At 39.0% G+C, this 144,179-nt stretch overlaps 2 protein-coding genes and 3 non-coding genes across 12 annotated transcripts; 2 read left to right on the forward strand and 3 right to left on the reverse strand.

Moving 5' to 3' along the window:
• Nucleotides 1-24,848: 24,848 nt before the first annotated feature.
• Nucleotides 24,849-77,887, reverse strand: LOC113194521 (P2R1A-PPP2R2A-interacting phosphatase regulator 1-like). Its single transcript, XM_077794019.1, has 8 exons — nucleotides 77,758-77,887; nucleotides 77,137-77,326; nucleotides 65,568-65,646; nucleotides 47,735-47,778; nucleotides 47,578-47,632; nucleotides 45,672-45,764; nucleotides 38,530-38,611; nucleotides 24,849-24,933 (listed from the first exon to the last, which is right to left on the reverse strand). Exons 1-7 carry the CDS (start codon nucleotides 77,885-77,887, stop codon nucleotides 38,540-38,542), a joined length of 663 nt encoding a protein of 220 aa, XP_077650145.1. The 3' UTR covers nucleotides 24,849-24,933; nucleotides 38,530-38,539.
• Nucleotides 77,888-83,021: 5,134 nt separating this feature from the next.
• On the forward strand, nucleotides 83,022-109,503 carry Pabir2 (PABIR family member 2). Of its 8 annotated transcripts, XM_026405609.1 has the most exons (11): nucleotides 83,024-83,085; nucleotides 83,952-84,193; nucleotides 86,937-87,015; nucleotides 91,202-91,258; nucleotides 91,791-91,834; nucleotides 91,914-91,968; nucleotides 92,431-92,532; nucleotides 92,805-92,890; nucleotides 94,685-94,749; nucleotides 98,375-98,471; nucleotides 106,773-106,917. In XM_026405609.1, exons 2-11 carry the CDS (start codon nucleotides 84,096-84,098, stop codon nucleotides 106,915-106,917), a joined length of 828 nt encoding a protein of 275 aa, XP_026261394.1. In that variant the 5' UTR covers nucleotides 83,024-83,085; nucleotides 83,952-84,095. The 8 variants fall into 8 exon arrangements, with proteins under 8 accessions (XP_026261398.1, XP_026261399.1, XP_026261395.1 ...); XM_026405613.2 differs by lacking the exon at nucleotides 106,773-106,917 and adding an exon at nucleotides 107,701-109,503 and having other exon boundaries at nucleotides 83,022-84,193; XM_026405614.2 differs by lacking the exon at nucleotides 106,773-106,917 and adding an exon at nucleotides 107,701-109,503 and having other exon boundaries at nucleotides 83,022-84,193; nucleotides 94,688-94,749.
• Nucleotides 88,879-89,000, reverse strand: LOC113194537 (small nucleolar RNA SNORA26). The gene has a single exon (XR_003302305.1). It is a non-coding gene; the product is annotated as a small nucleolar RNA SNORA26 (small nucleolar RNA).
• On the forward strand, nucleotides 101,824-101,968 carry LOC113194538 (small nucleolar RNA U109). The gene has a single exon (XR_003302306.1). It is a non-coding gene; the product is annotated as a small nucleolar RNA U109 (small nucleolar RNA).
• Nucleotides 109,504-137,291: 27,788 nt separating the features above from the next.
• Nucleotides 137,292-137,398, reverse strand: LOC113194535 (U6 spliceosomal RNA). Its single transcript, XR_003302303.1, has one exon. It is a non-coding gene; the product is annotated as a U6 spliceosomal RNA (small nuclear RNA).
• Between the last annotated feature and the right edge of the window lie 6,781 nt (nucleotides 137,399-144,179).

Here is a 144,179-nt window from a genome sequence, read left to right on the forward strand (position 1 = left end):
CTATGAGGCTGGGGTTGTGGCTTATTGGCAGAGTGCTTGCCCTGCACATATGAGGCCTTCTATCCTCAGCACCACATAAAAATAAATAAAGAAAATAAAGGTATGTGTCCAACCACAACTAAAAAATAAGTATATAGAAAAATTATATAGAGAAAAATCACACTTTACCACCTGTCTACCCAGCCCTACAAATGACCATTTTTTTGGTTTAAATATACTTCCAATGCTTCTTTTTTTAAATATTTTTTTAGCTGTAAATGGACATGATACCTTTATTTAATTTATTTTTTTTATATGTGGTGCTGAGGATTGAACCCAGTGCCTCACACATACTAGGTAAGTGCTCTGCCACTAAGCCACAATTCCAGCCCCCAATGTTTCTTTATGTAAAAAAGTATAGTCATGTTTCCTTTGTATCAAAATGATAAGAATTTTGTGAGTAGTCAGAGAGCTGGGACTTGTGCTATCTCTGGATCAGCGAGTTTGGTTCATATATGAACAGTTGAGTTCACAAGAAAAGGCAAGGAAGTGCATGCCAACAGGTGAGGAGATTTGTTTTGAAGCAACATCTACAGAGATTTGAGACTGTGCTGTGTATGCCATTATTTCCAGTCCACCATGAAGAAAATGTTTTTATTGCCACGATTCAAGGGGAAGAAAGCTGGCCAAGGGGCCGTAGGTATTGCAAAGGAGCAGGGAAGAAGCAGCGAAGTGGTTGCCATTGTGACATCAAATATGATTCATCCTGAAAGTAGCTAGCAAACAGGAAACGTGCAGCAAGAGACATGGCAATGGTTTTAATTATCTGTCACTGCAGGTGTTTCTGCCACCTTGAAATGGTTAGGCCAGCATGATTCTGCCGCCCTAGTTCACTTCAAAAGGATTTGTACCAAGTTAACAATGTAAAGTTTTGGGTTTCTAGAAGGATTCTGGAAGTGAATGTCTCCTAGATATTTTCATTCACTGAGCAATTAAGTGAAAGGACTATAGCAGCTGCTGAGGGATACCTGCAGGGTTTCTGCACACCCAGGGAAACAGAAGTTAAGCTTTCAGAATGTCACTATTGTGAAAGAGATTCAAGATTTCAGGTGTCATCCAGTGCCCTGACATTTACGGAGAACATGCCTCAAAAGAACAATTTAGACCTAAGGAGAAGTTGGGGTTGAAACTGCCTAGAAGGTTCAAAATGAAGGAGCCCAGCAGGGCCTGTCTGGATGATACCAGCAACAGAATGTCACATTAGTGATTATTGCACTAGGAAAATATTTGCTACACCTATAATCTGGAAGTGATAAACAACATACCAGATCAGAACTTCAGTCTATGGGATTAAATACCAAACAGAATAACAAAGAGTTGACCCAGCAACAAGCATTAGAATAATGCCTTGTCCAGTGACCACATCAAAGATTCTTTAAGGAAGTTATAGGCAGAGAAAGCAGGGATAAATGAGGACACAGTTTGGAGAGGCTTTCTATATTTAAGAGAACAAAAATGAATGGACTAAATTCAATTTGGCTATTTCCCCTGTTTTGTTCAATTTTTTTTTTCTTTTCTCTGATTTGCCCATCATTTAGCTAATCACAAAATTAAAAAAAAAAACTTCAACAAATTAAAGGGTATCTACTCTGGGCTATGTCAGCTTCAGCACCTAATAAAAACTGGGCCCAGTTTCAGGAAGATGATGGCAGGGATTGTCCAGCTCACTCAATGTATTTTCCAATTAGCTGAGCAATTGCTTTGTGAATCACTGACTTAATGAAAACAGAAGCTAGGCGGTTCACGATGTGATCAAGCTAGGTGGCAGGCAAGCCTGTTTCGATAGAATGAAAAGAATAAATGATTTCAGGAAGATGGAGGTAAATTTTAGTGCAGCGTAGAGAAAAATAGTGCAAAATCTCACTTGACAAAAGGGATTAAGAAAAATGTGCTGAACCCTGGGGTAGATGGTGGAATAGAAATTTGGTGCACACATGTGGATGAACTCCCACAGTAAATCAGTTTTGTACAATCAAAAGTTATAGGAGGGGGCTGGGGTTGTGGCTCAGTGGTAGCACACTTGCATAGCATGTGTGAGGCACTGGGTTTGATTTTCAGCACTGCATGTAAATAAATAAAACAAAGATTCATTGACAACTAAAAAATATTTTTAAAAAAGTTACAGGAGGCCAAGGCTTAGAGAATTTAAACAAAAGCTCTCTCTCCTGAAGAACATATTTTTGGAGCTGATCATTGTACTAGGTAACTTACGTCTTCTGCTGTTTCAGGCTTTAGGAAACACGTGTTTTCTATTTGTTTGTGGTTCTTTTAAAATGTATTTTGTAGTGCAGTTTGGGGTTCACAGCAAAATTGTGCAAAAAGTACATAGAGTTCCTGTCACATGCACAGCTTCCCCCTCTACCAACATCCCACACCACTCTGGGACCACATTTGTGACAATCCAGAAGCCTACACTGATGCAGCATTATTCTGCAAAGTTCAGGGTTCACCATTGTGTGGCACATCTATGGGTTTGGACAAATGTATAATGACATATATTGGCCAATAGCATACAAAGTTTTACTGACCTAAAAATCCTTTGTTGGCCCGGGTGACATGGTGCACGCCTATAATACCAGTGGCTCTGGAGGCTGAGGCAGGAGGATCAGAAGTTCAAAGCCAGGCTCAGCAACTTAGTGAAGCCCTGTCTCAAAATAAAATTCAAAAAAGGGCTCTGGATGTGGTTAAGTGGTTAAGTGCTCCTGGGCTCAACCCCTGGTACCCCCCAAAAAAATATTGATAGAAGCTAAGAGAACAAGAGAATATAGTATAATGAATTTCTCCTATGCACCCATTACCTACCTTGAGAAATTACTGACCATGGCCAATCTTAGATTTTTTTGGAGGGGAGGGTACCGGGGATTGAACTCAGGGGCACTTGACCACTGAGCATATCTGCAGCCCTCTTTTGTATTTCATTTAGGGACAGGGTCTCACTGAGCTGCTCAGCCCCTCACTTTTGCTGGGGCTGGCTTTGAACTTGTGATCCTCCTGCGTCAGCCTCGTAACCTGCTGGAATTATAGGCATGTGCCACCATGCCTGCTCAATCTTAGATTTTGTAAAGGCTGTGGGAAACAGAGCAATTGGCATACGATGTCAGGGGCTAGAAGGAAGTTCTCCTTCAAAGAATAGCCTGACAATACTGGTTATTACTTTTGTGGAAAGGGAGCTTCTTCTCAGTCAGTTTTTAAAATATATTTTTTTAGTTGTCAATGGACCTTTATTTTATATGTGGTGCTGAGGATCAAACCCAGTGCCTCACATATGCTAGGCAAGCACTCCACCACTGAGCCACAACCCCAGCCCCTTCTCAGTCATTTTTGTTGTATTTATTTACAGTACTGGGGATGCAACCTAGGGCCTTGTGCATGCTAGACAAGTGCTGTACAACTGAACTACATCCCCAGCTCTCAGTCATTTTAATTAAATTAAATTTATTTATTCAGTGGTACAGGGGATTGAACCCAAAGGTCCTCTACCACTGAGCTATATCCCCAGCTCTTTATTTTATTTTTTATTTTGAGACCATGTCTTTTGAAGTTGTTTAGGGCCTCAATAAGTTGCTGAGACTGGCCTTGAACTTGTGATCCTCCTGCCTCAGCCTCCTGAGGCACTGGGATTACAGGTATGGGCTAGTGCACCCAGCCCTCTGTCATGTGAGTGAACTGTTCTGTGGTGACCAAGTATTAAGCAGTTAACTTGTGAGGCACTTTGCCAATGATATCTAGACCCTTGCTACTGCAAGTGTAGTCTGTGGCCCAGCAGCATGAGCATCTCCTAGAGCCTATTAATAGTGGAGAGCCTCAGGCTCCACCCCAGATCAACCAAATTGCAGTTGGCAATCTAACAAGATCTCCAGGTGACCTGGACCTGTATGAAAAGTTGAGAAGCACCAGCACCGTATCCCTAGCATAGTAGCTTTGTAACAATCTTGAAAGAATACTACAAGGCAAATATTATCATGCCCAAGTTACAGATGAGATGACTAAAGCTGTGAGAGACCATTAGGCTTTTCTAAGATCACACGGTTAATCAATTTAGGTCTGTCTGGCTTCAGAGCCTATGATTTACAGCATGCTTCCTTCCAGAGAGACTGCACTTTTGTAGCAACTCAGTAAAAAAAAAAAAAAAAAAAAAAAAAGAATCAGAAATAATATGTGTACACATAACACAAAAATATCCAGTCATCTCAGCCACAACAATAGCAGAAAACCAAACTGTCTGCTGTGGAGCTGGCAATCCCTTGCTCTGCTGAAAGGCCTTTTCATTTTGCAACTAGTTATTTTGTCTCATATAGACAGCTAAATATTTCAGAGTAGCAACAAAGAAAACTGGAGCAACTATTAAAGTTACTCCACCTTGACAGTGACTGCTGACCCAAATATGAATCAAATTGTAAACCACAAGCTCTCCCAGAACAAAGATTTGCTATAAACCCAAATAACTGGTAAAGGCATTTTTTAAAAAAAAGTGTATCAGGGCTGGGGACTTGGTTCAGTGGTAGAACTCTTGCCTAATATGCTTGAGGCCCTGGGTTTGATCCCCAGCACTGGGGGACCCAGCTCACTGGTGCTATCAATCTGTCTCATATGGTGTTACACTCCTTCCTTCACTAGATACAGGCCTCTTGACCTTGAACTTTCCAGACTCTAGAACTATAAGAAATAAATTTCTTAACATGAAAATGTTTGGCCAGGTGTCGTGGCACATGCCCAAAATCCCAGCAGCTCAGGAGGATGAGACAGGAAAAATCACGAGTTCAAAGTCAGTCTCAACTTCAAGGTGCTAAGAAACCCAGTGAGACCCTGTCTCTAAATAAAATACAAAATAGGGCTGGGGATGTGGCTCAGTGGTCAAGTGCCCCTGAGTTCAATCTCCAGCACAAAAAAAAAAAAAAAAAATTCAGGGGCTGGGGCTGTAGCTCAGTGGTAGAGCGCCCGCCTCCCACAGGTGAGGCACTGGGTTCAATCCTCAGCACCACATAAAAATAAATAAAGATATTGTGACCAACTATAATTTAAAAAATATTTTAAAAATTCATACCAGTTTGACATCTATAGGCAGGAAGGACAGATGGCTGACAGAGTTGCATACACCAAGAAAGGAGCCTTAAACGCCTGAGTCCAGCTGGGTAATACAATAGGTCCTTTTGTTTTCTGGGTAGCTTTTTGAAAGGAATATTACTGGAAAAAGTAGAAAAAGTGTAATGCCTAGAGCACACCTCCAGGTTAGCAGGAACTCATTAGATCTCAGGAACTTTTCTCCTATGATCCTGGGAGGAGATTAAGCTATTTCCTTCTCTTTCACTGCCCTAATGACTCTGGAGACCTGCATTAATGGATCAGCATGGCTACTCGGTTTTGCAATGAGCTGATGTGATGATTAATTAGCCTCTAGCAGGAACCTGATGAAGTTCTCAGGTCAAAGCCCCAGGGATCTAATTTGGGACAATCTGCCCTCACTCTCACTCTCTCTCTCTCTCTCTCTCTCTCTCTCTCTCTCTCTCTCTCTCACACACACACACACACACACACACAAAACCAGGTTAAGAGGCCCACAAACCGACCTGGTGATAGGCAACTATAGGGATTATGATTGAATTTTTGACAACCAAATTACCTGGACACAATATGCTGTTGTGAAATAGTAATCCTACTCAAAAGGACAAAACCTATGAGCTCCACAAAAGCAGCTGTCTTTAAGGAGGAAATCAAATAAGCAATGTAGGGATGGGGCTAGAGCTCAGTGGTAGGGCATGTGTGAGGTGCACTGGGTTCGATCCTTAGCACCACATAAAAATAAATAAAATAAAGGTATTGTGTCCAACTATAACTAAAAAAAATTTTTTTGTACCAGGGATTAAACTCAGAGGCACTCAACTACTGAGTCACATCCCCAGCTGTATTTTGTATTTAGAGACAGGGTCTCACTGAGTTGCTAAGTGCCTCGATTTTGCTGAAGCTGGCTTTGAACTCGAAATCCTCCTGCCTCAGCCTCCCAAACTGCTGGGGTTACAGGCATGTGCCATGAGACCAGGCTAAACAAATTTTTTTTTAATTCTTTATCTCCTCTGCCATTTAAATAATTTTTTGGATCACTTTATCCCACATTCTAATGGATTGAATTAATATTTTGTGGCCAATCTTACCTCACACTAAAAGAATTATAATGAACAATACTAAGAATGAGTCAAAATAAGCAAAACCAAAATAATTATGGTAAAATACTTAAGAATTACTTTAAGGGGCTGGGGATGTGGCTCAATGGTAGAGTGCTCGCCTAGTAGGCATAAGGCACTGGGTTCGATCCTCAGCACCACATAAAAATAAAATAAAGATGTTGTGTCCACCAAAAACTGAAAAATAAGTATTAAAAAATTCTCTCTCTCTCTTAAAAAAAGAATTACTTTAAGAATATTTTTCAAAATGTTAAAGAACATTTTGAAGACAATATTTTAATACCATATTTTAGTAATGTATTAATCAGTGTATTTTTCCTCCAAAACCTTCCAAAGACTTTTCTAAAAATCCCTTTTTATTTCATTGATCACCTTTGTAAAGTTAGAAGGGCAGTTATTATTTCTCTCTTTAGTAGATGAGGAAACTGAGGCCCACAGGTAATATTTACTCGCTGTCCACAAGAAGTTGGCTGTAGAGTAAGCTGTGCCCTACTGATTTACTCCATGATGTATAGAAAAGTAGTTTTCAGGCTGTGCCTAAACCTGAGTTACTCCATTTTATAATGCAGTAGCGTGCCATGGATTACTCCATTTTGAGTATAAATACTGAGGTGGAATGACCATGCCTTGTTTGTACAAGTAAACAACTACCATCTGCCTAGCACAACCATAAGTCATAAAGTGATAAATTAACGATGCTAATAAAAATGAGCACCTGTGAACTTATCAAATTAATCAAAAGGACATGAATGCATAGGCATATCAAATTCATTAAAAAAAGGCCTATAAGCTTATCAAACATGCCAGACCACTGAATGAAGCAACACCCTTACTCAAGGTCCATAAAAGAAGACACAGCTGCACAATGACCTGGTCACCTGGTCACTCATCACAAGCCTTGCCCAGGAAAATCCAAAGCCACGAACCTCTGAATCTATTCTCAGGCTTTAGCACATCATGGTTTCTCCTGCCCCTGACGACCTTGCATGGCCTACTCCAAGTTGCTGACACTTCCAGCTGACACTCTGAAACTGCCATCCATCTGGGCTTTGGTCTAGAATAAGTTCCTGTGTTTTGACAGCTCTGTCCCCTGGCGTAAGTTCTTTGGCTGGTTCATAATCTTATCTGACCACCACAGTGACTCTGTCTTCAGGTATCTGCTCTCTGCCTTTGCTCTCAGTCTCCTGAATTCCTGTGGCCACCTTAACCCTTTCATTAATTTATATATATATATATATATATATATATATATATATATATATATAGTGTAAAGGGTGATGTATGACTTCAGCATTATTGATATTAGTAGTTAAGATAGGAATAAAAGAACTTGTGATAGCCCCGCTTATGAGTAGCAGGTGACCCAAGAGTATTTGATGAACTGCCACCACTGAGAGTAGTGTAACCTGTGAATTTATTATTTTTCAATAAATTCTGAACATTGTAGAAATACACAATCATGTGTGGTCTATGTTAATGGCATAGCTTGCCCAGCTACTAAGAGGCAGAGCCAAGACTGGCATCCAGACCAGACACTGTGTTCTTTCCAACTTCTCAAAAACTGAAGAAAAAGATAGCACAGGAACGGCCACAAAAATCACCCACTAAGAAAATCAAGGCAGCCAGGTGTGGTGGTGCACACCAGTAATCCCAGAGACTTGAGAGGTTGAGGCAAGAGGATGGCAAGTTGGCGGTCAGCCTCAGCATCCTATCAAGACCCTGTCTCAAAATAAAAAAAGGAAAAGGGCTGGGATGCAGATCAGTGGTAGAGTGCCTCTGGGTTCAGACCCCCATAATACAATTAAAAACAACAACAACAAACAAAAAGGCAACAAAGATCATGGTAGGATTATTAAATGAGTTCAAAAAATGATATTGTAATAAGGGCTCCCTTTGAAATGATCCTTCATGGGCTGGGGATATAGCTCAGTTGGTAGAGCGCTTGCCTTGCATGCACAGGCCCTGGGTTCAATGCCTAGCACCATCAAAAACAAAAACAAAAACAAAAACAAAAACTGTCCTTGGCTTTCCCCCCCTTCCCTTTTGACCTTCTAGCCTTCCCTATCCTTTGGCCTAAGAAAAGCCCCTGCATAGATGTTAACTGCCCTCGCTGAGGAAGAGCCTGTCCAGCCTACAGACTCATCACTTCCTTCCCTCCCCATAAAAACCACTTGCCTCCCTGAGCCAAGAAGATAGATCTTTGAGGAACTAGCCCCATTACCTTTCTCAGGGCTGGCCTGATTCATTCCTCCCAACACTCACCTCCTGAATATTGGTACTTAAGTGGTGGGAAGCCTGGACTTTTGATTCCAATAACATTTTCACTTTGGAAATCACAAATTACACAGATGTGTTATTTGGTGGGTGTTGGTGGGGAACTTGAATCATAAGTACCTGCATTCATCATGCATATAGAGGGCCTTTGGTTGTGGCTATGATGCAGCCCACAGCAAGAACATTTGGAGTAGGGCACAGAACTAGGTGCATTCTGTCTTTCTTTTGCTCACTGCTTCACCGAAGGGGAAGGATGAAATGTTCTGGAAGGTGGGGGGTTCCTACTCAGAATGTAGGGACCTGGGGCCAGTTACCAGGACTATAGTGTTCCGTGGTTCAAAGGCAGATATCAGCTCCCTCCTCTATCTCTGGGGCCAGCTGTGGATGGAGCCACTAGCCTAAAGTCATTTCTTCTAAAGGGCACAACATCCTAATAGGTCTGAGCCTGGCTTGTGTGTGTGCCACTGTTAAGGTGAGGGGAGCATGGTACTCTTCATGAAAAGCAAGGTAATAGTCCATTGGGGGGAGGGGTCTAAATTAATCCTTGCCATGGAATTCCCTAAGGCTTCCCCTCTGCTAACCCCTTCTCATCTTAGCACTACTTTGAGTTGTTATTTTGTTTCTTTTCTTTTTGCAGTATTGGGGATTGAACCCAGGACCTCACACATGCTAGACAAGCACTCTACCACTGAGGTATATCTCTAGCCTTTTTAATTTTCGGTTTTGAGACAGTATTTCACTAAGTTGCTGAGGCTGGCCTTGAACTTGCAATCCTCCTGTTTCGTCCTCCTGAGTTGCGAGGATTATAAGGCATGAACCATGACAACTGGCTAGGAAAGTACTTTAAAATTGCAAAATTATAGAGATGGAGAACAAAGTAATGGTTACCAGAGGCAGGGATGGGGGGAGGTGTGGGTATGAGTATAGAGGGGTATAGGAAGGAGATCTTTACATTTAATAGAAAGGCATAGCACTAGACACACATTGTACCTGTATCAAATTTTCTAGGCTTTCTATTATACTATCATGATGTAAGATGTAACCATTGGATGAAGGGCAAGTTCCTGTGAATCTATGATTTATTTCAAAATTTAAAAAAAATCAACTCTCAAGCACAATCCTGCATTTCTTTTAAGTGCCTTATAAAATCTTTCATTTTCCAATTTTTCTTTTGAAAGAAGTCCATTCCACCACCACTCTATACCACCCCTCCTTGATTCTTGAGAACTAAAAGTATAGACTTAGGAACAAAACTTGCTCACTTGGATGAGTGATGTAAGTCTGTAATCCCAGCAACTCAGGAGGCTGAGGCAGGAGCATCACAAGTTCAAGGTAGCCAGTCTGGGCAATTTAGGGATACCCTGTCCCCCCAAAAAATAAAAGAAGGGGCTGGAAATGTAGCTCAGTGGTAAAGTGCCCCTGGGTTCAACTGCCCAAAAAAATTAAAATGAGAGAGAAAAAGAAATAAAGTTTCCCTTTTCCCCATCTTAATTATCCCCACTGGAAAGAAAAGTCAGAGGATGTGTGTGGCCTTCTTTTACTTTAATCTATGGACCTGATGTTTCAGGTGGAGCTATCCATTGGTAATGGCTTGAACAGACTGGAAAGGTTCTGTATTTGCCTAAGCCAGCTCTTCTCCCTGCCATGGAAAAAAAAGCAGAAACATGTTAAATTCCTTTTATCCCTTCAATGTGAACAGAAGTATCAAGTGGGAAGGAGGGAGAAGGCAGGCCAGGAAGTTCTTGGTGTTGAGCTACCCACTTGAAGTCAGGTACTTGGGGAAGAGTAGTAGTTCAGCTAACCTCAGAGAGGGGGCATTTGGAGTTGAATGTAGAAACCTGAACCAGCTTCTCCTTCCCACCTCCCCAGAAGAGATGGACAAAGCCTGGGCCCTTCAATGGGATCAGGTGGTTATTTTAGGCAGGGACTTGCAAAGGGAACATCTGCCACAGGCCATTAAGATTCCAGACACACCCTACCCCCCAAAAGGCCCCAACTTGGCCTTCATACATTCCGTGTATCTCCCTGAAAGTCCTTCAGTATTCCTTGGTTGGCTCATGCAACCCAGTAGTTGATATAAATCATCTCTTTCATATTATGCTCTAATTTTAAGTCTGAGGGACCTGTGTTCAAATCCTAGTTCTACCATTTACTAGCTACAGGATCTTAGGCATGCTGTCTACACCCTGACACTCCTCAGTTTGTTCACCCATTAAACAGGGGTAACTCCGGCCTTAAAAGGTTTGTAAAGTGTTGGGTATCTAACAGGTACTTAGCAAATGCTAGACCTCTGTTTTCTCTGCTCATTCTTTTCCATGTGGATGCCACATTGCTCACTGAAAAGGAAGCTCCTCTTCTTTTTCCTTTAGTACCTAACCTAGGGTTGGGCACACAGTAGCTTGTTAATGAATCCTTGTTGGCACTGATTTGTTTATATTTATTTTTTAGTTATAGTTGGACACAATACCTTTATTTTATTTATTCATTTTTATGTGGTGCTGAGGATCAAACCCAGGACCTCTCATATGCTAGGTGAGCGCTCTACTGCTGAGCTACAACCTCAGCCCTGCACTGATGGTTTGATGATGCTGACAGAGACCTGAAATGGACATAAGGGAATGTCAGCATTCCATTTCAGAGGATGAAGGGAACATGCTTATTTTTTTTGACAGTACTGGGGATGGAACCCAGGGTGTAATGCATGCTAGGCAAGCACTCTACCACTCACCGACACCCCCCTCACCCCTGCCTACATGCTGAACTCTTTAATTTTTTGATATATTGTTAGAGCAAAATTCTTCAAGTGGTAAAGCATGTCTTTCTTCCAGACATTATTTTAGACAAATATTATGCAACCCCAGTAAGATTAGAAAGCAATGGTTTTATGTACCTTGACAAAATGGCTTCTTAAACAGTTTATCAGGTGTAAAGCAGAAAGAAGAAGGGATTATAGACTAACATGCTTATTGCCACAGAATTGAGAAGATTATCAAAGATAGCAGTAAAATCTGAAATTGACCCAGTTATATACACTCCAATCACTGTCTTGGAACTATATTTCAGTGTGTGGTTACTTGAGAGCTACAATGGAAAGAAGAATGCATCAGGAAATAAAGACCAGAGCTATAGCCCAGATTTGGTCATACCTTCTCTCACTTAGCCATGGCAGACGTGCAATAAATATCTGATGGCTAATTAAGAGAATGGCTATGCTCTATTGGATAAACTTCAGACAGGACCCTACCTTATTTGAATTTATTAAGTCAGTAGTTGTGTGACCTACAGGAAGTCTCACTTTGCCTCTCTGGGTCTCATGCTTCCCATCTGTCTGATGATGACAACTATATTAATATTTTTTTGTACCAGGGATTGAACCTGGTGTTGCTTAACCACTAATCCACATCCCCAGACCTATTTTATATTTTATTTAGAGACAGGGTCTCCCTGAATTGCTTAGGGCCTAGCTAAGTTGCTGAGCCTGGCTTTGAACTCAGGATCCTCCTGTCTCAGCCTCCCAAGTTGCTGGCATTACAGGCATGCGCCACCACCACCCAGCTATATTTATATCCTTAAGCAACTATTAGAATTATAGGAGGGAATGCAGAGGCAAAGCTGTGCAGACTGCGATTGTTTTCTATTATTGTCCGCTATGTAATAGTTACATGAATAGCTTGTGATCATTTGAAAATAATGTCCTAAATCTATTTCAAGGGGGCTGAGCATGCTCTGCCTATGTCATTTTCTTTCCTTACATGTTGGCAAGCCAACCAAAACTAGAGTGAGCAGGAGAGACAGTTGTGTTCTTCTGAGCTAAATATCATAGACAACAGCACTCCATTTCAGGTTCCCAGATGGGTTGGATTTCAGATATGGTTCCTCTTACAGATGGAATCATATTCCTCAAAAAGGTATGTTGAAGTCCTGTGAATGTGCCCCTATTTGGAAAAAGGCTCTTTGCAGATGTAAGGTTTGCCACTATAAAGATCCCTTAATCTGGCATTCTAGAATTTACGACATATTTGGTTTATTAGTGCCGTGTACTTTCTACTTTCTAGAATAAAATCTATGGCTTTAAGAAAACTGAGCATATATAAACTCTAAAATGATTACCCTTTATCATGTGAATTCTTGGAAATGGCTAGGAAGTTTCATCTATTCTTTAATTCTCAGTAGATATTTAACACTGAAGAGAAACATGCAATATTATACTTTTTCCAGGCACATGAACGAAGTATAGAAGAGTCCTCTTTGGCTTTAAATGACTCCCCCATCCCATGATGACAAGCTTCAAGTCATAGCTGATCACTTACTCAATTGGATTTAAGACCAATAAGTGCTATTTAGAGAAACAGTTTCATATTTTAGATATTATCTTTATGTTGTTTTTCATGCATACCGCATAAGCAGGACAAATTCTGTCACAACCAACCCTAAAGGAGTGTTGAGGCTCTTTTGTTAGTAGGGTTTTTGTTGTTTGAATATTGTTAAGGTGAGTCATACAGTCCCATAGACATGATATTCATTTATAATAGGATTAAATTCTGACACATTTTTCTTCTTCTTTGTTTTAATTTGTTCTTTAGCATGGTTTTAAATACAACTTTTATCTTCTAGATCTTATGTCCTTTTTTGCTTTCTTCAACAACTAAAATATATTTTTGTATCTGTTCTTTTTAAAAAAGGTCTCCAAATTTGTGGTTTTTAAGGATTCAGGTAACTTCTTTTGTGAGCTCTGCCCCCCATATTATAAAATGTTAAAAAAAGTTTCAGGTACGAGTTAAGAGAAGGCCTTAGGGTGGGCCATAATCCAACTAGTGTCCTTTAAAAAGAGGTAAATTTGGACACACACACACACATACACACATAACACACACACACACACACACACGAGAACATCATGTGAGACACAGAGGAAAGAAGGCCATATGAAGATGGAAACACAGATTGGAGTTGTGTAGCTGGAAATAAAACACTCCCCAAACAGAAACAGCCCCACCACCCTCTGCCCTCTATGTAGTCCATGGTACCCTGTCCTTATAAGTACATGAATCTACATGAAAAGGACACCCTGGTCTAAGCACATTGACATGTGGGTCTTCAGAATGACATGAGAGCCTGTGTGGAACACTGAATTGCATTCCACATTTTCCAAATACACCAAAAGGTAACTCTCTCAAGTTTGATGGAGAAGAGCAAAAGCAGGCGGGCATGGGATGCACAGGTGTGGGGTATACCAAGCCAACAGCTGCTGCCTGCTACCTTCTGCATGGAGACTATCTTGGGAAAGCTGTAGAGTCCATTCTGGGCCCTGATAAAGACCAGGGAGCTTTCAGGAGAACTAGCCTCATCTAAGGTTTACAAGTGCTATAAAGTATTATGGGCTTTCAAACCAGGCTGCACCTTGTCTACGCCTAGACTCTGTGGTGTTTACCAAATAGTCATTTTCAAATTAATATGTACCCACTGATTAAATGAGTCCTGCAGAAAGGATGCCTACTTTTGCTTAGAACAGAAGTTTCTGGTTGGCCGAGGTTGACAATAGCCATCAATAGATTATAAATCTAGGGAGTCAGAATTTGTGAGAAACATTATTATTTACATAGTCTCAAAGTACTTAACATACATTAGTTATGAAGTACACAACAGAAAAAATGGAATCTTTACAGTGAAAATAACCTGGAAGACATCATTCTGATCAAGGAATCAAAGTTAAAAAATCAACAATAATCTAGCCTATTTGTTTTACTTCTGCCAAAAAAAAAAAAAAAACCAAACATAACCTGATTCATCATGCCACACAAAGGACATACCAAGCAAACTCAAGCTGAAGGACATTCTAATTGACCTATACTCCTCCAAAACGCCAATATAATAAAAGATTAAAAAAAAGAAAAAGGATGAAGACTCAAGGAGATTTATGAGAACTAAGACTCATGACAACTATTTACAAATGTGATCCTAGACTGGATCATGAATGATTAAAAAAATAGCTATGCAGGCCATTATTGGGAAAATTAAAATTTGAAAATGAACTATAGATTCTATGATAGTGTTCTGTATCAATGTTACATTTCCTGAGCTTGATAACGCTATTGTGCTTATATAACAGAATGTCCTTGTTCTTAGGAAACAAAAACACTGAAGTACTAAGGGGCAAAAGGGACTCAATGTCTGCAACCTTCTCTCAAGTGTTTCAGGAAAAAAATTGTATGCTGGCACTTGTCTGTTTGTGTCAAGAGAAACAGTGATAGAGCAAATGTAACAAGATCTTTAGAACAGATGAATCTTGATCAAGGGTATATGAAAGTTCTTTTCACTATTTTTGCATAAAATTTGCATAAGTTGCAAATTAATATTTTTAAAACATAATATTTAGGAGGAGTCAGTGGTAGAGTGCTTGTCTGGTATACACAAGGCTCCAAGTTTGATCCCAGCATTGCAAAATATATGTGTTTTTTTACTTTAAAATGTGTGTGTGTGTGTGTGTGTGTGTGTGTGTATATATATATATATATATATATAAATATATATATATATATTTATATATATATGTTATTTTGAGTATTTAATCATGTGCCTGAGACTGTGCTTGGAGTGAGATATTCAAGGGAGCACAAGTCATGGTGTCTATCCTTAGCTCACAGTGTGGGGGCAGGAGGGACAAATAAAGAGGGGATAATTTTTTTTTATTTTTATTGTTGGTAGTTAAGAGGGGATAATTTTTGCAGGTGATGAAGGCTTCTGTGAGAGCTTGGAAGAGGGTCTGCTAAGCCCAGATTTCTGGGGAAGAGGGTCAGAGGAGTTCTTTACAGAGGACATAAAGTGGGGGGTGCTTAGAGTTGGGAGGCCCGGTGAAGATTTGCAGTGCCAATGCGACATGTGAGCAGAGGAGCTGATGGACTGGGATATGGGGAAGATGCCTGAGCCTGTAGGCAACAAGAAGCCACCTGCTTCCTGAGGACAGACAACAAGGCATGGCATGGATTAGCAGGCGTCAGGGGCCAGGCTGAGGCCGCCATAGCCTCTGAGGTAACATAAGAAGCACAAGCTTACGTAAGCAAAACCACTTGAGGTTGAAAGGTTGAACACAAGTGTGCTTACGGACGACCTTTGCAGTGATGTATACTGAATGTCCGAGGGACATCAGCCCCTAGATTAATAATATAAGTAAGCTGGATAAGGACATGGCCCCAAATGAGCTAGAGCTGCTAATAATAAACAGCGAGGCAGGAAGAGAATGTCAAGTGATCATAGGAAACTAAAGAAGTGATTTTTTTTTGAGAACAGGACGAGCTATACCAGCAATAAGGATAAGGGAGTAGCCAATTAACACACAACAGGATGGAGAGAGATTGTTGTTAATGGGAAAAATTCTCAGAACAGTACCAGGTCCCATAATAAGGGAACCAACGAGGCAGTAATGCTGTTGGGGGAATGGGAATTTCCATTCAGTTATGAGATACAAGAGCATACATCAGAAAGTGTGCAAGTGTTCCTAGCAAGGGCATAGTGGGACTTCTTTTTTAAACTTTAATATTATGAAAAATTTGGAAAACATCATTAGTTTAAACCACATGAAATTGCCAAAATTGAAATATTTTTGACCCACAAAAATGACAATTTCATGTTCCAAATGAAAACAAATTCCCATTTACCCATTCCCCAACCTTAACAGTTATTATCAGTTTCATTTCATCCAAATCCCCCCAGAGTATCCTATCAAATGGATTGGTTTGAAACAAATCTCTAGGGAAAGTTTCGTTATGCTTTTAAGTATTAAAATCTGTAAAAGAGAATCCAATTGTATATACACCTAAAATTGATTAAAATATTCAATTTGTATATGCATATATAGTATTTTAGTGAATTATTTTACTTTCCCATTAAGTTCTATATTCACACGGTTCAAAATTCAAAAGGTGCCCAAAACAAACAACAAAAAAAACACAAGTGAAAAGTCCTTTTCCACCCTTGTCCCCTAGTCAACATCTTTGAACCCCTGTGTGCCTGCCAACAGCTGGAGTCCTCAGAGGCAACCAATCAATATTAAAATTTTTTATGTAACCTTATGGAGCCATTTTATGCACAGGTTAGTAAATAGATTGCAAACTACTCACACTCTTCTGCATACCTTGCTTCTTCCACTTATTAAATCATGGACGTCATCCCATATCGACACATAAAGAGCAGCTTCTTCCTGTTTTTCCAAACACCTAGCATTTCAGTTTATGAACTGTAATTTATTTAACTAATCAAATTACTATTGATCGACTTTCAGGCTGCTGCCAATCTGCTGTGGATACAGTTTACGCTGCAGCAACTCGCCTTACCCAATCCTCTTGCACAAGAGCAAGTAATTAGGTTGGAGAAATTCCTTAAAGTAGAGGTGCAGGATGGAGGGAATGTGACTTTGCAATTCTGGTAGATACTGCCAAATTGTCCTCTTTCAGCTAAGCATTATTTGCATGCTGCCTTTACCCTTTCATGAGGCACAGTATCCTGGGTGCTCCTTCCCTGTTACTTCCCGGGCCCCATTGGAGACCACTTCAACAACTCAAACTCAGAAATACCCCTCTGACTTCAGCTTATTAGTCTCCCTGGACTGCTCTTTGGCCACCCCAGTCACTAGCCCACCCTTCCTCCCCTCTTCTTTCCCAGAGACCATCATTCGCCTCCTAGCTTCCTTTCCTCCTTCCAAGTCTGCCCCATGACCAGCCATTTTAGCTTTGCCAGTGTTGATCTCTGGACTCATTCTCTCTGTGACCTTTGGCAGCACTTGCTCTGCCAATTCCCAGCTCTGTGAAAACCCCACTATGCATTCTCTCCATCACTTGCTCCTGGGCTGCTAGCTATTGCTAGAGAAGGTCATGAAGTTGGCTCCACTACAAAGCCTGGCCAGCCAGCCTTAGCTGGGCCCCAAGGGCTACGACGAAGCAGTCCTTTTATATACCTGTATCAAATTTCTCTCAGCGATTGTTCCAAATCCTCTTCTCCTCACATCCTCTGCCCGACCATTGCCCCAGAACCCTCAGTCGATGGCCTAGCTCTGGATTTCAATGAAAGAATAAGGTTATCAAACAGGAACTCCCTTAGTTTCCCTTTTTCATCTGCTTTCCCCAGTTCCCTGCATACTTGACCGTGGCTTTTGCTGCCCAGTCCCCCAAGCCTCATGGGAAAGAGGTACTTCCTCCTCAAGGTTATTCCTTCTGCTTGTGGCCTTGGCACTAGATTCTCCTGACTTCACCTCACTTAGCCCCATCCTCCTTCCCTTTGGGGAAGCTCTTCCTCCTCACTTGTCTTTCTTCTCAGCCTACAAACACTTCCCTCATGCCTGCGCCATTGTTCCACATTACCACCAGAGTTTTCAAATTTAGTGATCTTTAAAATGATACAAGTAATTCATGTGCCCCTGGCTTCACTTTCTCCACCCCCATTGGCCCCAAAATGTAATAAAATAATCAGAAAATACTAAGAAAATAAAAATCACTCACAATGCCACAACCCAATCATTAACATTTTGATGTTTCTTTCCAATATTTTTATATGCACATATATACATTTATCTATATTTTTAATAAAATTAAATAATAGTATCCATACTATTTTGTTAGAATGTTTTGGACATTGTGTTTTGCTATTTATTAATTTTCTGACTCTAGTGAAATACATTAACTTCTCTGACCGCACATTTCCTCCTGTTTAAAATGTGGACTATTATATTAACTGCCTCACAGGATTGTTAATGGGGATTAAATTTGATAAAAATATTTTTAAAAATACCACCACAGTGCCTGATGCATGGCAAGTTGAATTAATTTTAGTTATTATGCCTTTTTTTTTTTTTTTGGTATCAGGGATTGAACTCAGAGGCACTTGACTACTAAGACACATCCTCAGCCCTATTTTTTATAGTTTATTTAGAGACAGGGTCTTACTGAGTTGTTTAGCACCTTGCTAAATTGCTGGGGATGGCTTTGAACTCGTGATCCTCCTGCCTCTGCCTCCCGAGCTGCTGGGATTATAGGCGTGCAACACTGTGCCTGGCCGCTATTATGATTCTTTAATTTTTTTTTTTGTTGTTGTTGTTTGGTACCTGGGATTCAACCCAGGGGCAGTTAGCCACTAAGCCACATCCCAAGCCCTTTTTAATATTTTATTTAGAGACAGAGTCTCGCTAACTTGCTTAGGGCCTCACTAAGTTGCTGAGGCTGGCTTTGAATTCATGATCCTCCTGCCTCAGCCTCCCTAGCTGTTGGGATTACAGGCATCTACCACCATGCCTTTCCCCTATTATGATCTTCTTGGCATCAGCAAAGATAGCTGTACAATAATTCAGTGAGTTCTGTCACTGCTGTGTCTAAAATTCATTTGGTACATAAGCAAGTATCAATATGTGATAAACTCCAAAAAGCAGAATTTCTGAGTCAAAGCAATGTGTATTTGTATTTTTTAAAATATTTTTTAGTTGTAGATACATGAAATACCTTTATCTATCTATCTATATTTATTTATTCATTTATGGTTCTAAGGATTAAACCCAGTGCCTCAAATGTGATAGGCAGGTGCTCCACTACTAAGCCACAACCCCAGGCTCCTCTATTTGTAATTTTTATACACATTGCCAAATTGCTCTCCATTAAGTGCAAGTTACTATGATTTCTTTAAATGAGAAAGTATTGATGGATGTTGAGGATATTTCAGTTTTTTTTCTTCAGATTACAAGTCTAGGCTGTGAAGAATATCCTTATAACTAAATCTTTGCATAGATCCATGACCATTTATCCAAGGCAAAGGAAAGGAAAGAGTATGAGTGAATATATAGGGATGGGGTGCAAATGGTGTGCACGGGAAACTGTTAGAATCAGTAACAGAGTGGAGAATGGCAAGAGATGAAGTTGGAAAAGAGCAAGATCAGATTATGAAGGATTGTAAATGGCAAAGTCATCCAATCAGTCAGTTACTAAATATGTATTGACCACCTACTACATGCCAAACACAGTTTTAGATAACTTTGTTCATTTACTGAATCAATGTAGGAAAAATTCCTGCCCTGGGAGAGCTTACATTCTAGCAAGGGAAGGCAAACAATAGAAATAAAAAAATATATATATTACTATTAGTTACTACTATTACTATTCATGTGTTAGAGAGTGGAAGTCCCGTGGAACAAAGACAACGTAGAGTAGGCCAAAGGGCATTAGGAGTGCTAGAGGTTAGAACAGGCAACATGCAGTGGTTTCCCCATTATGAACTTTGTACTTACTCTACAAAGAGGAATCACTTACATAAACATTCACTTATATTCATCATCATCTTTGACATAACCCCATATGACTTCATACCTGATACTTAATGAATTTCTTTAAACCAACTTACTTTCCTGGCTATGGATCCTACCTAGTTGCCCTTCAACAGATGAATGGACAAAGAAATTGTGATATATATACATACTGGAATATTACTCAGCCATAAGGAAGAATGACTTTATAACATTTGCAGGTAAATGGATGGATCTGGACACTATCATGCTAAGTGAAATAAGCTAATCCCAAAAAAACAAAGGCCGAATGTTTTCACCAATATATGAAATATAAACCACAATAAAAGGGAGAGAGGCAAGAAGTTTTGTAGGTTAGGCGGAAGAGAATGAAATGAAGGTGGGGGATTGGAATAGAAAAGACAGTAGGACAAGTCTAACATAATTTTTTTTTATGTACATATATGAAAAAATCTAAGTGAACAACACCATCATGCCCACCCACAAGAATGGGAACCTAATTATAACAAGATATATTCCATGCTTGTATAATTTTATCCAAATGGATTCCACTGTCATTATAAATAAGAACCAATAAAATGTTGTTTTAAAGGGAACTTCATAACATTACCATAAATAGAAATGCAGTATCAAGTGCTGTAAAGGTCTAGAGATAGATATCCCTTGACATTTAGTACGGGTCTCTCCCTTCCATTCAGAGACCAGTTTGTAAATAAGAATAAAAAGCACTTTCTAAACTGTGTACTTATTGTTTTCCAGGCAGGTTATTGTTTTTTATTATTCATTTATTTAACTATGGGGTTTGAACCCAGGGGTACTTTACCCACTGAGCTACATCCTTAGTCATTTTTATTTTGAGACAGGTTCTTGCTAAGTTGCTGAGGCTAGCCTTGAACTTGTAATCCTCCTGCCTCAGCCTCCCCAGTGGCTGGGATTCCAGGTGTGCCCTTCTGTGCCTGGCTTCAGCTTCTTGGTATACATGCAGCAGATATGATTCATCTTCACAAAAATAGGAGTTAGGTAATACTGCTGTTGCTATTGGTTTAGGAGGAAAACCAAGTCAAGTGATAAACCTTCCCATGTCTCAGTTTGCTTATAAGTAAATGGGGACAATAAGAAGAATATATGGGAGAGAAGGATTTAATGACTTCTGCCCAGTCCATGTCATGCTTTAGGGAGACTTAGAGAGGGCAGGAAGGGGACAGAGACTCTATCTACATCATTCCCTGGCCCACCAGATGCCAGAAAATGAGATTAGAACTAAATCACTGCTTTGAATTACAAACACCTCCCCCAGAGTTAAATTTATTGGTCACTTTAATTTTCCTAAGAAGAATTTTTAATCATAATATCCAAACTGATTTCAGCCTTGCTGGGGTGGAGATTTTGATTAGAAGAGTGGAAGATGATGCGCTGCTGGAACACCCGCCTCTTTTGGAAGGAGACAGATATTGTATGTGTGTGTGGGGGGGCACCTGGAGGGAAAGAAACAGCAGAAAACAAGATGAGAAGAATCTAAAGACAAACGTGTCAACTTCAGGGATCTCTAATTCAAGTGCTTTGGTGAAAGAAGCAGAATATAACAATAAATAATACAACAGTGGAGAGAGAGGGCCTAGGTCCTGTTAAGCTGCTCAGTCTCAGAAGGTACACTACTGTCGTTCAACTCTCTGAGAAGACAGCCTTGGATTTTTTTTTTAAAGATATTTTCACTCATAGGAAATAATATTGGACTTTGCCCTACTCAAAGAATTAGAATCAGACATGTCTTTTTCTGCTTTCATTATCATTGAATAATGAGAATTCCAGATAATTACACAGATGAACCCAGGGTCAATATAATGTAGTCATCCTGGAATGTGAGCATCAGTAGAGTACTTCAATGCTCCATTTACAAGAGGCCGATGATCCTCCACATAGAATCATTTATTTTTATTTGTTCTGTTTAGATATACATAACAGTAGAGTTTATTTTGACACATTATAAATACATAACTTAGGATCCCATTCTTTTTTTTGGGGGGTACCAGGGATTGAACCCAGGGGTACTTAAACACTGAGCGACATCCCCAGCCCCCTTTATTTCTATATAGTATTTAGAGTCAGGGTCTTGCTGAGTTGCTTAGGGACTTGCTAAGTTGCTGAGGCTGGCTTTGAACTTGTGATCCTGAGCTGCTGGGATAACAGGCATGCACCACTATGCCAGGCTCTTTTTTCTTTCTTTCTTTTCTTTTTTTTTTTTTTTTTTTTTTTTTTTTTGTGGTGCTGGGGATTGAACCCAGGGCCTTGTGCATGTGATGCAAGCACTCTACCATCTGAGCTATATCATAGCCCCCTCAGACTCTTTAAAAAAAAAAAAACATTGCCTAATATATTGTTTGTCTGGTAAAATCCAGCCCCTTTCACCCCTATTAGAACTTTGGTCCTAAACAAAGTCAATGGCACCACCTACCTGGACAATTGCAAAAACTGTCAACATGGTGTCTCTACTTCTTTCTCCTACAGTCCATTTGCTAAGGCTCCTACACAAATCCTTGTACACATGGTTATAGTGACTCTTGGTAAGGGCATCTTTTTGCAATTATGATACCATATAAATCTTTATCTAAAGGGGCCCACTGGATGTTACCCCTGTCTACTTAACTTTTTTCACTACACATCAGTCAAATTACCCTATTAACTATGACTCAAATATGCCAAAAATCTAAGCTAACTCAAATTTGCTCATTCCTTTGCTGAGATGCTGTTCACATCAATACTGATGTGCCTGGAGGATCCCATTCTTGTGGTTGTTCATGATGTAGAGTTTCACTGGTTGTATATTCAGACATGAACATAGGAAAGTTCTGTCCAATTCATTCCACTGTCTTTCCTATTCCCACCCCCCTCCCTTCCCTTCATTTCCCTTTGTCTAATCCAATAAACTTCTATTCTTCCCTCCCCACTATAATTCATTCATTCATTCATTTTTGCAGTGCTGGGTATCAAACTCAAGCACTGGAACATGCTAGGCAAATGCTCTACCACTGAGCTAACATTTCCAGCCCTTTTTATTTTTATATTTTGAGACAGGGTCTCCTGTGTTACCCAGGCTGGCCTTGAACTTTTGCTGCTCCTGCTTCAGCCTCAGAGTCACTGGGATTAAAGGCCTTAACCACCACACCTGGCCTAGTGTAAATATTTGTAAATGGCTTGGAGGAAATTGGAGACCAAAAAAAAAAAAAAAAAAAAAAAGTTTATCATGGAAAAAAAAAGGACTAAGAGCAAAAGAGCTTCATCTTTGGTGCAAAGGAGACTTTGCCTAATGACAGCAAATAGCCTCCAGATGTGATATGTTATACAGACCCTATGTCATAGAAGAAAAGATTACCTATCATAGAAATTCCAAAGGCTGCCCCTGGTTTAACCATGTAGAGAGACATCAGATTCCCTTGATAGCCTGGGACTGCATTATCTAGTATGCCAATAGCTTGTTTCTCCTGCCCAACATTTGGGGAATCCCAGACAAGACTCAGATAACCCTGGCACTTATGCTAGACTTTCTATTTGTAAAGAGGGATTAGAAAAAGTTCGTTGCTTGGTAACATGTGCTTTATAAACCCTTAGATCTTTGGAATGCTAAAATAGAGAAAGTATTTCTACTGTTTTGTTTAGCTTTGTGTTTTTATTCCTTTCTTGTCAGCAAGATCCAAAGGGTGCTTGGTAGCTTTCAAGGCACTCACAGTTCCTAACCAACAGGACCCGGCTAAGTGTCTATGAAGTCAGATTCTTTTCCTGCCAGTGAGGGAGTTCAAGAGGCCACATACACATCTAATATGTCACTAGGACAGCTTCGAGTCATAGTTTCTATTTAACTGAACGTTATCAATCTTGAATTTCTATGTTAAATAAAAGAAGTGTGAAATCATATGAAGCTATTCCTAAGAATTTTAAGAGCCTTAGAAAGAGTCCAGTTTTTTTTTATTTTCTAAAACAAATTAGATTATCTTTTAAAGGAAGTATAAAGTTTAGCTGATCTTTTTTGTTTGTTTGGTACCAGGGATTGAACTCAGGAACACTGGACCACTGAGCCATATCCCCAGCACTGTTTTTGTATTTTATTTAGAGATAGGGTCTCACTGAATTGCTTAGCACCTTGCTTTTACTGAGGCTGGCTTTGAACTTGCAATACTCCTGCCTCAGCCTCCTGAGCTGCTGCGATTACAGGCATGTGCCACTACACCAGGCTAGCTGATCATTTTAAAAAAATATTTATTTTTCAGTTGTAGTTGGACACAATATCTTTATTTTATTTACTTATTTTTATGTGGTGCTGAAGATCTATCCCAGGGCCTCACACGTGCTAGGCGAGCGCTCTACCACTGAGCCACAATCCCAGCCCCTAGCTGATCATTTTTTAACAGTGATAAAATTGCTTGGCAAATACCAAAAACCAAGACATACAAATTAAATTCTTTGACAGCACATATAATCTAATCAACATTTTTGGACAAAATAAACATATTTAAATATATTCTCTTCACTCTCATTGATTGTTTTATTATCTCAAGTGACATTTTACACAACAAACCCTTTTGAAAACTAGTATCTCAAGTCAAAATGTTGTTTCAATGAGCTATATATAGGAACTACATAAACGAACGTGCTGCTAGTAGGAATATAAAATGGTGAAATCACTTTGGAAAAGAGTCTGACAATTTCTTACAAATTTAAACATACATTGACCATATAATATAGCAATTCTACTAGACATTTTCTCAACAGAAATTAAAAAATACACCCACACAAAGGCTTAAACACACATATTCAGGAGTAGGGATATAGCTCAGGGGTAGAGTGCTTGCCTAATATATATGTAGGCCAAGGGTTCTAATCTCCAGAATCACACATTCAAAAAAAGCACAACTGTTCATAGCAGTTTTATTAGTAAAAGTCATCATGTCCATCAAGAGGTGAATGGAGCCAGGCGTGGTGGCCCATGCCTGTAATCCCAGAGGCTTGGAAGGCTGAAGTAGGAGGATCACAGGTTCAAAGTCAGTCTCAGCAATTTAGCAAGGCCGTAAGCAACTTAGCAAGACCCTATCTCTAAATAAAAAATAAAGAAGGGTTGGGCTGGGGATGTGGCTCAGTGGTTAAGCATCTCTGGGTTCAATCCCTGGTACCCTGCAAAAAAAAAAAAAAAAGTAAATGGATAAACAAACTGTACCATATAAATACAATAAAATATAATTTAGCAATAAAAAGTAATGGGGGCAGAAAAGATGGTGGAATGAGATGGACATCCTTACCCTAGGTACATGTCTGACTGCACATATGGTGCGACACTACATTGTGTACAACCAGAGAAATGTAAAGTTGTAAAGTTGTGCTGCAATTGTGTACAATGAAGCAAAATGCATTCTGCTGACATATATACCTAATTAAAATAAATTAATAAATTTTTAAAAAAGTAATGAACTACTGATAAAGGAAGCAATACAGATGAATCCCCCCCAAAGACATTATTGCAAGCAAAAATAACCAAACACCATAAGTATATACCGTATAATTACATTTTTATTAAATTGTATAAAAGATAAATCTTATCTATGGTAATGAAAAGATCAGAGGAAGCCTGGAGCCAGAAGTAGGAGGTGAGGAGGATTAACTACAAAGAATAGTGGATATTTTCTATAGCAATGGAAATGGTCTACATCTTAACAATAAGAATAAAATGGGTATAATCTATAATTTGCATATTGTACTTTGATAAAACTATTTTTTAAACTGTGTGAAAAGTTTTGGGGCTGGGGGTGTAGCTTAGTGGTAGAGCACTTGCCCAGCATGTGCAAAGCCCTAGGTTTGATCCCCAGCACCAGCACAACAACAACAACATCAACAACAAACCCAAAACAAAAACAAAACAAAGAAAAAACACTGTACCAACCTTATAGGGTTGTTATAAAAATTAAAATAGTTAGGAGCTGGGGATATGGCTCAAGTGGTAGCGCGCTCGCCTGGCATGCGCGCAGCATTGGGTTCGATCCTCAGCACCACATACAAATAAAGATGTTGTGTCGGCCGAAAACTAAAAAATAAATATCAAAAAATTCTCATTCTCTCTCTCTCTCTCTCTCTCTCTCTCTCTCTCTCTCTCTCTCTCTCTCTCTTTAAAAAAAAAATTACAATAGTTGGCCAAATGCAGTGGCACACACCTGTGATTCCAGGAACTCGGGAAGGTGAGACAGGAGGATTGTAAATTCAAGGCCAGCCCCATAGCAAGCCCCTCAGCAACTTAGTGAGACCCTATCTCAAAATTAAAAATAAAAAGGACTATAGATGTAGCTCAGTGGTAAACCACCCCTGGGTTCAATCAACAGTACCCAAAAAAGTAAGATGAAAAATAAAAATGCCAGACACGTGGCATATACTATGATTCTAGCTGGGGAGGCTGAGGCAGGAGGATCACAAGTTGGAGCCAGCCTCAGCAATAAAGCAAGACACTGTCTTAAAATAAAAAGGACTGGGGATGTAGCTTAGTGGTAGGGCACCACTGGGTTCAATCCCCAGTATAAATAAACAATTTTTAAAAACTGTATAAAAGAAAAAACTCTTCCAAAGTTGAAACTCTAATTTATTTCTGCTTAGCAAGTATCAAGTATCCTGTATAAACTTTGTACCTAGATGTAGCACTTAGAATTAAGAAACTACCCTTTTGAGAAAGCTAAGTGTATAGGCACACATGCATAGTGGAACTCATTAAGCTCTGTACTATTTGAGCTGGTACATATAGTTTTATCAGGCTCTTTTAAAAAGTTCCCACTGTGTAGGAAAATAGCAACAGGTATGAACAAGCAAAGTTTTCATTAGGCTGCAAAGGATACCAGTGTGTATATTGGCTTAGGCAGGAATACTGGGAGCAGGTCAAGGACAAGAAATGATATTCTATATGAACTCTGGCCTACTGCTGTTGTTTTGTGGAGGGCATTTCAGTTGAGAGGCCAACCAATCTACATGCAGCTAACTCAGATCTAATGGTGATCAAAAGTCAGAAAAACTGGTGCCAATGATGAGGACAGAGTAGAAAATGTTATAAGCCAGGCATGGTGGTGCACGCCTGTAATTCCAGTGGCTTGGGAGGCACTGAGGCAGGAGGATTGTGAGTTCAAAGCCAGCCTCAGCAATAGTGAGGCACTAAGCAACTCAGTGAGACCCTGTCTCTAAATGAAATACAAAATAGGGCTGGGGATGTGGCTCAGTGGTCGAGTGCCCCTGAGTTCAATCCCTGGTACCCCCACCAAAAAAAAAAAAAAAAAAAAAGATTGCAAAGGGAATAGATAACTGAGTGTCTCCTATAATCTTAAAAAATGACTCAGAATACAGCTACCGTGAGCCAGGAAGTATTCAGAAATTATTTTAATCAAAAAACTTTAATAATAACACAATTTTATAGGAACTAATAATGGTATGTGAAAAAATTATTAAGTGTTATGATCACTTCTGCTTGCCACACTTTAAGGATATTGATAAACTGGAAAATGATCATCCCAAAGAAAAATTACTGTGATAGAAAACCTAGCAGGGATGAGAATAGGAAAGACAGTAGAATGAACTGGATGGAACTTTCCTATGTATATATATGAATACACAACCAGTGAAATGCCACATCGTGTACAACCACAAGAATGGGAAGTTCTGGGCTGGGGATGTGGCTCAAGCGGTAGCACACTCGCCTGGCACGCGTGCGGCCCGGGTTCAATCCTCAGCACCACATACAAAGATGTTGAGTCCGCCGAAAACTAAACAATAAATAAATAAATATTTTTTAAAAAAAGAATGGGAAGTTCAACTATGAGAATGGGAAGTTATACTCCAGGTATGTATAATATGTCAAAATACATTCTATTGTCATGTGTAACTAAAAAAAAAACAAATTAAAAATTAGCTGGGTACAGTGGTGCACATCTGTAATCCCAGCAGCTTAGGACTGAGGCAGGAGGATCACGAGTTCAAAGCCAGCCCCAGCAACTTAGTAAGGTCCTAAGCAACTCAGTGAGACCCTATCTCTAAATAAATATAAAAAAAAAGGGCTGGGATGTTGCTCAGTGGATAAGCACCCTGGGTTCAATTCTTAGAACCAAAAAATAAAAAATAAAAACAAACAAACAAAAAACTAGAGAAGAACAGATGTGTGGAAACATGGTAGCTGCTGCCATATATCTGAAAGCTTACATTATGGAAGAAGATATGAATTTTGCTCATTTTGTGGCATTTCCCAACACAAATCAGGATTAAAGGCCAGAAGGTAGAATTTTGTTCAATATTAGGAAGAATTTTTGAAGGAGTAGAACTTGCCAAGATTTGAAAAGCTCTTTGCATCTCTTTCAATGAAAGTTCTGATAGAGGTAAGGGAGTCCTGATCCCCTTACCTCCCCACCTCATATAATGAAAACCTGCATGTAAGGGCTGGGAATGTGGCGCAGTGGTAGAGCAGTTGCCTAGAACACGGGCCCCAGGGCTCAATTCCCAGCACCATGAAAACAAAACGAACAACCCAGCATATGAATTTCTAAAATGCATTTATTTTAACTTCTATTATTTCCTAATTACACAATTAACAGATGCTCCATGTGGAAAAATCTGAAAATACAAAGAGAGGAGCAAATAAAATAAAAGCCATCCATCTTCTGCCTCCCCGACACTTACACATTTTTGCAATTTTGCAGACTTTTTAGTTCTATATCTATGTAAAATATGTATGTATGCTTTTTAAAAACAAAAATGAGATTCCATTAATCACACTGCTCTTTAACTTTGCAATATACTGTAAACCTCTTTCCATGTCAAGTGATATAAGACCATATCATTATTCTTAGAGGGTGGGGAGATTTTCATGGAGTGAATATACTGTAATTTGTTTTACGCAGTGGTTCCCAAAGGATATTCTATAGAACATCAATCCCACAAGATGTCCCTCAAAAACAACAACATGGGTTCGGCTAAATAGTTTGAAAATACTTCATACCATGTCCCCTTTTCTAGGACTTTCACAGTATTAAAGAAGCAAATTTAAACCCCAGCATGGTGGAACACACCCGTAATTCCAGGTTGAGGCAAGAGGATCACAAATTTGAGGCCAGCCTTAATAATTTAACAAGGCCCTAACCAAGTGAGACCCTGTCTCAAAATAAAAAATAAAAAGGGCTGAAAATGTGGCTCATTGGTTAAGTATCACTGTGTTCAATCCCCAGTACCAAAAAAAAAGTAGATTTAACTCAATTTACCAAGTTTACCTGAACATGGATTCTTCCCGACTCCTTCTTCTTTAATTCACTTACTTATTCATATTTTTATAACACCCTGAGAAATGCTGGCTTAATTGTTCCCTAGTGTTTGACATTAGGCTTGTAATTCTCCTGCCTCAACCTCCTGAATTGCTGGGACTACAGGAAATACCACTGTCTGGCCTTTTCTATTTTTTGAGACAATGTCTTGTTAAGTTGCTGTGGCTGACTTTCCTCTTCCTTTGCTTCAGTTTCCTAAATCACTGGGATTATAAGGCATGTACCTCCATGCCTGGCAAGACTGTTTTGCACAATTAATTTTTTCATATTTACAAATAACATTATAATAAACATTCTTTTTAACCTGTCCCATATTTTCCCTAAATAAAATTCCTAGAATTGCTGTATCAGGGGCTGTGGGTGTAGCTCAGTAGTAGAGCACTTACCTAGAATGTATGAGATTGTGGGCTCAATCCTCAGCACTGTCAAAAAAAATCAGTCAGGCTTAGAGCACACACCTGTAATCCAGCAACTTAGGAGGCTGAGGCAGAAGGATCACAAAGTTCAAAGCCAGCCTCAGCAACTTAATGAGTCCTTAAGCAACTTAATGAAACCCTGTTTCAAAATAAAACATAAAAAGGACTGGGGATGTGGCTCAATGGTTAAGTGCCTCTGGTTCAATCCCCAGTACCAGAAAAAAAAAAAATCAAATTCCTATATCAAAAAAATGTACATCTTTTGAAGGCTTTTGATATACATTGCAAAACTTTCTCCAGGGAAGACATTATCTATCTTCAACAGTGAATTCAAATAGTACTTTCCCCATATTTTCAACAGCCTTGTAGTCTAAACAGTTAAAAAAATCCTCTGCTTATTAACATGGCATAGGAATGTATTCTAAATCAAGTTGAAGGGAGTTTTAGATGAACTCCTCTGACTGCCCTGACATGCTGGCCTCAATACCCTCCTTTCCAAAGATCCCTATCTGATGAAAAGATCATCCAAGAATAGGACTTGATGTAAACTCCCGTAGAGTTTAACATACGTCTAGTTAAGGAAGCAAACTAAACCCTTCCTTTCAGAAGAGCCAGACTAGAAATGGAAAGTATAATTAGGCTCCTCTGCTGGATAATGACATTTTTAAGTATTTCCTTCTTCAGCACAAAGTCATAAGCCAGCTGTTTGCAAGTTTCAAGCACATCTTCTTTCGTTTGTATTCAATGGAGAGCTACCAAGCATAAGAGCAGAGCCAGGAAATAAACAGAACTGACGTTACAGGGCTTTTCTTCCAGCCATACAATAATCATTGAGGAAAACGAAAATGCTCTTTTGCTGTTGGTTTGCTTTTTAGTGCTATTTGAACACTTCCAAATGCATACTGGCGCTATGTTCTCATAGTTGACACAGATCTTGGCTATGTCTCTCTTGCTTCTCTGAAATGAACACACCAAGCATATCTTTCTTTTGTTTTGGCTTGAGCTGTACTTACAGTACAAAGAAAATTTTCTGGTGAGTGCTTTGTCACTGGGAACTTGTTATTAATATGGAAATTCTTAGAGGATCATTTTTTCCCACAAAACAAAACACCAGGAGGAAATTAGCTTCTGCATTTCATCATAAATCATTCATAATTCAGAGGACAGAGGAAACTATTGATGAGGCTGAACAAAATGAGTTTCTTGTTGCCAGAAAGAATAAAAATATTAGGTATGAAGCTGTCTAATTTCCTAAATATTTTCTTTTTTCTTTTTTCTTTTTTTTGGTACGGAGGATTGAATCCAGGGGTGCTTAACCACTGAGCCACATCCCCAGCCACCTTTTTATATTTATGTAGAGACATGGTCTCCCAGAATTGCTTAGGATCTTGCTAAATTGATGAGGCTGGCTTTGAACTTCCAATCCTCCTGCCTCAGCTTCCCAAGCCACTAGGATTACAGGGGTGCACCGCCACACTTGCCTAAATATTTTCTTAAAGTGTTCCAAATTCATGCCGTCATGACTTTCACTGTCATGCTAGCAAAGATGAAGGAAGATGTTTTCAGAGACTCAATAGAATTTTAAGAGGCAATACGGATTTTATAAATGTCTACGTCAACTTTATTTTATAGATCAGCCATCAGAAGTTCAGAGAGGTAAAGAGATCTGCCCAAAGTCACACAGAACTAGTGGCAGATCTGGACCTTCAAGTCAGATCTCCTAACTGCTCTGCTCAGAAAGAATACAGTCTGGTCGCTCCCCCAAAAGGCTGACATGAGCAATTATGTTACCAATTTCCTTTAATATCAGTAAAGCCACAGAGAACTCCAATTGCATACAAATGGCAATCAGTCAATTTATTACTAATTTACTTAACAAATGCATCCATTTAACACATTTCTTTCTGAGAGATCATGGTCATTAAGCGTCTCACTCTTAGGTGGGTTAAGCTATTTTCTGAGATTCCTATATGATATATAATGCTTTCCATTTATACATTATAGCCTTGTGACAATTAATTGTGTATGTGTGTGTGTGTGTGCACGCGCACATGCCCACATGTGCTAAGACTGCACACAGGGCCTGGTGCATGCTAAGCAAGTGTTGTATCACTGAGCTATGACCCCATTCCCTGTTTACTATTGAGTTAAGAACCACATTGTAAAAATTCTGTGACACATCACTGCATTTCAGGGAAACAAAGCTAACTCTTTCCTGGCTCCCTGGCCTTTTCTAAATTCTATAAATTTCAACTTTCTGACAGTGACGTCTACCTATATGATAGATTATTCAAGCTCAACTTTTAAGATACTAAAATATTTAAAAATACTTCAGGCAAATTGAAAATTAGATATTCTCATAGATACCTAAAGTACCATAGATGCATTTTCATCATGGATATTTATACAGTTGCTTCTAGGTGAATTTAAAAAATTCATTTAGAAGATGATATTAAATATATTCTGTAGTGGGAGTACTAATAATCAAGGAGCTGATTTATGCAGAATTAGAATCATAACTCATGTGCTTTTTTAAAAAAATTATTTTCCTTTTTTTAGTTGTTGATGGACTTTTATTTTTTATTTCTATGTGGTGCTGAGAATCAAACCCAGTGCCTCACATATGCTAGGTAAGTGTGCTACTGCTGAGCTACAGCCCCCGTCACTCGTGTGCTTTCAATAGCTCACTTGATTTGCCTCAATTCTAAAGAGTCAATAAAAAAGCACACCTACATACAAACTTTCAACCCATCCCCCTTTTTAATGTAGGAGATTTCTAACTGTGAGAGTTGTCCAACAATAGAATGAATGTTTGTGAGGGTGTTAGTTCATTACTATAGGATTTCAAATTAAAAGATCATCTATCTGGAATTCTTTATAGGATTCCTCCATTCAGAGATACATTAAAAGACTTCTAAAATCCTTTAATTCTAAGATTCTGTGATTCCAATATTATCTTTATATTCTACTTTTACAGCACAGGGGTCCTTTCATATATGTATCTACAGTTGTTATAAAAGATTGCCTTGTATTGATATTTTTGTACTTTTTTTTTTTTTTGATACTGAGGATTGAACCCAGGAGCATTTAACCACCAAGCCACAGCCCCAGTCCTTTTTTTAACATTTTTTAGTTGTAGATAGACACAATATCTTTATTTTATTTTTATGTGGTGCTGAGGATTGAACCCAGTGCTTCACACATGCTAGGTGAGCACTCTACCACTGTAATCCCAAACCACTGGGATTACAGGTATGCGCCACCACACCTGACTTGAAGGACCAGCTCTGTCTCCCCAGTCCTTTTTATATTTTATTTAGAGACAGGTCTTGCTGAGTTGCTTAAGGTCTCGCTAAATTGCTGAGGGTGGCTTTGAACTTGAGATACACATGCCTCAGCCTCCGGAGCTACTGGGATTACAGGCGTGTGCCACCACATCTGGATCAATATTTTTGTACTTTCTGCTTGAAGATAGGGATGGTATCACACTCATCCTTGTTCATAGTGTAATTTTTAGTACTTATTCTGTACACAGAATATGCTATACATTGAATATACTTAAAATTAGCAGTTTGATTGGTTGATTTGGCTTTCATAAACTTTTTATATACATTTATTTTATTTTATTTTTATGTGGTGCTGGGGACTGAACCTAGTGCCTTATGCAAGCTAGGCAAGGGCTTTACCCCTGAGCCACAATCCTGGCCCCCTGGCTTTCATAAATTTTAAGAATCATATTTTTTTTTCTTGAGCTCAGAATACAACTCATTACTATGGTGAGTTTTCTTATTGAATCTGTGTGAATCTTTAAGGTAAATTTGAATTTGCTCTTTTATGAGTAAAATAGGAATGCTTAATTAAATACATTTAAAGCTTAAAAATGGTTCTTTAAAAATATTTGAAGGACTTAAAAACAGCACAGTATAGGGACACAGCCACATCAATGTTTATAGCAGCTCAATTCACAACAGCTAAACTGTGGAACCAACCTAGATGCCCTTCAGTGGATGAATGGATTAAAAAATGTGGTATATATACAAAATGGAAATTTACTCAGCATTAAAAGAGAATAAAATCATGGCATTTGCAGGTAAATGGATGGAGTTAGAGAAGATAATGAATGCTAAGTGAAGTTAGCCAATCAAAAAAAAACAAAAGCCAAATGTTTTCTCTGATATAAGGTGACTGACTCATAGTGGGGTAGGGAGGGGAAGCATGGGAGGAATAGATGAACTCTAGATAGGGCAGAAGGGTTGGGGGGGAAGGAAGGGGGCAGGGGATTAGCAAGGATGGTGGAATGTGATGGACATCATTATCCAAAGTACATGTATGAAGACATGAACACGTGTCAACATACTTTATATACAACCAGAGATATGAAAAATTGTTCTGTATACATGTAATAAGAATAGTTATGCATTCCACTGTCATATATAAATTTAAAAAATAATTTTAAAAATGAATAAAAATATTTGAAAAACATATTTTCTCTTTCATTTATCCTTTTACTGACAATGAAAATTAGCATCAGAAGACATGCCAACACTATATACAATAAAATGATCTTTTATTCTTACACCTTAAAGATGAGTTAATGGACAGACAATTTTTAAAATAACTTAAGAAAAATGAAATGAGCAAAATCAAAATTGCAAAATTATACTTCTGTGGGTTGAACTGTACCCCTAAAGAGATATGTTGAAGTCCTAATACTCAATACCTGTGAATTTGACCTTATCTGGAAATAGGGACTTTATAGATGTAATTAAATTAAGAGGAAGTCATACTGGATTAGAGCAGCTCTAAATCTAGTGACTGTTGTCTTTATAAGAAGGCCATGTGAAGACACAGGGACACAGATAGAACTATACACGTTGACAATGGCAGACATTGGATATCTGTCTGCAAATCAAGGTTTGCTAGCAAGCACCAGAAAATTCGTACAGGGGCATGGAACAGATTCTTCCTTAGAGCCTCCAGAAGAAACCAACCCTGCCAATACTTTATATTGGATTTCTAGCCTCCAGAATTATAGGACAATAAATTTTCATTGTTTTAAACCACCTAATTGTGGTTTAAAACATGTTTAAAAGTTATCATAGTTTTGGTCTGAAAATCAATAAATGGAAAATCATTTAAGAAATAAATCTTCCCAAATGGGCATGGTGGCACATGCCTATAATCCTAGCAACTCGGGAGGCTGAGGCAGGAGAATTGCAAGTTTGAGGCCAGCCTCAGCAACTTAGAGAGACCCTGTCTCAAAATAGAAATTTTAAAAAGGGCTGGGATGTAGCTAATTGGTAAAATATCCCTGGGTTCACTCCCCAGTATCCACTCCCCCAAAAAAGAAATGAATCCTCCCAACATACAAAGTCAAAGTCAACAGAATGGAGCACCAACTACAAAATCTTTGGTTTTGAGCATGTTATAGAAAGAGATGTGATTTCCTGATAAACAATTAAAATAATACTAATTGAACAAAGTAAGAAATTGTCTAAGTTGAGCAAAGTGTATTGAGATAGTCAAGAGTACCAAGAGTTAGGCTGGGGGTGTGGCTCAGTTGTAGAGTGCTTGCCTAGTATGTGTGAGGCACTGGGTTCAATTCTTAGCATCACATAAAAATAAATAAATTAAATACAGGTGCAGTATCCAACGATAACAAAAAAAATATTTTTAAAAAGGACCAAGATTTACTGATGAAAGTTCCTTACACAACTGAGTAGTAGTCTCACCCCCGTTGTTTACTTTCCCCATCCTTAGTCTTTGTTCTCAAACTCTGCAATCTTAATACTGCAAAACTCTTTTTGGTTCAAATGTCAATAATGTGTGTGTACCTTCCTGGCTGTCAATCATCTACAATTTCAGCAACAAATATCACTGCAATTACACCTCATTCCATGAGGGGACCCTCATGTGTTTACTTGCCAGACCTTTAGTGCACCAAAAAATGGAGCACTAAAGGTCTGGCAAGTAAAGAAGCCAAGTAACAATGACAATATTTATAGGCTTGTCATTAGTCAATTCATAGAATCCTATCTCAGTTTCAGGAGACCATCATGATCCCCCCATATCTTTGAATATTTGATTGCTTCTACTCTGAATAATTCCTGTGGGGCAACTGCCCAAAACTTCTTAGTGCTCCAACCATTTTTTTTATGTTTGGGCATAACTGCATCAGAATTCAACATTGTGATTATTTCCAATGATGAGGAAAAGACTTCTGTTAATATTTTAGATAACTGCTCTTGTTTTGTTAGCTGAAGTAATTTAAACCAAATCTCAACTTCATTTCTTCAGGATAGGATATGTTGGGTTTTTTTTTTCCTTTTTGTTTTGGGGGGGGGATTACTGAACCCAGAGGCACTTAGCCACTGAACCACATCCCCATCCCAATTTTGTATTTTATTTAGAGACAGGGTCTCACTGAGTTGCTTAGCACCTTGCTTTTGCTGAGGCTGGCTTTGAACTCGAGATCCTCCTGCCCCAGCCTCCTGAGTCACTGGGACTATAGGCATGAGCCACTGCACCTGACACATTTCTATTTCTTAAAATGCACAATTACTTAAAGTGCTTACTTTAGATTTAATTTGTGTGTGTGTGTGTGTGTGTGTGTGTGTGTGTGTGAGAGAGAGAGAGAGAGAGAGAGAGAGAGAGAGAGAGAGATACAGGGATTTAACTCAGGGATGCTCTACCACTGACCTTCAGCCCAGCCCCTTTTTTTAAAATTTTGAGACAGGGTCTTGCTAAGTTGTTGAGGCTGGTCTATATCCTGCAATCCTCCTGCCTCAGTCTCTCAAGTTGTTGGGATTACAGGCGGCTACAGGCACTACTGTGCTTGGCATAGATTTAAATTTTTAACAAATGATTTTTTCCTACTTAAAAAACTCATAAGACTTCCAGCTAGAAAATTGAGGCTTAAACAGATATTTATAGCCTGTAGGGAACAACTGGAAGCACATGATTCTTTCAGAAAAGCCCTAATATATTAAGCTTGTATTTAATCAAATCAGTAGTCATGCTGATGAATGAAAGGTAATTCATAAAAATGTAAAAGACTACAATTTATCAACATTGTCTTTTTTCTGGATTTAATTAGAATGCAAAATTGATCAAGGCTAATCAGGTTGAGTACAAATTGAGTGAAGCCCCAATTATATATTATTTTCTTTCCATTCAATTAGCTTTTATTCATCTTGTTCTTCCCTACTAATTCCAACAAATTAAACACCCAAGTATTCATGTGCAAAATAGTCAATCTTTACATCAGTATGGTACAACTGGCTTAGTTTCAAAAATTGCTTGTGATAGGTAACTTTTCCTTAGTAGATGGAAACTAACAAGTACTGAAAATATTTTAAAAACTAGTAATTTTTAAAAATAATTTTATCTTGTTGGTTAATTGAACAATTACATTTCATTAGACCTTATAGTTTTAGATGTTTATGTCATTTCCTTTTTAATTCCTAAAAATAAACAGAGCTCTCAATTTTTTTTTTTTTTTTTTTTTTTTGCATTCCAGGGATTGAACTCAGGGGCACTCCACCACTGAGCCATGTCCCCAGCCCAATTTTGTATTTTATTAGATACAGGGTCTCACTGAGTTGCTTAGCACCCCACTTTTGCTGAGGCTGGCTTTGAACTCACAATCCTGCTGCCTCAGCCTCCCAAACTGCTGGGATTACAGGTGTGTGCCATTGCACACGGCAGAGCTCTCAATTTTTAACAAAAGTCATGGTACAGCATTTTCTAGATATTGCAGCTTATAGATGTATGACTGTATCTTCAACATAGTTTTAGTTGGAAAATATTTTTGAAAATATCACTACATTGAACTGTGAAGGCCATGAACAGAATTATATATACAAATTCTATAGATACACAGAATTTTAGGATTTTATTTTAGGGACATAGTCTAAATTATACCATTCTGTTATTGCTCTTAGTTTGGTGCATGCGTGTATGTGTGTGTGTGTGTGTGTGTGTGTGTGTGTGTGTGTGTGTATGTGTGTAATGATAAGAAGGTCTTGGTTCTTAGTTGAAATCTACATGAATAAAAGGAAAACCAGGGCTGGGTTTGTGGCGCAGTGGTAGAGCACTTGCCTAGTCCATGTGAGGCACTGGGTTTGATCCTCAGTACCACATAAAATAAAATAAAGGTGTTGTGTTCACCTATAACTAAAAAATAAATATTTTTTTTAAAAAAGGAGAACCACTATCAGAAGGTGACAGAGGGGAGTTTATGCTGATTTTAGCTGATTAATTACAGGAAGAAGATCCAGCACTGCTGTTGCTTTCATCAGGAATATCCAGAGACAGACTAAGAGAAGAAAATGCCACTCATAACCAAATTCAAGATGTCACTCTGTGCACTCTGCTTTCTCTACACAGGAATGCCAAATATGTGACATAAACAACTGGGACTAGACCAAGGCTGTTTCACAAGAATAGTATCACAAAACCAACAGTATCCCCCCCCCCAAAAAAAAAACCCCTCCTACATCAATAGTTCCAATAAATAAAAATTCATTCCTTTATTTCCCATTGTAATTATTAAAACATGCTTTCTTAGGCATACTTTTCAAAAATACTTTCAATCAACAAAGCAGACAAAAATCCAAGGTTGACAAGATAGGCAGAAAATGACTTTTTTCTAAGCATACTTTATTTTAAAATAATTATTATTCCTGTTTCAGTGCTGGGGATTGAACCCAGGACCTCAGGCATGCTAAGCATAAGCTATGCAACTGAAATATACTGCCAGCTCTAAGCATGCATTTTTATGTATTTCTCTAATACCTTATCATCTAATACTAAAACCTCCATTCTAAAAATGAATCCACTACATATGAATATCACACACGTTAGAAAAAAGAATTGAGGTTGATAGCATACATTTGGGATACTAGTTTTATAATTTCTAGAATGAGCCATACTTCTAAGTATACCTAATGGCCAAAGTAGACTTAAAAGCTAAGTGAAAAATGACCAGTGAATGTTAAAAAACCCATGTTGATACTCACCACACAGTCTTTACTGACAGCTGGGAAGTATCACAGGATGTATGTTGGCAGTGTCTTGGCTGATCATCAAGTGGTATTTTACCTAAGACAAAATGGCATATCAAGATAAATGTTTCTTATTTAACTGGCTTATTATGCTTTTAATTGCAAAGGTAATACTTGTTTATTGCAACAAATTTGTAAAAAAATATATAATTGGTAAAAATATATAATTTATATAAAAATATAAAGAAAAAATTCTTAAGTCATTCTTATCCAGAGATAATCAATCTTCAACAAACCCTGAATATGTGTGTGTACACGACTTTTTTTTTTTTGAGAGAGAGAGAGAGAAAGAATTTTAATATTTATTTTTTAGTTTTTGGCAGACACAACATCTTTGTTTGTATGTGGTGCTGAGGATCAAACCCGGGCTGTAAGCATGCCAGGCGAGCACGCTACTGCTTGAGCAACATCCCCAGCCCCCATGACTGTTTTTTTCAAACAAACTTGGATTTGTACTATATATAATGGTTTTTACTCTACTTTTTGTTTTTAATTATTATCATTTTGTTTTTTTACTAAATAAATTCTATAACATGATTTTATATAACTAGTATGGCTGTTGAATGAGTTTAATTCCATTCCTTATTTTAAACTTATAAGTTGTTGCTATCTTTATTTGCTAAACATATGTGATAAACTAAATAGTAAAGAGATAATTTTCTTTGGTAAATTCTTTTATAGCACACAATGAACTACACACACACACACACACACATATTTATATATATTCAAAGATTAAGGAGAACCATATAATATCAAAAAAGAACACTGCTATAATCTTTTCCTTGAAGTAAATGTTAAAATCTGCATAGTGTTTCATATTCATATGATAACGATGTCTGGCCAAGAGAAAAACTGACATTCAAGCCTATGTCTTCTAGGGTGGACTATTTTTTTTAACACTATGACCAGGTATGGTGGACACACTGGTAATCCCAGTGACTCAGGAGGCTGAAGCAGGAAGTTCACAAGTTGGAGGCCAGCTTCAGCAAATCAAAGAGATCTTGCCTCAAAATAAAAAATAAAATGGTCTAGGGATGTGGCTCAGGGCTTAAGCACCCCTGGGTTCAATCCCTGGTACCAAAAACAAACAAACAAACAAAACACTAGGACCATCATTTTAAAAAATAGTACTAGTTGTGGTGGCACAACCTGTGATCAACTGCGGGGGGTGGCACTCAGGCAGAAGAATCAAAAGTTGGAGGCCAGTCTTTGCTACTTAGTGAGAGCCTATCTCAAATTTAAAAAAATAAAAAGGGCTGGGGATTGTAGCTCAGTGGTAAAGGGCCTCTGGATTCAATCCCCAGTACTGAAATCATCATCATTATCATCATCATCATCCTAGAGATAGAGATCCCATAGAAGTTCCTTGGGAGTATAATAATGGTTCATAAATGCCAGAAGAAGTCTGGCATTCTATCCTATGGCCAGATTACACTTACAAGGGAATTAAAAAAAAAAAAAAAAAAACAACTAACAACAGAAAAACTCATTTGTCCTTTTTTTAAAAATTAAAAACATGACAAAAATTCCTCATAAAAGAAAATTAAGCAGGGCACAGTGGCACAAGCCTGTAATCACAGTGGCTAGGGAGGCTGAGGCAGGAGGATCCCAAGTTCAAAGTCAGCCTTAGCAATTTAGTGATGCCCTGTCTCAAAATTTTAAAAAAAAGGCAGGGGATATTGCTTAGTGGTTAAGTGCCCCTGGGTTCAATACCTGGAAAGAAAGAAAAGAAAGAAGAAAAACTCTTTGCTACAACCATCATTACTTTAAAAATTATTTACTCTGCATAATTTTTACAAAGTTCTTACACTTCCTACTTGAACACTTATTTGTTCTTGCTTACTCCTAATGGAAATAACTGTTACTTATCACATACAATATGCCTTCATTTGCTTAGAGGCTCTGATCTTTATTTCACATTCCTTCACTTTATAGAGTCCTCATTCTTTTGAGGGAGGGTACTGAGGAACTGAGGATTGAACCCAGAAGTGCTTTACCACTGAGCCACTTCCCTGTCCTTTTTGTTTTTTGAGACAGAGTCTCTCTAAGTTGCTTGAGGATCTTGCTAAATTGTTAGGCTTGCCTTGAACTTAAGTTGTTAGAGGGCCTGCCTCAGCCTCCTAAATTGCTGGGATTATAGGCCTGTGCCACCATGCCTGCCTGGCAGAGTCCTCATTCTTTTTAGCATCACCACACACACATCCCTACTTGACCCCCACGCCTGCCACCAGGACCTCATTTCTATTTTTATACCATCTTTTCCCCTGTTTCATTTGGGCTAATGGACTCTAAATAGGACATAGGTCGTTGTTTCCTAGTGAATATTCATATTTCAAAATATACAAATAAGATTAGATTTATCTGTTATTGTATTTGGCCAAGAAGGTCCAGATGAATTTTTACTAGAGCTGTGTAGGGTATGCTTGGGAGGGTTTGACATAAAATATAGACTAGGTGGTATACACAGAATTTGTTTTGGAGTTCCCTTAGGTACACCTAAAAGAAAAAAGCAGATGTCCCCCAGAGCAACCGATGTCACAGTAGATAGTAGATGTTACACATCTACTAAGATACTGAGTAGAGACCAAATCCATTATGTTAAAATTGAACAATAAAAACAACTTTTTTGGGTGGTGCTAGGGATCAAACCCAGGGCCTTGCACATGCTAGGCAAGCACTCTACTACTGTGCTATACTGCCTTCCCCAAACCATATTTTTTTTTGCAGTACTGAGTGTAGAACCCAGGGCCTCATGCATGCTAGGCATGGGGTGTACCACTGAGCCACATCCCCACATTTCCCAAAACAATTTTTAAATGATAAATTCTAAGAAAACTCCAAGCACTTTCAATGTGATAAAAATGTTTTACGTATAAATATCTTATAAAAGGAAAACCTGTTTTAAGTTGATAAAGCACTATTTTCTTTTTTTAAATATTTTTTTAGTTGTAAATGGACATAATATCTTTATTTATTTATTTATTTAGCTGAGAATCAAACCCAGTGCCTCACACATGCTAGGCAAATGCTCTGCCACTGAGCTATATAGCCCCAGCCCAAGCACTATTTTCAATTTAAGCATACTTAATTTTTTTGCAATGCTAGGGATGGAATCAAGGGCCTCACTCATGGTAGGCAAGTGCCCTATCACAGAGCCATATCCCCATCCCTAAGCACACTTCATTTTAAATATTCAAAGAAGCCAACTTCCTATCAGGTCTTAACTGCTGATATATTTGAATGATTTTCAACACCAGCCCAAGCTTCACAGCACAAGCAAATGATCCCTTAGTTATTGATGCATCTTCACAAAACAATGTACTTAGTTTGGAAATGAGAATTTTCCAGAATTAACCTAGTCTTAGTCTTAAAATATAAAAAGTACATTCTGAGTTAAGTACATTGTTAGTGATATTTCCATTAATTAATCCTAAATACACAAATCATATATTTTGCTGGGCATAGTGGCACATGCCTATTATCCCAGTGGCTCAGGAGGCTGAAGCAGGAGGATTGTGAGTTCAAAGCCAGCCTCAGCAACTTAGAGAGACCCTAAGCAACTTAGTGAGACCCTGTCTCAAACTATAAAAAGGGCTGGGGATGTGACTCAGCGGTTAAGCACCCCTGGGTTCAATCCTTCATAATCCCTCCCTCCAAAAAAGTCACATATATTTCAACTTCTTTCCCTATCATTTCTTCATCCTCTTTCTCATCATGATGGGTTTTTCACAATTACACACTTTTAAGCTTTATCTCCTTTCCATTTACCAATATTCCCCTTCCCACTGTAGTTAGACTTTGTTCCAAATATATAATTCAATAATGGTATTTAGAAAGGAACAAAAGCATAATTTATTGAGGTAGCACCTGGAAGCAGGATCTAGTTGTGTGGAGTTTAAGAAAAGATACTTCTGGGGCTGGGGTTCTAGCTCAGTGGCAGACTGTTTGCCTAGCATGTGCGAACCACTGGGTTCGATCCTCAGAACCACATAAAAAATAAAAATAAAAAATAAAGATATTGTGTCCAACTACAACTAAAAACATATTTTACAAAAAAAAAAAAGAAAAGATACTTCTGTTCATTCAACTGTTCTTTTACTATTGAGTAGGTAGGTGGCTTTCCATATATTTAATCAAAAAGAACCTATTCCTTCACTTATATTGTTATTGTTTAAGTAGACATAAGTTGTGTTAACTTATCCATATGATATCAAGGTGTATATGTGCAGTAGTGGGACATGAGTTGAGATTCAGAAAAATACTTGATGACTGCCTCACTCTGTTCATTTGTTCATTCATTCATTCTTTCCTTCCTTCTTTCATTCATTCCCTACCTAATTTTAGAAAATATTTAATTTTTTAAATTAAATATTTATACTTATTTAATGAAAATCTTAACAGCAAGGCCAGATGTGATAGCACATGCCTGTAATCCTAGTGGCTTGGGAGACTATGGCAGGAGTATTGCAATCAAAGCCAGCCTCAGCAATTTAGCCAGATTCTAAGTGGGGCTGGGGTTGTGGCCCAGTGGTAAAGTGTTCACCTAGCACATGCAAGTCCCTGGGTTTGATCCTCAGCACCACATAAAAATAAATGAAATAGGGGCTGGGGATGTGGCTCAAGCGGTAGCGCGCTCGCCTGGCATGCGTGCGGCCTGGGTTCGATCCTCAGCACCACATACCAACAAAGATGTTGTGTCCGCCGAGAATTAAAAAATAAATATTAAAAAAAAAATTCTCTCTCTCTCTCTCTCTCTCTCTCTCTCTCTCTCTCTCCCTCCCTCCCTCCCTCCTCTCCTCTCCTCTCTCACTCTCTTTAAAAAAAAATAAATAAATGAAATAAAGGTATTGTGACAATCTACAACTAAAATATTTTTAAAAAAATATTCTAAGCAACTTATCAAGACCCTGTCTCTAAATAAAATATAAAAAGGAGCTAGGGATGTGGCTCAGTGGTTAGGTGCCCCAGGTTCATAAAAAATCATAACAGTCAACTAAACTAGAATTAAATTCCTCAATTCACATTTATATAGTACTTTATAGTTTTCAATGTCTTTATAAGTATTTCCATCTGGGTAAAATAGAAAAGCTATAGTAACTTTTCAAATACATTTTCAATAAATAAATCCTTTAAAAACAATTTTTATTGTTTTAGTTATTTTATAAAAATGAGCAAAAGTTATATTTATTTCTGAGAGAAGATAAAAGTACCTTTTCTTTTTAGGGTCCAAGGATAGTTATTTTAACAGTGTTGGTGGGCCTGTGACTTCTAAAATAAAACCATCATGATCATTAGAAAAAAATCTGGAAAATAATCAATGATTACTTCATTATAACAGATCTAAGTATAATACACTAAAAAGAACTCTGAATACTATGTGATAACACATCTTTTTATTGCTTTTCTGTAAATGTGAATAAATCTAGAAACACATCAGAAGCAAATAGTCTTCTAATTCACCAAGATTTAGGATTTTGGAACCTACAGTGTAGAAGAACCAGCAAGTCCAGGTTGTGACATGCCTTGAATCAAGTTGAGAATTGTGGATGAAGAAGTTCTTTAAAGTACTAGAGATAGGGCTGGGCTGTGTAATTCAGTGGCAGAGTGCATGCCTAGTACGTGTGAGGCACTGGGTTCGATCCTCAGCACCACGTAAAAATAAAAATAAAGATGTTGTGTCCACCGAAAACTAAAAAATAAATATTAAAAAATTCTCTCTCTCTCTTTAAAAAAATAAATAAATAAAATAAAGGTATTGTGTCCATCTACAACAAAAATTTAAAAAATAAATAAAGGCATGCTGTCCATGTACAACTATAAAAAACTTTTTTAAAAGTACTAGAGCTGGGCTGGGGATGTGGCTCAAGCGGTAGCGCGCTCGCCTGGCATGCGTGCAGCCCAGGTTCGATCCTCAGCACCACATACAAACAAAGATGTTGTGTCCGCCAAAAAACTAAACAATAAATATTAAAAAATTCTCTCTCTGTCTATCTCTTAAAAAAATAAAAAAATAAAAGTACTAGAGCTAACCAACACTTAAGAACAAGATACGTCAGAGGAAGATTATGGTCAAATAGGTTTAATGAATTGTTGAATATTTTCTTTATTTTCACATGTTCTTTGTCACTTGGGTTTTTTTTTTCAGTGTATAAATCCAAACAAATGACATTTCCATTTCACTAAAAAGAAACCACTTCTTTGGTTGTCATAGAACCTGGAGCTAAAATTTCTTTTAAGTTTCTAAAATTCTTATTTTATAAGTAATGTAGTTATTTTCAGACAACTAAACTTACATCAAAACTCATCCTGAGGGACTGGGAATAGGATTTAGAAGCAAACTGGTGTAATTCACACAAGTTTATAATGATGGAGAAAAACATTGCTAAAACCAAATTGGAACAGAGCTTTTAAAACCATCACTTTTGTCAGAAAGGTCAGTGGTTTCCTAGGGCAGGAAGAGTGATGGGGAGGAAGACAGTGCAAAAGATCATGAGGACATTATTTAGAGTGTGGGAACTCTTCTATACCTTGATTGTAGTTGTGGTTATGAAGCTATACATAATTACCAAAATTAACCATATACTTAAAAGTTGTGAATTGTATTGTATATAAATAATATTTTAAGAAATGAAAAAGAGGGTTGGGGTTGTGGCTCGGTGGTAGAGCACTTGTCTAGCATATGTGAGGCACGGGGTTCGATCTCAATACCGCATAAAAATAAATAAAGGTCTATTGAAACTAAAAAAAAATATTAAAAAACAAGAAAGAGAAAAGTGAAACTGAGCATCATTTATACCAGAGCAAAATATACTCCCTCAGAGATTTTTTTTTTTTTTTGGTACTAGGGATTAAACCCAGGGGTGCTTAACTACTGAGCCACATCCCTAGCCCTTTTTATTTTTTATTTAGAAACAGGGTCTCCCTAAGTTGCTTAGGGCCTCACTAAATTGCTGAGGCTGGCTTTGAAATTGTAATCCTTCTGCCTCAGCCTCCTGAGTCACTGGTATTATAGGCATGTGCCACAATGCCCAGCCCTCAGAGGTTTTTGATTGGGTATTTCAAAGAGCATAGACTTCAAGGCACTCCTTTCTTACCTTCCCAATCCATTTAGTGAGAGAAGCTGCTTGGGATACTGGTATTAGATCAATGCTCTTTACAGTGGATGGTGTGTCCAGATCATCATCATTCTGTGAAAGCAGAAAGCAGTGGATAATTGTAGCACCAATTACTTACTAATCAAGTACTTCTGGAGATAGCTGTTGCATGGGAAAGAGAACCCTTACTACTGAGCCTGACTTCATGTAGACAGCGCTCATCATGATAAAGCGAGCAGGGAATCTATGGTTTACTTCAATAAGCAAAGCTTTCCTTTGCCTCTTAGAGGAGAGAGCTCTGTAGTGGTTAAGGGGCTTCCTTAGCACCCCAGAAAACTTAGAACATGAGTACTCAATATTAAGAAATACATACTATATACACAAAATCTAAATTCAGCTTTCCTTCTTGGATTTGACCTATCCTTCGCTACCAAAAACTGTAATGCCATGTCCAGAAAAGGACCAAAACGGATTTAGCTAGAACTAAGACATAAATGGGACAGCAGGATCTATTAAAAAACAGTTTACAAGTTTTATGTGTACAAAATCAGTACTACATAATTGAGGGTTTTAAAATAGGCACTTTTCTAAAACACAATGTGAGTTAAACTTATATATTACACATTCCTTTTCTCCTCCTATAATACTTGGAGAATCTCTTATTCACTTACTCATGCCAAAACCTAAATTAATTAGAATTTGGCCAGCTAAAGGACTCCAATAACATCTATAAATTATTATTAGAAACAAAATGTGAACAGGGACAAGCCTCCAAAAGGTCTCTATCTATTCATTCTTCAGAATCTATTCCAAAATCAGAGTCAGAATGCCCATCTAAGGTACTCAGAGCTCAAAGGAAAAGATGTCTTCTGTTGATGATCCATTTCCTGATCTAACAACTCTAAAATCTGGAAATTGGAATTAACCAGAATCTCTCCCGCTCAAATTTCAGTTCAGTTCTTATTATCTCATTATCTGAAATGTCCACATAAAAAAACACTAAATATCAACCAACTACCATAACTAAGCAATCATGATATATAGAGACATTAAAAAATGTGAACAAGGGATATAACTATATTCTGAATATGTTTAAATTAAAGGTTGTATGTTAAAATGTTACCAGAACTATATGTCTGTTTTACAGACATAAAAATGCAATATTTTTTTCATAAATCCATTGCCTATAGCTTAAAACTGACATATAGTTAGTAAATGATGTAGAAGGAAGTAAAAAATCATTTATCGTTTTGTAATCTAAGCATTTTAGTACAACTGAACTTTTTTTTTTAAATTGAGGATTGAACTCTCGGGCCCTCAATCACTGAGCCACATTGCCAGCCCTATTTTGTATTTTATTTAGAGACAGGGTCTCACTGAGTTGCTTAGTGTCTTGCTTTTTGCTGAGGCTGGCTTTGAACTCACAATCCTCCTGTCTCAGCCTCCTGAGCTCCTGGGATTACAGGCATAACTGAACTTTTTAAAGATTCTCTAGGACAGAGATGAAGCTGGTTTACAACAGCTATGGTTTTTATATCAGACAACTATGTACTTTGAACCCCACTTTCAAATAATGATAGTTATTTTTTAAATATTCCTTTTAGGTGTAGATGGACACAATATCTTTATTTATTTATTGTTATGTGGTGCTAAGGATCGAGCCCAGTGCCTCACACGTGCAAGGCAAATACTCTACTACTGAGCTCCAGCCCTAATGATAGTTGTTTTATGGATAAATCATAAGCTGTTTCTTAAGATAATTCAAGTTATTTATGGAAAAGATACTGCTTAAATATCAAACAAGAGCTGATATTTTCAGAAATTACAGTGAAACTAGACAGCACAACACTACAATAGAGAAAATTTGAAAGTTTGGGCAAAATTAAAGTGTTACTGTAAAACATACCAGTTTCAGATTTTCTTCCCAAGACTGACTTATCTGTATTGCAGTGTGTACCTCCCTACAAAAGAAAAGAAATCAGTACGTAGTTTGCCTATCTGAAGGAAAAGATATAACTGAATATACAAATTATTAAAGTGGTAATTGAAAGTACAGTACTCACCGTTCATGCATTGCTTCTCTGTTTACTACATCCATGCCTTCTTCCTGGAAGGTGGGAAGATGAGGGTCAAATGAATGTCTAGTTCCTATGGTTTCAAACAGTTTCATTTGGATTGAAAATTTCAAAATTTCATTTGGATACATCTATATTATTACTCATGGGGCTATAGAAGAGCTACAGTATAAACAAATCTCCATATAAGTAAATTATTCTGCATTCTTCATTGTTACACAAACTACCACACAAAATATATTACTTGTGCATTACAGTACATCAGATATGCAGGGAAGGATTAGATGAAAAACTTTCATTCTGTGCTGGGTGCAGTGGCACATGACTGTAATCCCAGCAGCTCAGGAGGCTGAGGCAGGAGGATCCCAAGTTCAAAGCCAGTCTCAGCTCAGGAGGCTGAGGCAGGGAGATCTCAAGTTCAAAGCCAGTCTCAGCAATTTAGTGAGGCCCTGTCTGAGAGAGAGAGAGAGAGAGAAGAAGGAGGAGGAGGAGGAGGAGGAGAAGAAGAAGAAGGAGAAGGAGAAAAGAAGAAGAGAAAGAAAAAACAGAGAGTTTCAAGATTGTTGTTTACCCCAGTACAATGGCTCACACCTGGAATTCCAGCAACTTGGGAAGCTATTGCAAGGTTCAGTCCAGCCTCAGAAGGGCTAGCCTCAGTGAGGCCCTAAGTAACTTAGTGAGACTCTATGTCAAAACAAACAAACAACAACAATGGAAAAAAAAAACAGGCTGGGGATATGGCTCAGTTGTAGACTATCCCTGGGTTAAACCCCAGAGTCAAAAAAAAAAAAAAAGGTTGTTGTTTACAGTATAAACAATACGTTTTGGGGAGTCCACAATAGAAGAGTGGTAATATGAGTTGTATGAAAAGAACAAAATTTGACCTAGGCCTTTAAAGATGCTCAAATATGGACAAGCAGAGAGTGGAGGGAAGAATATTCCAAACTGAAGGTACCATATGAACAAAAGATTAGAGGAAGAAAATAATACGGCAATAGTTGACTCTAGCTTGATGAACAGAGTTTGTATGTTAGAATAATGAAAAGATAAAACTGGAGAGGTAAGACAGAATCAGATTTATGGGATCTTAAACAACTGAAGAGTTTGAACATAAAAAGAGTTTGGGTAAAAAAGAATAGTTGTTAGGCCCAAAGACTTTGGAGCCAAAAAGAACTGATTAGAATCCCAGATTCCTAGAATCTGTAACTTAGATATAACCTAAGCCTTGGTTTCTTCATCTATATAAAGATGATAATAATGAGAATACTAATGTTCTTGATAAGTTCTCAACATAGTGCCTATCACGTAGTTAGTGCTCAATACAAATCAGTTATTCTTAATCTATTTTTTTTTTGTGTGTGTGTGGTGCACGAGGATTGAACCCAGGGCCTTGTGCATGTGAGGCAAGCACTCTACCAACTGAGCTATATCCCCAGCCCTAATTCTATTATTAACAGTTAATGAGAAACCATTGTTACTTTTGTGTAGTAGAGAAAATATGTAAAAAATAATGTTTTAGAAAAATCATCTTGAGGGGCTGAGCTCAGTTGGTAGAGTGCTTGCCTTGCATACACAAGGCCCTGGGTTCAAACCCCAGCACCACAAAAAAAAAGAAAAGAAAAGAAAAGAAAAGAAAAGTTATCTTGATCTCTGTAATCTTAGCAACTCGGGAGGCTTAGGCAGGAAGACCATGAGTTCAAAGCCAGCCTCAGCAAATTAGAGAGGCCCTAAGCAAATCAGTGAGACACTGTCTCTAATATACAAAAAAGAGCTGGGGATGTGGCTCAGTGGTTAAGCACCCCTGGGTTCAATCCTGGTGTGTGTGTATGTATATGTGTGTGTGTATATGTATATATGTGTGTGTGTGTGTGTGTGTGTGTATATATATATATATATATATATTGGTGTTAATTGTGGAAGTCAGATAAAACTGGAAGAGATAGGAAATCTGTTAGGATATCACCTTTGTAATTTGGACCCAAGGGACAAAAGAAGGAAGTGGCACTGAAAACAGAGAAGATGTTGTCAAGGAAAAAATAATAGGATTAGAGGTCTAATTGGATGGAAAAATAAGACAAAGTGAAAATTAACTCTTAAAACTATTTGATGGTGACTATTTTGATACCATCATGGAAAATGATGGAAATTCAGAAAGCTAGTTTAAGAAGAAAACCAGTATCTTAGAATAATGGAATAATAGTCAATCTTTTAAGCAAAATTGTTAGTATAATTCTTCCATTTTATATTTATGTAGATGTTTTCCTCTAGTGAGAAAAGCTCAAGGTATTTTGTAATTCAATCAATGAACAAGCAAAAAGCAAGTTTTCCTGGAACTGGGACTAAATTTTACTTAACATTCCTCCCATTCAAAATAGGAGCATGAGCTGGGTGGCACACAGCTGTAATCCCAGTGACTCAGAGGTTGAGGCAGGAGGATAGCAAGTTCAAGCCAGCCACAGCAACTTAGCAAGGCACTAAGCAACTCAGTGAGATCCTGATACTAAATAAAAAATAAAACAGGGCTGGGGATGTGGCTCAGTGGTTAAGCGCCCCTGGGTTCAATCCATAGTACAAAAAGAAAAACAAAAAAAGAACCCCACAGGAGCATGAGGTAATATCAGCTATTGAGTACTGTTAGTAAAAGGGAGTTGATGTCTTTACATTTTATGTCTTGTCTTTTTCCAAAATGGATTGGAGAATTTTAGATGACTTTATATTAAGACTGTAAAAATAAGGATAAAATTCTAGTATACAGTACTCTTTGCCTCTGATGTAACTGTCACACTTGAGAATTTAAGGTTGTTTTCTTTTTCTGGTATGGTACCAGAGATTGAACCCAGGGTGCTTAACCATTAGGCTACATCCCCAGCCCTTTTTTATATTTTATTTTGAGATAGGGTCTGGCTAAGTTGCTGAAGTTGACTTTGAATTTGCCATTCACCTGTCTCAGCCTCTGAGTCACTGGGATTTCAGGTGTGTGCCACTGCACCCCGCAGTGTAGTTTTCAATATTTTGTGTGTGTTTGCTGGGGATTGAACTCAGGGCCTTGTGCATGTGAGGCAAGCACTCTACCAACTGAGCTAGATCCCCAGCTCATAGTTTTCAATTTTTGAGTATACAAGGTAAAAAAAAGAAAACAATTTTCTTCCCTGAGGGAGACTATGCCTGAAAGATTTAGTTGTCAAATGCCTGCACAGAGTTCAATAAATGCTTGCTGAAACAATTTGTAAACAAAGATCAAATTAAATTTCTTTTAAAACAAGTTAGGCTCTTCCCTTAAAGAACTTCTGTTCATGAAAGAGACTAGGCACTTATTAGATTCTAAAAAGAAAAAAGGAAGATAAAAGAAAGTCCTCAAAAACATATCACAGAAATTGAATTTCAATGCTTTATTAGACAAGAAAATACTCACAAAAAGATACTATTTAAACTGTGCCCATCATAATCACAACCAGTTGGCATAATCCATCTTAAATGGCTTAATCTTTGTTTTTTTGGGTACTGGGGATTGAATCTGGGGCAATCAATCACTGAGCCACATCCCGAGCCCTATTTTGTATTTTATTTAGAGACAGGGCCTCACTGAGTTGCTTAGCGCCACGCTTTTGCTGAGGCTGGCTTTGAACTCCTGATCCTCCTTCCTCAGCCTCCCAAGCCACTGAGATTACAGGCATGTGCCACCACGTCAGGCTTAAATGGCTTCATCTTATAAAGTTCCCTTATATTTACATCTAACTTCAATTTAATTAGTAAAATCCGGGTAAGATAAAAAGAAAAATGTAATATGTTATTAAAGTTCAAATTTGTGAATATATAAAAACAAGGATTACTAGAAATTCAAGTAAGAACATTTAAAACAATCTTTATTTTTATTTTTGCATTATAAAATATATATAATTGTGGGATTTGTTATTACATATTTATACATGCAAACAATAGAACAACATAAGGAAGGACAATAGAACAATATAAGGAAGATACTTTTCAATTGATTTTACTTAAGACACCATAGAGAAAATCAAGTGCTTACTGGATGCCACTGTTGGTTTTGATTTGCTTTCAGTAGTGGGTATTGAACTCAGAGCCAAGTGCAAGGAAGTACTCTACAACTAAGCTACAAACATATCCCCAGTCCTTTTAAAAAATTTTTATATTGAGACAGGGCCTTACTTAGTTGCCCAGGCTAGCCTTGAACTTGTGATCCTCCTCTCTCAGCTTTCAAAGTAGCTGAAATTGGCAGGAAGATCACAAGTTCAAAGCCATCTTCAGCATCTTGGAGAGGCTCTAAGTAACTTAGCAAAACCCCATCTCAAAATAAAAAGTAAATGTTGCTGGGAGTACAGCTCAGTGATTAAGCATCCCTGGTTCAATACCATTATAAATAGATAGATAGATAGATAGATAGATAGATAGATAGATAGATAAAAGAGGGTTAGGGATGTAATTCAGTGGTAAAATACCTCTGGGTTCAATCCCCAGAACCAAACAACAAAAAGTAGCTGAGATAACAGTCCTGTGCCACCCGGATACCAAGGATTTTACATCCTCCTTAACAAGTCAGGAAATAAAGTTATACAATGAAATACTGCGAGGAAACTCAATCGTGTCCCTCAAAATTCAGACATTGAAGTCCTAACCCCTAGTGCCTCAGAAGGTGACCTTATTTGAAGATTGGGCCTTTATAGAGGTAACTAAGTTAGGAGGAGGTCATCAGGTTGGACCCTAGTCCTAAATGACTGATGTTTATATAAAAAGAAGAAATTTGGGGGCATAGCTCAGTAGTAGAGACTGGCCTAACATCACAAGGCCTTGGATCTGATCCTCAACACCCTCCCCCCAAAATAATCCCAGAAATTTAGAGACTGGCACATAATACAAAGAGAACTCCAAAAAGCTTTCAATTTTTTGCTATGCTAGGTAAAACCAGAAACCAACTTTTGTTCTCTGAGGGAGACTATGCCTGAAAGATTTTAGTTGCCAAGTGGTTGTACAGTATGTCTTCATATGAATGTGAAGACAGCCATCCACAAGCCAAGGAGAGAGGCCTGAAACAGATCCCTCCTTCACCTCCTTCATAAGGAATCAATTCTGGAACACCTTGATTTCAAACTTCTGGCCCCCAGAACAGTGAGGTAAAACACATTCCTATTGTTTAAGACACACAGTTTGTAGTACTTTGTTACAGTAGCCTGAGGAAACTCATACACAAATTATTTCTGCAGAGCATTTACTCATGTTTAATATTTTGGGAGATAGAGAACTATAGAGGATGCTTTCAAATCTCTTGAAACAAAATATCACTTGTTATTAGGAAAGGAAAAATCACAAAAAACATTAAGGAAGAACTACTATGTGCTTAGAAAATTAACTTCAAGCTCTCTAACATGAGAAAAACAGCAAACAATCACAATCAAGAAATTGTCCAGCTGGGCATGGTGGCACATGCCTGTAACCCCAGCTGCTCAAGAGGCTGCGTCGTAGACTGGGAAATACTGAGTTCAAAGCCAGCCTTAGCAATGTCAAGGTGCTAAGCAACTCAGTGACACCCTGTCTCTAAATAAAATACAAAATAGGGCTGGGGATGTAGCTCAGTGGCGAGTGCCCCTGAGTTCAATCCCCAGTACCAAAAAATAAAAACATACATACATACATACATACATACATACATAAATAACAAATTGTCCTTTAACTATCCAGTAGGAAAGGTTGCAATTTAAACGATACAATTATTTAAATGTTAACCCATAACCTAACATTCACTTGGGACTATGTGCTTATTTAAAAATAAAAGCAAATTTCATCAGTTTGCAGGAAATACAGGGAATAAAAGTACATGTAAACACCACATGGAAGCAAAAGAAGAATGTGGGACATTCTACAGGACAAATGACCTGGTTTCTACAGTAAAAACATAGCAGTGAACAAAAACAGGAAGAAAAGGATGTTTTAAATAAAGAAGATCTGAGAGATATATCAACCAAATGTCATGTTTGGATTGTTTGTGAATCAATAAAAATGACATTTAAATCTAACATGGACTTAGACGACACTAAGTGTAATTTCTTACACATAATGATAATGTGATTATGCCAAAGTGCCTTTTTCTTTTCTTCTTCTTATTTTTGTTTTTGGTACTAGGTATTGAACACAGAGACACTTAACCCTTGAGACACATCCTCACGCCTTTTCATGTTTTATTTAGAGACAGGGTCTTGCTAACTTGTTCAGGGCCTCACTGCCGCAGTTTGGCTGGGCACAATTCAGGAGCCACTTGTCAAAAGACATGAACTTTATTTTTAGAACCACACACTCCAAACAAAACAGCTCCTCAGGAAAAACCTTCAGAACCCAACTGCCACCACCGGCTTCCCACAAGCCTTTCAAACTCCCCCACTCCTCCTGCTCTTGAGGCCGATTGGCTGGGTTGTGTGGGCGGAGCCAAAAAAGTCCCCCAATGAGCAGCTCCGTGGTCTGAAAGGGCAGGGAAACAGCCCAATGAGTATCACCGCAGAGGAGCCAATCAGTTGGCAGCTAGAAGTTGCTGGGACCGCTGTGAGCCAATCATTGGCTGGCAGCTGGAAGTTTGCTGGGGCCCCTTCGGCTGTGGCTCTCAACACCTCACTAAATTGCTGAGAATGGCTTTGAACTTTGATCCTCCTGCCTTAGCCTCCAGAACCATTGAGATTAGAGGTGTGCACCACTGCATCTAGTACCAGAGTGTCTTTTTCATGCCCATAAATTTAGGCAAAAAGATATGTCCGGGATTTACTTTAAAGTACTAACCCTTCACTCCCCTCAAAATAGAAATAAATGAAAAATTATGTTACAAATGTGGATAATTGTTAAAAGTTAGGTATTGAGTACATAGAGGTTCTGGTTTATATATTTTTAAACTTCCATTAAAAATTGTAATGCAAGCTGGGTGCTATGCAACATGCCTGTAATCTCAGTGCCTTAGGAGGCTAAAGCAGGAGGATCACAAATTCAAAGGCAGCCTCAGCAAAAGTGAGGCACTGAGCAACTCAGTGAGACCCTGTCTCTAAATAAAATACAAAATAGGGCTGGGGATGTGGCTCAGTGGACAAGTACCCCTGACTTCAATCCTCAGTACTCCCTCCAAAAATATTTCCATGCAAAGCAGGGCATAGTGGTGCACACCTGTAATCCCGGTGACTTGGCAGGCTGAGGCAGAAGGATTGTGAGTTCAAAGCCAGCCTCAGCAACTTAATGAAGCCCTACTCTACTTAATAATGTGGCTCAGTGGTTAAGCACCCCACTACTCTACTACCAAAAATAAAAATTAATGCAGTATGCTCTATATTATACATATATTAATTACTTTCATCCTCATAACAATCCTGACAAGGCTACCACTATTTCCTCCATTTTACTGAAAAATGAAATAAATATCCTTATTAATGTTGTTAAAGTGAAAGTTTAGTATACAATGGGGAGAGGACCACTCATTTCTGTTTTAAGCTTAAAACTTTAAATTCAACAACAAATTAGTAGTAGTCATGGTTAAAGAATGTATATAAAGAAATAAGCAACTTAAGATAATTATCAGTCCATTAAACTGAGAATAAGTCTTAATTTTCCATTCAATCAGTACCCAGGTTCAAAGTTAGTGTAATATCTATTTTCCCATCACTAATTTTCTACTTGTTTTTCACTTTAAATGTTTATAATACATATTCTGGCACTATGGAAATAAACTACTTTACAACCTATGTTATTAACCAGTTCAAATAGTACTGATTTTTCTTAAAATAACCCATTTTCAAATTTTGGGCTTAATTTAGGAGAAGAAAAAATCCAAATTGCACAGATAAGTCAAAGGTCACTTTTACTGTTGGTGTGAAGTTTATATTATTCTTTAAAAAATTCTAAAATAGCATCACACAAAGGTAAGTAGTGGAAGGTAAATATTAAAGGAATGGACTGGGTGCAGTGGCGCACTCCTATAATCCCTGTGGCTCAGGAGGGTGAAGCAAGAGGATCACAAATACAAAGGCAGCCTCAGAAACTTAGCAAGGTCCTCAGCAACTTAGTGACACACTGTCTATAAATAAAATCTAAAGAAAAAGGGGGTCTGGGATGTGGCTCATTGGTTAAGTGCTTCTGCATTCAGTTCCTGGTATCAAAAAATATATAAAATGGGTCTAGCACAGTGGTGTACACATGTAATCCCAGCAGCTCTGAAGGGGAATACAGGAGGATTACAAGTTCAAAGCCAGCCTTAATAACTGAGTGAGACCCTGTCTCTAAATAAAATACAAAACAGGACTGTGGATGTGGCTCAGTGGCTGAGTGCCCCTGAGTTCAATCTCTGGTATCAAAAAATAAAATAAAATAAAAATAAAAATAAAATGGTTTTATCATACTTTCCTGCTAATGTAAGGTAACCTGACCTTAGGACAGCCATGGTACTGGTGAGGGAAAGAGGAAAAGGATACAAGAATTAGAGGACTAACAACTAGGTTTACGAAATATCTTTATGGATTTTGTGCCACTCTAATAGAGAAAGGGGAGCTGAAAAAGAATCCAGTATTTGGGGGCTAAATCTTGCCTCTGACATTCATTAAGTATGGACATTGGGTACATAAGTTCTGCTGTCTTTCATTTCTGACCTTGTAAGGCAGTTGTGAGATGAAATCAGATCAAGATGTAAAGTACTGGTCACAGTGCTAAGCGAATAAGTGCTTCATAACAGTTAAGCACCCCCTTGCAAAAAAGCTGCTTGTACCTGGGTCAGAAAAAAATCCTACCACCTGTGATGGAGTGGTAATTTGATCTTTTTGAGTTTGGTGGATAATCCTTGGATAATTAAAAGGTTTAATTCTGTACTTGGCTTGTGCTGTTAAATACACACATACATATAAATACGCACAAAACATAAACTAGTAAGGTACAATGTGTCCCTAAACTCAGCTCACTAAGAACTGAATGTGAAACAATAACAATAAAGGCCACTTTAGCTGGTCTTTGAAAAAATTCATCAGAGAGAGTTTTAAGAAAACATAACTGGTAATTATGAAGCTACAAGCTTAATTTTTATATATAACCTTCTTCTTTGAGATCCTTGGAAGAAACTAGATTCAAAATATAAGGGTATGTGGTATTTCTAGAAACTAACAATTTATTAAAATAACTAATAGCCCAAATAAATAGAGAACTTAGTAGTTTGTTTTGTTTACAAAACCATTCCTAAAATTAGAAACTTAATTGCACGTGACCTGGCTTAGAATTACTGAAACATAGATCTTTTTTTAAAAAAAAATAAAATAAAATTTACTTTTGTTAATGAACATCTGTCAAGTTTGAAAGCCTTCTTACCTGTTTTATTTGATGCAAGTGGCTGGCAGAAGTAGAAACAACTGAAATTTAAAATAGAAAAGTCAAGCTTGTGTTAACATTTCTGATTAGTTATTTCTAAACACAAAGTCAAGGTTGAATCATCTAAGATATTTATTGAGTGTCTAATGTGTAAAGCATAAAGGTCGCTGGTATAACTTCATACCAATGGTACTGGTTAAGGTCAAATTTTAAAATATTCAATTGGATCTTGACCAAAATAATTATGCTAACCAAAGTCTAATATATTTCAAAACCCAACAAAATAACTATTAACAGAAATATAGGACAGAGCCTGGCATGGTGGTGCATACATGTAATCCCAGCAGATCCAGAGGCTCAGACAGGAGGATCCCAAGTTCAAGGCCAGCCTCAGGAACGTAGTAAGGTGTTAAGCAACTTAGTGAGATCCTGCCTCGAAATAAAAACCCAAGCCAGGCCCAGTGGTGAAGCCTGTAATCCCAGTGGCTTGGGAAGCTGAAACAGGAAAATTGTGACTTCAAAGTCAGCCTCAGCCATGGGGAGGCATTAAGCAACTCAGTGAAACCCTGTCTCTAAATAAAATACAAAATAGGGCTGGGGTATGGCTCACTGGGTGAGTATGCCTTAGTTCAATCCCTGGTCCCCCCGCCAAAAAAAAAATTAAAAAGGGCAGGGGATGTGACTCAGTGGTAAAACACCCTGGGTTTAATATCACAGTACCTCATTCTTCTTGCCAGTTTAAGGCCATCCTTAAAGCTTAGTGAAAGACTTTTCTTGGAACAAATAGCAGAAACAGTCCTTATATCAGCAGATAACTTGCCAAACTTACAAAACAAACATAAAAGAAGCAACTCCGCCAAACACCTTGAAATCTAGGCAGGGAAACCAAATTTTCATTAATATCAATTGACTTTAGGCAATCATTTTCAAGTACTTAGCACATTTACTCTTGATTGCTATGATACTTGTTATCTATGTCCTTTCACTTTGGGGAGGCTACTTTCTCTTTTTAGGTCTTATGTCAAAGCTTATGACATCATTAGTGCTGTAGTGTGAATTTTCTGGGGTGTGTTGGATTTGAACTTGGGCTACAGAATCATAGAAAGTTTTTTTAATATGTATTTTTTAATTTTTTAGTTCTTAATCTACCTTTATTTATTTTTAGTTCTTAATCTACCTTTATTTATTATTTTATTTATATGTGGTGCTGAGAATCGAACCCAGTGCCTCACACATACCAGGCAAATGCTCTACCACTGAGCAACAACCCCGGCACCTAAATTTTTTTTTATAGTAGATGGACACAATACCTTTATTTTATTTTCATGTGGTGCTGAGGATCAAACCTAGTGCCTCACACATGATAGGGAAGCACTCTACCAATTGAGCAAAACCCTAGCCCCAGAAATTTTTTTAACTGGACAAAAAGTGAATCAAATACTAGACTGGCTGATTTTTTTGTAGTAATAATGGAGAAAACAATTAATTGGAAGAGTTAAGTACCACAGTTGATGTCATAATTTCAGCCAGGCAATCTTCTAGTGATTTCCTGGACAAAGTTTTCCAATAGGAAATTCTAAAACTTTTCCTGAAACCAAACTGAGTCCTCCCCATCCCTTAGGTATCAGTGAAAAACAATCTCTTCCAGGAAGTCTTGTAATTAGTTTAGAATAGTTTAGCACACTCTGCAAAATGCCTCAGATAATTTTTCTACATAAAACAAAATATTAAAATAAAGCATCCTGAGATGTTGTTAAAACTCACCAGTATCTTCTGTGTTGATTTCTCACATGTCTCTTATACTCCAGGGGAAAAAAGGCGTTGGAAGGAAGCAAGAATATGCACCTAGGAATGGCATCACCAAGGGATAATGTCATAGTTTGGGGCAGGGGAGAGTAGGGTTGTAAGGAGGGATTGGGATGAGTGCTACGTGAAACTGAAACTGATTCCTAGGATTTATCTCAAGTGAAGTAATTAAGATAGGAAGAAAGACTAATATTAGTTTCATTTAAAAGAAAAACCACAGAAAATTAATATTCTACAGATACTAAAATTTTAAAAGTAAATTTTAACTTTTCTAGGTGTGCTTTTACCCATTTCCTAGTCCTTACTAGAGATAAAAGGCTTAATTGTGAATGAAAAGTTGTATGCTGTGTTTAGAAATGTCTACCTGGTTCTAGAAATTACTTAAGTTGGTTTCCAATGGTACTTAACAAGAATTGAGTCCAGGCTGAACAGACACAGCACAGACAGAGCGAGGTCTGGAATGGATTATACACTTGCTGCTGGGTGAGCCATTAACTAGATTTAGGGTTTGTAGCTGTCAATGTGAAAAGTTAAACCCAATCAGGTAAATATCAATAGCTATAAAATTAAAGAGGACGAATTGCTCAAGAAAAATACCATTTAAAGCACTCCAGTAATCCCAGCAACTCAGGAGGCGGAGACAGGAGGATCAGAAGTTCAAAGCCAACTTCAGCTAAGCAACTCAGTGAGACCCTGTCTCTAAATAATTTACAAAATATTGCTGGGGATGTGGCTCAGTAGTTGAGTGCCCCTGAGTTCAATCTCTGATAACACCCTCCCCCAAAAAGAAAAACACAATCTTGTCTAATAGGAAGATGAAACATTTCTCCTGCTTCCTTTGGAATAGCAGGGGGCAGATAAGGATGGAGAAATGCCACAGTTGCACACAAATTCAACAGAGGTGCTAAGAAGATTCTTGGCAGAGAGGTGGGGAATGGGCACGCCAAACTCAGAGTTAAGAGATAAAGAAAAGGGGGGGGGGCAAGGCAGGGTGGCACAGGCCTATAATCGCAACAGCTCAGGAGGCTGAAATAGGAGGATATCGAGTTCTAAGCCAACCTCAGCAAAAAGGAGGCACTAAGCAACTCAGTGAGACCCTGTTTCTAAATAAAATAAAAAATAGGGCTAGGGATGTGGCTCAGTGGTTCAGTGCTCCTGAGCTGAATCCCTAGAACCAAAAAAAAAAAAAAAAAAAAAAAGTGGGGGGTGGTGGTGGTTTGAAGGGAAGGCAGAGTCCCAATATTCAGAAGAGACCCTCATGTTTCTACTAACTAGAAGTGGGATTCAGTAATTTCTTGAAAGTGGTGAAAAAAATATTTGTGCTTTATTAAGCAGAATAATTATGAGATAACTCACAATTATACAATGCATAAGAAATATGCATCCGTATTTATATTTGTTTGCTAAATAAAACCCACGGTTTTTCAATGCCATTTGTTACAGTGATTTTTTTTCCTAAAACATTGTTTTACCTATATTGAAGTGCATGAAAAGCAGGACCAATTTTTTATCTTCAATTGTACATAACAAAATTTATCATTGTAATCATTTTTAAGTACACAGTTCAGTAGTGTTGTACACACTGTTGTACAACCAATCTCCAGAACTCTTCATCTTTCAATACCGAAACTCTATACCCATTAAACAATACCTGCTGTTCCTCCCTCCTCCCAGCCCTGGCAATCACCAATTTACCGTCTCTATGAATTGACCACTCTAGGTACCTGCAATACCAATTTTTTTCAGGGGGCGGGGTACTGGGGATTGCACTCAGGGGCCCTCAACCATTAAGTTACATCCCCAGCCCTATTTTGTAATTTAAAAGAAACAAGGTCTCACTGAGTTGCTAAGTGCCTCCTTTTTTGCTGAGGCTGGCTTTGAACCTGTGATCCTCCTGCCTCAGCCTCCTAAACCACTGGGATTATAGGTGTGCACCACCAACCCAGAGTCTATAGTACCAATTTTAAGGATAGTCCAGGATGGGAAAGACACTTACATATATATAGTTTATGAGCCAAGCACAGTGGCACAGACCTGTAATCCCAGCAGTTTGGGAAGCCGAGGAAGAAGGATCATGGTTTCAAAGTCCCAGCAAGGGCTGGAAATCCTGAGTGAGATCCTGTCTCTAAATAAAATACAAAATAGGGCTAGAGATGTGGCTCAGTGGTCAAGTTCCCCTGAGTTCAATCCCTGGTAACCCCCAACAAAAAAATACACACACACACACACACACACACACACACACACACACACTTACACATATATAGTTTATGATACCACTCAACAATGCTTATATTTTTTTCAGGAATGATAGTTCTACTTTGTAATGTGATATGTTAGCTAGAAATGAAAAATACATTTATTGTTCATGCTTTCTGAAAAATATTTAAATACCATAGAGATACATAAATTAGAAATAAAATTCCTGGGGCTGAGATTGTGGTTCAGTGGTAGAACGCTTGCCTAGCACATGCGAGGCCGGGGGTTTAATCCTCAGATCTATTTTGTATTTTATTTACAGACATGGTCTGAGTTGCTTAGGGCCTTGCTTTTGGTGAGGGTTTCTTTGAACTCATGATCCTCCTGTCTCAGCCTCAGGAGCCACTAGGATTACAGGCCTGGGCCACAACAGGGATGATGGTATATTTTGACAAAATAAAGGTATATGCATAGCACTGTTACAGCAAGTTAAACCTATAAGCCATGAATGTTCCCATCACCAAATATGTAAAAATGAATTTAATTCTGCAAAACAATGTGTTTTATAAGATGGCTTATTTTAAGTATGCATTATATTAAACTAAATTATAAGTAAATTAAGAAATTAAAATTCCTAAGAAATATTATGCATTTAAAAATTTTAGGTACTAGGCTGGGCATGGTGGTGTATGCCTGTAACCCCAGTGGCTTAGAAGGCTGAGGTAGGAGGATCTGGAGTTCAAAGCCAAGCTCAGCAAATTAGTGAGGCCCTCAGCAACTCAGTGAGAACCTGTCTCTAAATAAAACACAAAAAAGGGCTAGAGATGTGGCTCAGTGTTTAAGCCCCTCTGGGTTCAATTCCCATTACCAAAAAAAAAGTTGTGGAAATAATGTTCAATATCATTCTATGAAGATGAAAACATCTAATTTTAAGCTTAAGATGTAATTTTTTGGAGGGATACTAGGAATTGAACCCAGAGGCACTTTACCACTGAGCCACACCACACATCCTTTGAATTTCTTATTTTGAGGCAGGATCTCAGTAAGTTGCTAAGGACCTTGCTAAATTGCTGAGGCTGCCCCCAAACTTGCAATTCTCCTGCCTCAGACCCCAAATCACTGGGATTACTGGCTTGCACCATTGTACCCAGCAGGAAGTATACTCTAAAATTTATTTCAAGGTATAACATTTCAGTAGAATGCACTCTACAGATTCCTATAGAAATTCATATGATAGGGGGCTGGGGTTGTAGCTCAGTGGTTGAGCACTTGCCTAGCATGTGTGAAGCCCTGGGTTTGATTCTCAGCACCACATATAAATAAAATAAGTAAATAAATAAAGGTCCATCAACAACTAAAAAAATTTAAAGAAAAAGAAATTAATGTGATAGAGAAATCTATAAACAATTAACTGTATGACAACAAGTTAATCTATATAAAATGGACAAATGCCTAGAAACACACAAATTACCAAAATGATTCAAGAAGAAATAGAAAATCTCAACAGACTTATAGTAAGACATAGAATATGTGGTCAAAAACCTTCCAACAGGGCTGGGGATGTGGCTCAGTGGTAGAGCACTTGCCTAGCATGTGTGAGGCACTGGGTTTGATTCTCAGCACCACATAAAAATAAATAAATAAAATAAAGGTATTGTGTCCATCTACAACTAAATAAAATAAAATAAACAAACAAACCTTTCAATAAAGAAATTTCCAGGACTAGGGGCTGGGGATAGAGCTCAGTTGGTAGAGTGCTTGCCTTGCATGAGCAAGGCCCTGGGTTCAATCCCTAGCACCACAAAAAAAAAAAAAAAAAGTAATTTCCAGGACTACATGGTTTCATGGATAAACTCTATAAAACATTTAAATGAAGACCTAACACCAATCTTTTTCAAATTCTTCCAAAATTAGAGAGGCTGGGGCTGGGGTGCAGCTCAGTGTTAGTGCATAGCTTACTTAGCATGTGCAAGGTCCTGGGTTCCAGTCTTAGAACTGCAGGGGAAGAAAAAGCTAGCACTTCCTAATGCATTCTGAAGCCAGCAATTACCCAGATACCAAAGCCAGCAAAGATACTTCCAGAAAAGAAACCTACAGACCAATATCCCTTATAAATAAAGGTGCAAAAAGATTCATTCCAGGAACTCAAGGGAGGTTTAACATAAGAAAATCATAGTGCTACATTATATAAATAGGACAAAGAGGGAAAACATGGTCATATCAAAAGGATTAGAGAGAACACTCATGACAATTCAATGCCTTTTCTGTTTTGGGTACCAAGGATTGAATCTAAGAGTGTAGTAGCACTGAGCTATACCCCAGCCCTTTTTATTCTTTGATTTTGTGATAGAGTCTCCTTAAATTGCTGGCGCTGGCCTTGAATTTGTGATCTTTCTGCTTCAACCTCCCAGAATTACTGGGATTATAGGGTTGCACCACCCATTCCCCCAAGGCTCAAAAGCCCTTACAACATGGAAACCCTCAGGGACTAAAAATGAAAGGAAACTTCCTTAACATGATAAAGGGAATTTACCAAAATGCACAGTTAACATTACAATGAATATTAACTCTGAAAGCTTTCCCACCAGGACTAGGAACAAAACAAGGATGGGCACTTCCTGAAACTAAAGAGAGCTGAGGGTTGAACAACATGGTGAATGCGCTGAATTGTACATTTTATTTATTTTTTAGCAGTACTGGGGATTGAACCCAATGGAACTCTAGCACTGAGCTATATCCCCAGCTTTTATTATTATTTTTTTAATTTTCAGACAGGGTCTGGTTAAATTACTGAGGCTGGCCTCAAACTTGCTATCCTCCTGCATCACCCTCCAGAGTAGCTGGAATTACAGGCCTAGGTCACCTCACTTGGCAAATTGTTTTTTTTTTTTTTTTAAAGAGAGTGAGAGAGGAGAGAGAGAGAGAATTTTTAATATTTATTTTTTAGTTCTCGGCGGACACAACATCTTTGTATGTGGTGCTGAGGATCGAACCCAGGCCGCACGCATGCCAGGCGAGCGCGCTACCGCTTGAGCCACATCCCCAGCCCCTCACTTGGCAAATTGTACACTTTAAAACAATTAAGTAAATGTTATGTGAGGGCTGGGGCTGGGGCTCCAGCTCAGTGGTAAAGCACTCGCCTTGCATGTGGAAAGCACTGGGTTTGATCCTCAGCATGACATGCAGTAAAATCAAAGTATTGTGTCCATCTACAACTAAAAATATATTTTTAAAAAGTTATGTGAATTGGGCTGAGGATGTGGCTCAAGTGGTAGCACACTCGCCTGGCATGTGTGCGGCCCGGGTTCAGTCCTCAGCACCACATACCAACAAAGATGTTGTGTCCGCCGAAAACTAAAAAATAAATATTAAAAAGTTCTCTCTCTCTCTCTCTCTCTCTCTCTCTCTCTCTCTCTCTCTCTCTCTCTCTTCTCTCTCTCTCTCTCTCTCTCTCAAAAAAAAAAAAAAAGTTATGTGAATTTTACCTCAATACAATTTTCATAAAATGAATCATTCAGTCACCTTGGTTTACTGATCATAAGTATGTTTCATATGTTTAACTAGCAGAAAACAGTTACAATTTAAAGATTGCATTATAACACTATGAATAGCAAATTTCATTTACAATTCAAGATAAATGTGATAAAAGTCAAATTTTTTAAAAAATCAAATTAAAAGCTGAAAACTACTTTTAAGAGAGCCTGCAAATTTTCCTCTCAAAGTTAGTATGCCCTTCAAAAACTGGAAGCCAGATGATCTTATGCATAAAAACAAACTTTAATGCTAAATCCATATGAAATTCAAAAGTTAATTCTGCTTCACCTGCAGCAAAAACTGTTTTTGATGTACTTATTTTTCCTCCATTACTTTTTAGAACTCTATTTCTCTTTTTTTTTTGGGGGGGGGAATACAGGGGATTGAACTCAAGGGCACTCCACCACTGAGCCACATCCCCAGCCCTATTTTGTATTTTATTTGGAAACAGGGTCTCACTGAGTTTCTTAGGGCCCAACAAAGCCTCACAAAGTTGCTGAGGCTGGCTTTGAACTCCGGATCCTCCTGTCTCAGCCTTCTGAGCAGCCCCAGCCCTGCTTAGAGCTCTGTTTCTCAAGGAAGAACTTGTTAGGAATGTAAATTCTCAGGCTCTGCCCCAGACTCACTGAATCAGAAACTCTGGGGGAAGACCTAGCCAGCCATGTTTTAACAAGCCCCCCATGTGCTCACTCAAGTCTAAGAACCACTGGTTAAGACAAGTAAGCTTGGACTGGGGATATAGTTCAGTTAGTTGGTAGTGCACTTGCCTTGCATGCCCAATCCCCAACAACACACACACACACACACACACACACACACACACACACAGAGAGAGACAGAGAGAGAGAGAGAGAGACAGAGAGACAGAGAGACAGAGAGACAGAGAGAGAGAGCAAGCAAATAGCTTAAGTCTTGGACAAGGAGGCTGGTATCAGCATTTTCTTACCAGGGCATGCTGGCTCATAAATGTCGTGCTGTTTCTTTTCACTCTTAACGTGTCAGCTTGGAATACCTGTGAATTATCACTAAGGAGAAAAAGAAAACACTTGTTATATAAAGTTTATTACAATTTTTTAAAAACAGTGCTGGAAATGGAATTTAGGCCTTATGCATGCTAGGCAAGCACTCGACCACTGAGCTGCATCCTCAAGTCTGCAAATTTTTTCAAGAAATAATATTTCTAATACTTAAATAGCAACACTGTTAATTGTAAATGGCATCCTGGTAGAGACAACTGTGCAGATGTAGAAATTAACACACACACACACACACACACATACACACATAAAAGTACACATCTTAGTCCATTAAGCTTAAACAAGTTACCATATAAGAAAAGGAATTCTTGGGGCTGGAGATGTGGATCAAGCGGTAGCGCACTCGCCTGGCATTCGTGCGGCCCAGGTTGGATCCTCAGCACCACATACCAACAAAGATGTTGTGTCCGCAGAATACTAAAATATAAATATTTAAAATTTTTTTTTTAAAAAAGGAATTCTCATGCATGCCACTTTACCTCTAAAGCTAGAGAAAAAGTATAATTTATTATGACCTTGGAAATACATCATTTTCAGTGTAAACCTGTAATTCATTTAAATTTATGATTGGAGGGCTGGGGATGTGGCTCAAGCGATAGCGCGCTCGCCTGGCAGGCGTGTGGCCCGGGTTCGATCCTCAGCACCACATACAAACAAAGATGTTATGTCCGCTGAAAACTAAAAAATAAATATTAAGAAAATTCTCCCTCTCTCTTTAAAAATAAATAAATAAATAAACAAACAAATAAATAAATAAATAAATTTATGATTGGAGCTGGGCACAGTGGTGTACCCCTGTAATCCCAGCAGCTCAGGAGGCTGAGACAGAAGGATTGCAGGTTTGAAGCCAGCCTCAGCAACTTAGCAACACTTTAAGAAACCTAATGTGACCCAGTCTCAGAATAAAATATAAAAGGGCTGGTGATGTGGCTCAGTGGTTAAGTGCACTTGAGTTCAATCTCCAGTACCAAAATAAAATTTATGATTGGAGCTACCCAAATTTTACATGAACAAGAGGGATAACTGATAGCAAGTGTAGATAGAACTGAAATCTTCCACAGATATGTTTTGTTTGGCCTACATGGTGTTAAAACATTTCTGAATTCATTGTGCAAACTGAGAAACTTCATATTAAAAAAAAATCCAGATTCCAGATTTTTGGCTTCTATTGAAAATTTGCAAGAATTTGCAACACTGGGCTCCATTCCCACATGGCAACAACACACTGAAAGTGAGCAGCTGCTGCCCACTGAAAATGGAGTAGGTGTCCTCACCTTGGACTATTGCCCACCCAGGTGGCCTCAATTCTATTTGAGCTTATAACCTTGAAGAAGTCATCTTTTCCTTTACATGTTTTCTTTTTACTATAACTTTTTCTTTTGTACTGGGGATTGAACCCAGGGGCACTCTACCACTGAGCCACATCCCCAGCCCGGCCCTATTTTGTATTTTATTTAGAGACAGGGTGTCACTGAGTTGTTTAGTGCCTCACCATGGCTGAGGTTAGCTCCCGATCCTCCTGAATCAGCCTCCCCAGCAGCTGGGATTACAGGCGTGAGCCACTGTGCCCGGTTTATAACTTTTTACTTTGAAATAGTTTTAAGACTCATAAGAAGTTGCAAAAAGTATGCCAATGGTTCCCATGTACCTATCATCCAGGTTTCTCCAATGATAATAAGAAATCATTTTTAATACTTTTCTTTGGCTGCTTTTGTTACCGAAAGCTGGGTCCTTGTCCCCGATGCCAACTCATGCCAATTTAATAACAAGGACACAGTTTTGAGAAAAAGGAAAAAGAAGCCTTATTGCTTTGCTAGCAAAGGAGCACTGGAGACTCTTATCTGGACACTGTGGTTCCACCCATCAGCGAGAACAAAGAACTATTAAAAGAAGCTCAGCAGCGGAGCACTTGCTCAGAACAGGTGAAGTCCTGGGTTCAATCCTCAGCACCACATAAAAATAAATAAATAAAATAAAGGTATTGTGTCCAACTACAACTAAAAAATAAATATTAAAAAAAAAGCTCTTAAGAGCTGCATTCCAGGTGTGCCCCAAGGGGAGTCCCAGGTGTACCCTGAGGGCATGGTGAAGTGAAATTCACTTATTCAGTTGTTAATATGGACGATAAAGCACTTCTCAGGTTGACTTCTTCTATTGGTGAGCTCAAAACAGATAACTAGGCCTAGGAGGGGAAATGGTAATCTTGTTACCTACCCCCAGATCAGGGATGGGGAAGGAGAGGAAAAGAAAAACAAGTCCCTTTTAAAATAAGCAGCTTGGGGCTTGGGATGTAGCTCAGTGGTTGAGCACTTGCCTCACAGGTGTGAGCCACTGGGTTGATCCTGAGCACCAGATAAAAATAAATAAATAAAATAAACATGTTGTGTTGAGAGCCACAGCCAAAGCGGCCCCAGCAAACTTCCAGCTGATTGGCTCACCGCGCCCCAGCAAACTTCCAGCTGATTGGCTCCTCTGCGGTGATGCTCATTGGGCTGTTTCCCTGCCCTTTCAGACCACGGAGCTGCTCATTGGGGGACTTTTTTGGCTCCGCCCACACAACCCAGCCAATCAGCCTCAAGAGCTGTAGAGAGGCTAGCAAAAAAAGCCGGTGGTGGCAGTTGGGCTCTGAGGGAATTCCTGAAGAGCTCGTGTGTTGCCGAGTGTGTTCTAAAAATAAAGTTCGTTTCTGCTTGACAACTGGCTCGTGAATTGTGCCCAGCCAGACTGTGGCAATATTGTGTCCATCTATAGCTAAAATATTTAAAAAAAATAAAAAATAAGCAGCAGCGAAGGATATATTCAAAAGGTAAAGTGGACTACTGTTACATTCATATCCAGTCTTTTGGGGTTTACCTCCATACTCTCTCTTACTTGTATTTTATTCTTTTCAGGCTCCTTGCTAAGAACCAATTCAAAACCTTTCCAGTCTGGTGTGGTGGTACATGAAAGAACAGCTTGCTGTCTTACAATTTCAGTGATTTTATAGTCTGCTTAACTAAGTTTTGTTTTGGGGGGGTTGGCAGTACTGGGGAATTGAACTAATGGCACTTTACCACTGAGTTATATCCCCAGCCCTTTTTATTTTCTTTTTTTGAGACAGGGCCTAGCTAAGTTGCTGTGACTGGCCTTGAACTTGTGATCCTTCTGCCTCAACCTCCCCAGTCAATGGGATTACAAGCCACTGCGCCAATCCTGAACTTAGTTATTTACCATGATATTCAAAGCCCTCCATGATTTGGCACCAGATTTGTGGATTTCAGGAAGTAGTAAAATTTCAATACAAAATCTAGGCACAGGCCTGTAATCCCAGCAGTTGGGGAGGCTGAGACAGGAGGATAGTGAGTTCAAAGCCAGCCTTAGCAACGGCGAGGTGCTAAGTAACTCAGTGAGACCCTGTCTCTAATAAAATACAAAAATAGGACTGATGATGTGGCTCAGTGGTGGAGTGCCCCTGAGTTCAATCCCTGGTACTTCCCCTCAAAAAAATCTAGGCACAAATATCCAGTAACTACCTTTCTCTTTTGCCAAATATGGCACAGTGCAATGACAGCAGTTCACAATAACCTATTATACATTTTTTGAATAACTAAAAGAGAAGAGAGGGGCTGGGTTTGTGGTGCTGGATTCGATCCTCAGTACCATATAAAAATAAATAAATAAAATAAAAGTATTGTGTCCAATTACAACTAAAATATAAATATTTAGGGCTGGGGTTGTAGCTCAGTGGTTGAGTGCTTGCCTTGCATGTATGAGGCACTGGGTTCGATCTTCAGAACCACACCAAAAAATAAAAAAAATTAAAAAAATAGATAAATACTTTTTTAAAAAAAGGAGAAGAGAGAAAAGATCTGGAAGGTTGCAAACTTCATATGATAAGAACATGAAAATATTAATGAGCCTGATTTGATCAGTATATAGTATATACATGTATTGAAATATCATGCTGGGCATCATAAATATGTATACTATGTGTTAATCTAAAATTTTAAAAAATGGGGACTGGGGATGTGGCTCAGTGGTAGATGCTTGCCTAGCATTAGTGAAGACCTGAGTTGGATCCCCAACAACTCACACACACACACACACACACACACACACACACACCAAAAAAGTAAAAACAATATATAAAATATTTGAAATTGAAATGTTAATCACCCTGATTTTATTATTATGCATTGTATGCATATATTGAATTATCACACTGTTCCCCATAAATATGTACAATTAAATAATAGTAATTAATTTTTAAAAATCTCATCATGGACCAACACTAATGTTTCACTTATAAAAGCTCATTTTGGGGGGCTGGGGATGTGGCTCAAGCGGTAGCGCGCTCGCCTGGCATGCGTGCGGCCCAGGTTCGATCCTCAGCACCACATACCAACAAAGATGTTGTGTCCGCCGAGAACTAAAAAATAAAACATTAAAAAAAAATTCTCTCTCTCTCCTCTCTCTCACTTTAAAAAAAAAAAAGCTCATTTTGTTATTTATAAAACTGTAGGGAATTAATGATCTCAGAATGCAGTGTAGGGCTTTAATAGGGAAGAAAAATACTCAAAGGACCCAAATGTATGGTAGAGTAAAATAAGTGCTTAGAGAGGCAAAGAACAGGACAATTAGCAGCTACATAACATATTTAATTACATGGCACTTAACTCTTTTTAAAAAATGGATTGGTAAAAAAACAAACAAAAAACCAGTCCCTTCACTGGGGATCAACACTGGTCAGCAGAAGAGCATTTGGAATCCAGGCCTATAGGACAAAGTTCACCACTGAGCTGTCTGGATATCCCAGACCTATGCTTTTCTACCTCCAAAGCCTGTTCTGTATACTTGAAATGCTGTCCCAGCCATCTGAAGACCTCTTTTCCAGAGTGTACTCTATGGATCCATTAAGGCCCATTTCAAATGTACCTTCTTCCTGAACTTTTTCCTTATCCTTCATCAATTCTTGCTTTAATTTTTCACTCCCTTCCTTGAATTTTTTTTAAATATTTATTTATTTTTTGATGGACACAACATCTTTGTTTGTATGTGGTGCTGAGGATCGAACCCGGGCCACACGCATGACAGGCGAGCGCGCTACCACTTGAGCCACATCCCCAGCCCCCCTTCCTTGAATTTCTTTAGCACTTTCTCTACCTTCCTAAGCTTATTGAGACTTGATCCTATTTTGTAGCATGACAATTTGCATATTACAGGGAAGAACTCAATATTTTATAAATTTTCCCTACAATAACATGAATAGGCAGTCAATTATAAGAATATTTAAGGAACACTAATGGGTCACCTATTTTTACTATCTTTTGTATAGGGAGCCTGACTCTTAGGGCTGGCAATAGTATTCTCCCCCAAACTTGTATCTGCCAATTTTATTTAATAAGACTATAAAACTGAAAGAAATAATTGAGGTAGCATAAACTACAATTAGTATGAATCATTTCAAATGAATTTATATAAAACCCTACATGTTACCCAGAACTGAGTTAAATCTATTTCTTTGTCTCTCTCTCTCTCTCTCATTTTTTTTTTTGTACTGGGAATTGAACTCAGGGGTACTCAACCACTGAGCCACATCCCCAGTCCTATTTTTTTTTTATTTTATTTAGTGTCAGGGTCTCACTAAATTGCTTAGTACCTCACTATTGCTGAGGCTGGCTTTGAAGTCACAATTCTCCTGTTTTAGCCTCCCAAGCCGCTGGGATTACAGGTGTGCACAACCTTGCCTGGCTTAAAATCTATTTCTTTTCTTTTTTTTTCCCCTAAAGGTCATTTATTGTAAAACCATAAGTACAACTGACATGAATTCATTTAAGCAACTGATCCTCTCTAACCATGAAAAGGATGTTTTGGCTTGGAATCAACCCCAGGAAGAACATGGTGAGAATTCAGGGTTGGGGGAGGTACTGAATCCTGAGCTGGGGCTTTTGGTGACTTAAGGAACCCGATGGTACCTTCCTCTTCTCCCTGGGAATGTTCCACTTTCAGATGAGAATAGACAGGTAAAAACAGCAACATTTAAACAGCTCAGTTTTAAATATTATTACTTAGTAAAAATCTTTTCTTTCTTTTTTTTCCTAGGTTAGAAAAAGCAAAGCTAATATAACTGGGTGGTATTCAATGCCCCACATCAAATGATAAGTAATAGCTGTCTACACAATTATGTCAGTTACATTCTCATAGCAATCAGTTTTCTTTTCTTTTTTTCTTAGTACTAGGGATTGAACCCAGGGGTGCTCCATCACTGAGCTACATCCCCAGCCCTTTTCATTTTTTACTTTGAGACAGAGTCTTGCTAAGTTACCCAGGCTGGTCTTGAACTTGTAGTCCTCCTGCCTCAACCTTCCGAGTCATTGGGATTACATAAGCATGCACCATCACACTGGGCCAGCAATCATTTTTCATGGCTACTACCTTTATTCCAGGCAAGAGGTCAATAAACCAGATAGTGGGCAAACTTTTTCTTCAAAAGGACAGACAAAATAAATATTTTAGGCTTTTGGGGCCATATCAATCTCTGTTGTAGCTATTCAGTTTTGCCAGTGTAGTGGGAAAGTAGCTGTGGACAATAAACAGATGAACATGGTTAAGTTCCAATAAAACTTTTCAAGCTAACAGCAGGCTAAATTTGTCCCTTGGACAATAGTATGCTTTTCAATTGAGGAAGCAATAATTTAAAAGCAGGATCAAACTAGAGGTTTTTAAAGAAGGAAAGTGCTGACAAGGATCCAAGAAACTTTTTTTTGTGTATGTGTACCAGGGATTGAACTCATTGACACTCAACCACTGAGCCACATCTCCATTCCTACTTTGTATTTTATTTAGAAACAGGATCTCACTGAGTTGCTTAGAGCCTTGCTTTTCACTGAGGCTGCCTTTGAACTCCTGATCCTCCTGCCTTGTCCTCCCCTACCACTGGGATTGCAGGTGTGCGCCACCACGCTGGGCTCTGGATAAACCTGCAGTGCTGAGGATAAACCCAGGGCCTCATACAAGCTAGGCAAGCACTCTACCACTAAACTACACCCCAGCCTGACCTGTAATTCTTTTTCTTTGTACTAGGGATTGAACCCAGGGGCAATCAACCACTGAGCCACATCCCTAGCCCCCTTTTTTTAAAAATTTTTATTCAGAGACAGGGTCTCACTGAGATGCTTAGAGCCTGGCTAAATTGCTGAGGCTAAACTCGTGATCCTCCTGCCTCAGCCTCCTGAGCTGCTGGGATTACATGAGTGTGCCACTATACCTAGCCTGACCTCTAATTCTTTTAATAAGGGTCAGAGAAAAAAAAGGAAAAAAACACAACATCTTTAAATATAGTTATTGACACCAGTAATAAGTCAGCCAACTATACAGAACCAAGAGGTTCAAAACTTTTGACACTGGTATTTTTTTTCAATATCTTTATTTTATTTATTTATTTATGTGGTGCTGAGGATTGAACCCAGTGACTCACACATGCAAGGCAAGTGCTCAACCACTGAGCTACAACCCCAACCCCTTGACACTGGTATTTTTATTAATACAAGATATTCATCACAAAACAGTGTGGGAACTGCACTGTGTAAAATAACTGACATTTAAGAAATTTAATTCTGCAAATTCTGGTGCAAGAGAGAGAGTCTTTACATACAGGAAACATCAAGCACAATTAGAAAATTACTTGAAAGAGGTATAACAGGGCTGGGATTGTGGCTCAGCAGTAGAGTGCTCCCCTAGCATGGGTGGGACCCGGGTTCTATCCTCAGCACCACATAAAAATAAAGGCATTTGTTGTGTCCATCTACACCTAAAAAAATAAATAAATGAACATTTTTAAAAAGCTGTGCCCTCAAAGTGCGTTGATAAGTCCACTGTCTAAAAAAAAAAAAAGGTATAACAATATTTAGCAAAATATGGACCACATGTTTTACTGCCAAGTATAGTTTAGAAAGGGTAGGACAACCAAGTATTAGAGGCCTAAGTAATGGAATGAGAAAAATAAGCAGTGTATATATTACAATTGCAAAGAAGTGAAAATGATTTCAACTCAGACTCAGTGTAATCTTACTCTAAATTGTTGTTCAGAATAATTTCTCTGACTATACCCTAATCTTGCAACAATAGCACAAAATATGCCTTCAGATCATTTGGGGAAGTTCCTGACATCAGGCATGCCATTCATCATTCCTATAACTTCTGAGTCACTGGAGCTAATCCACTTTACAGTTTCCATATCTTTAACTCCCACTAGATAAATACACAATTTACACTCACTTTTCTGTACAAATTTTACTTCATGCATCAGGATCTTAAGCTGGAGAATTCAACTCTGTAACTGTGCTCTAATCATTTTTAAAATTGTCAATTCTTTGCACAACAAAGTAGGAAGGGATAACTGAGATCTTTCTTAGATTCCAGGACTCTGTGGATTAGGCAACAGGGTCTAATGCATTCTCTCCCTGGAATGTTTAATACATTAAACTGGATCCACATGTTCCTTCAAGCATATATCCTTCATTATCATTTGCAACCTGCTTCTTTTCATAAAGCTTTCCAATAAAACCAACATTCTTAGGCTAGGGATGGAGCTCGGTAGTAGAGCACTTGCCTATCATGTATATGTAAGGCCCTGGGTTCATCCTCAGCATCACAAAAAAAGGTAGGGGGGAACAATACTCTCCTTACTGCTCTATTCTACTAGCAGGGTGGGTCCCCTAACAATTCCTTTGATAATACAATAGGAAGTGTCCACCTACAACTAAAAAAAAAAACAAACAAATTTTTTTTAAAAAAAGTTAATGTTCCCGCTGGGTGTGGTGGTGCACACAAAATCCTAGCAGCTGGGGAGGCTGAGACAGGAGGATGATGAGTTCAAAGCCAGTCTCAGCAACAGTGAGGTACTAAGCAACTCAGTGAGACCTGTCTCTAAATAAAATACAAAATAGGGCTGGGGTTGTAGCTCAGTGGTTGAGTGCCCCCGAGTTCAATCCCTGGTACCAAAAAAAAAAAAAAAAGTTCTTGTTCTCCATACAACATGCAGAGCCACTGACTTTACTTTAAAAAGAAAAAAGTAATTTGGGGGGGGGGGTGGTACTAAGGATTAAATCCAGAGGCACTTAACCACTGAGACACATCACCCACCCTTTTAATATTTTATTTGGAGACAGGGTCTCACTGAGTTGCTTAGGGCCTTGCTAAGTTGCTGAGGCTGGCTTTGAACTTACATCCTCCTGCCTCAGCCTCCTGAGCCACTGGGATTACAGGCGTGCACCATCACCACACCAGGCTGGTAATGTATTATTTTTTGGTCAATTTTAGCTTTATTTTGTGATCATATGTTCTCCCCTGCCTCAAATCACTAGAGAGCTGCATTTCATTAGAGCTAATCAGCTTAGATATTGATTAGTAGTACAGAATTCACTAGTTTAGGAGCCAGGAGATACAGGTTCATAGTACTGGCTCTGTCACTATGGCATTTTCAAGATATATGAGTCTCATGTGTTCAACAAGGAGGATTGATGTTGTCTTTCAGTTTATGTTGTGTATATTACAACTATCAAGTAGTATGACACTATAAAAGGTGAGGAGCAGCCAAGTGTGGTGGTATATGGCTATAATTTCAGCAACTTGGGAGGCTGAGGCAGGAGGATTGCAAGTTCCTTGCCAGCTTCAATAACTCAGTGAGACCCTTTCTTTTTTTTTAAAGATAATTTTTGTAATATTAATTTTTTTAAGTTGTAGTTGGACACAATACCTTTATTTCATTCATTTTTATGTGATGCTGAGGATCGAACCCAGGGCCCCGCGCATGCTAAGTGAGCACTTTACCGCTGAGCCTCAATCCCAGCCCGAGACCCTTTCTTAAAATAAAAAATAAAAGGGGTTGAGAAGCAGGCATGGCACCACATGCCTGTAATCCCAGTAGCTTGGCTTGAGTCTGAGGCAGGAGGATCGCAAGTTCAAAGCCAGCCTCAGAAATTTAGCAAGGCTGTAAGCAACCTAGAGAGACCCTATCTCAAAATAAAATACAGAGGCTGGGGATGTGGCTCAGTGGTAGAGTGCTCGCCACCTAGCATGTGTGAGGTACTGGGTTCAATCCTCAGCACCACATAAAATTAAATAAAGGTGCTGGGAGAGGTGGTGCATGCCTGTAATCCTAGTGGCTCAGGAGGCTGATGTAGGAGGACTGTGAGTTCAAAGCCAGCCTCAGCAACAGTGAGGTGCTAAGCAACTCAGTGAGACCCTGTCTCTAAATAAAATACAAAACATAGGGATGGGGATGTGGCTCAGTGGTTAAGTTCCCCTGGGTTCAATTCTTAATACCAAAAAAAGTGGGGAGGGCTGAGGATGTAGCTCAGAGTTAGAGTGCCCTTGGGTTTAATCCCTAGTACCAGGGCTTGGGGGTGAGCAGCAAAGCTAATAACATATCGTGAATGTACTTTTCAGATTTACAGAATCTAGAAAATCTAGTGATACTGGGATATGTGATCCAAGATCTCTCTCTCTCTCTCTCTCTTTTTTCCAGTGCTAAGTATAGAAGCCAGGGCCTCACACATGCTAGGCAAATGTTGTACCAGTAAGTTATGTCCCCACTCAAAAAATCTCATTTAAAAACCTATTTGAGGGCTGGGGCTGAAGTTCCATGGCAGAGCACTTGCCTAGCATGCATGAGAACCTTTAGTAATGCCAGACCTTCAGATATGTGCAAGAAATAGTTAACCATCATTGAATGCAGTGTTTCTAATTCTTTTTTTTTCATTGTCTGGTCTCCAACGAGCCTTTTTAGATATTTTTTCCCCTAATAACTCCTCTTCCACCAAATTTTCACACCACAGATATATATGTGTGCTTTGTACATAAAAATAATAAAACTTTTCCACACACACACCCCTCCCTAGAATCAGTTTTTCTTCTCCTTTGGGGGAATGTTATCCACTAAAAATGTGTAATTTAGGAGACTGAACTTCTATAGTACCTAAACTCTATGTTCAAATAAAAACTAGGTGTAGAAAGGTCTAAGTTTATTTGCCTGACAACCATTTTCATCTAGAGTGTGTAAGAGGTGAAGGTCAGAGGTGACAGAGCAGTTGAGAATAAGAAAAAATAGTCCTGACAGGAGATGTGAAATCAGGGAGGGGTTGGGGAGGGTGTTGTTTCTTCAAAGGAGTGGGTAAGGGATGGGCTGAAATTGGAAAAAAAGTGGTGCTCCATCCTGATTGATTGCTGCTTTCTAGTCCAGGTGGATTGTCAGCAGAGGATGTTTGGGTTTAGATGTGTGTCAACCTCAGGGTGGGGGGTGTACTCTCCCTCTGGTCAGCCTATTCCACACCTGCCGCTTCTCCACCAGGCTGAGGGTGGGATCTCCAGACACCAGAGACAAGGGAGATACCTGCAGAACTTCCATAAATACAAGGAAGGGAATGCTATAGGAAGTCACTTTTGTCCAACATCTCCCCAATGCCCACTTGCCTCTTCCAGTATCTCAACCCTGCTCACCCAAATCCATTGATCAAAGGGACGCTGTTGGCTATTCTTAAGGCATTGCCATCTGAGGTGGTGGAATTCGGGGACAGCTCCAAGTCTACTTCCATTTTCTCCTGTGCCATGCCCATGTCAAGGATGAAACCACTGCTTAGTTCGAAGTTCTCAATGCTTTCTGGTTTCCGTTCATATAAGGACAAGCCACCTGTGATATGTAAGGAGAAAGGCAAAAGGGAAGAAAAAAAATAAAGGAGGAAGCTCTTAGACGATTAGGAGTGTTCACCTTTGTAGGCCAAACATCACTAACACCAGTGGGGACAAAGTTTGACAGAACTGGCTCCAAACTTCCTTACCCCTATCATCGGCCCCTAACGCAGAAAAGGTCTCTCACCTCCAAGTCTATAATACAAAATGAGGCATTTATCTCAGTCACCGCTGAGATCCCTTCTCCTTTATCTTTGTAAGGCGCCACAAGCTCAGCTAAGCCTTTCCAGCCAAAACAAAAACTACAATTTGCCGCCTTCCGGAGTCGATTTAGTCCCGCCCCTTCCCGCATGCGCCCTGCATCTGACCAGATGACGCTTGCTTATACGCGGGCAATTAACAGTCACTCTAGGTGTCTTTGTCACCCTTAACAGGAGCTCATTTGCAATCGAGGAACCGCCCTTTTCCCAGTGCCAGTTCCCACTGCCGGTTCCCACTGCTCTTGCTGCTGAGGATTTGCAATGGATGTTCCTCTGTTACTATGCAAATCCCGCCACGCCATGGTTTCTTTAATCTTAAGAAAGATAATTGGGGCTGGAGATGTGGCTCAGCGGTAGCGCGCTCGCCTGGCATGCGTGCGACCCGGGTTCGATCCTCAGCACCACATACCAACAAAGATGTTGTGTCCGCCGAGAACTAAAAAATAAATGTTAAAAATTCTCTCTCTCTCTCTCTCTCCTCTCTCACTCTCTCTTTAAAAAAAAAAAAAAAAAAAAAAAAAAGATAATTGGGCGGAGTGTTTTGCATGGAAGCGCCTTCCAATCTGCCCTGTCTAAAGCTCAATTTTCTGTTTTGGCTAGCCTAACTCCTTATGTTTTCCATCCTGTAACAGCAGACACACTACACCTTTGGAATCTTAAAAAAGCTAAAGTTTGAAACGAAAATCAACGAAGTGTGTAGGGTATCAATAAAACAATTGCCTCATTGAACCTATTGTGCAGATTGGTTCTGCAATTGTGTAGAATCAAGTTTTCAATGTGGTTTCATTTTTACCATAATCGTAATGTGTTTATTTTTCTATGGGATAAATTTTGACTTCTCATAATTAGTCATCTAAGAAATAAAGAGTTCAGCTAACTTACAAAGATTTAAGTTAAAGCAGTGAGGCTTATTTTCTTAAAACATATCTCAGAATCCATTCAAATCAGTCTTTCCATTTTAAAGAATTGCTGCTTTTGAATTTTAACACCAGTTAATTAGCCATATTGAGTACTGAAATCTTAATTTCACACGAATATTATAAAACCACACATTTTAGGAACTACATAGAGAAGTGGCAGAGAAGGTAAAATGAACTTAATGATATCAGACTTATTAATTAGTCATAATATTGGTATAGCACTTTTCATCTTATCATATGTTTTCACATACTTATATCAATTGGTTCAGTCATCAACCCTGCACAGGTAATCAGTAGTGAACTTAAAATAATGCAATTGCCTTGAAACCATTCATGACAAGTTATGACATGTAAGATGATAATCATTTATTCTTCATTCATTCTGGGAATGGAATTTTAAAAGTTTGATCATATTATGCACAATTAGATTACCTAAATCCCAGACATGAGGATGATTCGGATTCTCCATCCCTGATGTAAGACAGGTTAATAACAGCTACCATTCATTGGGCACTTATGTGCCTGATGCTGTCCTAATCATGTTAAATATATGATCATACTTAATGCTTACAATAATTCTGTGAGGTAGACACCATCACAATGCCCATTTTTCCTTTATTTCTTTCTTTCTTTCTTTTTTTTTTTTTTTTTTGGTACGGGGGTTGAACTCAGGGGCACTTAACCATTGACCAGAGTTGCTTAGCGCCTTGCTTTTGCTGAAGCTTGCTTTGAACTCACAATCCTCCTGCCTTAGCCTCCCAGGCAAGTGCCACAGCGCCCAGCACAATGCCCATTTTTCAAAGTAGGAAACCAAAGCCCAGAAAGGCTACTTGAAATAGCTACTAAATGACAAAGTCAAGATTCCTCTGACTTTCTGTTTAAATAAAAAGATAGATGAGGTGTTCCTGAATATTTCCCTGGACACTATTTCTGTACTCATAAGCACTTCATAAATATTTATTAAATTACTTTATGAATAAATACAGGTTTAAATAAACTGCCATTCATAGCCATCTTATAAATTAGATAAACTATTTCTATTTTACAGGTCATAAAATTCCAAAGAGATGAACGGCACATCATTAGGTAGCAGCAGAGTCCAGACAAGGTAAGAAAGCCACTGTTAAAATTCCCAGGGTACTTGGAGAGTTTACAAAAGATGGTGGCTAAAGCTGAGTAAATTCAAAGTGAAGGCAAAAAGCAATGGTTAAAGAGAAAACAGAGGGGCTGGGGATACAGCTTAGTTGGTAGAGTACCTGCCTCCTAGGCATAAGACCGATGGGTTCAATCCCCAGTTTCACACAAAAATAAAAAAGTCCAAACCAAACTGAATAACAGAAAAAAAATGGATCAACTTGTGAATAAGTGGCTCTTACCCCTGTTCTTCTGTTTATTTTACTATTAAGTTTGTTAATAATATGATTTAATGAAAATATTTTGAAAGAAGAGACAAAATTTAATTTTTAAAAATTTAAGTCCACCTTTCAGACACAAATGAATTTGCCGTGATTTGTAAATGTAAAAATGGATGGCTCTTTCCATTATTATCTCTAAATATAAGAGGTTGATATAATCTAAGCTTTTTTATCCACATGCAATTTTACTTATATTCTTTATTAAAATTATTTTCTTTAAAAAATTTAAGTACAATTACACAAAGAGGATAGGTATAATAAAATGACAAAAAGCAACTAACAGACTAAAGTTTCTAGAAAAGATATGAAATTACTAAACATTTGAGATGGCAATATGTTTCCAGCTATTATCAAAAAGGAGAAAATCTCTTATTATAGAAAAGCTACACCTCAGGAACCCAAAATCTGTGAATATATAGACAGGACCCATATAGTATATTCACAGGTTGTAATATCAAAAGGAACAAGTAGTATAGAACCAGAAAGAATTCTGAATGTTATAATGACAAACACAACATTTAAAGGAGTTATTTGGTGCTGGGCGTGGTGGCACACGCCTGTGATCCTAGCAGCTCCGGAGACTGAGACAGGAGGATTGCAAGTTCAAAGCCAGCCTCAGCAATGACCAGGCACTAAGCAATTCAGTGAGACCCTGTCTCTAAATAAAATACAAAATAGGGCTAGGGATGTGGCTTAATGGTTGAGTGCCCCTGAGTTTAATCCCCAGTACCCCGCCAAAAAAGAAAGGAGTTATTTGTACTCCTCCCCATTTCCACCTATACACATTATTATAACCAACCTGGCTGTATTTCTTGATCAGCTCTTCTTGTTCTATAGCAATAGTTCATGCCCACAGACCACTGGTTTGCTTAGATCTGTATCCTAAAACTTAGGCTACTCCTTTTTTTGTGTGTCCCAGTCTGCTGCCACCTGTCCAAGGTCTCTTACATATAAAGATGTCACAAATATGTCATAATCAACTCTTTATTTTACCAGTTGTCATGGCAACTTTAAAGTTTTCCTTTCAACCTGTAGTTGCCACAAGAGAAAGTCAAATACAAGTTGAACATCAAGCCAAAAGAACACCTCCAACCTCCCAAAAGATTTATTTGAAATGCAAAATAAATTTGGCAGGCAATCATGATGTGAATCAAACCCGAAATGATGGCCAAATTAGCACCCTTCATCTCATATGTTCTTTTTTTTTTTTTTAGTTGTGGATTAGTTTTTTAATTAATTAATTTTTAAGATTAATTAATTTTAGTTTATTTATATGTGGTGCTGAGGGTCTAACCCAGTGCCTCACACATGCTAGATAAACACTCTACCACTAAGCCATCACATATGTTTTTGAGCTTCCCCTACACTAGGAAGCTCCTGAAAGTTAGGGATTCAACTAAATTATCTGCCTTTAAGGAGTTAGGGACCGTATATGGTCAACAAATGATTCTTTGTTAGCTGTCCAAGGTGGTGCAGTCCTTTAATCCTAGGGGCTCCTGAGGCTGAGGCTAGCCTCAGCAGTGGGTGAGGTGCTAAGAATTCAGTGAGACCCCCGTCTCTAAATAAAATCAAAAAACAAAATAGGGCTGGGGCTATAGCTCAGTGGCAAAGTACTTGCCTGGCATGCATGAAGCACTGGGTTCAATCCTCAGCACCACATAAAAATTAACAAATAAAGGCATTCTGTCCATCTATAACTACAAAAAACATTTAAAAAAAAACTATTACAGGGCTGAGGTTGTGGCTCAGTGGTAGAGCATTTGCTTTGCAAGTGTGAAGCACTAGGTACGATCCTAGCACCTCAAACAAACAAACAAACAACAACAACAACAAAAAACAAAGGCATTTTGTCTGTATACAACTTAAAAAAAAACCCTATTACAAGCCAGGTGTGCTGGTGTACACCTGTAATCTCAGTAGCTCAGGAGGCTGAGGCAGGAGGATCAGGAGTTCAAAGCTAGCCTCAGCAATAGTGAGGCACTAAGCAACTCAGTGAGACCCTGTCTCTATAAATAAAATACAAAATAGGGGTCTGGGGTTTACCTCAGTGGTAGAGCGCTTGCCTCACACATGTGAAGCTCAGTTCGACCCTAAGTACTACATAAAAATAAATAAAGATATTGTGTCCATATTTTTTAAAAAATTTAAAAATAATAAAATACAAAATAGGGCTGGTGATGTGGCTCAGTGGTCAAGTGCCCCTAAGTTCAATCCCTGGTACACCCCCCCACCCTGCCAAAAAAAAAACCCTATTTACAGCCCAGCATGGTAGCACACTCCTGTATTCCCAGGAGCTGCTCAGGCCAAGACCTGAGGATCACAAACTGAAAGCTCAGCAATTTAGCAAGGCCCTAAGCAACTCAGGGAGACTGGCAAGGTTAATATGGGACAACTGAAATGAAGAGTCAGGGAAAATTATTTTTGCTAAATTTTGAAACTAATTTCATAACTATTTTTATGTCCTGTATTTTCTAGGTGTGTATGATTAACACAATGCAATGGCCTTCTCACTTCCAGAGCCATTCTAGTGGTGAGGATTAAGTGAGAAAATATTTCTACAGCTGTTACAGTACAGAACTGTCTAGCACAGAGTAAGTGCTACATAGGTGTTTGATAATTAATAAAGAAAAATTCCAGCACTCACACACTCGAGTTATGATTGTTAGGATTTTCGTAAGCTTTACGAAGAAAAAAAAATTTTTTTCTATGTACATACAAATGGATGATCTAAAATATAAATCATCCCCTTCAGACAAGACCAAAAAAATCGAGGGATTTAAGAAATGAGCGGGAATCCTAGAGGTCGGAGTGTATAAATTGGGGACTAAATAACATGGAAATCTCGTGTCTCCCAGTTTCCCTTGAATATTGGTTCAAACTCCTGAAAGCTGCCGCTCCAGCATCTTCTAACTATTGGCTCTTTTCGAAATAGGGCGCCAGGGTCCCCCGGCCAATGCCATTGAGCAAGGCGCCGGGCCCCCTGGAAACGCTCCTCCCTTTTAAAGGAGGGTCGAGGGGCGGGGCTGTCACGCATGCTCCGTGCCCGCGGGCCCATTGGAGAGGCCGCCGGGCGCGTGCGCAGGACCCGATGGGTTCCCGGACGCGGAAGAACTGGCCCCGCTGAGGCTCCCGCTTCCGAAGCGTGGGAGGCGGAAGAGACTGCAGGTTGTAGATTTTGGTCTTGGCCCCATCGGGTTCCCCCCGGGCCATTAGAACCCAAGAGAGGAAGAGGAGGCCCCGCGGCGGCGGCAGAGGGATCGAACCCCCAACCAGTCCTCGAGGCGGGAGGGGGGCAGGGACGGGCGAAGCTTCGATCTCAGTGCTCAGGAGCCTCCAGGGCTGTGTCCGGAGCATGGGGGGCTGGACCAAGTCCCCGAGTATGGGGAGCTGGAGCTACCGAAGTCTCCCTGCCAGGCCCTGCCCAACTGACAGGTTCTCGGTGTTACCGCTGCCCGGGCAACCGCGGCACCTGTAGCCAAGCCCCGCTGGTGGTCCTCAGCGGGAAAGCATGAGTTCCGCCGCTGCCTAGTTTCCTCCCCCTCCTTCTCGTCTTCCTCTGTGTCCCTTCCTCTCTCCTGTTTCCCACACCTCATCCTTATTTCCCGTCCCTGTGCTCTCCCCCCTGCCCTCTGTCTTCTTCCTTACCCTTCCCCCTATCATCCTCTCCCTTCCCCCATCCTCCCTTCCCCATCGCCCTTCCTCCCTTCTCCCATCCTTCCCTCGCTCCCCATTCTTCTCCCTCCCCCTCCTTCCCCCATCTTCCCATTCCCCCATTTACCCTCCCCCATCCTCTTTCCCCTTCTGCCCTGCTCCTCTTATCCTGTCCTGCATTTCCATCTAGCTTCTTTCCTTCCCTTTTCTTCCTCCCTCCATCCTTGTCTTTCCTCCATCTCTCTTTTTTCCTCATCCTCTTTCTTGATTCTGTTACCCTTCAACAATCTCTCCATCCTTCTCCCCTCCCTCTCCACCAGCCTCCCTTCCTCATCAGCATCCTCCTTCCCTCCTCCTCTCCTACTTTTCTCCGCCCTTAGCCCCCGCCCCTAAGACTCCGCCCCTTAGCCCCCGCCCCCAGCTGCCAGTCCCCAGCAGCTCAGTCCTGCAGTGAGTCTTGGGAGCCCATAGCTAAGCACCAGGAGCTGAGCACTGCCCGCTGTGCCTACCTGCAAGTCTCCGACATGGCTCAGGAGAAAATGGAGCTGGACTTTGAGCCTAGTACATCTCATGGGGGCACCCTGAGGAGATCCAACAGTGCTCCCCTGATCCATGGGCTCAGGTGAGCAGAACTGGGGAGGATGGTATATGGGGTTAAGAAGCTTCTTGACCCCATGCAAGCAATCTTCCTTCCCTAAAATGCAAGTTTGAGCTCATTTGGGCTGTCCAAATAGAGGGGTTGGGGACTTGTTTGCTTTACAGTGACTGGAGTCCCAAGGTGGAGTGAAAGTTTGACCTCAAACTCTGGGCCTTTTGGGGAAAAACAGCCACCCCCCACCTGGGGGTTGCCTCACTCTAAAAGAAATCACAGAAAGCTTCTGAAAGGTTGCTAGTCCTGGCTAATTTACACCAGGGAAAGTCAGACTGAACCCCTGGACCTAAGCTTGCAACTTGACACCTGTCTCTTAAGAGCTGCTATTTCTAAGCTTGGTTTAGGAACCCTGGCATTAACAGAGGTTTGCTTTAATAAATCACAATTTATCTAATAACTTCTAATTAAATGGTGTATTCATGTCATATTAAGTGATTTGGATTTGTTGAAATCTTTTTCAATTCTAAAACTGCCTGAAATGCATTTCAGTGAATTAAAAAAAAAAGGTTTCTAGTAACTTACATTAGTGAGAATAGAGGTTTGAGAAAATTATGGAAAGAGTCGATCGTTTAATTTTAGCGGCAGGGTCTTGTGTGATTTTTTTTTTTTTAATAAGACACTAGAGGGTCTATTTTTAAAGTAGAATCTTGTGATAGTGAAGGTTGGGTTGGCTCACCTCCTGAGCCTATTGCATTTCACTTTTATAAGTAGACAATTCATCTTAGGTAGAGAGCCAATTTATGAGATCCTTTCAAAAAATGGCATTGGTCCAAAAAATGGAATGGGAATACAATTAGCCAAAAACATTAATCAAGCACAGTGAGGGCAAAGAAAGGGGTAATCCTTGTCTATTGAACTGATTATAACATCTGTATTTTGAGGGGGGGAAAGAGGTTTACTTTTTTCTTTTATTAAATATAATTTTGAAACTGAAGGGATGATGGAGTGACTTTTTGTCTTATTTTATACTTTTAAGAATAAACTGTTTTTTGGGCTGGGGTTGTGGCTCAGTGGTAAAGCACTTGCCTGTGTGAAGCACTGGGTTCGATTCTCAGCACCACATATAAATTAATGAAATAAAGGTCCATCAACAACTAAAAAAATTTTAAAAAAGAATAAGCTGTTTTCTCTTTTGGTTGTCTTTTAAATTCTGGTGATCAAGCAATTGCTAGATACTAGGGGGATCCTACTGACCTGCTTTTAGACATATGTAGGAAAAAACACACTGTTTTTTGAATAATGATTTAAGTACTTGGAAGGTAGCATGTGATGTGATAAAAGAAAAGGTAAGGAGACCAGGCCTGGTCCCAGTTTTTACTAACTAGCCACACTCACAAATGAGTCATTTAACCTTTTTGAGTGTTTTTTTCACTTAAAATTAGGAGAGTAGAAATAGGCAATCTCAGTGGTCTTTTGAAGCTCATTCCAGTTCTGAAAATCCTTCTTGAACTCATTGTGGGCACAGCACTCTGCTAGGAACTGCAGAGATATTATATTAAAATAAAAAAAGCATCTCTACACCAAGAAGTTTAAGACACAAGACACTTTTCTTTTGCAGCACTGGGGAACACATTTTTTTTTTGGTGGTGCTAGGGATTGAACCTGGGGCCTCACACATTAGGCAAGCACTCTACTACTGACTACATCCCCAGCTCTTTTTAATTTATTTTAGACAGATCTCACTATGTTGCCCCGGCTGGCCTTGAGCTGGCCTTGGGATCCTCCTGTCTCAGCCTGGTCACAGGGATTACAGGTGTGCACTACCCTGACTGGCTAACACTTTAATGAAAGGTAAAGTAGGGGCTGGGAGTCATGGCTCAGTGATAGAGCATCTGCTTAGTGTGCATGCAGGGCTGGGGATGTAGCCCAGTGGTAGTGTGCTTGTCTAACATGCCCAAGGTCCAGGGTTGATCCCCGGCATTGCAAAAAGGAAAAAAAAAAGTTTCATTGAGCATGGTGGTGTATGAGCCCAGCAGTTCAAGACCAGCCTGGAGAAACGACCCTCTTTCAAAAGGAGAAGACGGAAAGAGATAAAGTAACGTGGGTGTCAAGAAGTATGTCATCTCCTAGTGTGTTCTTGGGTTCACAGGAGGTAATGATTGCATTAGGTTTGTGGAATGATGTGAGGCTTGTGCCCTGCCTGTATGAGGGCATGGTGTTTGAGGTGGGCATGGAAGGAGAGGAAGGATTCTGTCAGATAGTGGTAGGAAGGAGAGCATGTGAGGCAGAAGAGGCCTCCTGAACAAAAAAATAGTGCAGGTACATTTATTTGAACATTGATTCTGAGGTAGGACACTTGCTTTGGGTGGTCCTGGGATATGTGCTGATATGGCTTCTCTTGTAGAACAGGGCTCAATGGCACATGCAGAAAATGGTGGTATTCGTGGTTCTCTGGGATATACAGATGCGCTGCTTCCATCCGAGGGGGGACCTGTTTGGGGGTGTAGCTCTGACCAGAAGCAGCTGGAATGAACCAGTCTGTAGCTCCGCCCCACATTGCTCAGAGCTGCCCCCCAACCACTGAGGAGATCAGTATCTTGGCAAACCTGTAATCCCCAGCACACCAGTCAGGCAGCTCTGCCAGGAGGACGGAGGGTCCTCTGGAAGAAAGGAGGAACCATTGAATATTTCACTGTGAACTACGGAATTGATGCTAACATATTTGGAAGATCTTTCTCTAGAAGATATTAATTGTTTTATTTTTACTTTTCAGTGACCTTTCACAGGTTTTTCAGCCTTACACATTTAGAACTCGGAGGAATAGCACAACAATTATGAGCCGTCACAGTTTGGTAAGTATCAAAGTAAGTATCTGAAGTGATTTGGATTGGAGACAATACTTCCAAATATAGTTCTTCCTGGAAATTATGTGCTGTGCACAATTGGTTTTAGAGATTTATTTTAACTGTCTTGTTTACTACTTTTGCTCTGGCCATTCAGCTTTGGTACAATTGCTGTGGACTTTTGTATTTTAAAAATTTATTTATTGTTATTTATCACTACTTGCATCACAGTTGTGAGATAAGTCCGGATTAACTTCTAATTATAGCTGAGAATAGTGGTCTTTATTTGTCCTAGGATGTAAAAATCACTTACATAAAGTGTGTTTCTGACACTTATCTGTCAGATGATGCTGATTGTGATTGTTCTCTATGGCCAGAGCTGCTGTGTTCGAGATCACCTTATTAGATGGTTGGTCCAGTAGAAATTATAAGGTTTTTATATGGTAGCACTTCACATATAGAACTCACTCTTCCATCAGCTTCAGTGCTCTGGAAGACATCTGAGATGTAAGCACACAGACATCTAAATGGCTGAACTAGATTTCCAGTCTGTGCACAAAGGTTCATCGGTTTATTTATAGGAGAGCCTCTCTGACCTCTGAATCATTTAAAATTTATGCACAATTATAATAAGCTTCCAACCCAGTAGCATATGAGAAGCAGCAAATCAGAAGAGTTACATTTGTGATAAGGTATACTAATAGCTGCTAGTGAGGGAGGAAAAGGAAAAACTGAAAAACAGAAATTATTAAAAAAAAAAAGTTTGTGACTTGGCAGAAGGACTAAGAGGCGCCTGTTGATACTCCCTGAGGGTTTCACCTGTATAAAGCAGTATAGTGACGTTCTTAAGGATCCCTGGGTCATTAGACTTTTCTTAAATTCCAGTAATACCTATGTTTGTATGGTATTTTACACTTTGCAAGGTACTTTCAGGCATTTAATTCTTACAACAACCCCTCTGAAGTAGGCAGAGCAAAAGATGCTTTTGCCAATGAAAAGCAGCAACAGTTAAGACTCAAATCACACAATAGTAAGTGGCAGAGCTGGGATTAGAGTAGAAATCTTTCGGTGTCATTCCATTTGGTGTACTCTGAGAAAGGGGGAAATTTCAGCTGGAATGGCTCAAAATACTTAAAGGGGAGATGTTAGCTATCTAGAGATTTGATTCGCTTCACCTCCTTCCCTGAGGATATTAGGAAATTTAAGTATTTTTACTGGCTACTTGAGAAATATTTTTACATGTTATACAGCTGTGCACCTGATAAGAGTAGCACAGAAAAGAAGGGGAAAATGAATTTGCCTCTGTACACTTCACTTGCCTCTTTTGTTTTGTTTTTCTGGTGCTGGGGATTGAACCCAAGGCCTTGTGCATGGGAGGCAAGCACTCTACCCACTGAGCTGTATCCCCAGCCCTGCTTGCCTCTTTTGTAAGATGTGCAGATTCTTAACAATTCCGGTCTAGGCTCATCTCTCACACTGACAAATACCCTTTGCTCTGGCTGTCCCCAAATACCTTATTTTCTGAAGGAATTCTGGTGATTCACTGCTTTTGCTTGATCATTTTGCTACTGTACCCTACCCCTCCTTTCTAGTTTCTGGTCCTTCAGAACCCACTTTAATTCTTATATCTCCTGTGCACAGGCATCCTCAACTATCATGATATCAATTACACTGTATGCATTATATCACAGTATACTCTGTACATTTTTTTAAGAGAGAGAGAGAATTTTTAATATTTATTTTTCAGTTTTTGGTGGACACAACATCTTTATTTTTATGTGGTGCTGAGGATCGAACCCAGTGCTCCGTGCATGCCAGGCAAGCGTGTTACTGCTTGAGCCACATCCCCAGCCCTCTGTACATTTTTTTTCCAGCTCTAACTCCAGATAGGATCCAAAGAGGAGTTTTGCAATCTCTTGTCTGCGTCATATGGAGGTTTCCTTTACCCTTCTGTGTTAGCCTCTTAAAGCACTCCATCAACCTTGAAAGGGCGATGCTGTGTAAAACTTAATGTACTTCTGTGTGTCCCATAGTAACCTGCAAAGAGTGAAATGTTGGCGAATGACATGGAAAGAAACGGACGGTGAAAGAGGTGGGGAAAAGCAGAGTCTTAATGATTTTAACTGACTGGGTATAAGGGCAGGAAGGAGGACTCCCAAGTGACTGAAATTGTTTCTTCGTGACCCTGGGAATGGTAATGAGGAGTAGAGAAATTGAAAGAATTGGAAGTTTGGGGGGGAAGCGGATGAATTTCTTTGGGGACATGTGGGGTTTGAGGTGCCACTGGCTCCATGCTGTTCTCCAAAGCCATATTCTAAATTTGTTTGATTTTAGACTGCTGGTGTACTGTCTCACCACTTTCTCTTCTAACTGATGACCCTTCTTACTTTACAGAGAAGACAGTCACATATCTTGTATAAATGTCAACTTTTCTTCTCCTTAAAATGCCTTTATCATCATGTAGGATGCTTTTCCCTGATGGTTCTTACATTTTCTGACTCTCCTGTCACTTCACTATTATCTCCTCTGTCTTGTGCCATCAGTCTTTTCCTCCCACTTTCTTCTCCCAACTCACATCTAATATGGGGAAAACAAAGTGTTTTCTTTTTGTAGGTCTCTCCTTTCTTTCCCAGGGCTCCTTTTCAAAGCATAATTGACATTCAGCTGCCTGCAGTTCCTTGTCTCCTGATTTATTCTCAATTTGTAATCTTAATACTCCTACCACAACTCTGTTAAAAAACTGTCCTTGAAAATGTCACCAATGCCCACTTAAATTGCCGGTGTCCAGCGGTTCATTCCTTATCCCGCCTTAGCTCTTTGCTTTCCTTTGCATCATTAGCCAGCACCTCCTTAAATCTCCTGGCTTTTCTTTTTCCAGCTGATATATTACTCTTGTTTCTGATTCTGGACACAGCTTTGCTGTTCTCTTTCTGGTCCACTGTTCTAGTTCTGTCTAAAATTAACAAGTTATAATGTAGATGTAGCATCTGCATTTCTGACTGGCCACAGTCGGGTTGTCAGCTTTCTTTGGTTCTCTGACTGACATGTGTGTGCTCTTCCACGTTTGCCTGTTATAGTCTTTCTGCCTTATCTGCTTGCCTAGTAGCTTCGCATTGTTCAGATGACCTTATTAAGTGCTCATCAGTAAATACTTATTACTTTCATAACAGGAAAAAAAGAACTTTTAAAAAGGATTTCACTGGTGAAGTTTTTCTCTTTTCAAAACCTAGGAGAGAAAAAAGAAAGGTATGGTAATGAAGGGATATCATTTGAGGTAAAAATCATATTTCAGTGGATAATACTTGAAAATTTTACTTGAATTAGCTTTTTCCTAAAATAAACATTTTATACCAATCACTACATTCCTATTCAAAAAAAGTTTTAATGGTATAGGACCTCTTAAACAGGATACTTGTTTTATTTGGTTTTGTAGTGTTAAAGATTCACTTGCATTTCTTAGGGAATGAATTACAGTTGTTTACCTTATGGCTATTAAAACTAAGATCTGTTGATATGAATTGTATCTGATATTTTGTGGCCAGATTGCGATTATTTTGAAGGAACATAATTTGGCCCCCAAATCATTTTAGCTTTGTGTTATTAAAAGGGGGAGGATCTAAGGGAAATCAACAGTTATTTTAAAGGTATACCTTGCATTTCCACAATGCTTTTTCTTTGGTAAGATTTGTGGTGGTAGCATTATTGATTAAATCCCAGCGTTGATTTAGGTCATAGAAGCAAAATCTTAGTGTAGTCTTTTTGAGAACATTAATCATAGACAAACTATTACACTGTGCTTGTTAGCCTGTTTTTCTCTGTGTGTACATTGCTAATAAAAAATAACATTGTTTTTTTCCATTTTCATATGTTCCTTATTTTAGATAAGGGGGGTAATGGATATTTCCATGGTCAAGAGTGTTTTTCCCCTGCATTTATACAGCTCTACACTCATTTGGGGAAAGTGCTAAAGTCAGTGCCTGTCTAGCAACAGATGGTGCTTTGAGGTTGGACACCTGGTGTACTTTCTAAAGACTGAATGTACTGCCTCTAGTGCATTAATGTTCAGGATTTATTAGAGCTGAATTTCTAAGAAGAATATGAAAAATTATCTAGAAAGAGGTTGGTACACCAATAATGACAGCAGACTGCTGCTTTGTGATTCAGAAAATAGTAAATGTTTACTTTTTCTTTCCAGTTGCTGTCATCTTCACCTAATCGTATTCCTAGTAGCAGACTGCTTCAAATCAAAAGGGTAAATTTTACTTACTAGCTCAGATCTGAAGTTTTTTGGATTTTACATTTTGATTTTGATTTTGATTTTCAAGACTTAAATATTAGCCGGGCGCGGTGGCACACGTCTGTAATCCCAGCGGCTCGGGAGGCTGAGGCAGGAGGATCGCAAGTTCAAAGTCAGCCTCAGCAACTTGGCGAGGCCCTAAGCAACTTAGCGAGACCTTGTCTCAAAAAGGGCTGGGGATGTGGCTCAGTGGTTAAGCACCTCTGGGTTTAATCCCCAGCACCCCCAAAAAATAAAAATAAAAAAGAGACTTAAATCTTAAAAATGGGCCAGGATGCAATTCTGGGTAGTTGGAGACAGATTAAAAATTTTCCAAGTTTGCAGATAAAATAGACATGTGGCATGGTTGACAGGCTTAGAACGTTAGTTCTGCTCCCTTGTGATTCTGTCAAATGAGGTTGAGAAGTCTTTTGATTTTATTTGAAATAGAGAACAGTGTGGATGAAAATTCTATTTTTTTTTTTTTTTTTTACATTTGTCCGTGTAGGAAGAAGGCCTGGATATGATGAATAGAGAAACTGCACATGAGAGGTTAGTGCTTTGAAAGAGCAGGGCCTACTCTGATATGTCTTGTTTGTAAACACTAATGGTTTTTCTTTGTTTGTTTTAGGGAAGTGCAAACTGCAATGCAGATAAGCCAATCATGGGATGAGAGCTTGAGTCTGGTAAAGTTTTCCCATGTTTGCTTGTTTTTTATTTTTTAAAAATCTTGCTGGGTGTGGTGGTGCATGCCCTGGAGGCTAAGACAGGAAGATAGCAGGTTCAAAGCTAGCCTCAGCAACTTAGCAAGGCTGGAAGCAACCTAGCAAGACCCTGTCTTAAAAATAAAAAGGGATGGCGATGTGGCTCGGTGGTTAAATGCCCTTGGGTTCAATCCCTGATACCCTCTCCCCCCACACACAAAAAAAACTTTATGTGTTGTTCACTGGCTTTGTTAATTTTTTCATATGCCTCTGTCCTTTCTACTTCTAAATTGATAAATTGATTCTTGTTTTTAATCTGTTCTCCCAGCAGAGTAATATTGGAGGCCCTACATTTCTACTCTTAAAATGTAAATGTGTTATAGTAGTAAATGAGAGCTGTGGTATCCTGAATTGTTATGAGGAGATAATACTTTATGTTTACAGAGTGATAGTGATTTTGACAAGTCGGAGAAATTATATTCTCCTAAGAGGATTGACTTTACTCCAGTTTCTCCAGCACCTTCACCCACCCGAGGATTTGGAAAGGTAGGGTCATTGACAAGATATGAGCTATCTTTTACACAGTGTTTACTCTCTAAAACATATGTATACAAATCACCTCACTTTTAAAGTATCTAATAACTTCAGGGGAAAATCAATGAAAACCTATGATAACAATTTCAAAAAAATGTATATATATGTATATTTCACACATAGAAAGCTAAGCAATTTTGAGGACATTATTTCTGTCATTTTCAAAAGAACTTTCTGAAGATTGGAACACTAGAAATATTTTAATATTAAATATATTTTTCTAGCAATGCTTTTCACCATCCCTACAAATGTTTGTGAGTAGCAGTGGGTTGCCACCAAGTCCTGTTCCTAATCCAAGACGGTTTTCCAGGTAAGTGAACTTTCTCCCCAATATTTTATTGTGGAACTTTTCTAGCATGTAGCAAAACTGAAAGAATTTCACAAAGAATACCCATAAGTGCATCACTATTATTCTGTCACTAACAGTTTACCAGATTCCAATTTTTGATACTCAGTGCTGATTTATATTTAGAGGGGTCACACACACACACACACAGTTCATCCTTCTTATTTTTTTTCCTTTATAAACTTTTCTGTATTTTTTATTGATACATTATAGTTATACCTAATGATGGGATTTATTGTTATACATTCACACATGTACACAATATAACACTGTAATTTGGCCAGTATCACTCCCTAGCTTTTTTTTGTGGGGAGCGGGTACTGAGGATTGAACCCAGGGCTACTTAACCACTGAGCCAATCCCCAGCCCTGTTTTGTTTTTTATTTAAAGACAGGGTTTCACTGAGTTGCTTAGTGCCTTGCCGTTCCTGAGGCTGGCTTTCAACTCATAATCCTCCTGCCTCAACCTCCCAAGCCACTGGGATTACAGACATGCACCACTGCGCCCAGCTTAATTTATCCTTTTTTTGGGGGGGAAAAAATTAAGATTATAGACCAGTAATGGCACATGCCTATAATCCCAGGTACTCAGGAAGGTAATGAGGCAGGAATGTAATAATGGTCCACCTGTGCTTTTTTTAATTTTTTTTTTTAGTTGTCAATGAACCTTTATTATTTTATTTATTTTTATATGGTGCTGAGAATTGAACCCAGGGCCTCACACATGCTAGGCAAGGGTTCTACCTACCACTGAGCCACAACCCGAGCCCCCACCTTATGCTTTGAATATGGTCCTCGCTGCTCTGTCACTGAGGCTTATTTTAAAATGGACATGTTTTTCTTTCTTTTCTTTCTTTCTTTCTTTTTTTTTTTTTTTTTTTTTGTACCAGGATTGAACTCAGGGGCACTCAACCAGTGAGCAACATCCCCAGCTGAGTTGCTTAGTGGTTTCCTAAGTTGCTGAGGCTGGCTTTGAACTCAGCTTTCTGATTACAGGTGTTCCCCAGGCCATGTTTTTCTCCTCTTCTTTTCCCTTTCCCTCTCCCTGACCTAGCATGTGTGAGGTCTTGAATTCAGTCCTTAGTATCTCTCTCTCTCTCTCTCTCTCTCTCTCTCTCTCTCTCTCTCTCTCTCTCTCACACACACACACACACACACACACAAGTTTGTCAGAATCTAAATAACTTTTTTTTTTTTTGAATTTTTTTAATATTTATTTTTTAGTTCTCGGCGGACACAACATCTTTGTTGGTATGTGGTGCTGAGGATCAAACCCGGGCCGCACGCATGCCAGGCGAGCGCGCTACCGCTGAGCCACATCTCCAGCCCCTAAATAACTTTTTAAATAATGTTTCTTTTTGGTTAAGCTGTTATGGGTGTTTTGTCCTATGGAATTAATTTTAAAATGGCTTAAGGGCTGGGGATGTGGCTCAAGCGGTAACTCGCTCACCTGGCATGCGCGGGGCGCTGGGTTCGATCCTCAGCACCACATAAAAATAAAATAAAGATGTGTCCACCGAAAACTGAAAAATAAATTTAAAAAAATTTTAAAAAGGCTTAAAATGCTGTCATTCCAGATTGCATGTTCTGGATCAAATCATGTATTGACATTTCAGTTATTAAGTCTAGTGACAAAAGCGCTTTCCATTTCTACCTATATGACTGCCAATTTTGCTTGCTTATTTGATGAGCTATAATACTGTTTATCTTGCATCTGTTAGAAGAACTTCACCTTATTCTGTTTGCTTATTCATCAAAGCAGGAGGAGTCAGAGTCCAGTCAAGTGCATTAGGCCCAGTGTTCTTGGTCCTCTTAAAAGAAAAGGTATGTAGCAATATAGTGACAGTGGTTGACAATACTGTATATGTATTTAATAACTGCTAAGAGAGTGGCTCTTAAATGTTCTTAAAAACTTACAAAAGGTAAGTAAGTGAAGTGATAGAGGTAAATGACTTGATTGAATTATTGACTGCCTTATTTCACAATAAGTACATGTCAAATCATCAGATTTCATAATTTTAATATATGCAATTTTATTTGGCAATTATACCTCAATAAACCTGGGGGGGAAAGAAGGGATGTATCACATTTCTAGTATTTAAGTCATCCACGCCTAAATTAAAAACAGGAGTTCTTATCTGAAGTGAGCTCACAGCATTGCTCTCCTTTTTTTCTAAAGAAACGTCAAGTATTCCCACTGTACACTTGCTCTACTGAGTGTAAATTTTGTAAATTAGCTATTTGATACTGTTTATATTTTCTTACACTTCCAATCTGAATTTTATTCATATATTTATGATATATATTCCAAAAATATTGCCTCTCAGTGATCTGAATGTAAAAGAGATGCATAATTGTGATATTGTGGAAGTATGATAATGTCATAGCAAATATATCTGTAAACATGCTGTATGCTCAAATGTAAGGTGAGATCCACCCCCGTCACCATATTATATATACCTCAGCAAAGCAAGAATTGCCATGTATTCAGGTCTATAGAGTTTTCCATGTAATTGGGTACTCTCTTTAATTACCTTATTTTCAATCATGAAGCACTAAAGTGGTGTCAGTAAATACTAATTTTAGATGCATGCAGAAGGCACCTGAAGGCAGGCATATTTTTTGGTACCAGAGATTGAACCTGGGGGTGCTTAACCATTGAGCCACATCCCCAGCACTTTTTAATATTTTATTTAGAGACAGGGTCTCACTAAGTTGCTGAGGCTGACCTTTAACTCATGATCCTTCTGCCTCAGCCACCAGCCCCCAGCCCATCTTTTTTTAAACAAAGGCAAATTTAATAGGCATCAGCCATTAATCCTGGGGTTATGAGCATGTGATTGTAAATATCAGATGGCATTTTGAAAAAGAGTTTTCACAAGGGCTTTTGAAAAACAATTGATTAAGGGCTAGGGTTGTGGCTCAGTGGTAGAGTGCTTGCCTAGCATACATGAGGCACTGGGTTCCATTTTCAGCACCACATAAAAATAAATAAATAAAATAAAGGTATTATGTCCATCTACAACAACAAAAAAATTTTAAAAAGCAATTGAATAAGTAGTTCTTTGTGGAAATTATTCTTCATGGCCAATGAACAAATCAACTCTGCTTATATTGGTGAACTGATACTTAGGGTTTGGTGAAATCTTTCCAGTCATAGGGTCACACACAGATGCAAAAAGTACTCTATTTGAGACAACTTAAAACTAAAGATGATGTGATATAGAAAATAGATCCTTATATTGGTGATAATATTTATATTTAACAAATACGTTTTATAAACAGTCTTTAATCTTACAAGAGTTATGTACAATTCTAGGAACATTTTCAGGCAATTAAGTAGAAATGATACTTGAAAATAAAACTATGATTATTAACTTAAATTTTGTTGCAGGAAGTTAATGAATTACTATGGTTGTCAGTTTTGTAGCTATTCCAAGATAAACCAGCAGATGGAGGGATTCTTTGCAAAATAGGGTTGAAGTTTTGTGATAGTAAAGTGAAGTTGAAAGCCCCAGCATTTTTTTTTAAAGCTACATGTTAAAACATGGGGGAGGGGTGGAGAAATAAAAATATTAATTTTCTGAATTTTAATAATTTTCAGAATAGTTCTAGAGGAAGGATAACATGAATTGATGGAAAATACGGAAAAAGTGAATGTTCCATTTGTTTTTCTTTAATGTTTTTCTTTCATAAAAATCTTGTACAGTTTTAAGTTCAAAACTTAAGTTCATTATTAAATGTACTTATTTCCTACTGGGTATATAGATAGCACCATGAATTAAAATGTCTATAACATTTCATTTTCAAACTGGGGCTGGGAATGTAGCTCAGTCATAGAGTGCTTACCTAATATGTGCCAAGCCCTGGGTTCCATCCCCCACACCATCGAATGAAAAGGTGGGGACAGGTGCAGTGCAGTTAGCCATCTGTAATCCCAGCTATTCCGGAAGCTTGCAAATTCTAGGCCAGCCTTGGCAATTTAGTGAGACTCTGCCTCAAAATAAAAAAATAAATAAAAGGGACTCGGTAAAGTGCCCATGGGTTCAGTCCCTAGTACCAAAAAATAAAATGTCATTTTCAAAGAAGTGCATGTTTTAAATGAAAGCACACCTTTTTTGAAAAGGGGCATTTTCTGCCTGATTCAGAGTTGTAAGACAACCCTACTACTTGGTGGCAAAATGTTTAGCATTATTTCTTTTGGTGCCAAGTTTTACTGTTATCATTTCTGAAAACATCTATAGGATTAAGTTAGCGTTACGATACCAAATTTGAGAACTGAAAAATAGTTGCTTTTAATTGCACATGTACTTTAAAACTTGTATTTTAAAAATATTTTTAGTTATAGGTGGACATAATACCTTTATTTTGTTTATTTAATTTTTTCAATGTGGTGCTAGGGATTGAACCCAATGCCTCATGTGTGCTAGGCAAGTGCTCTACTACAGAGCCCAGCCCTCAAACTTGTATTTTTAAATCTTAATTTTCATTAAATAGTGTAAAGCAAACTTTTACTTCCATGCTACTGACAATACATTTTTAACCCATTTAATGTCATCTCAGGAAATGTTCAGATATTAAAACATAAATAATCTTTGCTGGAATGGGTTTGTGTCTCAGTGGTAGAGTTCTTGCCTAGCAAGTGTGAAACCCTGGGTTTGATCCTCAGCACCACATAAAAATAAGTAAAATAAAGGTAAAAAATATTGTTTAAAAATAATCTTTGCTAACCATCTAGCATAAATTATTTATTGTGAGCTTTGTTTTCTGTTTGGTAATGCTTTAGTTCAGCTATTATTTAGCTTTGGTTCATTTTGCCTGATGTAATCTGTGTTCTATTCTTCTATTAAAGAACATGAATATATTCATAACATGCTACATGTTATGAATAAGAAATTCTTTTAAAGCTGTTCTTTTTTTTTTTTTTTTTTGAGTACTGCGGATTGAACTCAGGGGCACTCAACCATTGAGCCACATCCCCAGCCCTATTTTGTATTTTATTTAGAGACAGGGTCTGAGTTGCTTAGCACCTCACCTTTGCTGAGGCTGGCTTTGAACTCCATGATCCTCCAGGTTCAGCCTCCCGAGCCCCTGGGATTACAGGCATGCGCCACCGTGCCTGGCTAAGGCTGTTCACTTTTTGCTTGAGGTTATGTGGAAGCATATTTCTTCTATATTAAAGCACATGGAAATAATTTAAGTAATAATTCAAAGAAGCATTCTGAGCTTTGGTTAAATAAAGATCACCTGATTTTCACACCAATTTTTTTTTTTTTTTTTTTTTTTTTGTAGATGGACATAATACCTTTTTTTAAAGTGTGGTGCTAAGGATCAAACCTAGTGCCTCACACATGCTAGGCAAGCGCTCTGCCACTGAGCTACAACCCCAGCCCACTAATCTTATATTTATAAAATTGCATTAAAGTCACATCATCTCTTTCCATTTTAGGTGAGATGGAAACAGAAAGCCAGCCCAAGAGGTTCTTCCAGGGCACAACCAACATGCTGTCTCCAGATGCTGCACAGCTGTCTGATCTCAGTTCATGGTAAAAAAAAAGAAAGAAAGAAAATCAAAAGGATATTAGGGTTTGATCCTTTTTAAAAAATATTTATATTTTAGTTGTAGTTGGACACAATACCATTATTTAATTTATTTATTTTTATGTGGTGCTGAGGATTGAACCCAGTGCCTTGCACGTGCTACATGAGCATTCTACCACTGAGCCCCAGCCCCAGCCCCCAGGGTTTGATTCATTTTTAAAAGAACCACATTGAAAGTATATTGGGATAATTAAAAATATATTCAGCTTCTAGTTTATGCTTCCTTAGAGGAGTCTCTGCACAGGTTTAGATAATTTTGAATATCCCAGATCATTTGAAAGGTATGAATACTTCCTTTGGATACAGCTTCAGTTTCATTCCTAGCTCCTGTTAGGTCAGCCTCTCAATAGGTGGAATGGTTTAGTAGAGTGTGAACAACTGTCTGGTGTGAGAAAGTCACAGGCTTGCCGTGGGTATTGTACATTGTTTGGAGCTTCTATGTTGGCATTTCATATTATATCCTTTCAACTTAGCAGAGAATACCCATATTCTCTTAGGCATTGCATTCTCTAAATACCATGATGTGTGGTATTTAGATTGATGCTTTTGGAAAATTCAGGGCATTTCATTGTAATGTGAACTAAGGTTTCATTTTTTATGGTTATACTTCCTGATTCTTATGGTCCAGTCATACAACCGGTATAATCTTAGTTTAGTAGTGTAACTTTAGGGCCTTTCTGTTTTTGTGGGAAAGTTAACTACTTTTCCTATATCTGAAGTTGAACTGAGAATTTACATGCAGAAATACATATGGGGGAAAAGGAAGGGAAGAGATAGCAGTAACCAGGTAATATCTATCTGGAAATCTTTAAGTATTCCCCAGTCAACTTGCTGAGTACTCATATCCAAGACTACAGTTGCTTAATGACTTTCAGAACTTTGTTTCCTGAGTTTTATGGCTGAGTGTTTTTTTTTTAAGGCACTCACTTTAAAAATAGGAGGATATTCTCTGAATGGAGGAAGTATTGATAATTTCTTCCCAAATCAACTTACTCATTGTTTTGTGTAAGATAACCTGTACTTCTAGTGGTCTAAGAAGTCAAAGATGATTATTATTGCTTATTAGACTCATAGATCAATACTGCCTTTAGATTTTTCTAGCTATTCAGTCCCATAGTCTCTCCCACCCCCCACATCTCTGTGTCCCTGATTGCTCAGTGTGCTAATTTTGGTACAGAGTGCCTTTCCGTGGACGTAGATGATTGCAAAGAGCAATGCCTGAAGCTTGTCAAGAGGACTAGCAGATGAAACTCTATACTTAGTGCATACTGCATACTACTTTTATGGTAAAGTCAGTTTGAATATAGGCACATGACTAGAAATAGGTTTGCTTATCCAGTTAGTAACTAAGTGACTAGGATGACAGCATTTTACCAAACTAAAAACATGCAGGGTAGGGGGTTGGGGCTTTAGCTCAGTGGCAGAGCATGGGGTCAGCATGTGCAAGGCTCTGGGTTCAACCCCAAGTGCACGCGTGTGTGCGTGCACACACACACACACACACACACACACAAATAGAAGATGAGGAGATTTATTTTGATATCATCTTAGGTTGCCTGCCAAATGTTAGAAAACTGGTTCACGCCATTAAGAAAGGAAAGAGAAAGCACATTATTTATACCAAGGGTCCTTGCTTCTCATCCAGGCATTTATTCCTTTGAGCAGCACACCCTTAGTCATGTATGGCAGTGGCTATTGTGAGACCTCAATTTCTGGTTTGGGTACTTCCATACCTACGAGTAGAACTATGAGTGTCTATGAGAGCCTTGGGAACATTGTCATTGATGATAAAGGGAAAGATTTGGCTTTTGAGCACAAAAGGCTATTGCCTTACACAGGAGAGATTTGCCATATTCATGACCACTCCTAGAGTGCTAACAGATGGTCCAAGTAATCTGTGATAATGAAATTTATTCCTTATCTGGCATGGTGATGCACATCTATAATCCCAGCTACTCGGAGGCTATGACAGGAAGATGGTCAGTTTGAAGCCAGCCTTCGCCATTTAGCAAGGCCCTAAGCAACTTAGCAGGACCCTATTTCCAAATAAAGTAAAAAGGGCTAGGGATGTGACACAGTGGTAACATCTCTTGGGTTCAATTTCTGGTACCCCTCCTCCCCAAAATAAAAAGGCTGAGGCAGGAGGGGCTTGAGCCCATGAGTAGAGACCAGCCAGGACAACATAGCCAGACTCCATCTTTAAAAAAAAAGAATAGTTAAGTCATGAACTAAACTTTCAAATTATGCTTTTAGTCATTAATAAGTCCAAATTAGCTGGTGGCACATGCCTGTTATTTCCGCGGCTTGGTAGGCTGAGGCAGGAGGATCACGAGTTCAAAGACAGCCTCAGCAACTCAGCGAGACCCTGTCTCTTAATAAAATACAAAAAAGGGCTGGGGATGTGGTTCAGTAGTTAGGTGTCCCTGGGTTCAATCTTTAGTACCAAACAACAACAAAATAGTCAAAATTTAGTGTTTAGCTCTGTACTCTGAGGTTACTAAAACTTAAAATTATACCAAGACTTTTGGGACACCTTATATTCTGATGATAACACTGGCGTCCATGATGAAGAAAGTTTAATATGAGTTACTCTCTTTATGGACAATATGGATCCCACTTTTGCAGAAACATTTCTTCTAAAGGTGGTTTCATTGATTAAAATCACACATCTGTAATTTTAGGAATAAAGACAGAGATAGATAGGAACCAGTTGCATCCTGGCTCATATTGCCAAGGGTGACAGTCTTATATTTTTTAGTTGTTGATGGACCTTTATTTTATTCATTTAATATAATCAATGGTGCTGAGAATCAAACTTAGTGCCTCACACATGTGAGGCAAGTGATGTACCACTGAGCCACAACCCCAGCCCAGGCATCAATTCTTATACTGCCTTTTAAAGAGCAGATAGTAGATCAGATAACTACTAATGATGATAACTACATCATTAGTAGTTATCTCATCATTTTATTCTTTATAGTTTGTTGCTGCCCCACCCAACAAAGAAAGGAAAAAGATTGGTTTTTACAATCTTTAAAGTTTATGTACTAGATGGTAGTCTTTAAAATCTGACATCTTTGAAGTATAAATTAAATTTGAGTAGGGATTTCTGTCCAGTTAAGCATACTTTTTATTTTTTATAAACTAAATAAAAATTCTGAAGTCATTGCCAACCGAATCTGGGGAACATCATTAACCACAAGGCAGGAATTATGTCATTTCTCATTTAGTCCTTATGAGCATCAAGTGTTTGAGTATAACTCAGAAGTATATCTTTGTATGGTTCTTTGATTCTTTTTGCATGTTGGGAATTCTTTCTGTGGTTCTTGCTCCATTATGAGCAGGACTTCAGGATCTGCAATATGCTATATTGAATAAAGGCATTTTCAGGGCTTCTGGCCTTTCTATGAAGATTAAGTGATAGTCTATTTCTCCTACATAAAAGGAAACATTCTCCCATGAATTTTTTTTCCTAGTGCATTAGTATTAATGAGTTTATTTTAACATTTTGCCTGAAATTTGTCTCAGTGGTTCTAACATAATTTTTAGTGTTATATATGTCAAGTAAAAAAATAAATATTTTTTTGACAAAAAGAAATAAGACAAAAATAAATATTAATCATATATTTTATAAAATTAATTTATATGATTAATATTTAGAATGTATACATAGACTTTAGAGATGTTTATATGAAATACTCAGACATGTGTATAGATACTTTTAAATTCCTGTCCCCAAGGTAAAGGAAAATGGTCATATTTAAATATGTAATCCTATTTGGAAAGATAATACTGGGTCCCGCTAAGGCAAGATTATAGAGCCTGAGATCTGTATGTATCAGTTCAGTAGTTCAGTTCATACCATGGGGTTGGGGATGCTCTGTATGTAGTCTTACCTTATACCAAAGTCTCACTAGGCTAGATAGGACTGTGACTGATTGCTATTGCATTTACGTGCCTGTCATTAATCTTGATAGAACCTAGCTTTTTTTTTTTTTTTTTTTTTTGGTACTAGGGATTGAATTCAGGGGGACTCTACCACTGAGCCACATGCCCAGATTTTAGAGATAGGGTCTCACTGAGTTGCTTATTAGTGCCTCACTTTTGCTGAGGCTGGCTTTTGGAACTAGTGATCCTCTTGCCTCAGCCTCCTGAGCCGCTGGGATTACTGGTGAGGGCCACCACATCTGGCTCAGAAGCTAATTTATTGACTGGATGAGTCTCTGTGCCTTGTCCTGTTGGGGAGATAACATGAGCCACATTGGATATCCTAGTTTTATTATTGTTTTCTCCTTTGACTATTTTAATGATTCGCTTATACTTTCACCCATAGTTTTTAGACAGGGTACTTCTTTCTCAGTTGGTAATCTCAGTTGTGTGGTTCCAATATTGTCTCGATAATGTATATTCAGTGGCTGCAGTGAATTAGTTCACTTTTGATTCAGGTATTCCTCTGTACAAAATAAATTGTATAGGTCCTTTGCTTTTCTATCATTGTATGGTCTTTGGCCATTAGTGGAAGTAAAGCTCATTAGCACCTTTATCAGAGCTTAAGTGAAAAAAGAAGAGAAACTCAAATTAGACCAGACTATGTTGTTTTTAGAAGCTCTGATATAAGCTTTAATAATGATCACTGTGAAAATTACTTTTGTACGGTGATCTCTCTGTGGATACAAAAAATTGTATAAGTCTTGCTTTACACGGATATAACAGTTGGTGATTTGTGACCTGTATCATTTCTGCTTCCATGACTATGTATAGTCATGCCAGATTTATTAGGACAGAAATTAGATTGTATGTTTAGCAAAAGTACCTAGCTAAAACTTCACCAACTTCTGAATCTAAATTGCAGTGGAAACTAAAATGTAAGTGTGCTGTTTTTCTCTTAATGAACCAGATTACATACATTTTTATGTAATAATAGAGAAGAAATCCTGAAATAAAAAGTTGAGCTTTTAAAAAAAATTTCCTGGTAACTTCTCCATGTGTTTATTCCTCTTAAGGTAATCAACAGTGTTAGAAGAAAAATTCCACTGCCTGTGTCATATTATACATTTCTAAATTAATAGTGGATTCACCTAAGCAAGCAAGTTCTAGTACAAATGGAATCTTTTATGCCAGGGCTCACCATAAGTCTTGTGGTTGGAATAAGGAATTCTTTATTTATATTCAGATTATGTGCATGGTGGCCAAATTTTAATCTAAGCCTGTTTTCTTCCTGCCAACTAGCATAGAGCGTGTCCTTCGGCTGCCCAGCCAATATGTGCTTTAAGAAAGTAAATTCATTTTAATATTAGTCTAGGCAAAAAGCTGCAGGAGGAAAAATTACATATGTTCCAAAGGAAAATAGAAAGGTCTTTTTGATTTTCCAATGTCCTGGAGTATCTGTGCCACTTTCTTTCAGTAGTTTGAATAATTCATATTTTAGACCTATTTTGCCATTTGGTTGAACAAATATCAGGGCCAGCTAAATTTTCCGAACTTCTTACTTAAAAGTGGAATTATTAATGAGGCATTTAACAGCAGTGAGCATAGTGTAGGAGTAGTGTGGAGTATACTGTTTCCATTTTTATTTTTACTTCTCCAAAGCCTATTTGTAGTCTGTCTCCACCTAAAATCACTCCATAGGCAAGAAAAGGACATGATATTTGGGGACTGGAGGTGTAGCTTACTAGTAGAGCACTTGCTTAGCCTGCTCCAGGACCAGGGTTCCACCCCGAGCACTGACAAGGAAAAAAAAGGGGAGGGGGATTGAACATAGGAGTGCTTTACCATTGAGCCACATCCAAGTCTGTTATTTTTTTTTTTTTTTAAGACTAGAGTGTCACTAATTGCTGAGGCTCATCTCAAACTTGGAATCCTCCTGTCTCGGCCTCTAGAGTTGGTGGAATTATAGGAATGTACCATAGTGCACAGTAAGAAATGACATTTTAAAAACAGAATAGTGAGAAGTGGGGGACAGGGATAGATTACATTTCATTGAGTGTAATATATGGCCCAGAGACTTCCAAATAAAGCATAGCTTTAACTTGGAAATTCATAAAAATAATATTAAAAGACTCATAACATTTAGACTCAGTGCCTCTTAGGTCAGAATAGGTTCTCACAAATGAGCTAGCGGCCAAACTTCAAATTAGAACCCATATTTCCTGATTCACATAACTCATTCTACAATAATATACTTTTTCCCTTTCAAAAAATAAAAAATATGACTGTGTAAATTCTGTTTTTTGGAACTGAGGATATTGAATCCAGGGCGCTTAATTTCTGAGCCATATCCCCAGGTCCCCCTGCCCCCCAACTTATTGGTGGTTCTGGGGATCGAACCCAGGGACTTGTGCATGCAAGACAAGCACTCTACCAAATGAGGTACATCCCCAATTCTCCCTCCACCAGCCCTTTTTAATTTTTACTTTGAGACAGGGTCTCTCTAAGTTGCTTAGAGCCTTGCTAAGTTTCTGAGACTGGCTTTGAACTTGCGATCATCCTGCCTTAGCCTCCCGAGCTTGTGCTGCTGTGACCAGCTATGTAAATTCTTAAGCTGCCTAATCTCTCCAGCTTTGTCTCTTAATGTGTTCTCTTTATACCCCATACTACAACCACATTAGCCTGCTTTTGATTCCTAGAACTACCCTTGCTTCTTCACAAACCTTGCTTAGTTTATTCCTGTTCGTCTTTCAGATTATACTGCAAATATCACCTCTGGGCAGCCTTTCCCAGTTCCTCTGGGTTAGATTAGGTTATCCATATGTTGAGCACTCATAGGCCCTTGTATCTTGCTTTGAGTAGCTGTATGACAAATGATAATTATATATTTATTAGCATGATTACTTAAATGTTTGTCTCCTAAATTCAGTGAGGACAGGGAACATGTCTCTTTCATGCCTTTGTCCTAGTATCTAGCATACTTCCTACATTTGGCAGGCACTCAGTAAATGTTATACTAAGCAAATGAGTGAATTCAGGCAAATATAGAACATGGAGCTTATATATTAGATTGATGGGAGTCAAAGTCAGAAAGGCAGCTTGATGCCAAATTGCAAGAATTTTCAAATCCCTTCTAAAGTATGAAGCCAGATCCACAAGGCAGTCTGGCTTGATTGTTGGGAACAGTGGGCGCCTGGCTAGATGGGGCAGGTATTCCTGGCCTGAGTTAAAGAAATGCTTAATGTCCAGATCAGTTTCAGTGGAAACACAGACACAGAGGCCAGTTGTTCACATTAAAGTGGCAGTGGTCATGAGGATATTGGGACCATGGATAGGGAGCATTCATTTTAAAAGCTTAACTGGAGAATACCTGAGAGATCAAAGAAAAGAACCTTTTGGAGAGGATAGGGAGACCTTTGAGGTTTGGAAGCAAGAAAAAAGGAAATGGCATAAGGAATTCATAAAATCAGAAGAATATCAAAGGCATATAATTGGAGGGGAAAATCACTATTTTCTTTCTTTCTTTTTTCTTTTTTCTGGTACCAGGGATTGAACCCAGGAGTGCTTAACCACTAAGCCACATCCCTAGCCCTTTTTTATATTTTATTAAGAGACAGGGTCTCGCTGAGTTGCTGAGGCTGGCTTTGAATTGGTGATACTCCTGCCTCAGCCACTGTATCCAGCTAAGAAAACATACACTCTAGTAGTAGGCAAGTGGTCAGCTCTAACGTGGTTGAAAGAGTTTGTTTTAGAGTAGAGGAGCTGGAAAGCAATGTGCCTGATGGCACACTTTAGCCAGCCCAAGAAGTGGCACCTCTCTGAGTCTGGGCTGATCGGAAGGTAAAAAGATAAATATAAGGATACACACACACACACACACACACACACACACACACACACACATTTTTTTTTTAACCTATGGTTCTGGGGGTTGAACCCAGGGCTTCATGCATGTGAGGCAAGCACTCTTCCAACTGAGCTATATAGCCAGCCCAAATATGAGGATGTCAGAAGGTCAGGGAACCCTCTCGCAAAAACCATGGCATGCAAGAGAAATGCTTATGAATGCTTATCCTGTGTTGGGACAGTCTGCTGCCTGTTGTGGGTGGGGGAATTCACAAATGATACAGAACCTTGAAAGTTTGTCTTTCAGGGTTTATGTGAATATAATTTCACAGGTTAGTTCATTGCTGTTGCTTTTATGCTTTTTATTATTTACAAATGCTCCATTGATGCGTGAGTCTTTGAAACCGTGTCGTTGCATGTATGTTTACCCTGATAGCTGCATTTGCTTATAATTCTTTTTGCTTTGTCCTCAGTTCAGATATTTTGGATGGCAGTAGTAGAAGCAATGGCTTATCCTCAGACTCACTGGCTACAGGCAGCGTTCCTGCACAGTCTCCAGTAGCATGCTCCAATTCATGCTCCTCGTTCATCTTGATGGATGATCTCTCAGCCAAGTGACTTAACGATTTCTGACTCAGTGCTTTTTAACTGCCGTTTCCCACATGAAATATTCAGTGAGGAACGCAGAGAACTTTGATCCATAATGAGGATTGAAGTTTGACAGATGTCAGTCATTCTGATGCTGTTATTTGGGGGGTATCTCTCCCCTCTAAAGTTTAATTACTTACTATCATGTCTGTTTTTGTCAATCTCATTTTGCATTTAATGACTAAATCTTAAAATACCGATTTTTGATCACTTAGAAGCTTTGCTTTTCTTAAGTGCCTCAAAGAGCACCTTCTTTCAAGTCTATATGCTTAAGGGAAGCACTGATGTGGACTTGCTATCATGGTTCTTTTCCCTAGCAGTGATGTGATCAAGTTGATCAGAAATTCTCTTGCTTGAGAGATTTTTCTGTTGTTGTTCTTTGTCAACTACATGGTTTCCAACCCCTTTATTTCCCAGCAATATGCCAATTGCTTTTGAACAGATTAAATTTTTAGTTTTCTGCATTAGCTTAAAGTGCATTATTTTGTTTTCTTTTCCTGTTTGAGCTGCTGCTTACTTGCCATTTCTCACAGAGGGGAAGAAATGCCTAGTCGCTTCCATCACTATCCTTGTTGCTTCTTTGCTAGTGGAGTATATGATGAGAGGATCAATTTTAGTGCTGAGAATGTAAATGAACTTCAGGATGCCTATGTTAGTCACCCCAGGTTCTTATGACTTTGTTGCCACAGTTGATAATTCTCCTCCCAAACCTGTTGTCCTAAGGAATATATAAAATATTGTTGATATTTCTAGGTGGTGTTATCAAGGAGAAGAAATTCCTGCCTTGACCAGATGTGTGGAGCATCTACAAATGAATGAATAATGTATTTGCATACAAAGCAAGTGGTCCTTGGAGCTGTCAGTGTCTCCGGTGGTATTATGAGGCCTTAGGTGCCTTGGGGTACATTGTCGTGCTGTAAGGGATGTATATCCTAAGGTAGTGTGGAAAAAGGAGGCTTTATGTGTGTGATAGCCACATACTATTTCAGTTGCTGCTTTTATCTGATTTCTTTGTGTCATTGGATTTGTTTGTTTTGTCATGTGGTGACTGGTGTTTTGGCTATTGTGTTGTTGCCAGAGTCGGAATCCAGTTTGTGTACATACTGCCTTATAGTAAAGGCAGTTAAATCTCTATGAGAAAGCTTTTAGGAGCTGAAAAAGTCAATGTTATCGTGCATTCTGCTTTTAAGAAGCTGTTTGAGCTATAAAAACTGTACCTACTAGTAAGTGTGAGGTACTGTGTTATTTAATTTTTACAAAAGGAAATGTGTGGCTGAGCTATTTAGGAAATCTGAGTGTACTCTCTTGTTATGTTATTTATGAATTATACCATGTAAAATGTCGTGTTCTTTTCATCTTCAGACATTGTGGTTGGATTGTCTCTGTCTAATATGCACATTGCCTGCTAGGATCATGCTATTCCATTTTTTAAATGAATGTAAGAAACAAAAACTACTGCACTTGTGTCTTTTGAAGGCAAAGATCCTTGGATTTTTAAGGAAGATGGTGTGCTTTGAAGGCACCCCTAGACTAGCAATAGCAGATTGCTATTGAAGGGAAACCTGTTCTCTTCCAATTATTAGAGAATTTCACTTAGCTTGCAGTAGTTCTATTAAAGAATTAGATGTGTCCTTTATTTTAAATTGTAATCACTGCCATCACAGCCACTAAGAGCTTTTGTTCCTGTGTTGCTTTCGCCTATGCAAAGGCCAAAAACCCTTCGAAACTAATGCCACTGTCCCCTTGTGTGCCATCTTAAAGACAATCTCTTTGATGGTACTCGGTATATCTATTCTGTTTGTAAAAGAACCATGTTAAGATGTTTTTGCTCCTATAATGATAATGGTTTTGTCTTTCAGGAGATTTGTCCACCTTCACTCTACTGTCTTCTTTGCCTTAAAGGGACACTCTTGGGTTCAAATGTAGGAATGTTAGGAGAGAACCTTTGAAATGTGATGATATTTAAATATATTTTTTGAAATCCAGTGGTGGGCTAGAGCAGGAAATTGAAATTATTCCAGTGGTATGAGAACTGAGAGGCAAGATGATTCACTTTATTGTTTAAACTAAGGTTCATTTTCAGTTTTTATTCTTTAAATGGACTGAAACGTTAGGTTTGTGCAGGGATTGTTTTGAAATCAATAAAAGACAGACATATGCTAGCCCACAGATGAGCTTTCTTGACAGTACCCCTTTATTTTTATATAAAGTCTAATATTTGAGAAGTGGTTATTGTTATAAAGTAAAATTCCCTCTTCCTATTCTAATACTATATCATATATTTCAAGCTTCTATTTGAAAACAAGTACAAGAAGTCATAAGATAATCCTACAGATACTGTTTGACTTATAATCACTGTTTCATGACAACTGCTTTTGGAATAATAGAATAATAATAGAAAGTTTTGTGAAATGCTGGCCTTGCATATATCTTAGAATGCAAATTTAATAAAGTGTGTACATGCATAAAATATAGTGTTTTAAAAGTCTATCTCTTTTATTCTTCTTGATAATTGTTTTCTGCTCCATATTCCAAAAGTCCATTCTCTGTATCTAATGTCAAGTCAAGTTTTGTGTTAAAAGGTATCAAGAACACAAAGAAATGATAGCTATATTGAAGTTGGGGCTGTTTTCCCAAACAAAGAAAAACCTCCACACATAATCTGTCAAAAATTCAAGAGTGTTTTGTAGAATTTGACAATTTAGAAGGTTCTTGCCAGGGTCACACATAGTTTTTACTTGTTTTCAATTTCTCTTTTTGTTTTTTTACATATTTATAAGTCTCTAAATTATTTTTTGAACAAGACAGGGAGATATGTAAATAGGCAAAAATAAAGCCTTTCATTCCTGACTTGGATCATAAACCCTTGATTTTATTTTCAGTTTTTAAAAAGTCAATGGATTACTTTATTTTAAAAGACTTTACATTTTGAAATAATTTCATATTTGTAAAAATCTTACGATAGCCCAAAGAAGTTCCATATATCCTTCTCCCAGCTGCCCCCGTTGTTAACATTCAACCACATTTGCTTTATCATTTTGTGTGTGTGTGTGTGTGTGTGTCTGTGTATACCATCCAAGAATAAATTGCAAACATGAGACATCATTACCCATAAATGCTTCCGTGTAAATTTCCTAAAGACAACGACATTCTGCATAAACCATATTAGAACTATCACAATCAGGAACTTAATGTTGATGCAAAATTGCCATCAAATCTGCAGACCCATTCCAATTTTGCCTGTTCCCAATAATCCTTTTTTTAGCAGAAGGAAAAGAATAAACAATTTTTTTTTCTTGGCCAGGATTTAATATAGACTTCTGTTACACTTGGTCATTATGTGTCTTTAGTATCCCTCAATCTGGAAGTCCCTCAGTCTTTCCCTGTCTTTTATCAACTTCAAATATTTGAAAAGTGCTGGTCAGTTATTTTGTAAAATATTCCTTGGTTTGGGTTTGACTGTTGTTTCCTCATGATTAAATTTAGGTTTTGCATTTTAGAAAGAAATACCATGGAAGTGATGCCGTGTTCTCAATGTATCATTTTAGGATGTACATGGTGTTACTTTGTCCCATTAGTAGCTGTTCACCTTGATCCTTTGGTTAAAGAGGTGTCTACCATGTTTCTGCACTGTACAATTATGTATTTTGTAATTCCATTTACTGATAGTGAGAAACCTGGTTCCTTTTATCCTCAATGTAATTCCTCCTCTATTCTATATGTCACCAGTTTCCTACCTGGCCAGCCACCACTCAGACTGCTTCCTTGGCCCAACCATCTCCTTGGATCTGACCCTGTTGCCCTACTGCCCTGGCTGCCTCTAAGGAAGGAAGGGAAAAAGGGAGAAGGTCTAAATTACTCATTTTAAATATTCTTGCTTCACACACATTTCAACCTCTACCTCTAAGCTCCTTTTCCTCTGTTTGATTACAGCTCAAGAATTTCTTATATGCATTAATTTAATGAATATTTATTGAGCTCTGTGCTGGGAAGTGTAAATGCAGAGTAAGTTCATGCCTTCAGGGAGACCAGAATGGTGGAATAAATGGAATTACACTGACCATTCGAGGCTCTGATGAGACCGTATTGGGAGCACAGAGTGAGAACATGGGCTGGGATACTGGAATGTTCCCCAGAAGAGGGACCACTGAAGCTGAATTGTGAAGAACATACTTGAGTGGATGTAGTAATCAGGTAGAGGGAAATACGATACAGGCAAGAAGAGACCAAGGCACTATTAAAGAAATTCCAGTAATTTGGTAATAGGAGAAATGAGGCTGGAAAGGGAAACAGAGGCCCTGTGGTCTTTGAGGATTGGAAGTCTAACTTAAGTGGGTGGAAGCCCTGGGTGTAGACTTAAGCAGGGAGTAAGTGAGGGGGGTGGAAATTCTAATAAGCATAAACATTTAGGAGTCAGGTTGAAGAACAGATGGCAGCAAGAGAGGTGGGAGGAAAATCTACAGAATATCACTAGATGAAGTGAAGCTAAGGAGGGAGTGGTCTACCAGTTCAGTTAGATGTAAATTGAAAATTTCTCAATGGATCTGATGATTAGGTCCCTGAGAGACTCAGTGTATTTCTAGTGGGTGAATTGAATTGCAGTGGCTTGAATAAAAAGGGGTTTAGGATATTTATGTCATTAGTAGTCTATGTCCAACATCTTCTAACCTCCTTCACCTTTTTTCCCAATACTTTTTCCATTACAGTACAAATTCCTGTTTTTTTCTTGCACCTTCAGTGGCTAGTGCTGTATCTGAAATGGAATAGTTACTCAATAAAATTTTGTTAAAGAATAACCCACACTCTAACCCATAGGGGGAGCTGAAAGAAAATCCCTCCAACCTATAATGGGAGTTGAAAGAGTGTCACTCGAACCTATAGAAGGAGCTGAAAGAAAATCACAAGGGAATGTTAACCTATAGGAGAAGCTGAAAGAAAATCTCCCGGGAAGTATTAACCACACACTCTAACCTCTAGGAGGAGCATCAAGCCGCGTCTTCCAGACATTCCTGAGGAAAACTTGCATGAGGAGTCTTCGTCAAGGAGTTCCACCCCTAGGTAATATTTATTATTATATACCTAATACTTACCTTCTATCTGGGGCACGTGATATTAGCTTTCCATTTATGATAGTGATATGAAGTTATCTATTAAAATAAATTTAGCAGATAACTCTTTTAAATACATATATTTAAAAAACAGACATAGCAAAGAAAAAGTTGAAGCATCTTAAATGAACAGTGAGTGGCAGATACGGCCAAAATCTTAGAAGTGAAATACATGTACGAACTTGGATTGAAGGAAGTACTGGAGCCACACTGGTGTATGGAACTGTTGTGAAGAAATTAAAAGCTGTTGAGTCTATGTGGAATGCTCTTTTGGGTCTCCTCTTTAGAGTCTCTCTTTTTGAGATTCTGCTCTTTCCATCTATGCAGTGTGATAAGAGAGGTATCTTTACCTTCTCAAAAGACACCCGCTCTTGTTTTCAAAGACAAGAGGAAACTTGGGTGGGGCTCAAGGAAAAGGGGCCTAAGGAGTCTGTCAGGCCTGGTTTGCTTACTTATATCTCTGATGAAAGGAGAGCTAAGGTCAGAACATATCCCTTAGAGAAAGAAGCTTCTAGTCTTGTCTCTGAAGCTTCAGCACAAAAGGAATTTGTATCCAGCTCCCCTAGTTACTACACTGAAATTTGGAGTGGAAGCTCAGTGAGGTGTTTATTTGTGGGAATCTGTACTGTAGGCGCTTATCTCCCTCCAGAACCTGTGGGGTCAGGGTTGGAGGAGGAACTGTGGTTATGGGTGGAGGGTCAAGAATTCTAGGATTTGTAATCCTGACCATGTGTGTTTCCTCCTCAGAGACAAAATTAACATTCCATAGTGTTTTCAACTTATTTTCCTTTTTTTCAAGAGTTTTTAATTTATTCATTTTTAAATTATGAAAATGAATTAGATTATGAATATGGAAAAAAGCTCATGATAAAAAGTTCAAACCTCATAGATATATTCAAGGTAAAAAGGGAACAGCTCCGCTAACCACCTTCTCATGTGTTATATTATAGTTTGATTTGTGTAACTTATTATCTTTTTCTGTACATATTGAAACATAATTATAATAGATGCACATGCACATTTTAAAACTTTTTTGTACCGGGGATTAAACCCAGGGGAGCTTCACCACTGAGCCACATCTCCAGCGCTTTTTAAAAAATATTTTATTTAGAGACAGGATCTTGCTAAGTTACTTAGGGCCTCACTGAGTTGCTGAGGCTGGCTTTCAACTCACAATCTTCCTGCCTCAGCCTCCTGAACCACTGGGGTTACAGGTATGTGCCACTTCACTTGACATAAACATTTTTGGAGTGTAACATACATACAAAAAAATATACAGCTTGAACTAATCACAAATTGGATGTTATATGGAATGTTCTGTGTGACGTAGGTAATGGTTACATGAGTTTATTCAATTTGTGATCATTCTTAGAGAGTGAATGACTTGGAAAAGTCATTAAAATTAAAAAAGTTTAAAAATGTGCTTAAAGAGTTCTAGAATGGGTTGGGGATGTGGCTCAAGTGGTAGCACACTTGCCTAGCATGCGCGAGGCACTGGGTTCGATTCTCAGCACCACATAAAAATAAAATAAAGGGCTGGGGGTGTAGCTCAAGCGGTAGTGCGCTCGCCTGGCATGTGTGCGGACCGGGTTCGATCCTCAGCACCACATACAAACAAAGATGTTGTGTCCGCGGAAAACTAAAAAAAAAATAAATATTAAAAAATAAAGATATTGTGTCCACCTAAAACTAAAAAATAAATATTAAAAAATATATTTAAAAAAGATAGAGTTCTAGAATGCACTATGTAGACCTGGGACATGTTCAAATAGGTTTATCCAACTTGCAATCTTTCTTGGCAAATGACTGGAAGTGAACATTAGGGGGCGCTTAAAGAGTTCTGGAATGTTCTGTGTAGACCTGGATTATGGTTAAATATGTTTATTCAGTTTGTTGAGAGTGACTGGAAGTGAGACTTCAGGGATGGAGCTGGGTTTGGTGGTGTATGCCTGTAATCTCAGTGACTCAGGAGGCTGTGACAGGAGGATCACAAGTTTGAGGCCAGCCCCAGCAACTTAGCAAGGATCTATCTCAAAATAAAAAGATCTGGGGATATAGCTCAGTGGTAAAGGGCCTTTGAGTTCAATCCCCAGTAACCCTTCCTCCTCAAATGTTCAGGAATGTTCTGAGTATTAAATATGTTTATTTAGTTTATAAGTGTCAGTAGAGAATGAATAACTGCAAGAGGGCATTAGGGAGTTCTTCAAGAGTTCTAGAATGTTGTAGGTTAAGCTTGTTGATAATTTATGAGTTTATTTTTAGCAACTGGATAATACTTTCTTTGTGAATATTCCATAATTTAATCTTCAATTGATTGTCATTTATGTTCTTTATTATTTATTAGTATACACAAATAAACATTCCTATATGTTTGTTTGCCCTGTAAGTATTTCTGCGGGAGAGATTCTTAGAAGTGATAAATTTCAAGGTCAAAGGGTATGCATTTTACTCATTATTTTCCTTTTGGAAAGTTAAAACTGTGTAAAAAATTTTCAACAGCAAAACGGGTATACAAGGAAAGGTTAGTTTTCCTCCTTTTTTTTTTTTTTTTTTTTTTTTTTTTTTTTGGTACTGGGCATTGAACTCAGGGGCACTCAACCACTGAACCACATCCCCAGCCCTATTTTGTGTTTTATTTAGAGACAGGGTCTTACTGAGTTGCTTAATGCCTCACTTTTGCTGAGGGTGGCTTGGAATTCCCGATCCTCCTGTCTCAGCCTCCCAAGCCACTGAGATTACAGGCACGCACCACTGTGCCTGGCTAGTTTTCCTCCTATTCTTGACCCCCTCCCAGTCTCATCAGATCCTTCCTTGGAAGCAAACAGTGTTATAAGAGTCTGGCAAGTTCTTACAGAGATAGTCTATGCATTGCATATGCACTTATATATATTTTTATAGGCACTGCTGAAAGCCATCTTTCCACCCTACCAAGATTGTACCAATATATAATCTCGCCAGTAGGATGTAAATTTCCTATCCTTTCAAGAGATGATTCAAGGGTTTTGGAAAGACTTGAGAAAAGAACAGATTTTATTCATTCATTCTTTGGAAATACATGCTTCAAAATTCAAGAGATACAGAAGGTCTCCCTCCCCACCTTTATTCCCCAGCAACATTGGCTCCTCTCCCCAAAAGCAATTGTTTTCAGTTCTTGTGCACCCTTACAGAAAAGTTTACATGTGTGAAAAGTCTATATATTCTCTTTCCTAAAATTTTACACGAATGGTAGCATATTTGTGTGAGCCATTACAGCATAACCTCTTCCTAACCTTTTCCCCTCAAAATCACAAGTTACTTAAAATAGAAGTTGTGCATTTTTTCTCATGAGTCTATGGGTAAGCTGGATGGTTCTACTGTTGAGGGCCAGGGTCAGCTGATGATCTTAGCCGATTAGTTGATAACTCATTTTGGGGCTGGTTTGTCTAGAATGACTTCAGCCAGGATTAGCCAGCTCTACTCCATAGGGTCTCAGCCTCCAGCAGTCTAGGCTGAGCTTGTTCTCATTTTGATGTCAGGGTTCCACAAGAACGGAAGAAGCACACACAAGGCCTCTGGAGGCCTATTCTGTTGTCCAAAAGCAAGTCACAAGCTAGTCCAGTTTCAAGGGATGCCAGGACTGCAAAGTCACCTTGCAAAGTTTTGGAGGGTTAAGAGGGAAAGAACCAGCGCCATTTTCTCTTTCAAATACAATAGGTTTTTTCCTTTTTCCTGTACCTTAATTTTTTTTTAACCTAATACTAGGTCTTGGAAATTATTTTATAGTTCACAAAGGATTTCTTCGATATTTTTAAAAAATATTTTTAGTTGTAGTTGGACACAATACCTTTATTTTTATTTATTTATTTTTATGTGGTGCTGTGGATCGGACTCAGCACCTCACACATGCTAGGTGAGCACTCTACCGCTGAGCCACAACCCCAGACCCAGCTTTTTCATATATATATATATATATATATATATATATATTTAAATTTAGTTGTAGATGGACACAATACCTTTATTTTATTTGTTTATTTTCATTTGGTGTGGGGGATCGAACCCAGAGCGCCTCACACATGCTAGGCCAGTGCTCTACCACTGAGCCACAACCCTGTCCTCTCCATTTCATTTTTTAAATATTTTTTAGTTGTTGATGGACTTTTATTTTCTTTATTTGTTTATATGCGGTGATGAGATTCAAACCCAGTGCCTCACACATGGTAGGTAAGTAAGTGCTCTACCGCTGAGCCATAACCCTAGCCCTCCATTTTATTTTGGTAGTCTCCTAATGAAGGAAATTTATATTGCTCTCAAGCTTTTGCTTTTGTCTAACAATGTTGTAATTAGTAGCTTTGAACATATGTCAGATAAATTCTAGAAGCAAAAGAACCAGGTCAATGGGTGTGTGTTTATAATGTTGATAGATATTTTCAAATTTAATTTTAATTTTTTATCCTTTTAGTTAGAAATATGTCAAATCTAAGCTGGGTGTGGTGGCACATGCCTATAATCTCAGCGGTCGGGGAGGCTGAGACAGGAGAATTGCGAGTTCAAATCCAGCCTCAGCAAAAGTGAGGAGCTAAGCAACTCAGTGAGACCCTGTCTCTAAATAAAATACAAAATAGGGCTGGGGATGTGGCTCAGTGGTCAAATACCCCTGAGTTCAGTCCTTCGTACCCTCTCCCCAAAAACATGTCAAACCTATATAAATGTTGAAAGAATAATATAATAAGCACCCATATATGCTTCATCAAGCTTAAATACTTGTTAATATTTTGCCACATTTATTCTCTTCCCCATATATATCACAATATACATCACATGCTATGTAGGTATACATATTTTATGTACCATTTGAAATTAAATTGCAGATCAAGACAGTTTTTCAGCTTGTATTGCCTAAAAGCAAGTGTTTGCCTACATAATCACAATATCATTAGCATACCTAATAAATTTAAGATTGACATTCACAGCCTATATTCATATTGTTCAAATTATCCCAATAATTAATATTCTTTTTAAAAAACATTTTTTGGGGGTATAGAGAGTATTGAGCCCAGAGGTGGTCTATCACTGAGCTACATTTCCAGTTCTTTTTATTTTTAGACAGGGTCTCTCTGAATTGTCCAGGCTGATCTGGAATTTGCAATCCTGCAGTTTTAGCCTTCCAGGTTATTGGGATTACAGGTGTGAGCTACCATACCTGGCTGCCCCAATAATTTTTTTTGTACTGGCAGTTGAACCCAGGCCATTGAGATAACATCACTGTCCTTTTTATTTTTTATTTCTGGGTAGGGTCTCGTTAAGCTGTTGAGGGTCTCACTAATTGCTGAGGCTGGCTTCACACTTGTGATCCTCCTGTCTCAGCCTTCCAAATTGCTGGGATTACAGATATGCACCATTGCACCTGGCTGTCCCAGTAATTTTCTTTATACCTTTTTTTTTTTAATTGAGGAGCCAAAATTCGGGATCAAAGTCATACAAGTACATTTACTTACCATGTGTCCAGTTTTATTTTATACAGAACAGATTCCTACTTTTTTCTCCCATCTTTCATGAAGTATTCATTTTCAAGAGTCTGGGCCAGTTGTCTTGTGTAATATCCTGTAATTTGGATTTGTCACATTGTTTTCATCATGATTAGAGTCAAGTTAAACACTTTTGGCAAGAATACCACATTGGTGATTCCCGTTGCATCACATCAGGAGGTTAATTTGTCCCAATTGTGATGCCAAGTTTGATCACTTAGTTAAGGTAGTATCCTCCAGATTTTTATTGTAGGGGTATCCTTTCTCTCTTTGTAATTAGTAGCGTAGTAATGTTAGAAAGTTATTGTTACTGTATAAGTGTCCTGTTGCCCAATAAGTTTCACCCATTTTACATTTTGACCTCCTACCTGAATCATTTTTTTTTAAGATGCTAGTATTTTCTTAGTTCTGTCATTCCTTCCACATTTACTAGGTAACACTTTTCCATTAAGAAAGATGACCCCCTTCTTTTTCCTTATCACTTCAAATTTATAAAAATTATTCAACCAGGTTATAACATTGATTTATTGTGCTATAACACATTGAATGATGTACTGGTGCATGAATAGACAGACCAATGGAATAAATCTGAAAGTTCAGAAATAGTCTCAAGTATATATGAAAAGTTAATATGTAATAAACGTATACCCAAATCATTTGACAAAGATGAACTTTTTGGTGGGGTGGTAACTGGAATTGAACTCAGGAACAGTCAAACACTGAACCACATTCCAAGCCCTGTTTTCTATTTATTTAGAGACAGAGTCTCACTGAGCTACTCAGTGCCTCGCCATTGCTGAGACTGGCTTTGAACTTGCCATCCTCCTGTCTTAGCCTCCTGAGTGGCTAGGATTTCAGGCATGTGCTACTGTGCCTGGCAAAGGTGAACTTTTTTTAATATTTATTTTTTTTTAGTTATAGGTGGGCACAAGACTTATTTTAAGTGGTGCTGAGGATTGAACCCAGTGCCTCACACATGCTAGGCAAGAGCTCTATTTCTGAGCCACAACCCCAGCCCAATGATTAACTTTTTTTAATATTTATTTTTTATTTTTTTATTTTTTTTAAGAGAGAGTGAGAGAGGAGAGAGAGAGAGAGAGAGTTTTTTTAATATTTATTTATTTTTTACTTCTCGGCGGACACAACATCTTTGTTGGTATGTGGTGCTGAGGATCGAACCCGGGCCGCACGCATGCCAGGCGAGCGCGCTACCGCTTGAGCCACATCCCCAGCCCCCAATATTTATTTTTTAGAAATAGTTATTTTGTTTATTTATTTTTATGTGGTGCTGAGGATCGAACCCAGGGCCTCGAACGTGCTAGACCAGCACTCTATTGCTGAGCCACAATCCCAGCCCTCCAATGATGAGCTTTTTTTTTTTTAACATAGTAGAAGCTCTTTTTTAATATTTATTTTTTAGTTTTAGGTGGACATAATATCTTTATTTTATTTTTATGTGGTGTTGAGGATCAAACCCAGTGCCTTGCGCATGCCAGGCGGGTGCGCTAACACTTGAGCCACATCCCCAGCCCTAATGATGAGCTTTTTAATGGATGCTATTAGGATAATTGGATAGCTATTTGTATTATTTGGTGTCCCATACTTCACATCATACCCTGAAATGGATCCTAAAATGGTTATGCATGTAAAAATGAGAATTATATAAATCCTAGGAGAAAATTTAAATTAATTAATCTATTTTATTATTTAAAAAAATTTTAGTAATTGATGGACCTTTATTATATGTGGTGCTGAATTGAACCCAGTGCCTTACACATGCTAGAGAAGTGCTTTACCACTGAGCCACAACCCCAGCCCAATTAATTTCTTATAAAAGTATACAAATCACTTAAATTAAGTACTAAAAAACACTCATAGGGGCTAGGGTTGTGGCTCAGTGGTAGAGCGCTTGCCTAGCATGCATGATGCACTAGGTTCGATCCCTGCCACCCTATAAATAATAAATAAAATAAAAGTATTGTGTCCATCTACCACTAAAAAAGTATTTTTAAAAACCCACTCCACATAATAAGAAATGTGAATATATTTTAAGCACAGTAACTTTGACCATCTGGATCACTCAGGAGGATGGGCAGTGTTAAATTAGGTTGTCCCATTAGGCACTTCTGAATCTCCCTAGGTGTCTCTTTTATGGCCCTTATGCTACTTATAATTATAGTATTTGTTAAATGTCTGTCTTCAATATTACATTATCATATGTATGAGGAGTAACCAAGACTACTGTGTTCATGCTAGTATCCCCTGCTTTGTGCACAAAATGACTGCTCAATTAACATTTGCAGATGAATGATTAAATTACTGTCTCTTTACATTCACCAATGCAACTTGCCACTTAAGAGTTGAATAAATGAATGAATGAATGAATAACATGGAGGCAAGGAGCAGTCTAGATTCAGATTTCTTTACTTCCACCTCCTTCGCTACTCTTTTAATTCTTGTCCAGTTTCCATACCACAATCTCTCTCCTAGTTTTCTTTCCTAATTTTATTTTGTTTCTGTTTGTTAACTAAAGTAAAACTTTCAGCAAAGCCCGTATGCATAAAATTTATACCTAGATCAAAAATTTTGAGGTGTAAGTTTCAAAATGAAATTAGATGTTTGCATATAAACTGCTTGAAATGTCTTGCTTTCTTATCTTATTCTATGTGTCTTACACACCAAAACAAGAACATGGAGAAGTAATTTATCATTAAAATCATTCCAACATTTGTTTTCTATTATTGCTAAAACTACTTCCTAGGATTTCACTGCAAACCTACAGTATTTTAGCTTCACTTTTGTGAATTAACTTGGAACTCTTTTATAACTTTGTTTCTTTAAGAAAACGCATGGTAGACACCAGTAAATGTTTGAAATGGGACACACTTGTGAATTGGGAGACTGTGTGTTTATGAATGCGTATTGATTGGAATTGTTATGGAGCCTGTAAGCAATTGTTTTTGTTTTTTTTTTACCACTAGAAATTCCTGATGTTTTTCTATAACAACTAATTTTCCACATATAGAGTAAGCCGATTTTATATGTTGATTTTTGACATCAGAAGTTACATGAGTTACTTGATTTCATAAGCCAAGTAAAAACATGCCTTTCCCTAGATCGTCATTATAAAAGGAGCCTCTGGGTAGTATATCCTGTTTTCCCAAATACTGTAATTATAAATTGATCCAATAAACATTACCTTGAAATTTTGCTCAGTTGAAAGGCACCATGGAAAAATCACATGTATTAGAGCATGTTGAATCTGCAACACATATTTTGGAGTTTCAATAGCCTATATAATATTTTATAGAGTCCCCCCACCATGGCTTTGATAAATATTGAGCACAAATTTGAATTGGGACAACTAAGTTTGGGGTCAAAATTTAGGTAGCAATCTTTGAATAACTTATTGTAAAAGCACTATATATGCCTATTGAAGAATATATGAAAAGTAATGGAAGATAGAAAAAACAGTTTTAAAGTGAAAATAAAAATCAACATAATTACACCAGGCGGAGACAGCTGTATGTTTGTGGAATTTTCTACATAATTAAACATATACTCAATATGCAATATTTCCTTCTTTGCAAAGCACATAAATATTCAGAATATTATTTTAAGAAGTACATTGCCATCCGAGGCATTTAAGTTTTGTGGGTTAGCACAGTACTAAGATGAATGGTTTGAGAATTCTGAGTCTCGAAATCAAGTCATAAGAAGCCCTGTTCCAGTTACCTGCAGATGTCAGTGTGGATCTGAGTGTGAGTCAACAGTTCGTTCCAGGATGTGGTGGGACAGTTGAAGTCTAGTCGTGAAACAGTGGTTGATTTTTCATTTTTATTTTTTGAACCAGTCGTTTATTAAACAAACACCAGTTCCTAATTAGACAAGAAATATGAGCTGTAAGAGCCTTAAGTGTCTGAGATTTCTTTTCACAAAACTTAAGTAATCATGGACAAATTCTCTAATTACACGGTTCACACAAGATTATGTCCCCTCGTTCCCAGCCCTGATTATTTGACCAGCCTTCCTTCAATGAGTTATAGTGCTAGAGAAGTGGTGTTAAAATTGTTGCACTCACTAAATTTCACCTCAACCCAGATAGCAAGTCTGAGAGTTCCATTATGAGCTGGGTTGGTGTACTTTCTGCTGTTATCACATTTAAACACAAAGTTGGAAAATGATAATCCAACTCCAAAAGAGCATCATTTACGCCATTTCTTGCTTCTCCTTCTTTCTTTTCTACAGGATTCTCTTTTTCTCCAATTTTTCAACAAAAAAGTCAAAATGTTTGTCATGCTAGGAAACTGTCAGAGACTTGCAATGCCTCATTATATCAAAATACCGATGTTTCCTGGGCCACCACACGAACCTACCATCTGTTTCATGAGCTCACAAGCTTCCTCTCAACTATAATTTGCTATATATATTGGTACATAAATTGTTGGTAGCTTATGTTTACCCAGTAACAGAATCTGTTTGGCAGAAGGGTATGGGAAAGGCGTCTTTGTGGAGAAAGATTTTCTCTTTCTTTCTTTCTTTCTTTCTTTCTTTCTTTCTTTCTTTCTTTCTTTCTTTCTTTCTTTCTAAACAGCAGTTTCACTCCATTCTCTTTCTCTTTTTAAAAAATATTTTTATTTTATTTATTTATTTATATGTAGGGCTGAGGATTGAACCCAGTGCCTCATGTGTGAGGGGCAAGTGCTCTACCACTGAGCTATAGCCCCAGCCCCTTCTTTTTCTTTCTTAAAGAAAACTCTTTTCTTTCTTTCTTTTTTATCTACAATTGTTTTTCTTCAAATGTAGAAAAAGTGATGTGCTAGCCCCAATAATCTGCCTTTTATATTATTTTAATTCAAATTGCCTTGTAAGTAGTTCTCGCTTTGGGAGTTATTTTTGCTATGCTGGTTATCTCCGTACATAACCAAATGCCCTCTTAAATTTGTTTTTCTTTTATAAGCAAACTTCGTACAAATCACTGTGAAAAACTGCCTTGACCTTGTAGCTGTAAAAGATCACAGCGTTTTGGGACTTCCCACATCTGTCTAATGTAAATTTCTGCTGTTTTTCCAGTGTTCTTAGTGTCACTTACGGGTTTTGAATGTTGAATTTACATTTCAAGAACATTGGTCAGGGCCTGGCGTTCTTGAACTGTAACAGAATCAAACCTCCTGCACGTTGCCTTGTCAGCATGACTTCAATTTTCATGTAGCTGAATGAGCTATATATTTCTACCTACCCACTTTCTTGTCTTTCTAATCAGCCGACCAATGTGTATGCTGAAAGTCACCCCCCCCCAAAAAAAAGGTAGAAAAAATTCTGACTTCCCTTCCCATTAGTTCTAGACTGTAGTGTAGTTAGAGGCTGTAGTGTACTTCATGTGCAGGCTTTGAGAAGGGAAGGAGACTGTCGTTCTGTCACCTTCCTTCATGTAACACCAAAGTGTAATTTATGCAGGCTTATTGCATGATTTTTTTTTTTTAAGGTACCAGGGATTGTACTCAGGGGCACTCAATCACTGAGCCACAACCCCAGCCCTATTTTATATTTTATTGAGAGACAGGGTCTCACTCTGTTGCTTAGTTCCTTGCCTTTGCTGAGGCTGACTTTAGACTCGCCATTCTCCTGTGTCAGCCTCCTGAGCTGCTGGGATTACAGATGTGTGCCACCATGCTCAGCTATTGCATGATATTTTGCCTTTGTGAAAGTGACTGGTTTTCCATTATGGTCTACATCTATTGCATAGGTTTCTATAAAGAAACAGTGCAGGGATTATTAACCCACTCCCCACTCTGAAACAAAAAGAGAAGAGATGAAAAGGAAAAGAACTTCTATGTTGTGCTGGAGTTGTAGCTCAGTGATAGAGCACTTCCCTAGCACATGTGAGGCAGTGAGTTCAATCCTGAGCACCACATAAAAATAAATAAAGGTATTGTGTCTTAGCTACAACTAATAAATAGATAGATAGATTGATGATAGTTAAAAAGAACTTCTACGTCATCCTGAGATTTTTTGTTTGTTTGTTTTTGGTAGTAGGGATTAAACCCAGGGGTGCTTAACTACTGAGCCACATTCCCAGTCCTTTTTATTTTTTTTTTATTTCAAGACAGGGTCTCACTAATCGCTGAGGCCTGCTTGAAGATGCGATCCTCCTGCCTTAGCTTCCTGAGCTGTGGGCTTTCCAGGCATGTGCTACCATGCCCGGCTTTCATCCTGAGACTTTAAAACTTGTTTTAAGATTAAGGCAGCCGCTGGGCCTGGTGGTGCACGCCTGTAATCCCAGCACATCGGGAGGCTGAGGCGGGAGGATTGTGAGTTCAAAGGGAGCCTTAGCAACTCAGAGAGGCACTTAGCAATGCAGCGAGACTCTGTCTTTAAGTAAAATATTTAAAAAGTGCTGGGGATGTGGCTCAGTGGTTAAATGCCCCTGTATTTAATCTCTGGTACCCCTCCCTGCAAAAATAAAAAAATTATGGCAGGATTATTATATATGCAGAGTTCCTTTGGCCACACCATCCCATCTTTCATTTTGTAGTCTTTGTTACCACCTCCCCAAGTCCCCAACTCTTCACGTGCAGATCTCTCTTTCCCTCACAATACAGACTCTTAGGGGTGGACAGATTGCTTTTTCTGGAATTAAATGGCCCCTACTGTGTTGCAAAACATAGGCATTAGCTGGGATGGGGAAAAATATTTCTTTGTGTCCCTAGGGGCATTGATAATAGAATCATTTTTTTCTTGGTTGGTACTCTTGCAGCAATGCCAGTCATGTAGGTGAGAAATTAGCAGCTTTAGCTATGAGATTGAGACCAATTTCTTTCTTTTACTTTTCCTTTTCATTACTTCTCAATTGTCTTCTTTTGAGACCCATTTTCATAGAGCAGGTAGATAAAGGCAAAAGAGAGGAGGTCAAACCATCAGAGGAGGGCTTGCAGAGGACTGGGATTTGGGCACAGAAGGGAAAAATAGGATCAAAGATCCTGGAATAGTGAATGATCAAGGAGGGAAACGTTATCATACTAAACCAGCACTTCTTCAGCAATGGTGATATGCCAAGGACAAGAAGTGGGTGGAACAGGTCAGAGGAGGAATTTTAGGAGTTTGATGACTGAAAAAAAATGGTATAGGATGCCCCAGAAGTTTTTGGTGACTATTTCTGTATAGAATTTAAGGAGGTGCAATGGCATATACCTGTAACTCCAGCAGTTCAGGAGGCTGAGAGAGGAAGATTACAAGTTCAAAGCCAGCTCAGCAGAACTCAGTAAGACCCTGTCTCAAAATAAAACATTGAAGAGGACCAAGAAAGGAATGTAGTACTCATTCTGAAAGTTTCGTGGCATTCAAAAAACTGGCAGCTAGAGAAGTAGGAGGGTCCCTTGTAAAATAGTCGTCAGTGTTGCTACTGTCATTGTGGATAATGCATTTGTCTGCCTGATATTGAGTAGATGCTGACATGGGAAAAAAATCAGAGGACTCCCCTGAGCAGTGCTCAAACAGAAGTTTCTGTGATGATAGTAATGTTGTCCATTTGTGATGTCCCATGAAGTAGCCACTAGCCACACATGACTGTTGAAAACTTGAAATGTGGCTAGTGTGATTAAGAAACTGAATTTTTAGTTTAATTTAAATTCTTTCCCATGTAAGCAGCCACACATGGCTAGTGGCTATTATAATAGGATATCACAGGTCTACAGGGAGGTAAATGTGGGAGTGAGAAAGTGAGAAGGGAAGAAATATAGAGCAGAGTGGGAGATGATAATTTAGGGAGTAGTCAGGGGAAAAAAATTTCATCTGGTAAGAAATACTTTCACATCTCCAGTAGCTAAATACTATCAGTTTTTCATCAACCAAATTGTCAAGTTTGGAGGAAGATTTGGGTACCTGAGGAGAGAGATTGGAATACTTAAAAGTATAAGGGACGACTGGGCAGTGGTGGGAGCCCAGCCACAGTTGTCAATATCAGTGTGTACTGTGCCAAGTCTAAGGGGCCTGACATGGGTCTAATTAGTACTAGGCCAAATGGGTGTGATTCCATAGAATGTCCTTTCTGGAGCCAGGTGCAATGGCATATACCTGTAACTCCAGCAGCTCAGGAGGCTGAGGGAGGGGGATTACAAGTTCAAAGCCAGTTCAGCAAAACTTAGTAAGACCCTGTCTCAAAATAAAACATAAAAGGGTTGGGGATGTGGCTCAGTGGTTGATTGCCCTGGATTCAATCCCTGGTACCAAAAAATTAAAAAATTAGTTTCTGAAATAAAATAATAATAATAAAACTAAAATTAGTTTATTATGCTGTCTAAGCTTAGAAAGTTATGTTTAAGTTTATCCCAAGAGCTTTGTTACTCTACCTTAAATATTTCTTGGTAAATTCCATTTTTTCTGGTAAATTAAGCCTTCATATTGTACAGTGTATTTGAAGGAATCTCACCAGACAGGTTGGGCCCCTTCTGCCTGGGTGATGTTTGGTTAGGGTGATCTGCCAGATTCCATTGCTTGCTCTCCTTTTGATGTCAAAGCTTTGGGGCAACTCACCCACCCATCTCTGGTGGTGGCAGTAGAAGTGGAGGGGGGGCTTCCTTCTAGCTATAAAAATCATAGCACTGTATAAAACCATTGCTATTTCACTAGCACAGTTTCCAGATGTTCTGTGGGTGGGAGGTAGGGTCAGGAGATGCTTGTTGCAATATAGACCCTATCTGTAGAGAAGAAGAAAATAAAAGAGATGAGTATATAGGAATGGAAATTGATCAACTAGGATTTTTCTGTATGTTTCAAAGAATTAGGAACTAAAGAAGTTTTTTAAACTCCAGGTATTAGACAATTTAAAATCTTGATTGTTTTAAATGGAAATATCTCGTTAAACTTAAAATTTTAACTTCCAAAAAAAAAAAAAAAAGTACATCCTTTGGCTGACTAGATAATCTGTGGACATTTCCCTGTAAGGCTTTGATTTCTTGTTTTCATTGCAGTCTAACACCCCTGGAAGAGGCTGATTTGTGTCCAAAGCTCATGATGAACAACCCTGATTAGAACTCTTCCTCTGACGTTAAGATTTAAACTGAAGCTGAGTGCAGTGGAGTATCCCTGTAGTCCCAGCTCTTTGAGAGGCTGAGAAAGGAAGATCCATCGCTTGAGCCCAGAAGTTCAAGACCAGCCTTGTCAACATAGTGAGATTCTGACTCAAAAAAAAAAATATATTAAATTGAACCCAATGTTGTCTCATTTTATATATTCCAGTGGCCAACAAAAGGGCAACACAACCATTCTTGATAGTTCCAGTTAGGACTTTAAAGAGAAATCAAACAGATGTTGGATCCTCAACTTGCAATATCAGACCTAAGGAACTGACTAGTCAATTGTTTCATCTGTCAAAAAAGGTGATCTGGGCCGGGTATGGTGGCACACACCTGTAATCTCAGTGGTTTGGGAGGCTGAGGCAGGAGGCAGGAGGATCAAGAGTTCAGAGCCAGCCTTAGCAACTTAGCAAGGTCCTAAGCAACTCATTGAGATCCTGTCTCTAAATAAAACACAAAATAGGACTGAGGATATGGCTCAGTGGTTAAGGACCCCTGGGTTCAATCCCCAATACACCCCCCCAAAAAAAATTTGATCTGTACTAGGCATGGTGGTGCAAACCTGTAATCCCAGTGGCTTGGGAGGCCAAGGCAGGAGGATGGCAGGTTCAAAGTCAGCCTCAGCAGCTTATTGAGCCCCTAAGCAATTCAGTGAGACCCTGTCTTCAAATTTAAAAAATAAAGGGCTGAGGATATGGCTCAGTGGTTGAGTGCCCCCCTGGGTTTAATCCCCAGTATACACAGACACACACACACACACACACACACACACACACACACACACACACACAAATAAAGGTGATCTGCTATAAGATACCAAGGTGTTTCCCCATTTAAGCCCTGATACTGGGATAATTCAGCCTGTTTGAGTAACCAAACAGGTTACTACAACCAAAGAAAGCCTAACATTGGTGATGAGTTGGAGCAAGGACAGGAGATTCAAAAGTAGTGTGAGATAGTCTAGAAGGGTGACTAGAACCTGTTCCCCAAAACACAAAAGAGATATGTGATTGCACAGAAAGAATCTGGGACCAGTGGCTTCAGCCAATTTTGTTAGTCATTGACTGGATCATCTTGGCCTTAAACTCTCTTAAAACCCTTAGTTTTTCTAGAAAATGGAGATGGTGTTACCTGCTGAACTGGCTTCCTCAGAGGGATTCTTGCCTGATGGGCGACCATACTGAATGAAGTCCTTTCCCACTCTTAAGATTCTGTGACTTTTTTGGTAGTAAATGTGAAAGTGCTTTGAAAAGTGCTAAGTGGTATAAATGTAACATCTGTGTCATTATCATTGTTATAAATGCCTCTTGTGGATTTCCAGAGGCTGATGTTCTCCCTACATCTGCTAAGCGGGCCCACCCCACAGCAAGTTTCCTGACTTCCAGGCCAGGGTTCTCTTCCTGACCTTATAATGTCGCTTTTAAAAATTAATAAGCTGAGTGACCAGCAGAGAACTTCCCAAGGAGGGCCCTGCTATTTCCCCTCTCACAGACATTTATTTTCTCTTCCTTGGCAGAGTATAAACTTCACTACAAGCCACTGAAGAAAATAATGTTTTCTGTTAAAATCACTAAGCTCAGTGACCAGGCAGCTCAAAATATAGCGGAGTGTTTCCCAGGGAGGTCAGGTCCCCACCATCCCCACCCCCATCCAAATTTATCTTCCCTTCCCCAGCAGAATTCAAGCTACCATATAAACCACTGGGCCCATGCTATTTTGACCTTCTGGATAGGCCAACTTTAGCCACAGGAAGCCAGTAACTGAACAGGACACTCTTGGTGCAGATTGGCCATAGGTTAATGACAGGTTTCATTTCTTTCTAGATGGTCAGTGGTGTTCCACCCCACCTCTCTCAGAATATGTCATTGCCCTGAGTGAAAGGGCCCAAGGGCAGTGCTTAGAAATGAGTTTAAGCTGTTATACATCAACCAAGGATAAAGTCCTCTGCTTCTGTCACACACCATTCCTTCTGACTTAGCATATACTGCCTTGGGTTGTTTGTATTTTTTCCAGAACACAAGCATATGGCATGGATCCCTTCGTACAACCCTTGTAGCCCCTTGAACATTGAGCAAAATGTTCTGTACATAATATTCACATGATTTGAAAAACAAATTCCAAGTAATGTAGAAAATACGATCTTTTGAAGTATTTACAGTCCAAAAGAAATTATACTGATACAAATCCAAGAAACTTGGATGTCTGCTTGCTTCTACCCTTTCACCTCGAATGATGCAGATTGGTTTAACAGCCCACCATGTCTCAGTAATGTTAATGTATGGTTACCTTTGGCAGTGTTGATGCTGGGACCTACGACGAGTGCAATTTGGGCATTAGTTAGCTTTGCCAATGATTGTGATATATCATCTATAATATATGATATGTGATATGGCCAGTGGAGCCAAACAAGTCACTCGGAGAGTGAGTTATTGGCTTTCTGGACAGAAAAGGTGTTGGGTCAAGTCCAAAAACAGCATTGAATTTTCCTACTCTGTAAGCAGCAAGAAAAATGAGGGCCAAGGTGACCACAATCCTATCTAGCTTCTACATCTGCATTTACCAAGATGTTTTTAAAGTCCTTGATGTTAACTCCAAAAAAGCAGTAAAAATGGACCAAAAGCAGAAAGATGTAAAGGGTGCCTTCCTGTCTCTAGGGACAATTAGGCAACCAGCCAGCCTGGCCAGCTGAGAGAGAGCAAGGCAACCTGCCCGGGAGACAAAGCCGAGGTCAGGCAAAGAACTGAAACTATTCTGCAAGAGGGATGGGGGTTTGAAAAATTAAAAACAGGTCAAGAAGTAAGCCAAGGGTGGGAACCAAACCCTGAGCTGCAGGCCTTTGGATGTACATGTTCCAGATCAGGGTGTCACACTGAGCTCTGCAAGCAGTGTGTCAGCCTGCATCAAGGTATGTTGTCCTCAGCCTTAGCTTGGATGCATTTTCCATTCTCAGGCTGATTCACTTTGAATTCAACAAAACAGTAGAGGCCTGGGGGGAGGACAGATTTTAGGGCCTCTTTACCTCCCTCTGAAAACTGATGCTAGTGTTTTTTAACCCAGCACCTTCAAACAAAGGGAGAGCATGTTAGCTTCCTTCTGGGAAAGGAAGGAACCAAGCTCAGGGTGGTTTGGGTCATGCTTGCTACTGAGGCATTAATCAGGGTCCTGACATAACTGGAAAGGGCTGGTTTCCTATTCATGTATAGAATCATAAAGGGGGCACAACATTCAAACAAAAGGCCAAGGAAACCTCTCCCAAAGATCGTATCAACTGAAGTTATGGACCAAGGAGTCTGGCCAGACGGAAAGCCCATTTTAGAAAAGGACCCTGTTTTTCCAGGCATTCCTGTTACTCCGGATATGACTATAGTTTCAAAGAGGTCACTGGAGTAGACCTTAACTTCAAATGGTCCTTGGGGAGTGGCCAGTTATTCATGGTAAGGCTATTTTTCATTATCTCTAGCAGTAAGGAGCCACAGATATCCTATGCTTAAGATGGTGGCCATTGTGGTTTGATAGCTCCCCATCCATTTTTCCCTCTCAGGTTGTTTAGCCAAGGTATGGTTTGAAGAATTACTTCCAGATCCAGTGGATGGAACCTAATGAGTGTGAGCCAGTCTTAAATAATCTTGTGCCCCTGGATGTTACAGAGATACCAGGCTATGAGGATTAGCTTGGGAATGGGCATATGACCCAGTTCATATCAATGAGAGATGAGGGAAAGTTTCCTGATCATTAAGAAAAAAGGTCCCTCCATATCATGTCATATATGGATGAGGTCTGAAACTGCTGTAGACCTCATTCAGACTTTAGGGTAAAGTCAACTCAGGGAGCAGGTCAGGATGAGGAAGAGAGTGGAGACAAGGAGCTGACACTACAATCCTGTGTCCACCTGCCTTTGAACTTCCAGTTTTGTGAATCAAACACTTTCTTATTTTGGGAGGTGGATGCTGATAATAAAGACTGGTTATTCACTGAGACAGGAACTCGGAGATCATCCAGTGAGGACTCAAGGACTGAAAAAACACAAACTCAGAAGAGACTAATGCAGAGCACTGATTGTTCACTAACAAGGAGCGTACACCTTTCCAGTGCCTGAAATGTTTGTGTCCTCTTAACTTCCATTCCTAGTACTCAAGTGCCTGTAAAGCCGAACTGGAAGTATTAATACAAGTAACAGCAAAAATAGTAATAACAGTTTGATGTGCCCAAAGTCACATAGCTAGTAAATTGAATCCTCTCCACAGTCCAGTGGTAAGTATTATACCCATTTTACAGCAGTAGCAACTGAGGCTTGGAGAAGTGAAACAAAGCTACTTGGATAATAAGTGATGGGGTTACTGGGTATGATTCTGGGATAACTACTATCTTTCAAGGAATCATAATCAAGGGAGAGGAAAAAGGGTAGCACCTGGGTTGTTTCCCCTGACTGCATCTTAAATATTTAAATATGCCTTTGTGATGACCCAGAGAACTCAGGGCCATTTCCTTAAACAATGCTCTACACTTACCTACAACTTTCTACAATCCACATCTTATTCAGTATTCACTCAGTCAGGATGAGGGAAAACTTTATTCCCTGCCATACAACATCCAGGTAACTGATTTTACTTTGCTTAGCCTTTTAAATTGATCCCTTATACTTGAGGTTTTTGAAACCATTCTCAGTCTCTTGCTGATTTTGAGGGAGAACCTTGGTCTTTTTTTTTTTTGTGTGTGTGTGTGTGTGTGTGTGTGTGTGTGTGTGTGTGTGCACTCTACCAACTGAGAACCCTATATTAACAGCACCTAGGGATGGAGTTTTGTCTTGTTTTAACATCAGTTTCAGAAAATGACATTGGCTGGCCTTGTCCTAACATCCCAGAAGTCTACTTTATGTGTATTCAGTAGACCTCTCCTCACTGTTTTCACAATGACATGGTATTAAATTGCCCGTTTTTGCCCGAATCATACATCATTGCAAAAAATATTGTTTTCTTTTCTTTGTTTCTTCTTTGTTTTTTTTTTTTTTTTTTGTACTGGGGAATGAACCCAGGGGTACTTAACCACTGAGCCACATCCCCAGCCCTTTTTTTTCTTATTTATTTATTTTTTATGTGGTGCTGAGGATTGAACCCAGTGCCTCACAGTGCTATGCAAGCACTCTACCACTGAGCCACAACCCCAGCACCCCCATCCCTTTTTATATTTTATTTAGAGACTAAGTTGCTTAGGGCCTCACTTAGTTTCATGATCCTCCTACCTCAGCCTCCTGAGCCGCTGGGATTACAGCCATGCACCACCACACCCAATCTCTTGGTTTTTCATTATGTCTTTATTTTCTAACTAGATGGTTTTCCTTGTTTTCTGTTAGAGTCTTTGCTCCCTCAACAAAATGGCAAGCTTCTTGCAGGCTTCGACTGTGTTTTCTGCTTCCTACATGTTCCCTACAGCTCCAAACGGAGTGTTGAGCGCATAGTAAACTTTCAGTAAATGCTGATGGAATTGAATTATGAACTATTGTCTCATGTTCAGCCTTTCCTCCAGGGCTTTCAGTTAGAACATTTGGCTGAAATGCCATACAGAGGAAACTGAATTAGGGAAAAAACATGCAATGTATGTCAGAGTCAAGGTTTCAGGCTGAGCTTTGCACATTACCTAATGTGTTGACTTCTTGTCAAGTCAGTTATTATCTGGTCTCACAAACATTGCCTTCCTTTTTGTATCTTTTAAGTGGAAATTTTCTTCTCTTTGCTCCCAAATTTCACCTTTTCCCCCCTCTCAAATCTTAGAGTTGTGCCTTTTCGTCTTCTGAAGAAGGTACTGTGTAGCCATCCCTGAGTGGCCTAGTTTGGAACATGAGCCATATCAATTCTGTCTTCACATTTCTTTGCTTTTTCTTTCTTTCTTTCTTTTTTACATTAACAGTTGCATGTAGATGACAAGAGCTCAAGGGTGACAACAGAAATAGGAGGCCCAGCACTGGCTGTCTTTATTGCTCACACTCTTAAGGGGAAAGACAGGGCATTCATACAGAATGAAGCACACACATGAGAGGATTCTGGTACAGGAGGGGACTAGAAGAGTCATCAATTTTAACCTAATTTACCCCTTAAGGAAATCAGCACTAAAGCCATTGCCAAAACTTTGCTTCTTCCTAATTTGGACTTCAAAACCTCTCACAGTTGAAAGAGAAGGCCACTGTTGTCTTCTTTACTTTGTACACTGTGTCCCAGACATTGTGTGGCACAGTTCTGTGTTCCTAGTGCCTGAGCAGGGCCAGAGGGGAAGATCTGACCCCATCATGGAGGAAACAGTAGTCCTGACTGCCCGTCTTCAGTCATGAGGTCTCCTTGCACTTAAATTTCAATAACTAGATTCGGGTAGCAATGCCCCCCTTCAAATAGACATCCATGAGAACTGACTGCATGAGGGTGGAAAAAGGCCCTTCCCCACTGCCCTGGCTCCCACTCTGGGCCTCTCTGCACCTGTGACTGTTTGAAATCTGCACCCTGCCAGCTTTGTTCCTCAGTAATCCCTGCTGAGGGAATTTGGGCCTGTTCTCCACAGCCACTTCCATCTGCACTTGGCTTTCGTCTCGAGTCCACAGTTCTGGCAAGTACTAACTTCTTCGAAGCCAGTAAGAGGAGAGTGCACGTTCAAAATCATCTGCCTGGAGTTGGATGGAATGGAAAATGGAAAACATGCTCAGTTTGGAGGCATCTCATTCTTTTGGAAAATTATGAAACCTCCACTGGTTTATTGTTTGTCGTCTGCCAAGTGTCTTTTTTTTTTTTTCCAAGACAGAGGAAACCATCTTTGAGTCTCTTTCTTTCTTTGTGTATGTGGGGGTGCTGGTGATTGAACCCAGGGGCACTCGACCACTGAGCCACCTTCCCAGCCCTATTTTGTATTTTATTTAGAGATCACGTCTCACTGAGTTGTTTAGCACCTTTCCATTGCTGAGGCTGGCTTTGAACTCGTGATCCTCCTGCCTCAGCCTCCCAAGCAGCTGAGATTATACGCATGTGCCACTGTACCTGGATGATTCTCATGCTTAATAACACAAATTATATGCAATTATTTGCAAAATTGCCAGATAAGGTAGGGTTAGGATTTAGCATATTTTAAAAAATATTTTTTAGATGTATGAACCTTTATTTTATTCATTTATTTATATGTGATGCTGAGAAACGAACCCAGTGCCTCACACATGCTAGATAAGCTCTCTACCACTGAGCCACAGCTTCAGCCCAGCTTATTATTTTGGTTGTTTATTGTGACAGTGAGGTCACAAATGATATACTGTGAGTAAAAATAAGGTTTGACCACCCAGGGAGTCCTCTGTGACTGAGTATGTCAATATCTATCTTCCAGGCATATATTGTCCTCGAAGCTTTGTGCTCCTTAACTACCCTGCTACCTACTTCAACAAAAGGGAGAAAATGAAAATTGAATGTTTCCTTATATCTCTGACATTTTGTCTTCCAAATTTCCCCTCATCATACTAGAGTGGAGGGAAAGACTATGAGTACATTTATTAGGGGACTATTAGGCTATAGATATGTTTCTGTTTGGCCGTATTGGGGACTGAACCAAGGGCCTCATACATGTTAGGCAAGCATTCTATCACTGAACCACATCCCCAGCATAGGGCTATGTATTTTAAAAAACTACTTCCATTTGTGTGTGTGTGTGTGTGTGTGTGTGTGTGTGTGTGTGTACAAGGGATTGAATCCAGAGGCATTAATCACTGAGCCACATCCCCAGTCCTAAATCACTAAGTTGCTCAGGGACTTGCTAATTTGCTAAGGCTGGCTTTGAATTTGCAATCCTCCTGCCTCAGCCTCACAAGGCTAAAGCCTTCCATTTGTAAAGCATGGTTTAAACACAATAAAACCTCAAATAAGCCACTTTGTTTACTCAAAGTGATGGGGTCATAAATTATAGAATCATAGATTTTTAAAAAAGCTTATATATATATATATATATTTTTTACACAAAACAGCTGTGTGCGGTGGTACATGCCTGTTATCCCAGTGGCTTGGAAGGCTGGGTCAGGAAAATTGTGAGTTCAAAGCCAGCCTCAGCAACTTAGTGAGGCCCTAAGCAACTCAGTGAGAGCCTGTCTCTAAATAGAATATAAGAAGTGCTGGGGATGTGGCTCAGTGGTGGAGCACTTGCTTTACATGTGTGAAGCACTGGGTTCAATTCTTAACACCACATATAAATGAATGAATAAAATAAAGGTCCATCAACAACTACAAAAATATTTTTTAAAAAGGGCTGGCGATGTGGCTCAGTGGTTAAGTGCTCCTTAATTCAATTGCTATTACCAAAAAAAAAAAAAAGTACCCAAATCATTGGTGTACAGCTTCATTAATTTTTACAAAATGGATGTGACCATGTGTCCCTATCCAGAACAATAAACAGAATATCTTCTCTGTATTAGTATTCTGTGACTGCTGTAAAAAATTACCACAGATTTAGTGGTTTAAAACAACAGGAATTTATTCCCTCACAGTCATGGGTGCCAGAAATCTGAAAGCAAAGTTACAGCAAGTCTGTGCTTCCTCCAGGAGCTCTCGGGGGGAATCTTTTTCTCACATTTTCCAGCTCTGGTGGTTATAGGCATTCCTTGGCTTGTAGCTGCATCACTCCAAAAATCTCTTCCTCTGTCTTCACATGGTCCTCTTCTTCTCCTTTTTCTGAGCCTATTATTCTTCTGTCTCTTATAAAAACACTTCTCTGGGCTGGGGTTGTGGCTGAGCGGTAGAGTGCTCGCCTCTCACGTGTGAGGCCCTGGTTTCGATCCTCAGCACCACATAAAAATAAATAAATAAACAAAATAAAAATATTGTGCCCATGTATAACTAATTTTTTTTTAAATCTTGAAAAAAAAATGGATGGCATTAGAGCAGATTATGCTAAGTGAAGCTAGTCAATCTTTAAAAAATAAATACCAAATGACCCCTTTGATATAAGGGGAGTAAACAAGGACAGGGTAGGGACGAAAGTTTGAGAAGAAGATTTACATTAAACAGGGATGAGAGGTGGGAGGGAAAGGGAGTGAGAAGGGAAACCGCATGGAAATGGAAGGCGATCCCCAGGGTTATACAAAATGTCATATAAGAGGAAAGGAGGGGTAAGTCAAGAGAATACAAATGGAAGAAATGATTTACAGTAGAAGGGGTAGAGAGAGAAAAGGGGAGGGGAGGGGAGGGGAGGGGGGATAGTAGAGAATAGGACAGACAGCAGAATACATCAGACACTAGAAAGGCAATATGTCAATCAATGGAAGGGTAACTGATGTGATTCTGCAATCTGTATACGGGGTAAAATTGGGAGTTCATAACCCACTTGAATCAAACTGTGAAATATGATGTATTAAGAACTATGTAATGTTTTGAAAGACCAACAATAAAAAAAAAATCTTGAAAAAAAAAAAACAACACTTCTCCCCAGGTGCAGTGGCGCACACCTTTAATCCCAGTGGCTCAGGATGACGCAGGAAGATTACCAGTTCAAAGTCAGCCTTAGCAACTCAGGCCCTAAACAATTCAGCAAGACTCTATCTCTAAATAAAATACAAAAAAGGGCTGGAGATGTTGCTCAGTGGTTAAGCATCCCTGGGTTCAATCCCCAGTACCTAAAAAACAAAACACTTCTCATTGAATTTAAGATTCCCCTCAGATTATCCAGGGTGGTCTCATATTCAGATCCATAACTTAATTACATCTGCAAAGATTCTTTTCTCAAACAAGGCCACAATCACATGTTCTGAGATGTGGACATATCGTTTTGAGGGGCCACCATTCAATCTACACCCCTAGTCTCTCCTCTGAGCCACTGCCCTGTCAAAGGTAACCACTATCCTGGTCTCTAACACATAGATTATCTGTGTCTGCATTGAACTTTGTATAAATGGAATAATACAAAATGTGATCCTATGTGTCTGGCTTCTTTGACTCAGCATCATGCTTAGGAGATTTATCTACATGGTTGCTTATAGGTATCGACCATTCTCACTTCTGTCTTGAATGGATATTATCATAACTGTTCATTCCACTCTTTTTGGGTGTGCGTGTGGTAATGGGGATTGAACCCAGGGGTACTCTACTTCTGAACTATCTCCCTAACCTTTTTTATTTTTATATTTATTTTCCTCCTTCTTCCCTCTATTCCCTTTCCTCTATTCTACCAGTTTTTCTATAGTTTTTTTAAAATTAGTATAGTATATATATACAAAAAGATGAAATTCACTGTGATATAATCACATGTGGACATAGCAAAATTTGATCAATTTCATTTCATTGTTCCTCCCTTTTCCTGTCCTTCTTCCTTCCCCCTCAATCCGCTTCCTCTACACCACTGATCCCTCTCTTATTTTCATGGGATTCCCCTTGCCTTATTATTTTCCCTTATTATAGTCTAGCTTCCGTATATGACAGACAACATCCAACCCCTGAATTTCTGGATCTGTCTTATTTCACTTAGCATGATGTTTTCCAGTTCCATCCATTTAGCAGTATATACCATAATTTCATTCTTCTTTATGACTGAGTAAAATTACATTGTATGTAAGTGTGTGTGTGTGTGTGTGTGTGTGTATTATATATCACATTTTCTTTATCCATTCATCTGTTGATGGGCATCTGGGCTGGTTCCATAACTTGGCTAAAAATGTGAAATGCTTCACAAATTTGTGTGTCATCCTTGTGCAGGGGCCATGCTAATCTTTTCTATATAATTCCAATTTTAGTATATATGCTGCCAAAGCTAGCACATCTTTTTATTTTTTTATTTTGAGACAGGGGTGGCACTATGTTGCCTAGGACTTCACTAAGTTGCTGAAGCTGGCCTTAAATTTGTCATACTCCTGCCTCAGCCTCCCAAGTCACTGGGATTACAGGCATGCACCACCACACCCAGCTCACTCTACTCTTTTATGAGTGTGTGTGTGTGTGTGTGTGTGTGTGTGTGTGTTACTGGGGATTGAACCCAGGGCCTTGTGCATGGGAAGCAGGCACTCTACCAACTGAGCTATATCCCCAGCTCCCCATTCTACTCTTGATAGACCTTTGGGTTGTTTTAAGCACTGGCTATTATGACTAATGCTGTTACAAATAGTTCTGTATTCATGTCTTGGAGCATATATGCATGCATGCATTTCTGTTGAGTATACCTAGGAGTGGAATTTCTGGATCCTAGGATGTATGCATATTCAGCTTCGGTAGATAATGGCAAAAAATTATAATTTTTTGCACTTAGAATAAATCTTCAAGATCAAGACCAGATGTCTCATTTAAATACAACTCAATCCCAAATCTACAAATTTAAAGATCACCATTTCTCCTGATCCTAGACCTCTTGAATCAAACAGAGTTTATTGTACATTGTCATTGTGGCCTGAGTACCCCATCAAGGTACTGGGCCAAAATTATGCTGCAATTCCTTTGTTGGATCACACAAATGAAAGAGAGCTTAGTGACATTGGCCATGGTGTGAGGCAAGAAGCAAATTGTTTGGCTAAGGGTGTTAGCTGAGTTAATCAGCTTCCTCCCTGCAATTAGACCTCTTATTTGCTCCAAGAGTCAATTGGCTCAGGATTCAGTATCTCAGGCAGATTCTCGCATCCACACTTGTGTGATAGGAAAGAGCATATGTGGGAAGCATGTATGTATGTATGTATGTGGTGCTGGGGATGAAGCTCATGGCCTCACAAATGATAGGCTCTGTCACTGAGCTAACCCCAGCCCTTTTCATTTTATTTCTTGCTAAGTTGCCCAAGCTGCTCTTGAACTTGCAATCCCCCTGCCTTAATATTTTATTTATTTATTTATTTGTACTGGGGATTGAACCCAGGGGTGTTTAACCACTAAGCCACATCCCTTTTTATTTTTTTTTTATTTTAAGACAGGGTCTCACTAAGTTGCTTAGGGCCTTGGTAAATTGCCCAGGTTGGCCTCAAACTTGTGATCCTCCTGCCTCAGCTTCCCAAGCCACCAGGATTACAGACATGTGCCACTGTGCCCAGTGTCTTTCACTTTAAAATAGTTCAGTGATATCTATACCTTTAGCCCCTGAAATTTTCATTTAAAGAAGTGTTTTTCAACAGAATCCTGTGTTTTGGACCCTGAGCTATGAAAAGCTAAAAGCAGCTCAAAATCTAACAAAAAACTACTTAATAAGATAGCTCCCCCTGCCTACCTTGCTGTGTATGTATGTTTTAAACCATTGAGTGTACCTAAGCAATTGCTTTATATAGGTATTTCACCAGGAACTTCAGTTTCTCTGGGAAGAGATAAAAATACAGTATTTCATGTCACCGTTCCCACAATTCTTAAAAAATCGTGTTTGTCTTTACTAGCACAATATAAAACATCTCCTGTTGATAGTTATTTTACTTCAAGAAAACAAGGCAGGAATCTCTAATGGCAAATTTTGCACACATTTTTAAACCTGAATTCTTCATATAGATTACCAGGCATGTTTGACTCCAACCATATTTTCCCACATAATTATTTCTTTTAAATCTCTTAATTATTCCATTCTGTTGAATACCATCTATCCTGCTGAGGAACAACTGCATCTAAACAAATCAACAGGTTTTGCGTCATTGTCTAAATATGAGGGAGAAGCAGCCCCCTAACTATACTCTGGCACTTGGGTGGAAATGAAGAGTTCTAAATCCCACATTGGGAAGGCCTCATCTTAAGCTCCCCTGGAAGCTAACTTTCATAACTTGTAGAGCCCAAAACCAAGCCAAATGAATTTTGGAAAGGTCAGTGGGAAAGGGATTGGGGTGGGACTTTCCCAGAGAATGTTCGAGCCTTTGCTCCATGAGCTGTCTGGTCACCCGGACAATTTGTCTTCCCAGGGAGGGTGGGGAAAGGAGCAGAAGCCATTCTTCTCTCTTGGTACCTGGGCCCAGGGGGGCTGGAAATCTGGGATTTGCCCAGTTGGCTTGGGAGCAACCATCTCGCCCTGGGAATGAGCCTGTTGGAGCCCCATGAACAGTGAAGTTATGTCAGGAACCTTGGAGAAGGAACACAACATCTGTGGGAATAAAATAGCCGAGGATTGTCTGCCTTGTGTCTTGTTTTCTAGAGAACTGCTGATGTGTTTCAAATAATCAAATACTGTGCACTGGAAAAGTGCTTTTCCCTGAAGTCAGTTCCAGGCACCCCAGAGCTCCAGTGCTTCTGGTAAAGGCTTGCAGACATTGCTGTTAGCACACCACTTTCCAACAATAATTGACCTTTCTCCTTTTTTATTTTCTTTTTTCTCACCCTCTGTCTTGTTCTCACTGCTCCCCCACCCCTCTTAGTGTTCTCTTTATATGTTTATTTCTTCCCTCAAAGATGTAGCCAAGAAGTCCTGATGGCTCTGAGTTACAAAAGAGGTCAAGTCCAAGGGTCTGACAATAACCAGCAGTTCTGAGAAATCAATAAGTCCCTGAAGGTGCATGTCCACCCTCTTCAATTCTGTCAGCCTCACCCTCCTCTACTTATGTGTGTTGTCATTGTCCTTTCATACATGATCACTTCTAAATCAGTTCATGCAAGTGACAAGAATGAAGAAGTAGCTAGTAGCTCTCCTTTCAGCCTTTCTGCTTGATTTCCCACACACTCAACTGGCCTTAGTGTGAGTAGAGATGCCGAATCTCCTCCCCCACACTCCTGTGCAATGTCAAGGGGAAGAGGAAAGGAGCACATCATTGTAGTGTTGGGAATCAACAGTACTCCCAATCAGGTAGCAGGCCTATTAATGCACACACACTTCCTGGCCTCTGCCCTGGCCCCTGCCCAGAGCTCCAGCATGCTAATCACAAGGAAAACGAGTGCACATGAATGTCAGCAGTGAACCAGCAAATGGCTCACTTCAGAATTAGCCCACAGCATCTCTTTTTCTAGCTGCCATCCAGTATTGGCAGTGGTATTTACACCAGTTAACACCCCAAATCGGCTTGGGATTATGAATGGAAGGAAGGGAGATCCCCGTGCAAGCAAGCAGCTGTCCCTTTGGTTAATTATTGGGATCCACAAGCCCATCCCCATTGCCAGGGCTCCAGTGTCGAGATGATGAAATAGGTGATTAAGGGACTTGGAGGCCAGTCCACACTGCAGCTTTGTCTGGAGTATTCCAACGACAAGTGTTATTAGTCCACTAATCATAACATTGCCTGCAGTGGAATTTCCTTGGGAAGGAATGGGGCAGCGCCTCCATGCCAGAGGGCCGAGCAGCATGAAAATACTAACACATCACAATTGGCTGTTCTGTGGGAAGGCCATTCCAACATCCAATTCAGGAAATAGGTCACCAGGCTGGGAGATGCACTGCTATTTTGATTTACTTCCTTTGACTCTCAAAGTTTGCATACACTTTCCTTGGGGTAGAATCAAACTCCTCCAAGTTACTGGCTTCCGGAGTAACATGCAGGGGAAAATCCAAGCAGGTTGGGAAAACAGGGGCATGGATTCTCTGTAGTCAGTCTTGCAAAGTCCACTGGCTTCTAGGAATCAAACCTGTTGCCCTTTCCACTACTCCTCCATTTGGCCCCCTTCAGCGCATCCTCGCATAGGTCTGGGGCCATGGCTTTTAGTAGCCTGCAGCTGTGCCTGCCAGATAACAAATGTTTGGTTAGATGGTGAAGAGATACAAACGGATTGCAGGGTGCCAGAGCCTTCTCAGTAATGAGCATAGCAAATCTTCCATTTCCAAGCATCTTGGAAGGACGAGATGTACTCATTTGGAGTCTCCACTGCCAGGGGTGTTAGTACCAGCTGTTGGATTCAGAGACCACCCCGTTGATGGGGTTAGGGGCCCAGCCAGCCCTTTTTTTTTTTTTTAATTCTATACCTCTGGTCACTTGCGCTTTAAGAAGCAGGAGTCAGGAGCCAGTGGTGGGTAATGATCTGTGGGCTCTGTCACCAAGCAGCTGCCTCTTCTTTCCTGGATCAGTTTGTTTTTTCTTAAATCCAAGCAGTTGTCTACTGCCCTGGAGAATCAGCAAAGGGTACTTGTGAGCCCATTGGTATTTGCAGATTTTGCATTGGGTGAAGCTTATTACCACCCCCCATTTTTTTAGATAGACAGATGGTCTGTCACTGGGGGTTCTGAGCCTACCCCCTGCTCCCTTTTTGTTTTTAACCATTTAACTGGTGGGTAATTCACAACATTATTTTTTAATTTTGGTACTGGAGATCCAACCAAGGGATGCTCTACTACTGAGACACATCCCCAACCGTTTTTAGTATTTACTTTGAGACAGGATCTAAGTTGCTAAGGCTGGCCTTGAACTTGCTATCCTTCTGCCTCAGCCTTCCAAGTTGCTAGGATTATTGGCCTGTACCACCATGCCCAACCATAGCATTTTTCTTTTCTTTTCTTTTTTCTTTTTGTTTTTTGAGAGAGAGAGAGAGAGAGAGAGAGAGAGAGAGAGAGAGAGAGAGAGAGAGAGAGAAAAGAGAGAGAATTTTTTAATATTTATTTTTTAGTTTTCGGCAGACACAACATCTTTGTTTGTATGTGGTACTGAGGATTGAACCCGGGCCGCACGCATGCCAGGCGAGCTTGAGCCACATCCCCAGCCCCCATAGCATCTTTCTTGACCAGGTATATTCTAATCTATTTTATTTTTATTTTTTTGTAGTTGTAGATGGACAGAATGCCTTTATTTTATTTGTTTATTTTTATGTGGTTCTGAGGATTGAACCCAGTGCCTCATGTGTGCTAGGCAAGCACTCTGCCACTGAGCTACAACCCAGCCCCAGATGTATTCTATTTTATTGGAATATAATCACCTGCCATCCCAACAGTTAGGAGAGGAACACTTGTGTCAGTGGTGCATTGGGGTATTTAATTGCTGTGGGAAGGTTTGAAAAGAGGCCTCTTGGTGAATAAGACCAGAGAGCTTGCTTGGTCTCTGTTTCTCTCAGTTTTTTTTTCTCTCTCTCTTTCTTTTTTCTCCTATTAGTCATGACCTATATAGGCAAACAGGAAAGGGAAATCTTTGTGACAAACTCTCCTGACAAATCTACTTATTTTGGCTCTGGACTTGAGAAGTGTTTCACTGCCTTTAAAAATTCTAGATACTGTTTTAACATTACCATTAGTTGTATAGATTTTAAAAAACACAAATCTTTAGAGCACAGGTTGTCTCAAATAACTAAGGTCAAATTTACAGTGCTGGGCTGGGGCTGTAGCTCAGTGGCAGAGTGCTTGCCCAACATGTGTGAGGCACTGGGTTTGATCCTTAGCACCACATAAAAAAACTAAACAAATAAAGCCATGCTGTCCATCTACAACTATAAAAAATATTTTAAAAATTACAGCACTGCAGAACTATCACATGGTTATTGCTTATACTTCAGGGGCAAGTAAGAGGTACAATTCAAAAATCATGAGAGCATCTGGGCACAGTGGCACATACATGTAATCCCAGCAGCTCTGGAGGCTGAGGCAGGGGGACCATGAGATCTAAGCCAGCCTTAGGAACTTAGTGAGGCCCTAAGCAACTCAGCAAGGCCCTGTCTCTGAATTTTTAAAAAAACTTAAAAGGGCTGGGGCTATAACTCAGTGGTTAAATACCTCTGGGTTCAAACTCTGGTACCAAAAAAATGAAAAAATAAAAAATAGAATATTAGCCAGGCATGGTGGCACATGCCTGAAAACCCAGTAACTTGGGAGGCCGAGACAGGAGGATTACAAGTTCAAGGATATTCTCAGGAATTTAGCAAAGCCCTAAGCAATTTAGACCCTATTTAAAAAAAAAAAAAAAAAAAAAAAAAAAAAAACCTGGATGTGATGGTGCATTCCTGTGTTCCCAGAAGCTCAGGAGGCTGAGGCATAAGGATTGTGAGTTCAAAGCTAGCCTCAGCAAAAGCAAGGCCCTGTCTCTAAATAAAATATTTAAAAGGGCTAGGGATGTGGCTCAGTGGTTAAGGGCCCCTCCGTTCAATCCCCAGCATCCCCCTCCAAAATGAGAGCAAGTCCCCCCAAAGTTATCTGGCAAAGCCTGGGGCACAATGCTTACAGAGGCTCTCCTGTGAGCTGTGTCTGAATTTGATTCCCAGCTGTGAGGCTTGCTAGCTGTGGGGTTAGGCAAGTTCCTCTGCTCCTGTTTCCTACCCTCCAGGTCCTAGTGCAAGAGGGTTGGAAAAGTTTAAGAAGATAATGTTGGGGATATGCTTTCTTAGCCCAGTCCTGGAAATCAGCAAAGTGGTCACTAAATATTGACTTTTCTCATTATGAAAATCACCTCCTTGGCTTTGTTGTCCATTTCCTGTTCAATAGCAACTGAAGGAGTCACAGGAGCCCCCCTTCTCCACAGTCTGGCTATTTTTGAGGCTCCATTTGGAATGGGATGGCCCCAGCAGTCCAGGGGGTGGGAGGCAGTGGGGAGGGAGGCATTATTCTCTGGGTTGCAGCTGTGGCAGCCAGTACAGTATCCCCCACATGCCAGATGAATCAAGCTGAGGGCCAGATCTGGGCTGTGGGCCAGAGGTTCCCCACCCTGATTTATAGTGTGGACAGAGATGTGGGTGTTTTGTGAATATATTTTG

Source organism: Urocitellus parryii, chromosome X, assembly GCF_045843805.1.
Source record: "Urocitellus parryii isolate mUroPar1 chromosome X, mUroPar1.hap1, whole genome shotgun sequence".
NCBI lineage: Eukaryota > Metazoa > Chordata > Mammalia > Rodentia > Sciuridae > Urocitellus > Urocitellus parryii.

Bases quoted from the DNA above. Each gene is read 5' to 3' on its own strand.
- LOC113194521 (XM_077794019.1), bottom strand. From the start codon at position 77,887: ATGGCGTGGCGGGATTTGCATAGTAACAGAGGAACATCCATTGCAAAT. The intron at 77,327-77,757 runs GTTAAGGGTGAC...TACATATCACAG, and splicing joins TCGATTGCAAATGAGCTCCT to GTGGCTTGTCCTTATATGAA. The intron at 47,779-65,567 runs GTAAGAAAATGC...CCCACCTTCCAG, and splicing joins TTATGAGCCAGCATGCCCTG to GAAGAAGGCATGGATGTAGT.
- Pabir2 (XM_026405609.1), top strand. From the start codon at position 84,096: ATGGCTCAGGAGAAAATGGAGCTGGACTTTGAGCCTAGTACATCTCAT. The intron at 91,259-91,790 runs GTAAATTTTACT...TTGTCCGTGTAG, and splicing joins GACTGCTTCAAATCAAAAGG to GAAGAAGGCCTGGATATGAT. The intron at 98,472-106,772 runs GTAAAAAAAAAG...CTTTGTCCTCAG, and splicing joins CTGTCTGATCTCAGTTCATG to TTCAGATATTTTGGATGGCA.